This window comes from Silene latifolia, chromosome 7 (genome assembly GCF_048544455.1).
Source record: "Silene latifolia isolate original U9 population chromosome 7, ASM4854445v1, whole genome shotgun sequence".
NCBI lineage: Eukaryota > Viridiplantae > Streptophyta > Magnoliopsida > Caryophyllales > Caryophyllaceae > Silene > Silene latifolia.
The window spans coordinates 20,194,335-20,338,513 of record NC_133532.1 but is presented as its reverse complement, the minus strand read 5'-3'; the positions used below and the strand labels follow the sequence as shown (position 1 = coordinate 20,338,513).

Sequence of the window (144,179 nt, the reverse complement as noted above, 5' to 3'; positions counted from 1 at the left end):
CGGTCTAGCAAGCTTGGAAAAATCTTTCACAAAGCGACGGTAGTAACCCGCCAAACCCAAGAAACTACGGATCTCACCAACATCGGTTGGACTCTTCCACTCAATCACGGCTTCAATCTTCGAAGGATCTACCATGACACCATCCTTAGATATCACATGGCCTAGAAAAGACACCTTAGACAACCAAAATTCACATTTGGAGAATTTGGCAAACCACTTTTGACGACGGAGGATCTCCAAAATGATACGAAGGTGATCGGCATGCTCTTCTTCGGACTTGGAAAAGATGAGGATATCGTCAATGAAAACCACAACACACTTGTCTAAGAACTCACTAAAGGTCCGGTTCATTTGGTCCATGAAGATAGAAGGGGCATTGGTTAAACCAAAGGGCATCACCTTAAACTCGAAATGTCCATATCTCGTGCTAAAGGCGGTCTTAGGGATATCGGACTCACGAACGGGAATTTGATGGTAATCGGATCTCAAATCAATCTTGGAGAAAGTAGAAGCACCTTTGAGTTGGTCAAACAAATCTTAAATCCTTGGTAGAGGATACTTGTTCTTGATGGTAACACGGTTAAGCTCACGGTAGTCAATGCAAAGTCTCATGGATCCATCTTTCTTCTTCACAAAGAGAACGGGAGCACCCCAAGGCGAGGCACTAGGTCTAATGAATCCTTTATCAATCATCTCATCAAGTTGCTTTCTCAACTCCTTCAACTCCGTTGGCGCCATACGGTACGGGGCTTTAGCAATCGGACCGGTTCCGGGTACAAGGTCGATAGAGAACTCAACATCACGCTCGGGAGGGATTCCGGGCAATTCTTCGGGAAAGACATCGGGGAACTCACAAACCACAGGCACTTCTTCGATCTTTGGTAAGGAAGGGGAGGTAGAAGTCACCACGCATAGAAAGATTTGGTAACCTTTCCTCCTCATACTCATCAACTTCAAAGCGGAAATCAACTTCACACCTTCTCGGGAACAGACTCCTCTATAGGACACACGAGTGCCTAGCGGACTCTTGAGGCGAATCTTTTGGTCTCTACACTCGAATCTTGCATCATACTTTGACAACCAATCCATACCCAAAATTACATCGAATTCCTCAAGGGGAAAACGAAGTAGGTTAGCGGGGAACAAGGTTCCCGAAATAGAGATAGGAATGTCGGCGAAAGAAAGGGAACAAGAGAACATTTCTCCGGAAGGTAAGGATATAGAAGTTTCCTCACTAGGAATTGGTTCAATGGCTAGCTTTTCGGAGAATTTGGAAGATATAAAAGATAAAGATGCGCCGGTATCAAATAAAATGAGGCAAGGTTGATCAAAAATTGAGAACATACCCGTAATGATATCGGGATGAGCGGCGGCTTCGGCTCGACTCATGACAAAGATAGTTCCTCTTGGCCTAGCATTTGGAGTAGGAGCATTCTTCTTCTCGGGGCAATCGGCAACACGATGTCCGGGCTTTTTACAATGAAAGCAAGTCAAGGGCTTGCCATAACATCCAATTCCGGGGTGTAGAGCTTGTCTACAATGGTAGCACTTACGGTCCTTCTCAAGTTCATTAGTTGGTGTGGGAACTTGTCCTCTAGATTCTTGAACTCTTGGTCCTTGTCCTCCATGGTCTTGCATCCTTGGCACAAACCTTCTCTTGTTGGCATAGTTGGAAGTAGAAGGCACAAATGGTCTCTTGCCATGAAAGGTAGAACGATAAGAATGAGAAGAGGAGTGGGTTTTGGAATCTTCTTCAATGGCCTTCAAAGAGCTTTCGGCCCAAATAGCATCATCATAGACTTCCACAAAGGTAGTTGAGCTTCTTCTCACCATGCTTTCCACCTTAGGATTCAACTTGTTCTTGTAGAAGTAGACACGATCCTCTTCATCTTTCACGAACTTGGAGGCATAATGAGCAAGTTCATTAAACTTGTCGGTGTAGGCTTGAATTGATAGCTTCCCTTGCTTGAATTCCATGAATTCCTTCAATCTTTGTTGCTTGAGCTCCTTAGGGTAGAAGCGAGTCTCCACAAGTGACTTGAAACGGTTCCAATCAAAGTTGGGGTCTTGAGTAGCGGTAGGACCGGTCAAAGTCCACCACCTATCGGCTTCCTTCACAAGAAAGTGAGAGGCTAACCTCACCTTGTCCTCCTCTCGGGAATCAAAGAGAGAGAAGTTCTTCTCCATATCACGAAACCACTCCGAGAGAGCAACGGGATCCACTTCACCACCATAGGTCCTAGCCTTGTTCCTTGCTAGTTGACTTGCAATCCAAGCATAGCTTCCTTGACGGTTGGCTTCTTGTGTAGGGGGAGCGGGTTGAGAATTTTGTTGATTAGCAAGTACTTGAGTGAGGGCTTGCATGATAGCATTTTCCACATTGGTTGGTCGTGCCATCTTCTTTGCACAAGAGTAAACAAGTTAGAACCTATCACAAAGCATACACAAAAAGGCTACCAACTTAGGTCCTTAATTCTACCCATCTCTCATTCATTATTCAAGGTCAAGTAAGAATTTTAAGTTGGGGTACACGTGTGTGCGTCGGGAGCAATATATGCTCTGATACCAATTGTGACACCCCTCGTTGAGGTAACTAAAAGTAACTAGTAAATCGTGGCGGAAACACGAGATTTTTAAAACTTTTAAGGCTTCTAATGAAGTCCAACGCGAGGCATCACCAACACGATAAATAAGTTTAGTTAGTTAAATTTAAGTTTACAACACAAGTCTATTTATTGGGGAAAAGATATCCCACGAATTAATATAAGTTCAAAAGTAGGTGAGTCTATCAAAGTGATAACTAAATAAGGTCCGAGGTAAGAACTCGCTAGCTCACACGGTCTTCCCCACTTAGCTGCATCACCAACCTGTCATTCATAATAGATATGAAAGCCACAGTCAGTGGGGAGTAACTCAGGGTTCTCCCAGCCACAATATGTGAAAATGCAAGTAATTAAGAATTTAATTAAGCAAACAAGCATAAGAGTAAATACTTACGGTATTAAGAAAATCATGATTAGTGGGCACAAGAAAATAGGAATGGTAAAGCACAATGAGAGAAGAATTATTAGGTCAAACTGTCACATATCAACTCGACTCAAATGTAAGACAATTACAAAGTATAGACTCAAACAAGACAACCCTCTAGACTCCAACCTCTTGGTAGGACGACGATCATAATACGGTCCTAGTCTAAACTCCGACTCTCGGGATGGACGACACCCGATTCGACAAACGATACCAAATCGTATCCAAGACTCGAAATATGGTACACCTAACCGTGCCCGAAAGTCGAGTAACCTCAAGCGGAACCTTGTCACCTAACCGTGACCCCCGGTCCGAAGAGGCGGAAGGAAAAATAGCCCAACTCGGAGGCAATGGCACCTAACCGTGACCCAATGTCCGAGGGCAAATAAATAGGGAATGTCGAGTAGTCTCACAATGTAAAATGTCACACTCGGGTCCGAACAAGAACCATAACCATTTTGCATGTTCATAACATTAATGAGTCTTAAAGTAACTAATTATCGATAGGAAAGAAGATACATGCATAACTCAATCGTTATTAGAAGTCACAAGTGAAATAGAGCAAACAGGGGACTCCCAAAGGGTGGTGTCTTTGCCGCCACCACCGGGCTGGGACAACATGCCAAAATCAGAAATTTAATAAGACTTACAGTGCACTCCCAGCCGGTCAGTAGACCGGCTGCCGGTCCACCGGCTGGGAATACGGCCAAATTTCAAAAACACATAAAACCTTCAGTGCACTCCCGGTGGTCAAGAGACCGGCCACGGCACCCGGCTTGGAATACACCCAAACTCAAAATCACCTAAAACCCACAGTGTACTCCCAGCCGGTCAGTAGACCGGCCGCCGGTCACCCGGCTGGGACTACAGGCTTACTAAAATATGTCCAAAACTTACAGGAATCTCCCAGCCGGTCAGTAGACCGGCCGCCGGTCACCCGGCTGGGACTACAAACACACGGGTTCAATGCAAAACACTTCCAAACCATTTGAAACCAACAAAAATTGTTTCTCATCAATTGTTTACGTATCCTAGCATGATTCTAACTCGGAAAAACAACATGTTTGAGCATGTGAATGGGTAATTTCGGATTCAAGAGATGTAGCATGAGATTTTCATCCATACATGTGAGAATTGCAAACAAGCATGATATTCAACAACCAAATTAGCACCAATCATGAAAGATACAACTTTTAACATTCATATGAAATTATAACTACATAAAACCACACAATTTTAACATAAAAGTCGAGTAACCCATCACCGTTACCTTTTTGCACTTCAATCTTCTAAAGACTCGTCAATGATGTAGCTATCCTCCTCCGGGTTGTCCAAGTTCTCCCCTAAACACAAAAATAAAGGTATTAAGTCAAGAATCCACATCCTTGAAAGATGAGAATTTCGAAAAAGAGGAAAAGATGACAACTTTCTTACTTAGAAAGAAGGGAAATGAGAAAAGGAAGAGAATGGCGCGAAAAGGAACGAGATTGGCGAAGAATTGAGTGAGTTATGGTGATTTTAGGGTTGAGAGCAAGGGTTTAACAATGGTGGAGTGGTTGTTGAGGGAATTTCAGAAATTAGAATGAGGGAGATGAAGTTGTGAGGGTTTAGTTGGGGGTTTTGTGTAGAGAAAAGAGGAGAGAAAAGGCCCATGAGTCAAGTTAAGCCCAATAACTCAAAATGAGTCGGTATCCACTAGAATTTTCGTCCCAAGTCTACTATAACTCGAGACGGAGAATAATATTATTAAAATCTACACTATTATTACCGTTACACGGCTATGACGATATTTTATGAAAATAAGCTTTAAATAATAATTATTTAATAAAAATTACTTAAAAATTTATTTAAAATATAAGGAAAGCGCGGGGTGTTACACACACCATACAATTTACCACCTTGGTTATGTATGAAAAGACCATTTATCTTCTTGTCACTTATTGTTCCCGGACCAAAAAGCCCGAAACGTAATTTGGATGTTTATTTACAACCATTGGTGGAAGAGTTGAAATATTTGTGGGAAGTTGGGGTGGAAACTTATGATGTGTCTAAAAAACAAAATTTTTAACTTAAAGCTTCCCTTTTGTGGACAATAAATGATTTTCCCGCCTATGGTATGCTATCTGGGTGGTCTACACAAGGACAAAAAGCATGTCCTTGTTGCATGGAGGAAAGTAAAGCATTTTGGCTTCCCAATAGCAAGAAAATAAGCTGGTTTGATTGTCATAGATGCTTCTTACGAGAGGGAAATCCACATAGGAAGAACAAGAAAGCTTTCACAAAAGGTAAAGAGGTGCTTGATGCCCCTCCGAAACGAGTGCCTGGGGATGAGATATGGAAGACGGTATGTGATTTACCATCCCCTATTGATGGTACCGAGGAAGAATTTAAAGAATTGAAAAAGCAGAAAAACGGTTGGTTTAAAAGAAGCATTCTTTGGGACCTTCCTTATTGGAAGACAATGTTGATAAGACATAATTTGGATGTAATGCACATAGAAAAGAATTTCTTTGAGCAACTAATAGACATGATCATGGATGTAGAAGGTGAAAAATGTGATAGCATTGCTTCTAGAAAAGATTTGCAGAAATTTTGTCATCGTCCCAAATTACACATTCGCGGCGACGGGTCTAAGCCAACATCCATTTTCACTCTCGACAAAGCTAAGAGAAAAGTATTGTGTGAGTGGTTACAAAATTTGAAGTTTCCTGATGGGTATGCATCATATTTTAGTCGATGTGTTAATCTTAAGAAGCTGAAGTTGCAAGGCTTGAAAAGTCATGATTGTCATGTATTCATGGAGCGATTATTACCCGTTGCTTTGAAACACCTCGTGCCGACAAACGTTTGGAATGCAGTTGTTGAGATTAGTCAATTCTTCCGAGATTTATGTGCCTCTTCAATATGTGTTGATGACATGATTCGTCTGGAAGAGCAATTACCACAGATATTGTGTAAGCTTGAAATGATCTTTCCTCCTGCATTTTTTAACTCCATGGAGCATCTACCGGTTCATTTGCCATATGAAGCCAAAGTTGGGGGACCCGTCCAATATAGGTGGATGTATCCATTTGAAAGGTAATTAAGATAATCTAGCTACTTTTAAATTAAAATTAATAATAATAACTAATCTATTTATTATATGTTAACTTTATTATTAATAAAACTCATCATTAACTTTTATAGGTTTCTTAATCATTTGAAGAAAAAAATTGGTAATAAAGCTAGGGTGGAAGGTTCTATATGCAATGCTTATTTAACGGAAGAGATTGCAAACTTTTGTTCTCTTTACTTTGAAAAACATATAGAAACCAAAGCAAAAAACTTGAATGTTGAGAAACCGGATGAAGTAGACGGAAGTTTACCCGAATTTTTTCAAACTCAAGATGATGAAGGGTGTTCATCAAAGGGGCAAACAAGATATTTGGATGATAAGGAGTATAATCGTGCCCACCTTTACGTGCTATCTAATTGTGACCTTTTGGAGTCATACGAAACACAGTTTGTTAATGATTTCATTCAGAGGAATCCTAATATAAGTAAGGATGATGTTTGGGACAAACATGAGGACCAATTTCCATCATGGTTTCAGAAACATGTAATTGAGTTGAATATTCAAGATGATTTGATAAGAAGTTTGGCTTTTGGTCCTTCAAAAATGGTAAGAACGTGGAATCGATACTCGGTTAATGGGTTTAATTTTCAAACATTCAACCACGGTAAAGGTAAGGCTAGGTGCAATTAGGGGGTTACTATTTCTTCTCTTGATGACAACAAATACTATGGTATAGTTGAAGATATCTTTGAAATTAGTTATAGTGGATGTGACCGAGCTTATAAAACTGTCTTATTCAAGGTTGACTGGAAGGATAATTCTGTGGCTGGAATGAGAGTACATGAACAATACAAGCTTGTAGAAGTGAATCGTACTAGAACATACTCTAAGTATGATCCATTTATACTTGCACATCAGGCTCATCAAGTATATTTTGCTACTTATCCAAGCACAACAAATGATAGAAATCAAAATGCGTGGTGTGCAATCTTTAAGACAAAGGCACGGTCACAAGTTGATACAACTTTTTTCCAAGAAGAAAACGTTTCAAATGAAATGCTTTTGTCTCCACCCGATGAAATCAACTATGAGCATGAGAATAAAGATGGTGAAGACATGGAAGAGGAAGAATATTATGATGTGGAAGAGAGACTGCCGGGGGTGGATGAGGCGGAGGAGGAGGAGGAGGAGGAGGAGAGAAGGGAAGAAGAGGAGGAGAGGAGGGGGAAGATGAGGTGAGGAGGAGAAGGGAGGAGGAGAAAAGGAGGAAGGACGAGGGGTTTGGAGATGAAGATGATTATGATGATGATGATGACGATGATGAGGATGAGGAAGAGGATGAGGATGAGGACGAGGGGTTTGGAGATGAAGATGATTAAATTGGTATAATTTTGTATTCCTCAAGAGTAAATTATTAAAATTTAGAAGTCTGTATAATTTTCATTTATCATTATTTGTGTTAATTTTTATTTGTATTCTGAGATGGTCGGAGCGGTCGAGGTAGGAAGCGTGGAGGCGGCTCAGGTTCTGGACAGAGTACGCGTCCGGAGGAGGAGGAGGAGTTTGTGCAGGAGGATCCGATGCAGACAGACGGTGATGGTGAGGAGACTGACGCTACCGACGAGCCAAAGACGGTGCCGATCGGTACACTTCGGATCATCGGATGATTCTTGAGCCGGCGGGATTATGGTAAGTTTTATTCTTTATTAGTCTACTATTTTTATTTCTTTTTTTTTTTTTTTTTTGTAAAATAATAATTGTTTGTAATTTTACATGTTCAAAATAAATGCAGGTTTATGGACGATTGCGTGATACGAGGTGTCACGAAAATCACGAAGACTAATTTCGTGGGTCCAATTCCTACATCGTGGACACAGGCTTCTCATGCACAAAGAGAGGCGTGGTTCAATAACTTTCGGGTATATATTTTCCGTAATTCTTTGTTTTAGAAACCAAATAATTAATTTTGATAAATTTTTTAAGAACAAAGGTTATACTTTTATTTTATACTAATATGAAATTTTGTCGCTTTTTTTTGTAGCTATCATTTGCTTGGTCACCGTCTCAAGAACAGAATGACCGTAACAGGTACAATGACGTCGGTACTCGACGATATCGGGACGTGATCTGGAAGGTAATTAGGCGCCCAAAGGAACCAGACCACATGAAAGGTATTTAATTAACTTGTTTTGTTATTTGTATTAATTAGCATATACCCTCTTATATTATAAATAATATCAGTAACTTATTAGTTATGATTTCATATGTGTAATTGCAGGTGACAAGTATGAAGGCTTAATAAAGCATACCAAAAGTGAAGCTTTTCAGAAGAAGTCTAAGCAAGCATCCCTCAACAAAAGAGGAGGAAAGGAAGACGCCGTGAACGAGCCTACTCATTACGCGGTTCACGGTCGTTACAGGATAAAGTATTGGGTGTAAGTTTGTCTATTATTTCACACTTTTTTTTGTTTTCAATGCAACATGTTTATTTTATGTTACATTTTTTGTTGATTTTCTAACATGTATGTTTTTTTTTTTTCATTCGAGAAAGGAAAGAAGAAGTCAAAGGCGATTGCGACGATGCACGAACCGTTTGGACACGCATTCCAGGGTTGACCACAAAGGGGTTAGAACTTGGACTAAGCCAAAAGACAAGCAATTATATGTAAGTTTTCCCTAACACTTAATTTTTGTTAATTTATTCTCTTTTAAAATGTCGTATATAAGGTGGTTACCATATTAACTTACAACCATTTGTTTAATATTGTAGGAAGCATTTGAACAAGAAAAAGCCGCCAATCCGGAAAAACCGGATAATGACATATGGTATGAGTTGGTGGATGGCTTCAAGAAAGGGCACGTGTATGGTACCGGAAGTTCAACACCGGCTTTCTATGAGAAAAACGCGTAGAAGATCGACTTCAACAATTCCCGAAGAACACATATCAACCGGGAATTATTAGTCAACTTCAAAGTCAAATAAGAGAGCGTGATGAACGTGATGCCAAACGTGATGAAGAACTTGCCAAACGTGATGAAGAATTCCGCCAAATGAAGGAAAGAATGGAAATGTTTGAGAATTGGTGGCAAGGTTGTAACCCCGGACCTAGACCCAACTACGATCCAAATGATCCGCATGGTCCACATGGGGGAGTGGAGCCGGTGTTGGCTTCCAAGTAAGATGATTTTAGCATGTAAGCTTGTAAAACTTGAACTTTAGACTTGAACATTAGAATAGCTTAGCTTGTAAAACTTTCATTTTCAATATATGAAATGAAGTTTGAGAAAATGGGAGGTGTTGGGTTGAAATGTATGGTGTTGTGTGTGTTGAAATTTGGGATGTATGGTGTTGTGGAACATCGGTTTGTATGCGGGTTGTAAATATTTTGCTAGCAATGCAATGAAAACAAAAACCACCAAAACATACTGATGGCTTTGCGATGAATTGAGATTTGGCGGCGAAATTGATCGCCAATTTGGCGACGATTTATGGTAGTCGCCATTTTGGCGATCAATTTGATCGCCAAATCCCAATCGATCGCCAAATTTCTCAAACCAAGCTCGCCACCCAAATTTGGCGATCGAATTGAGATTTGGCGATCGAAATTGATCGCCAATTTGGCGACTACCTCAAATCAGTCGCCAATTTGGCGACTACCGTATCAGTCGCCATTTTAGTCATTTGGCGATGATTTTTCGATCGCCAAATTTGGCGACCGACTTTAGTCGCCAAAGCTAGAAAAAGCGACTAAGGTCCGCGATCGCGTTTGCGGCGATTTGATCGCCAAATTGATTTTGGCGACTGATTTCAGTCGCCAAAATCAGTCGCCTGTTTTAATTCTTTTTGTAGTGATTGGGGGTGCCGTGAGGTCAGCGGGATTGGTGGTGTCCGCGGATGAGGTAGAGGTTGTTGTGTCGATGGAGGGTTGTTCGGTGGATTGGTGAAATAAAGACGGTGGATTTGGTGTGGTTGGGTCTTGAGTGACGTTGTGCGATGGTGGTACCAAGGGTGAAATAAGAAGGGTACTGTCAATATTGTTTGTAGGTTCAAGAAGAGAAGAGGAGTCGGGAGTGTCATGGATATGGAGATTTTGAAAAGGGAATTCTGTTTTGACAAAAATAACATCTCTTGACTCGAAATAAGACCTGGTATCTAAGTCATAAAGACGCCACCCTTTTTTATCAAACGGATAACCAATAAAAATACATTTGCGGCTCTTGGGAGCGAATTTATCATGAGACCGATTTAGGGACTTGGCGTAAGCTAAGCAACCAAAAGTTTTGATATTTTCGAAATGAGGAGGTTTGTTAAAAAGAGCTTCATATGGGGTTTTACCGTGTAGGAGACGAGTCGGAGTACGGTTTATTAAATAAACGGCACTCAAGACACATTCGCCCCAAAAATATATGGGTAGATGAGCTTGAAAGAGAAGAGCGCGGGCAACATTTAAAATGTGACGATGTTTACGTTCGACCCGCCCATTTTGTTGAGACGTGTCAACGTTAGAATGTTGAAAAAGAATGCCGTTATTTTTTAAAAAAAAAAGTATTAGAGGACGAAATTCCGTACCATTGTCGGTACGTAAAATTTTAGTTTTCTTGTCAAATTGGCGTTCGATCATGGCAAAAAAATTTAATAAAGTTTGTTTCGTATCGCTTTTGTTTTGTAAAAGATAGACCCAAGTTGACCGTGAAAAACCGTCTACTATAGTTAAAAAATGCCGTGAACCACAAGAGGCGTTTTTTGAATACGGGCCCCAAATGTCACAGTGTATAATGTCAAAAGATGATGTAGCATGACTATTACTTAAAGAAAAATGTTCGCGAGTTTGTTTCGCGCATAAACAAATGTCGCAAGTTCTGCTATGAAAAACAGTATTATTTTTAGATGCATGAAAACAAGGTAAAAAACGTGAAATTTCGGAGGAAAGATGCCCCAACCGTTTGTGCCAGAGTTCCATTGGATTTCCTGTCTCAACCAAGTATGCTTGTGCCTTATCATTCCGGACACCTTTAAGGTAGTAATGTCCCTCGTGTTGCTCACCCGCACCAATCACAGTCTTCGAGGTACGGTCCTGAATGAGGCACAAGTTATAAGAAAATTGTATAGTAAGACTTGTATCAATTAAAAGACTAGAAACAGAGATCAAATTACAATGTAAATTTGCAGCATATAAAACATTTCGTAAGATAAGACGAGATGATAGACGGATGTCACCACTTTGTGTGGCAACCGTAAGATCCCCATTTAGGAGTCCAACTGATAAAGGAGAAATTATTTTAAGATTAGAAAAATGCGAGACACACCCCGACATATGGTGAGATGCTCCCGTATCGATAATCCAAGAAATTAAAAGGAAGAAAAATTACCATTGAGACGGGTTGTATCCGTGTCGCCTTTGCGTGCCTGTAATAACTTACCCAATTCATCCAATTCACTGGTTGTGAGATTGTTCAAGTCAATTTTATCAAAAGTGGAGATAGGTGGCTGGGAAGTTGAGGCAGCCGTATGGGAAGGTGTGGAAGCCGCAGCCATGTGGGCTTTAGGAGACGGCACGGTGGTCCCCTGTTTTGGCCGAGTAGCAGGGGTCGTGCTTCGTGGGTCAGGCACGAAGACAGCGTTGCTCAGGTCAGTGGCGTTAGGATCAACATAGATACGAGGACGAGGACGAGGACGGTCACCCCACCATTCGGGGTAAAGTCCCGTCACTTGATAGCAAAATTTCAAGCTGTGGCCAGATTTTTTACAGGCGATGCAATAATATTTAGAAGGTTCACTACGACGTTCGCGCCCCCCACCTGACTGTCGTGCACCATGATGAGCACGGACAGCATATGCCATCACGTCAGGCGTGGTGTCGGTCTTAGTAATCGATAAATTTCTAACCCCTTCTTCTTGCAATAAACGATTGTAAATAATGTCTAAAGAGGGAAGAGGATTGATACCGATAATTTGTGATCGAGCATTGGAAAACCGGTCATCAAGACCCATCAGAAAGTCGCGTACCTGTTTGCGTTCCCTGCGAGCATCAATAATAGTAAGACAATTACACTTACAGGGATTGCAGGAACACGATTGAATCGTGTCATGTTCGAGGAATGCGTCCCATATGGTGGTCATCCTGCCATAGTACTCCATAAGAGACTCGTTTGCCCCCTGACGACATGCCAACAATTCGACTTGTAACTGATAAATCCTTGCTTCGTTAGTTTGACAAAACCGATTTTTGATATCGGTCCAAACCAATCGAGCCTCGGGCCGTAAAGAAACCTGCCTTCGTAATTCAGGAACAAGAGTATTATAGATCCACATAGTCACAAGGGCATTGGAGGAACACCAGGTCGCGTGATTGTTGTCTGTTTCAGACGGTTTAGAAATAGACCCGTCAATGTATCCCAACTTTCCTTTCGCCATGAGAGTGAGTTGGAAAGAGCGAGACCATTCATCATAGTTTTTGCCATTGAAAGTAATTGGGGTAATGCTAGCACCAGTATGTTCCACGTGAACCATGGAATAAGATTGAGATTTTGAAGAATCGATAGTCGAAGCCGAATTAACGACCTCAGAAGAAGACGATACAGTGTTTGTCATTGTTTTTTTTTTTCCGAAGATAGACAGAGGAGACGGCAGATATGAGCAGAGTATTGGTGACAAAGAAGAGAAAAGAAAACCTAGATTACACTGATACCATGTTGAAATATATGATCATTGGAATAATTTGAAGATATTGAATGCATTAGTATAATAATATGAGAATACAATTGTGTGATTACATTATGTAAGTTAGCTATTTATACAAATGAATATAGGCTAAACTAGGAAAGGATAATAAGGCAAATTATGTGCATAATTACAAAGATATGGGAGGCTTGATTTGAGGACAGCCAACGGCTCTTTGGAGCCGGTTATCACTATCTAAACTTAGGCACGACATGAAATTTAGCTCTTAAGCTGGGGCTTGGCTCGAAGCTCGCCGAACCTAAAAATTTGAAACTCCAACTCGTTTTGTCATTATATTTTTGTTACTTTCACACATTTCAATCTAACTAAATATAAATATCTTATAAAATACAATACGAATAGTCAAAAGATAATACATTTACAAATGTAAAAAAAAATAAAAAAAAAAAAAAAAAAAAAAAAAAAAAAACGAGCTTCTGAGCCAAGCTTTGCTGAGCTTGGGATCGGCTCAGATTTAGCAAAGCTCGATTTGACTGGTCGATTTTGAGGACTCAACAATCAGCTCAGATCATTTTCAGCGCTATAGTCACACATACTCTAAGGTATAACCACATTTTAGTATAAGACCTTAAAAATAATTATGCCATACCTAAAAAATAACTTAAATTTTAAATCCACAAAATCACAATAATATACCTATATAAAATTACAAAGAGACGGTCTTACCCTCGTATTACATACAAAGAGTCGATCTTACCATAAACTTACTAACATTATTGCTACTAAAAATCGACATAATAATCATAACAAAAACGTAAAAATTACATTACACATACAAAATAACTCTACAAAAACAACAACAAAAAATAATAATTATTTGTACCCTTTATTCCCCTTCTTTTTAACATGGTTATGCAACCATCCAATACCTTTGAAAGCCTTAGAAAATTTAAGCAAATTAGGTTTACCCATGCTTAAATTCATCTTCCCAGCTGATAATTTCAATGCTTGCAAACAACATATTTTCCCAATTTCATCATACTCTTCACTTTCTTCACTCTCTTCACCCTTTTCAATTTTCATCAAATCTTCTATTTTATTATTTTTATTATTATCTACTTTTGTTCTTCCTTCCTTGTTACAATTATTACCATAATTCTCTATTTCTTTCAATTTTCCTTGATTTATCTCAATTGTTTCATTAGTTTCCCATAACAAATCCATACCTTCTTCACCATTTTCTTCATTTACACTATTAATCCTACTATTATTACTCCAATTATGCCTTTCTTCAAATAACTTACATGCCAATGTTCTCCTCCATTCTTTCTCCTTCCTCATTGACCCGAAACCCGCTAAATTTTGCTGCACACCAACTGTTTGATGAAATGCCTCACTCAACTTTTCACCATTTTTCACCTTCAAAGAACTCAATTTTACTGTTTTCTTAACCTCGGATCCAACATTTTCTACTATCACCTCTTGAATCATCTCTTTTTCACCTCCCAATTTCTCGCAATTTGTGTCCCCTGTTTCATGCACCAAAGTCAAACATTCAACCCGGTCAACGATTTTTTCATCGAATTGACACATTTCCTCAACTGGGTTTTCTCCAAACTCGATATCCTCATCTGGGTTTGCTTCAGTTAGCTCAATTATGGGTACATCAAAGACAACCTTGTAAACCTCAAACTCTTCCAATTTCTCGTCATTATCGTCGTCGTTGTCGAAACTCGGCTTAAAGTTCTCTATGAGAGTAGTGTAGGCTGCAAGAAAGAAACTATCTTTGGAGTTCATGATAGAATGTAGAGGAATTAGAGTGGTAACAAGAGATAAAAACAAGAGAAATGTGGTTAAAAATAGAGGAGATAGGAAAGAAAGGAGCTTGAATAAGTAAGGAGAGAAGAAGATCAAGTAAGAAAAGTATAAGGGATGAGACATAATATAAGAACAAAGCATGCTAAACTCAGATGATTTGTTGTTGTTTTTTGGTAAGCAAAGTTGAGTCATTTTTGTTTGAAAAACACAAACAAATGTTGAAAATTTGTGAAAGTGAAGGGTTTGATTATGGTAGTAAGTAATGTTGTGTTTGATATGTTTTTGTTGGTATAGTAATGGTAATGGAGAAAAGAAGAGATTTTGATGAGTGAGTAAAGGAGGTGGAAATGAGGAATTGAGAGTGAAAGTGGGCGTGAATAAAGGGTGAGGAATGGAGAGAGGGATTAAAAGGGAGGGAACACGAGAGAGAGGTTAAGTCACTATTAACTAACTTTATGGTACGGTGTGACTTCTGATTCCTGTGAGACTTTAATAATTTAATGCAAATTATGTTATGTTTGGTCCATTCCTTCTATTTCCAATTTGTCGTTTTTGGGATGTTACGTGACATTAAAACGGAGATATCCGTCTAAAGTTATAAAGGACTAAATATTCATTCTCTTTAATTATAAGACAAGCAACAAGTTGTATGGAGAACCCAAAAATATCACCACTTTAAACATATTTGACTCGATTTTACTTTAGACGGATATATCCGTCGATAGTAAGACTAATTGCTTGAACATACAGCGCGATCTGATTGATCTTGTTTGAAAAGGCTGACCCGAAACCTAAAATTAACCTGAATTACATCACCCGAATGTGATATGAAATCCGAATTGACCCGATCTGGCTCAAACATGACCCGAGCTTTCTTGACCCGTAATTGACCGACCCAAAAATGACCTGGCCCGAAACCACCCAACCCGAAAATGACCCAACAAAACATAATTCGAAGTGAATCGAAAAGACTTGAAATTAGACGTCGCAAAATTGACCCTAGCGCCAAGACCTTACAAAATTACCCGACCAGAATAACCCGACCCGACACCCGAACTCAAGACTCGAATGCAACCTGAGCCCCAATTGACCTGACCCAGTATAACGACCCGAATTTTTATTGTTGCAAATTGATTATCCGCAAATAACTTGATAATAGTGGACCCGAACCTAAAATGACCCGACGCGAACCAAAATTTACTCGAATCGAACCAGACCCGTATGACCCGTTTGCCAAGTCTAATTGAGCCGACCCGACACCCGAACTCACGACTCGAACCCAAAGTCTACTGACCTGAAATGACCCGACCCGAAATTGACCGATTCGAACCCGACCTGGATAGCCTGTTTGCCAGGTCTACTTGAAATGACTTTTTTTCTATTTTATTCATTGACCCGAAATAACCCGAACCGCTTGACTCGAAACTGTAATACTACAGTTTTATGTGTCTATGGGTACTCTATCGAGTAGGGCTTACTCTGTCGAGTAAGTAGCTTTTTACGCAAAACAGTAGTCTGCATGTAGGGTACTCGATCGAGTAAGTTGGGGACTCTATCGAGTAAGGGGTACTCGATCGAGTAAGGGGTACTCGATCGAGTAAGTCACTTACTCGATCGAGTAAGTGAGTCTCGATCATGGGTTATTTTAGCCGGGTTTTGTTAATAACGCGTGATTAGTATAAAAGGATTTCGTCACCTTTTTTAATCAGTTTTCACTTTTCTAAAACATTTCAAGAGAGAAAAAGAGTTACGTTGTTCTCCTTCTTCGCGTTGTTAACAAATCCCAAGGGCTAGGATCGTCGGATTGTCTTGTTCTTTTCACCGTTGAGTTCGTCGCGTCAAGGGTAAGATTCTTGTATAATTTTTATAGTGATTCGTTGAGTTTGTTAAAAACCCTAATTGGTAATTTGGGGGTTTTGGGGAGTATAGTTGATGTTAGATTGTGATTGTATGATTGTGTGTTTATAGGAGATGATTTCGTTGAAGAACGATTGTGATTAGCTGATTGTGACGATATTGGTGATTGCTTTCCAGGTAGGGTTTCCCTACTCAGTATTAGTTACATTGGCATTGTTGGTGTTGATGTTGTTAATGTTGTTGTTGTTGAGTAATTATCGTATTGGATTCTGATTTGGTGATTGTTGGTAGAAGTATTGTGATCGTATAACTGTCTGTGATCTTCGGGGTGCGTCCCTGGCTGAGTGGAGTCACTTGCGGGAGTGGCTTCACGCCTTTAATTCACCTTCTGTGGAACCCGCCACAGAAGGAATGTGCACATTAATGGACTTGGATTATCGCTCGGATAAGATGAGCGGGGTTTAGGTGGAAACGGCTGCGGTCCCCCACTGGCTGTGAGGAGTACTTGTTGCGGTGTGTAGTCAGATATGTGGAGATAAGGTGGAGATGTGGTGAATGAGTTGTGTGGATTTGAGTTATTTGTATTATCGTTATTGCAGCTGTTAATTTTGTGTAATTAGTACTGATCCCGTTTAGATGTTTTGAAAACTGTGGTGATCCATTAGGGGGTGGTGAGCAGTTATTGAGCAGGTATGAGACGATGCGTATGGGATAGCTGGGATGAGTCACCACTTTGCAATTTAGAAGTATTCCGCTGTGTCAGACCTTTTATAGTTTTGATAGTAGACAGTTTTGAGAACCTTGTATTTCAGTTTAACGGTTTTGGAGTTGACATGTAATCACTTTAAACATTATATATTTTTAAGTATGTTTCGCTATTGTCTTATGATTATCATTGCATCGGGAAACCGAGATGGTAGCACTTTCATGCCTTAAGTGGTCCTGGTAAGGCACTTTGAGTATGAGGGTGTTACAGAAACAGACCCGAAAAAAAAAACCTGAAACCCGAAATGACCCGACCTGATTCAAATTAACCCGAAATCAATGAGAGACCCTAACTGACCCGAACCCAACCCGATGACCCGTTTGTCTGGTCTACTTGTACATAGACTTGGCAAAACGGGTCAAAGGGTCGAGTCGGGCCGGGCCAATTCGGGTCGAGTCTGTTCGGGTCTCTCGTTGAGTTCGGGTTAATTCGGGTCGGGACGGGTCTTTTCGGGTTTCGGGTCTGTTTCGAGTCAAGCAGGTCGGGTTGTTTCGGGCCGGGTTATTTTCGGGTCAATGAATAATAGAGAAATAGCCATTTCAAGTCTTTTTGGTTCAATTAGAGTTATATTTTGTCGGGTCATTTTCGGGTTTTGTGGTTTCGGATCGGGTGAGTTAGGGTCAAGAAAACTCGGGTCATGTTCGGGTCGGGTCGGGTCAATTCGGGTTTTCGGGTCACATTCGAGTGATGTAGTTTGTGTCACTTCGGGTTTCGGGTCGGGTCAATCGGGTTGAATTACTTTTGCCAAATCTACTTGTACATAGACCTATTAAAATTGACCCAATCTGAATGACTGACTTGATAAGGCTGACTTTAGAGTTAGACTTGGCAAACGGGTCAACCGGGTTGGGGTCGAGTAGACCTGGCAAAAGCAACCCGACCCGAAAAAAACGAGACTCGAAGTGACCGGAACTACATCACCCGAATGTGACCAGAAAACCCGAATTGACTCGACCCGAATTTTCTTGACCCTAACTTACCCGACCCGAAAATGACTCGGTCTGAAACCACCAAACCCGAAAATGACCCAACAAAATATAACTCTAATTGAACCGAAAAGACTTAAAATTGCTATTTTTCTATTATTCATTGACCCGAAAATGACCCGACCTGAAACAACCCGACCCACTTGACCCGAAACAGACCCGATAACAACCCCGAAATAGATCCGAAACACGAAAAGACCCGTCCCGACCCGAATTAACCCGAATTCAATGAGAGACCCAAACTGACCCGACCCGAATTGCCCCGGCCCGAACCCGACCCGTCGGCCCGTTTTGCCAGGTCTAGGGTCGGGCTCGGGTCGGGCCAGCTTAATCTGTTATTTTATCGGGTTAGTTCGGGTCGGGTTGTTTCGTCTTTCGGGTGTTTTTAGGGTATGTTGGTTGAGTCTTTTTTAGGTCTAACGGGTCGGGTTATTTCGAGTTCGGGTCATTTTTGGGTCAACAATTAAGACAGAAAAAAGTACCTTCAGTGTTATTACCTATTTTTAGCTTAATTTTGATAATTAGTTCTTTATGTTAACGTAAATAATACTCTGTATAAAGTAAGCTTTTAAATTATTCGTGTCAGGTCTTTTTTGTTCAATTAGAGTTAGGTTTTTGTCGGCTCATTTTCGAATCGAGTGGTTTCGAGTCTAATTTCAGGTCGGTCAGTTCCGGGTCAACAAATTCGAGTCGGGTTAGGTCGATTATGTGTTTGGGTCACATCTGGAAATCGTAATTCGGGTAATTTTCGGGTTTCAGGTCTCGGGTAAGACATTTCGGGTCGAGTCAATTGGATCAGGTTGGTTTTGCCAGGCCTACTCGAGACCCGTAAATAACCCGAAAGTGACCCGCGCAACCCAAATGTGACTCGACCCGAAAGTGAACCGACATAGGTGCCCTGAAATGACCCGATTGACCCAAAATGACCTGAAATGCCTTAATTAAGGCAAAGGCATGACCCAAAACAACACAAACGACCTAGATTGACCCGACGCAAAATGACCGATTCGAAGTGACCGACCCAAAAATAACCCGCCTTAAAATGACCCGATAAATTGTTGATCCAAATGACCTGATCCAAAGTGACCCAACCTGAATAATCTATTTACTAGGTCTACATGTACATAGTCGCGGAAGCAGAATTTTAAGTTAGGGGGACAAAAAATTTCAAAGAAGTTGAACAAGTAATGCCTTATATTTGAAAAAAAAAAAAAAAAAAACCTCGAAATTTTAACGAAAATTTTTGAAGTTTTAATTTTTTAGATGTATGTTAGAGTAGCATGAATTCTTCTTTAAAACAACGGAAAATGTACGTGGTGCCCTTGAAGTTTGATATTTTTTCCCGAAATATCCAATTTTTTTATCCGAAAAACTTTAAGATGTCATAACTCGTGTTTACGAGTTCAGAAAGTGATAATATTTTTTTTCGAATCGATTATCTTTCCGAGAACTACGATTTGAAAAAAAATTGTCATATTTGGATCCCATGACTAAGAGTTTTTCTATGTCAAAGATTTTTTTACCGAACAAACTTTGAGTGACCATATCTCTTGGTCAAGAATTCCAAACTCGACAATTTTTTTTTTCAGGTCGTAGTTCTCGGAAAGATGATCAATTTGAAAAAAAAATCGTTACTTTCTGAGTTCGTAAATACGAGTTATGGCTTCTTAAAGTTTTCCGGATAAAAAAATTGAATATTTCGGGCAAAATGTAAAACCTCAAGAACACCGCGTGCATTTTCTGTTAAAACAATCATATTTGTTTAAGGGATAAAAAGGCTCATTAGAGAAGACGAGACGAAAGAAAAACGTCTAGTTTCTAGGATTTAGCAAAAAGTTTGTCATAACATTTCAAGTACAGTATTATTTAATCGGTTTTAATCTTATAACGGACAATCCTTTTTAAGAAAGATGATCTTATTCAGTAGAGGTATTTCTAAGACTCGTGTGACTCTCCTAGCTTACCGCACGGAGGTGGATCGTGCCTCGTACCAGTTTACCGTGCCCGAAAGAGAAAATGTCGCGGCCAGGCATAAGAAGGTGGGTTTCGTAGATGCTTGAATACAATGTCCTTCCAAATCTTTCCTTTGAGGATAGGATTTTGATTTATCTTGATTTCCCAACGCACTTATTTGCTATCTAAACAAGGATTTTAAATCCTTTATTATCCTTTATTTTTCGCTTCTTTTCAAATCTTTCCATCCAAACAAGTTCTCAATTAAAGGGAATAAAGAGAATGTTATTTTAATAGAGAAAGAGGTAGTGAGAAAAGTAAGGATAATAAAGGTAGGGAAGGCATGATACATTGATACCACATATTACTTATGCCACTCATTGACAATGAATAATAACACATTTTTAGACTTACCTTGTAATATTGCGACTTTAACAAAATGGGCAGTGGTATTATCACTCCTCCGAAGGTAATGCACTCACAGTCACAATTCACAAAAGACAATACTATAAGTGAAATGGATCGAGTTTTTGTTTGAAAAAAAAAATGTAACGTAATAATGACGGTAATCAAATACTCCGTATCATCAAGGACTCAAAGACCCCTTTTACTTTTTGGACTATATCGTTAACCTTATGTTACCTCGTGACTGGAATCTTAAAACAACCACTCCACTACGTTGTTGACTGAATGAGTGAAAAGATGTTCTCTTTATTCTTTTTGGTGTATAAGTAACATTGTGTTAAACACAAATCATTTATTAACAAGGATAATTATGATAATTCACTTACAATGTTAGTCACAGTTTAATTGTGTAAAAACATAACTCATTTATTAACAATATAAATTAATAACTTCTTTACAAATATAGATAATGTTATGCTGTAAAATCGTCTTATTCTATAATTTAGATTGGCGTCATAATCAGACAAAGTTAGTAAAAAAAAGTGGTATGTATTAGCTTTGTAGAGAAGTGGACTTTGGGAGAAGAAGGAATAGGATCCAAGAGAAGAAGTAAGCAACTAAGCACATGGAATTGTTAATCTAATGAAGTAGGAAAGGTGAGAGTACCCTTTTTTGTTGTACCCTTTTTGTTGCCCTTAGACTTTGATGAGTTGATGGGGGGACTTATACGTTTGGACCCAGTTCAATCTTATCACCATTTTCAGTCACTACACCAGCAGGTTGATAAATATGTCCCGTAAGTATTACGCTTGCGGCATTTGTCCCCCTTAACTTCGCCACTGTATATTGTCGACATTTGACTTTTAACTTCCACGTGATTTGAAAGGACTTCAGTTATTAGTTATTACCCTCCTTGCATTCACCATTTCATTCTCCACATTTAACTTTTAACTTGTACATAATTTGATGGGACATCAGTTATTAGTATCCCCGCATTAGTCGTGAATAGGAATGACAATGGGTGGAATATGAATATAGTGAATCCATCGAATACTGCAAGTCATATACGCATTTAGTTTTCTACCATCCAGATCAAATACTCCGGTATTATTATTGTGAGGTAAAGTTGATTTTGCTCATTTTTGTTAGTTCATGTCTTGTTTCTTGGTGTAAATCGGGGTGCACTGTCGACAAAAAGTGTATAACTTCTTGCTGCGTGTGCTATCACAAAGAGGTGTTCAGCTGGCCAAAGAGTTGGCTCCATTGACACAAACATGAATTGAACCCCCGACCTCAGGTGAGCAACCACCACACCAAACCCATTTGGTTGTTAGTTCATGTCATTGTGAAAACATATGAACATCTCAACGGTCTAATCGATCAAAGGCAGGGAAATATTTACTCAAAAGCCAAGATACAAAGCCATAAAAAATCTCTACCTCTTCAAATCACCGGGTCATGTGTGCAAGGAAAAAGTTGTCTATATTAGATGTGTAAATGAACTTTAAATGAATCTACATAGGAAAACCCAGCCAAGATCTGTATCTTACTCAAATTATTTGAGTCGAAATTTCGAAATCTGTCAATCATAGGTTCAACCAAGAGGCCTGAATCCATATTGAATATCTTGGACGACGTGGATCACAAAATGAAATAGCTATTTCACTGGCAATAGAGGAAGGCTTGGATCTCAAAAAAGAATTGAGAAAGACTTCAGATCACAAATAAAAATCTGGTAAAAAGTCGAAACATAATCAATATACAAAAAGAACATACGAATCCTACGGTAAATTAGGATATGCATACGTAAACCACCAACCGCAAAGGTAGAATATGGTAAGTTGCTAACATAAACCACCAACTGACACCAGTGGTAATTTGATCAGTTCCTAAAGTAATTAGACTCATTTAACTGATGTCAGCAGAAAATTGCATTCAGCTTTTAAAGACGGAGATTAACAGAGAGCACAATACCGCATAATAATACTCTTAAACTTTCACAAAGCTCAAACCTGGAATACGAGATTGTCGCAACATGATGAAAGTCTACATGGTTCCTAATACCAACTTTTAGCTCTAAACAAACAAACGAACATGGAATCCGTTTCCAACATTACATACCAACATCTACATAATTCATGAAGCAAACTCAAGCATCACTCATTCATAACAGGCTTGTTCTCGCTTGCTTTAAACCTCTGCTCCTTTGGCTTCTGCTCCTCTGTTTTCCTGAAACACGGCATACTTTCCAATCTTAGAAAGTCCTCATACAACACGCATTCAAAACATCCACTACACTAGGAGCCAGCACTATATGTGATTTGACCTCACTAATTCACATTTAGTGAAGTACCGATGTGATCAGATGACCAAACTACATTACCCATTGATTATTACACAGTTAAATTCAGATTTGACCTCACTCATCCTAAGTAGTTGTGTCATTTGAAAATGTTGGAACTCCAACGAATTGGAAGAGGATCCAGGAGGATATTCGATTCAAGCATCTAAACTAGGTTAAAAAACAATTTTTACATGGGGACCTGAGAAAAAGGTGTAAAGCCAAGTTCCAAATTGAGTTAACTGTTATACCCAATGACACTAAGCTGCAACATCTAACGCATCTATATTCTATACAAGTTACCTAGTGGTGCAAATCTAAATTCCAACTAACGCAATTGCATAATGTAAGAAAATATTTTCAACATTGACTTGGTTTGACAATACCCTTAAATTTAGAGTTGACCTCACTTGTCCTAAGTAGTTGTGTCATTTGAAAAATGTTGAAAATACGACGAATTAGAAGAGTAAACAAGTATCAAGCACAGAAAACAGTGAAGAGAATGTTAAATTTAAGCATTTACACTAGTTAATGGACCATTTTCACATTGCGACCAAAAAAAAAAGTTATAAAGCAAAGATCCGAATTGAGTTAACTGTTATACCCGGTGACATTAAGCTCAGCATCTACTGCATCTATATTCTATACTCCCTCCGTCCCGGTCAATTGTTGTCCTTTGGTTTTGGCACAAAGACCAAGGAAAGAGGGAGACACCCTAAAATGGAAAAGAATAGCAAATGACCGGAACACAGGGAGTACATGTTAACTAGTAATGCAAATCTAGATTCCAACTAACGCAATTGCATATTGCAAGAAAATATTCTTCAACATCAACATCATTTGACAAGAAGTCAAATGGGTAGAGTATAAACAGATGGGAGGATCTGAATTTCCCTGAAGTGTGCCTCAAGTATCAGTGACCCTCGGTCAGTCAGACACGGGAGACATCTGTGGTCTAAGAAAAAAATTGAAAGAAGCCGACACATAGCAACATGTCAACAGTAACACGCACTCATGTCATATACAGGTAAAATAGAGAGCGACTTTGGATCATTACTTAAAACACCAGTTTTACATGCTAAGCACAACTATCTATGCTTATTTCTTTACTACTCCATGTTAATGTTAATCAAATATCAACCTCTACAAACCACAATACCTCATTCTCCAGTTTGAGCAACTGACAACCCGAAACATGATATACATCCTAAATGCCCTTTCACCTCTTCCTAAAATTTACAAAACCCATGTTTTATGACCGCAACACATTGCCAATTTGTCCAAGGCCATACGCAAAATTGTTTAAATCCTATCTGACACCCTCATCAACTCCCTTCAACATAAAGGTACCTAAATCTTGCTGAATGCAAATTCTTCTGTAAAGAAGTTTTACACTAATTCTACACCCCCATCAACTCTCACAACCATACAGGTTCCTTAATCTTGGTGGATGCAAATTCTTGGGTAGAGCGGTTTTACACTAATTCTTACAGTTTTACCTAAACGCCCTTCCAACAAACCGTTTTATACAAGACCAACAAACAAGTAAACTCAAACCATCAAAACCCAATTTTGTTCGTATAAATTTTCGACCAACACCACCAAACTTTAAAGAAAACAAATGATGTTGAATGAAATACACATAAATCAGTATAGAATATAAACAATAATAGAATAAATTTCAATAAAATCAGTATTTTCAATATAAATCTAAAATTAATAATGATATAAAGAGAATATAAGAAAGAAAATGAAAGAAATGTAAACCTCTTGTCAGAAGCACCACCCTTTTGGCTGAGAAATGATCGGAAAAGTGGGGAATTCACGTCGTAAATCATCTTTTTGTCTGTGCAAATGTCGGCTGATTTTTCTTCAGATGAATTTGTAAAATGATGATGAAACCCTAAAACTCGGACTTGCTGTATTTATTTGTTACTCGATTGTGTTTGAGTTGGACTATGTGTTTACTATTTCAAGTTTGGGCTTTTTAAAAGCATCTTGCCAAAGTAGGGGTCTTGGACTCATAAGTCATAACCCAATTGTTATAGGGATTAATTTGGTAGTGTTGCTCCTTATAAGACAGTCTTACAATATACAAATGTACAATAATTAGACTATCTTAAAAGGGCTGATTTTCATCGACGACGTTTTAGTAAATATCTACGACGTTTTTATTCCAAAAGACAATAATACCCCTTGCACAATAACATTACTTCTCTCTCTACACTATTTTCTCTCAAATTCTACTAAAACCAACTAAATTTTTTTAAAAAAAAAAACCAACTTAAGACCATCGATTAGCATGACGGAACCCGAATGGACCGAAAAGTTGAAATTTAACAATTGGCATTTAAAGGCATTAAACACGATTAAAAACGGAACCCGAATGGACCGAAAAGTTGAAATTTAACAATTGGCATTTAAAGGCATTAAACACGATTAAAAAAAATCGGCAATAGGCATTAAACACGGTTAAAAAAAAATGAACGAACCATGGCCGAAAAGTTGAAATTCCACAATCATCCATGGATGAAACATTGAGATTCAACGTTTAACCATGGGCAAATGTTGAATCTCAACATTTAACCATGGAAAAACGTTGAATTTCAACATTCGACCATGGACCAAACCTCGAGTATTAACGTTTGTCCATGAGAAAAAATTGAAATTCAACTTTGCCCCATACTTAAACGTTGGTTCCCAACGTTTGGCCCATGGGTGAAACATACGTCCAACAATGCTTACACATGAACATGTGTTCTTGGTTACTCAATTACAGCATACGTCCAAATTTACATGTGTTTTTTTATACTTTTTAGTCTTATAAAAATATGTACGTAATTCTCTTCATGAGTTATGTGTTCTTGATCCAACTTCTATAAAATATAATTAAAAAGCTACCCTAAAATGAGAAATAAACGCCACGTAGACAAAGCCACGTAGGATCCAAAAAGCCACCTAAATTAAAATTTAATGTGACGTGGCATATTTAAATGTGATGTTGCATATTTTTAAGGTGACATGGATTATCAATTTATTATTACATCTATAAAATATAATTAAAAAGTTACCCTAAAATGAGAAATAAACGCCACGTAGACAAAGCCACGTAGGATCCAAAAAGCCACCTAGATTAAAATTTAATGTGACGTGACATATTTAAATGTGATGTTGCATATTTTTAAGGCGACATGGATTATCAGTTTATTATTACATGACATTAATTTAAATCATTTATCTATAAATTAAAAATATTCACTTATTTCTATAATATTAAAGGATATTATCATTATTCTTAAATTAGTTTTGTATATTAAATATATTGTCTTCCAAAATTTATATAACCCTTAAAAATTTACATCAAATTTCATAATTTATAATTAATATTGACATTTTAATTGAATTTTTTGTAATAAAACATGTTAATAAATTTCATAATTGATAATTATAACTGAAATTTTAATTGAATTTTTTGTAATAAAACATGTTAAAGAATTAATTAAACCTCTTCATATTACTAAACACTCATCATTATTAACATTTTCTTATTTAATTCATTATTTTTAAAAATTTTGTAATAAAACCTGTCAATAAATTAATTAAACCTAACTCTTCATATTATTGAACACCCACCAATATTAATATTTTCCTAATTAATTTTTTTTAATTAAACATGGTAATAAATTGATTAAAACTCTTCATAATACTTAACACACACCTAATTAATTAAACATTTTTCCTATTTAATTAATTTTTGTAATATAATTTGTTAATAATTTTATTAAAACTCCTTATATTACAAATTTAATGTGACGTGGTATATTTAAATGTAATGTTGCATATTTTTAATGTGACATATCGAATTAATGTAACATGTATTATCAATTTATTATTACGTGACATTAATTTAAACCATTTATCTATAAATTAATTTAATTCACTTATATCTATAATATGAAAGGATATTATCATTATTCTTAAATTAGTTTTGTATATTAAATATATTGTCTTCCAAAATTTATATAACCCTTAAAAATTTACATCAAATTTCATAATTTATAATTAATATTGATATTTTAATTGAAATTTTTGTAATAAAACATGGTAATAAATTTCATAATTTATAATTAAAATTAAAATTTTTGTAATATGTTAAGGAATTAATTAAGCCTCTTCATATTACTAAACACTCACCATTATTAACATTTTCTTATTTAATTCATTGTTTTTAAAAATTTTGTAATAAAACCTGTTAATAAATTAATTAAAACTCTTCATATTATTGAACACCCACCATTATTAATATTTTCCTATTTAATTTATTTTATTTAAACATGGTAATAAATTGATTAAAACTCTTCATAATACTTAACACACACCAAATTAATTAAAAGTTTTTCCTATTTAATTAATTTTTGTAATATAATAATTAATAATTTTATTAAAACTCCTTATATTACTCAACACCCATAGTTTTCATTCACATTTTGTCCTATTTAATTCATCTCTTGAGGTCCTCGGCAATCAATTATCTAATTTAATAATACCACAAAATAAATTAAAAGTTCAATTAAAATATGGGAATTTATGGTTGTGTAATGACTATAAAACCTACAATACTTATAATATTTTCTATTCACTTTTATTTATTTAAAATATGACCATTTGTCATGAGTTTCTAAATTGTGGATTATATTTTATGGTTTAATTTATTTATTTGATTATATTAAGTATTATTGTCGAGTATTATTGTTGTTGTTGTTGTTGTTGTTGTTGTTGTTGTTGTTGTTGTTGTTGTTGTTGTTGTTGTTGTTGTTGTTGTTGTTGCTGTGTCCAATAAAGTATATTTTAATTTGTTATGTTGTTGGTTTTATGAATCGTTTGCTTTATATTTGAATTCATGTTTTCCAGTTGGTTTAATTTAAGTGACTTACATGTGACAATGTTTTGATTCGTTTGTCATGTTTTTGCCAGGTTGATGTTTTATCTTTTGTTCAATGTATTTTCTATATATATAACTTTAAAGAACCATGAAACGTATATGAATGCAGATAAGGCAAACCATCACATGGGTAATTTGAAGAGGGAAGAAATAAAAAAAGGCACGAAACTGAGGTAAAATTAAAGGTAAAAAAACGTAAGGTATAAACTGATAAGTAATAGATGATTGTTGATCTCAAAATAGAAGTCTTATAATATTTCTTTTAATTTGTTATGAAACGTATATTGCGGTGTAATTCTACTATAATACTTTCGTTATCAACCTATTTGCATTTGTAATTTTTGTATTCACGAGTATAATTATCTCTAACATATATTTTTCTTTTTCATTTTATATGAACTATTATCAATGCATATAATAAAAGGAAGCGAAAGTGAACCTTCGGGTAAATATTAAATAGTATGATTTCTAAATTCTACTACGTATGTTTTTTTGTCAAAACAGGAATAATACATAAAACTTACTCTCATAATTTTCTAAAAAAAAAAACTACTCTCATAATTAATGGTAAATAAATAAGTACAAATAATTGAATGAAAAATCTTTAAAATTTCACAATTTACTTTTTGAACCACCATGACAATAATTAATCATTTTAGTTATGTCATTTCCTCTTCCAATTAAGTTTTCTCCAACTCCCACCTTTTAATTGTTTTTCTATAAAATTTACTTTACTTTTTAAAGTGGTTTATGCTTTTTTTATCATTATTAGATGATCGTTGATCTCAAAATACAGATCTTATAATATTTCTTTAAATTTGTTATTAAGCGTATATTGTTGTGTAATTTTACTATTATGCTTTCCCGATCAACCTATTTGAATTTGTATTGTTGTATTCATCAGTATAATCATCTGTTACATATATTTTTCTTTTTCATTTCATATGAACTATTATCGAGGCATGTACTAAAGGAAGCGTACTAAAAGGAAGCGAAAGTGAACCTTCATATAAATATTAGATAGTATGGTTTCCAAATTCTAATCCGTATATTTTTAAGTTTATGTGTTTTTTTTTTCAAAACCAAAATAGATTATTTTACTGTCTTTAATACTATTTTTATTTTTATATAAGATCGTGGACATAAGTATAATAAGAGATGGAGCAAATTCTTGAAATAGTAATAAGGAAATTATAAAAAATTATTAACCTTTTAGCATTCGAATTTAGGGAATATAGTTTTTTAGATTATTGAGCAATTGAAATGAAAATTTAATTCGTAATACATGGAGTAGATAGTGACCATACCGTTGAATCGTATGTAATATTTTTCTATCGATATAATAAATATTTTTCGGATGTAATAAAATTTGAAGCATGCACGTGGTGATAAGACTTCAAAGATATTTATATGGGAGGGTTGATGGAGAGGTCTGAAAATAATTTGGAGATGACTATACTGAGGTATTGAGTTTACAACCATATAAGGCGTCATTGAAGATTTTTCCATACGGAATTTATAATATATGGATGGTTTCAACTTTTAATATTTAAAAAACTCACTTTATTATATTGCGGAGTAAAACACACGTATATATAATGAGTCGTCTTTGTCATTGCAACGTTGTCAAGTTTCTCAAAATTAGTAGCTACCACATTGTCACTTGCAGGATTCGATTTAAAAAAATAAACCAAAGTTGTCAAAGAAATAAGGTACTAACTAACTAATTTCTATTATTTCAAGACTGCATATTTTTAAATGGATCAACAACTAATTGCTCGAACAAATATTAACAGTACGATAAAAATATCTAAACTAAAATAGATAAACCCGTGAATTTCACGGGTCACAAACCTAGTTTTTTCTTCAAAATGCTACACTATTCAACTATACATTCTGACAAAAAATAAGTTTTTGTATTGGAAAAATTAGACATATATGTTTTTATATGTCTATTTCATACTATACAAGTAGAATAAATCCATGGACCATGGTGTCTGGACGGCGGTCGGAGGGCTGGTGGTGGTCGTCTTGGTGGGCCGGCTAGGGGGTTGTGGTGGTGGAAGCTGAAGGTGGGTTGTGTTTTAGTTGCATTAGAGAGAAAATGGTAAGTTTGTGAGATAGTGATAGTGAGAGAGTGAGGGGCAGTGTCGTCTTTTTTCTGTAAAACGTCGTCGATAGTTACTAAAATGTCGTCGATGTTTTACAATTGGTAGGAAAATTTATAAAATTAGTTCATTTTATGGTTACAAGTAGTTTTTTAAAATGGATATTTCACGTTGTATTTTTGAATTTTTTACTTTTTTTTGTGGAAGATTTGTATTTTTTGAAACTTTTTGCAGTGTACCCCCAAAGTAATAACTATTTTAGTGTTTACAATAATCCTACTCTATTAAGTATTGACGTTAACTTATTCGTTGTTTGATTCGTTAATTTACTGGTTAACCAAACAAGTTACTCATCAATCTATTTTTTTTACATACTATCCACCAGTAAACCTATAAACTTACCTAATAATCGATGGTTTGCAGCGTGTTCTTTTAAAGGGTAAAAGTAATTTGTCAACGATCTTTGGAACCAGTCAGAGGTAAATTTTATCTCATAAATCAAACGAAGTAAGATAGCGATAATAGGACGAGCCGAATGATGTCCTCGGACTCGAAATTCCTTCCTAGACTTTGAAGCTCATTAATAATACAAGAAAAACGAGAAGAAAAATTATTTAAAGACTCGTCCTTTGACATTCTAAACATTTCATATTGTTGCATGAGAAGATCAATACGGTGTTTTCTTACTTGGGACGTCCCTTCATATGCAAGTACAAGGGAATCCCAAATAGATTTTGCCGTAGGACACCCGGAGATTCGACTAACTTCCCCCTCACCAACACAACGTTGAAGAATCGACATTGCTTTGGAATTCTTTTCGGCAAGCTTGAAGTCGTTCTCATTGTAATTTCTTTCCTCTTTTGTCTTGGTGAAACCGTTAAGAATATCGGTTTCCTCAATGGCAAGAGGTCCATTTTGGATGATGTTCCAACATTGATAATCGATACTTTTGATGTAATGTTCCATTTTGAGTTTCCACCATCCAAAATTCGAACCGGTAAAGACCGGGATCTTGGAGTGTTTCTCGGAATCCATTACCCACGAATCAAACTCTAAGGCGGTTAGCCTCGATCAAGAGCACGAGGCTCTGATACCAATTGTTGAGTTTATGGATTCAAGTACCTAAGAGGGGAGGGGGTGAATTAGGTACTCTTTTAAAAATTTTAACTTCAACTTTATTGGATTAAAGTAAGTTAAGTGAACAAAAGAGATTAGAGGATACTTTGAATAATATTGAAAGATTGAACAAGTATCACGATGAATGTTTGCTGAAGTATGAAAGCAACAATCGTTCGATTTGTATCTATTTGTCTCGGTTTGTGGAATATTACTGCAGACCAAATGCGACAAGATGATGAATCACACTTCTATGTTTAAGCGAAACAAAACAAACAAACAAAGTAAAAAGGCAAATGGAAATAAGATAAGCACTTGAACACGAGATTTTTGAATTGGTTCGGCAAGAAACTCAAGTGCCTACGTCCAATCTACCATTTTATTACTTTCCTTTAGTGATCTACTCCGAAAACTAAAAGACCCTTGTAATAAAAGACGCCAACCTACTCCGGTTACAAAGCTAGTACAAGAACTACTCCGTTCTAGACAAGCTAACTCGCAATCTACTCCGATTGCCAAGAGTTAAAGAACTACTCCGTTCTAGAACTCAACAACTCACAACCTACTCCGGTTGTCAAGAGTTAAAGACTACTCCGTCCTAAACTCTACTAACACACTTAAAATGTAAAGGATCAAGTTTCCACTAACACATTCTTAACAAAGAATAGAGGTGGACAACTTTTACAAGATCAACACTTTTAAGCAAGAGAGTTTAGTATAGAAAAGCAACAGTGGCCACGACTGTAGAAACTGAAAGACACTTGAAGACTTTTAAAAGGATTTTGCAAGATACACGATTTTAATCTTTAAAACACTTTGCAAAACATGAAAGAATTAATTCAGAAAGTCTTGGGGATTTATGGAAGAGGCACACGGTTTATATAGAGGAGGTGAGTGAAGGGATTGCTAGGGTTTTGAAGGGCTTTGAAGGGTCAAAGGCTTTGCATGTGAGGAGCAATAGTAGCCACCCAAACACTTGCACCAAAGAGGAGTCTTTTGCAAAGGTGAGAATAGAGAAAGAAGGTTTGAAAGATAACCTTAAATGTTCATGCAAAATCAGAAAACAAAGGATGTGAGACAAGTCACAAGAGACAAGTTAACACAAATATGGCAAAAAGGAACTTTTGTTTTCTTAAAAACCAAGGGATTGAATTTGCACAAAGAGGAAATATTTTGAATAATTCAAACCACTCTTTAATGAATACCATCTCCTTAATAAAAATCTGATTTTTTATCTTTGAAAATAAAAGTCACGTGAAAGCTTTTGAAAGATAAAAGGGACTTCAAGTTTCTCGAGTTGTGACATAATCCAAACAGCTGTTTGCGTGTGAAAGCAACAGTCGTCTGGACTGTTTCTATTACTCTAATATACTCTACTTTCTCACTTGTACATTAGATGACACATGACTAAATACAATGGGATTAATAACAACTTCAACACTTCTTAATCCATGCTTGATATGATCAATAAACCTGAAAAGGTAAACTAAGATGACACAAATCAAATGGGCATGTTATCATCAACATAAGGAACCCAACAAATTCCCCCTTTGATGATGACAAGCCCCAAACGAATGTATAAGCAATGTAAACACCTTAATTCAAGATTTAAGCAAGCAAGATCAAATGATAGAGAAGGGACAATATTACCTTTCCTAATGCAAAAGCTAGAATCAAATTACTATGACCATTTTACATTGCCCCAAAACAAGATTCAAGACTAAGAAGGTTAGACAAGACATTAGTTAATCAATATGCAAAGAGATTAAGAGCATGAGTTTACCTTTTCCCCCTCTTGACATCATCAAACGGATAGGGATGTCAAAAAACATTAGAGTGCAGATATTTCACAAGAAAACACAAAAAGACACATGTAATCGTGACAAGGTAACAAGGTCAACATAAACAAGGATTAAACATAAGTTAATCAAAGTTCACCACGGCTAAATAAAGTTTAACATACACCACCAAGCATCAAAATAGCAAGTAAAGAAAAATAGTCTTAGTAGGGCACAACAAGGTGGGACAAAAGATGTAAGGCAAAAGACAAGTGTGATTATGGGCAAATTTAGGGTGCGGAAGTTTGGTCATCATTTTGGAGGATAATGAAGAGGATTGAAAAAGGTGGAGGTTTGACAATGAAGGGCCGAGTCACAGTCATCTCAACTGTTGCATTGGATTTTGTTATATTGAGACCACCAAGGTATGCATCGATATACCTTCTCAACATATGATGAAAGAGTATCAACTTCTCATATTTTCCTTAGTACACGACATGTGATGGGGGAACATCACTTCTTATATGTTGCTCTCATTTCATGAAAATTCTTGACAAATTTGATCTTGACCTTTGAGCATAGCAACAGTGGCATACACTGTGACTTCCTTTCAATTTCTTCCAAATTTTTGCTTTCCTTCTTTTCTCAAGACCGTCGCATTTTTCAATTTCATCTATCTCGTTTCCAATAATCACTTTGACATTTCACATATTGCCTTCCCGTTTTTTTTTTTTTTTTTTTTTTCAACCAACTTCAATTTTTAATTTCATCTATCTCCGTTTTCTAACCAACTTCCCGATCATCTCTTGATACATATGTAGAACATAGACCTTTGCGACGATGAAGTAGCTTTCTCCTTTCTTTAGTTTAGCTTTCCTTGCCGGAATCGGAACGGAATCGATAGACTTAGTCGGATTCTCATTCAAATCGATTGGAGTTTCTTCAATCTCATCGACATTCATAGTCACGGTCTCGGTGGAGGAGCTTGGGACAGTGGTGAGAGGTCATTTTCACGGGTTTGATGGGTATAGGGGTATTGAATGACGTCTTGACCATGGTGGGTTAAAGGGTAGGTTAAATGGAGGGATTTGGGAGATGAAGGGATAAGTGGGTTGTGAGATTTCGGTGGGTTGAGGGAGTTTGGACGGTGGGTTGTAGGTAGGAAGTGGCCCAATAAATATGGTAAGTGAGGTAGTTGGCCCAATCTTGAACATATTTAATTACTCGAAAATAAAAACGCAAGGTAGCATATAATAAACGTAAATTTAGATATGAGGTTGAGTGATTACCGACTCACAAATACGGTGTCAATTTTTGGTCTAAACATGATGTCAATGCACTTAGAACACTTAATAACATATATCCAATTTTAATTTAATCAATTAAGGAATTTTGTAAAACTCACACTAAAAATCACGAGCTATTAATTAACGCAATTTCTAGCCTAAATTTCTCAAAATGTTCTCTTGCAAGTGGCTTAGTAAAAATATCGGCAATTTGATTTTCGGTTTTGCAAAAGATGAGTTTAATATGTCCTTTTTCCACATGATCACGAATAAAATGGTGACGGATATCAATATGCTTAGTTTTAGAATGTTGAATGGGATTTTTGGAAATATTTATTGCACTCGTATTATCACACATTAAAGGAATGGAGTCAAAAATAATACCAAAATCCAAGAGTTGTTGTTTTACCCAAAGGAGTTGAGAACAACAATGTGCCGCACTAACGTACTCACTTTCGGCCGTAGAAAGAGCTACCGTGTTTTGTTTCTTTGAGGCCCAAGAAGTCAGGCAAGGACCCAAGAACGTTGCAATTCCGGAGGTACTCTTTCTATCAATCGTGCACCCCGCATAGTCCGCGTCCGAAAAGCCTATAAGATCAAAAGGACAATGTAAAGGGTACCATAGGTAAAGATTTTGTGTTCCAATCAAATACCGAAGAATTCTTTTAACGGCTTTGAAATGTGATTCTTTCGGATTTGCTTGGAACCTAGCACATAAACATACGCTAAAGAGAATGTCGGGACGACTTGCGGTCAAGTAAAGAAGCGAGCCTATCATACCTCTATACACCTTATCACTAACATTCTTACCGAGTTCATCCTTGTCCAATTTGGACCCGGCCACCATAGGTGTATCATGAGGCTTACCATTTGTCATCCCAAATTTCTTAAGCATTTCTTTGATATACTTTTGTTGATGGATCATGATTCCATCTTTTGATTGCTTAATTTGGAGCCCAAGGAAGAATCCTAGCTCACCCATCATGCTCATTTCAAACTCCGATTTCATTAGTTCCGAAAAATATAAGTAAAGGAGTTCATTTGTTGCACCAAATATAATGTCATCAACATATACTTGTACAACCAACAGTTCTCCGACATTGTTGCTTCAAGAACAATGTTTTGTCAACGGAGCCTCTTTTAAAACCATTTTCAATAAGAAATTTAGACAATCTATCATACCAACATCTTGGTGCTTGTTTTAAACCATAAAGAGCTTTGTCTAATTTGAAAACATGGTTAGGCAAGTCATTGTTCTCAAAACCCGGTGGTTGCTCTACAAAGACATCTTCTTCCAAATATCCATTTAAGAAAGCGGTTTTGACATCCATTTGGAAGAGTTTAATGCCTTTGTGAGCCGCAAAAGCTATAAGCAATTGTATGGCCTCAAGTCTAGCTACCGGTGCATAGGTTTCATCGTAATCAATACCCTCTTGTTGGTTATAACCTTGCACCACTAGTCTAGCCTTGTTCCTTACAATTTCTCCCGAGTCATCAAGCTTGTTGCGAAAGACCCACCTAGTACCAATGACGGTACGATTAGGCGGTCTAGGGACTAAGTGCCATACCTCATTTCTTTTGAATTGATTGAGCTCATCTTGCATGGCAAGCATCCAATCTGCATCGACCAAGGCGATCGTTACATTTGAAGGCTCAATTTGAGATAGGAAGGCATTGTGAGCACAATACTCATTGAGGTGAGCGAGTTTGTTGACGGATGATCTTGTTCGAATTCCCGAGTTGAGATCACTTGTGAGATTAGTGAGTGGATGAGAGCTTTGATGTTTCCACTTCTTTGGAACAAAGGTTTCTTGTTCCCCCTCACCGCATCGATCAAAGTGGATCGTTTCCATTGGCCTGGAAGGTTCTTCATCCTCACTTGTTTTGATTTTCTTGATTACGGAGGTAGAAGCAACGGTCGTTGGTCTGTTGCTTCCAGAGAGGAATCGAAGTACTACGTGTTCCCCCGAGTTGTTGCTCTCCTTTGATGGCGACAGTCTCGTATCTGTGCAATTCATCTTTGGGAGCTTCTTCATCCGTGAACACGAAGTCTTTTCGAACAAGACCAATCTCAAATTCATCATCCTCATCCTCATCATCATCATCCATGTTTTGTACCTGTCCAAGCACACTAGATTCATCAAAAATGACATGGATGCTTTCTTCAATTAACAAGGTTCGTTTATTGTAAACTTTATAGGCCTTGCTATGATCGGAGTACCCAATAAATACTCCTTCATCACTTCGTGGATCGAACTTACCCAAATTGTTTTCACCATTGTTGTGAACAAAACATTTGCTTCCAAAACATCTAAAATATGAAATATTGGGTTTTCTTCCACGTAATGATTCATAGGGAGTTTTATTTAAAATACTCCTTATCATGACACGATTATAAATGTAGCAAGCGGTATTTACCGCTTCCGCCCAAAAGTTCTTAGGCAACTTACTAGTTAATAACATTGTTCTAGCCATTCCTTCAAGGGTTCTATTCATCCTTTCAACCACACCATTTTGTTGTGGGGTTCTAGGAGCCGAGAAGTTATGGTCTACACCATTGTCATCACAATAAGCACCAAATGATGAGTTTTCGAATTCGGTTCCATGATCGGTTCTCATTGAAACAAGTTTTAAACCAAGTTTATTTTGAATTTTCTTTAACCAAATTAGAAACTCATCAAATGTCTCATCCTTAGAGCTTAGGAAGAGTGCCCAAACAAACCTAGAGTAATCATCAACAATGACACACACATAACGACTACCACCTCTACTTCTAGTTCTCATTGGTCCACACAAGTCGATATGTAAAAGTTGCAAAGGTTGAGATGTACTCATAATTCTTTTGGATTTGAAGGAACTTTTAACATGTTTACCTCTAGCGCATTCATCACATACTTTATCAATGTCAAATTTTATATTAGGAATGCCTTCAACCAAATCAAGTCTTTTAAGGGTATTAAGAGTTTTTGTACTAACATGACCAAACCTTTTATGCCATAACCAAGGATCATTGTTCATTACACTCATGCAAGACATGGTGTGACCGGATAGAGAGTTCAAATTAGTTAAGTAAACATCTTTGACACGTCTTCCTTCGAGTATTAGTTCATTAGTAGTGGCATCAAAAATTCGACACATATTGGCACGAAATTCAACAACATTACCCTTATCACAAAGTTGAGAAATACTAAGGAGATTATGTTTCAAACCTTTGACAAGCCGCACATTGTCGACACAAAGTAAGGATGACTTACCAACTTTTCCAATACCAATTACTTCACCTTTCTTGTTGTCACCAAACCTTACCGTGCCACCATCATACGCTTTAAGTGAGAGGAATTGGCTTCTATCACCCGTCATGTGACGAGAGCATCCACTATCCAAGTACCAATTGCGGCCGCCTCTCACCAAGCCCTACACAAGATTAGTTTTTGAGTTTAGGAACCCAAATGAATTTGGGTCCCTTTTTGTGATCAACATAACTTGTGGTGTCTTTCTTAATGTTCATTTCATTTAAAGCTTTGGTGTTCTTGTCAATGTCATCAAAACGTTTTGTACAACCATTAAAAACATGACCATTGTCACCACAATAATTGCAAATGATGTATTCGGGAAGACCTACATACTTCCTTCCTCTAAAATCGTTTTTAGGCTTCGGATGCAACAAATCGGACTGTTCCATTTGAACCCCAAACCAAATGGATTTCTCACATTTCTCGGTTTGATTCGTGAGGAAGTTTAACACGGTTTGACTTCCTTCCCATTTTTCAGTGATGTTCTTAGCATTAACAAGTTCATTGGTCAAGTCATGGACACGTGAGAGAAGATGCAAGTTCTTTTCTTTTTCTCTTTTAAGTTCATCATTGTTAGCACTTTCCATGGACAATCTTTTCTCAACAATGAAGTCGTGGGTGTGATTGTTGAGTTTAGACACGAGATAAATGATTCTTTCTTTGGACTCTTCATATTTAGATGTCATCTCGTCAAGTCTTTTGTTTAGATCAACGACTTCATCGGATCTATGGTGAGGTGAAGACCTAGAAGTGCTACATTCGGGCATACCTTTTTGAAAGAAAGTAAGCCTATCATGGAGATCTTCTATTTCATTCTTGAGACAAACAACCTCACTTTTAAGACACTCATTTTCATTTTCCAACCATTCACTTTTTCTTTTAAACTTGTCTAACTCGTGGTCAGAAGCAACAGTCTTAGAGACTGTTTCTCTTAAGTCAACAACTTCAACTACAAGGTCATAGATCTCATTTTCAAGACCATCTTTGTCCTTCAAAACGTCATCACGTTCCTTGGTTAGTTGGGAAACTTGCATCACCAAAGTTGTGTTGACATTTTCAAGGTCAGAGACATCCGTGGGGGTCAACCTAAGACGCTCTAGTTCTTTAGTCAAATGCTTGTTTAACTTATTGACTCTTTTGACTTCATTATATGCCTCAGAAGTGACAGTAACGCAGTCTGTTGCTTTTAGTTCATTTTTCAGATTAAAATTCTCTTGAGCAATTTCCTCAATCTTATTTTGCATTATATCAAGCTTATTGGTTTGAGACCGACACTTATCAAGAAGTTGATCAAGAAGCTTACATACTTTCTCTTTGGAGTAAGTTCTAGCCTTGGCCTTTAGATGATTTACCTCGTTGTCGGAATCGGAGTCGGAATCGTCGGGGTTAGCCATGAGGCATCTTAAGTGTTCAAGTTTTGAGGTTTTTGAGACTTTTTCTTTACCATGATTTGCAACACACATTTTAGCCTCAAGTTCCTCCTCGATGAGTTCCTCATCTTCCTCGGAGTCGGACATTCCCCATATAGCACTCATGACTCTATGTTTGTAGTCCTTTTTAACCTTTTCTCTTCTTTCCTTAGATTTGATTTCTTCCCACTTGGGACATTCTTTAATTTGATGAGTTTTATCACCACATTTAAAGCATCCCATGGTGGAAGTAGGTCGTCTCTTAGGAAAGCGTTTTCTAGAGTAATTATTAGTGAACTTTTTGTTACCTTGGCCATTGACCAACCCGGCTAAGTTCCTTGTGAACATAGCAAACTCGTCTTCCTCCTCATCTTCTTCATCACTTGGAGAAGATGTGAGGGCGAGACTCTTTCCCTTTGATGACTCACTAGAATGCTTATCGAGATTAAACTCATGAGCCATTAGTGATCCCATTAGTTCATGAAGAGATAGGGTTGACAAGTCTTTAGCTTCCTCTATGGCGGTGACTTTAGGTTGCCATTTAGGGGTTAGACTACGAAGGATTTTTCGAATGATGTCCTCGGACTCGAAATTCCTTCCTAGACTTTGAAGCTCATTAATAATACAAGAAAAACGAGAAGAAAAATTATTTAAAGACTCGTCCTTTGACATTCTAAACATTTCATATTGTTGCATGAGAAGATCAATACGGTGTTTTCTTACTTGGGACGTCCCTTCATATGCAAGTACAAGGGAATCCCAAATAGATTTTGCCGTAGGACACCCGGAGATTCGACTAACTTCCCCCTCACCAACACAACGTTGAAGAATCGACATTGCTTTGGAATTCTTTTCGGCAAGCTTGAAGTCGTTCTCATTGTAATTTCTTTCCTCTTTTGTCTTGGTGAAACCGTTAAGAATATCGGTTTCCTCAATGGCAAGAGGTCCATTTTGGATGATGTTCCAACATTGATAATCGATACTTTTGATGTAATGTTCCATTTTGAGTTTCCACCATCCAAAATTCGAACCGGTAAAGACCGGGATCTTGGAGTGTTTCTCGGAATCCATTACCCACGAATCAAACTCTAAGGCGGTTAGCCTCGATCAAGAGCACGAGGCTCTGATACCAATTGTTGAGTTTATGGATTCAAGTACCTAAGAGGGGGAGGGGGTGAATTAGGTACTCTTTTAAAAATTTTAACTTCAACTTTATTGGATTAAAGTAAGTTAAGTGAACAAAAGAGATTAGAGGATACTTTGAATAATATTGAAAGATTGAACAAGTATCACGATGAATGTTTGCTGAAGTATGAAAGCAACAATCGTTCTGACTGTATCTATTTGTCTCGGTTTGTGGAATATTATCGGACCAAATGCGATAAGATATGATGAATCACATACTTCTATGTTTAAGCGAAACAAAACAAACAAACAAAGTAAAAAGGCAGCGGAAATAAGATAAGCACTTGAACACGAGATTTTTGAATTGGTTCGGCAAGAAACTCAAGTGCCTACGTCCAATCTACCATTTTATTACTTTCCTTTAGTGATCTACTCCGAAAACTAAAAGACCCTTGTAATAAAAGACGCCAACCTACTCCGGTTGCAAAGCTAGTACAAGAACTACTCCGTTCTAGACAAGCTAACTCGCAATCTACTCCGATTGCCAAGAGTTAAAGAACTACTCCGTTCTAGAACTCAACAACTCACAACCTACTCCGGTTGTCAAGAGTTAAAGACTACTCCGTCCTAAACTCTACTAACACACTTAAAATGTAAAGGATCAAGTTTCCACTAACACATTCTTAACAAAGAATAGAGGTGGACAACTTTTACAAGATCAACACTTTTAAGCAAGAGAGTTTAGTATAGAAAAGCAACAAAGTACACGATCGTAGAAAACCGAAAGACACTTGAAGACTTTTAAAAGGATTTTGCAAGATACACGATTTTAATCTTTAAAACACTTTGCAAAACATGAAAGAATTAATTCAGAAAGTCTTGGGGATTTATGGAAGAGGCACACGGTTTATATAGAGGAGGTGAGTGAAGGGATTGCTAGGGTTTTGAAGGGCTTTGAAGGGTCAAAGGCTTTGCATGTGAGGAGCAATAGTAGCCACCCAAACACTTGCACCAAAGAGGAGTCTTTTGCAAAGGTGAGAATAGAGAAAGAAGGTTTGAAAGATAACCTTAAATGTTCATGCAAAATCAGAAAACAAAGGATGTGAGACAAGTCACAAGAGACAAGTTAACACAAATATGGCAAAAAGGAACTTTTGTTTTCTTAAAAACCAAGGGATTGAATTTGCACAAAGAGGAAATATTTTGAATAATTCAAACCACTCTTTAATGAATACCATCTCCTTAATAAAAATCTGATTTTTTATCTTTGAAAATAAAAGTCACGTGAAAGCTTTTGAAAGATAAAAGGGACTTCAAGTTTCTCGAGTTGTGACATAATCCAAACAGCTGTTTGCGTGTGAAAGCAACAGTCGTCTGGACTGTTTCTATTACTCTAATATACTCTACTTTCTCACTTGTACATTAGATGACACATGACTAAATACAATGGGATTAATAACAACTTCAACACTTCTTAATCCATGCTTGATATGATCAATAAACCTGAAAAGGTAAACTAAGATGACACAAATCAAATGGGCATGTTATCATCAACATAAGGAACCCAACACAACTCAATCCCACAAGATCCAAAATTAAATCAAAACAGCCCACCCAACATCACCAATCCAAAGATAGAAATGAACCCAGCAGACGCCAAAAGGTCAGTAAAGATCGCCCAAAACTCAACCCGAAACGGATACAAAACACCAAAGACACACATGCATGCAACCAAAAAACAGGAGAAGAAAGACCCAACAACAAATCCAGTAGGCGGATCAGAGACACTAAAAAGACGCCCGATTCACCAAACGACACTTCACAAGACCACCGCCTTACATGCAACCAGACCAACATAAAGGACGACACACAGACAGATACTAGTGATAATGAAAAGGGGCCGATTGATGGGGGGGAATGGGGGGATCACTAAATCTGACCCAAACACGACCACATAGAACAACATCGCCTCAAACAGATGAGCTACACTCATCGACACATGCAGACAAAACAAAGGACTAGGAATCCAAACCAGAGGTGGGGGAAATAGGGGGATCACCTCTGAGTTGGAATTCGGACCGATGGTGACAGGACAAGGGAACGGTGGGACAGGAACATCAAAGAGGGACCCAACCACAGACGGACAAAGGCCGAAAACGGCAACACCAAGAACAAAAACAACTCCATCATGATGCATGCACGGAAACCGATAACGAGAAAGACGGAGAGTTGGGAAAATCAATCACCATGACCATGGAGAAGGAATAAAAAATTCAAATCATTGGATAAGTTAAAAAAGGGGGGTAAAGATTAAAATTAAGGATTGAAAGAGGGAACATCGTCGGAGATAGGCCAGGGCGACCCCATCTCCAGCGACGGAGCTGGCAGAGAAGGAATGGTGGGTGGGTGGAGAAGGTGGAGGTTACAAGAAGAGTGAAGAGTTTTGTGTTAGAGAATTTTTTTTTTTTGGGGAAATTTTTTTATCTTTGGAATCGATCTTAAGGGTACAATTGTAGTTTGAGGTTGTTATAAGTGATTTCTGATAGTTCTCATGAATTGAGGAATTGAGGATGCAATAATGTTATTGAGTGAGAACGAGTTAAACCGACTTAAACGTACGTCTGATTCCGCTTTCCAATGGTGTCCAACCGGTATTCAAAATATCCGTGAGGCAAGAAAGATTAATTCTACAACTAAGAAGAGGCAAGAACTCCCATAGCTCAACTAGGATGATTTCATAAATATGAGCTCTGAAGAGATTCTACGTATTAAACTGCTATGAGTCGTAATGTTTGTACTTAAAAAAATTACTCCCTCTGTCCCGGTCATTTGTTGTCCTTTTCCATTTTGGGGTGTCTCAGTCATTTGTTGTCCTTTCTATTTTAAGAATGAATTTGATAAGTAATTTGACCATTCATACTCAATTTATTCCACTTGTCATTTAGTAATTGACCCCTTCCCCTTTTCTTGGTCTTTGTGCCAAAACCAAAGCACAACAAATGACCGGGACGGAGGGAGTATATATTATTTGAAATTTTGAAGAGTCGGTAAAATGTTTACACAAACGTTCTGGAACCAGAAAATAAACGGCCTTTATGCTACCAAGACTACGGAGTGTTTCTAATTAGTCTCCCGCAAAATGGTCTCAGACTGAATGATACAATGTGAGACTAACCTGGTTCAAGTAACACTCAAATCAAAATAATTAAACGACCAAAATAACTTTCGTCTTATGATAAATCTTATCATAAGACTGCTTCGTATGAGAACACCCCATAAATTGTTGAGCGGTCAACTATCATCCTTGCAAGATGTCAGAACCTCGGCTCATGTCCTTAAAAATTATACTCCGTATCCGCTGGTTTCAGATCCAAACCTCAAAAAGAGTAGTCAGTCAGATCAGCCACCATTTGTATCGGCTATTTGACAAACGGTATACCTGAAGGGACCCTTTGTGCATATTCGACATATTCATTTCCGAAAAAACGCCTCAAGTAAGCCTCTTCATATGGTATTCTTCCGGCAAAGAAGCGCCAGACTACTGCAGCAAATGCAATTGTCGATATCGGGTTCAACAGCATAATCTGTGTGCCGATTGACCAAACCCAAAAACCCAAGTAACTCGGATGCCGAACAAAAGCATAGATACCATGGGTTACAAGTTTATGATGCTCTTCACGTCGGACTTTGATGAGATGGGTGAAGGACCGTCCAGCTGTAACAATTGCCATTTTGCGTATAATTTCACCAATCACAATAAGAGCAAGGCCGAAGTTGCTTATCCACCAATATTCCTTTAGTTCAGGACAGAAAAAGTATTCACCCAAGTATTCTAGTATTGAGAAAAGCATGGCAGCAATGTAGTGCTTACTTATCAACAACGAACTGAGTGTCACATTCTTCTTCCCGTGAATAGCAACAGCTAGAAAGTATTCTGAAATATGAAAGAAGAAAGTTGCGAGGAACATTTGAGATAACTGTCGGCCAGCTGTGTAATTGAAGATCTCCATAATTCGAGTCACTCTCAATTGACTGATGGAATGCAAGTCGTTTATGTCTCAAATCTAGAATTTTACTTGGAACATCTTGAGCTCTGGAAAATGGGAGATTTAAACATCATCAGAACATTTTTTGACAATGGGGAAAAGTAGCAATCATGGCATTCCAGATTAACAGTGGCATGTTATTAGACCACATAAACTAACCCGAATCATATGACACTATCTGACCCAACCCAAAAAAAAAACCTAAACTTGAATAGACCTAATCTAAAACACGGCCCGACAGTGACATAATCAAATGACATGACCCCGTAATAACCCGACACGAAACAGACTTGAATTACCTGTTTGCCGGTTTGTATCTACATGATCACTAAGCAAAAGGTACAGTTCTCTGGTAGAGTATCCACATAATTAAGACAAAATCTTTTGAATCTTGACGCATTAAATTGCAAAAAGAACAAATAACAAGGATGATTGAGTAGCAATTTGACAGAAAAGTTTTCTTGTACTCAATAAAAAGCACACATTAAATTTGACAGGAAAGTCTTCTTGCATAGCAATACCACTGGAGAGCATTCTAAATTCTCAGCTGAGCTCCAATAACACACCAACAACAAAAACAACATTACCTCGGTTACTCAATGGCTCCCGCAAATTGCGGGGTAAGGAAGGGTTGCATATACGCAATCTTACCCTTGTGTTAGCAAGACAAAGAGGTTGTTTCCCTATGACCCAAGACGAAAATTGCACTGCTTCACAATACAAAGAAGCACAACCACACATTTAACAGTACTTACTACTTGCCATATAACAAAATTCCAATAACACATACAAAATAGAACACATTTAAGTTACATAAGGAGGTTAGCCTAACAAAGAGAAGCTCCAATAACACACATTTAACCAAATTACAATGGTCCAAGGAGGTTAGCCTAATTCTGGAGAAATTATTTACGTATAGCGTTGGAATACATGCTATTAATCCATAAACAGTTTGTACGTGTCTACAAAAGTATTAGGCTTCCCTTTTATGGTTTTATCTTAATAAGTTAATAGTGAATTGCAGAAAATAGGATTTGCCTACGATTTCAGCTTAATATTTTAAATATTGACGTGGATAAACTGAAAGCATCACCACACTACATTCAAAGAATCAACCACATGCATTAAGGTTATGGTATATAATATGTAAGCGAACTCGAAAATCATAAAAGCTGAGCAATGAAAACTCTAGGAACATGTAAGACTCACAGCTTGCTCAATACCCATTCATGACAAATACTGCAAAGAGTTGCACAAATAAAAATAAGGAAAAAACCGATAGGGGTATGTTTGTAGAACAGATGAACATCAATCATTTCCAGGGTAAAAGAGGAAATAAAAAGGAAGAGAAATACGATCTGACGTGATTGAGCTACAAGCTTCTGAAACAACACAAACTCAAAGGTGGAGAACGGAGAGAGCCTCATAAGTTATGAGGGTTAAACTCTGGATATTTGATGATAATTTTAAGCTCCTGCTCTCAACTAAAAAGCACTTTTCTCGTATAAATTCCTTGATAATGTACCGAAGTAGGAAGTGGACCATAAAGAAAGGCATGAAAAAGTGAAGTGGTATGTCTAGCTCATGACAAGAGAAGAAAAAAGAATGCTGACTTGCTGAGATATACAGTTGAAGTCCAGAGGTTCTCACAAGTCAGAAGGTTGAACGCTCTTAGGTTCTCACAAGACAGAAAAATAATAGTAGTACTTTTTGAATCCTTGACCCTAAGGCATCTGCTTCGACTGCTTGGTCATACAAAGATCACACACTCACAAACAAGAGGGTCTCACACAATACAGTTTTGTAAGACCGCTATGCTTACCCACTATTCAACACTTTAACTTATTTAAACTAAACCTTATTATTTGTATGTCTCGACAATTTCTATAACTGCAACATTCTGACTGTCTGAAGATATCTACTTATGTTAGACTACTTCTCAAATCAAATTGCACAAACCGTGATTAGCTTAAATTTTGCATAAAAAAAAACCACATTAAGGTATCAGAACTTTCCTCACTCAACTGCCTTTCAAATTGCCATTTAATTACTGAAGAGTTTCCAAAGTTGTTGATGTCTACTTGGCACACGTTCAAAATCGAGCAGAAAAACTATTTCTACACTGTAGCAAAACCTTCGGAACATTTTTCAGAAACAATAAGATTGATACCCAAGAGACCAAGAACAATACCAGCCATTGACCACCTCCAACTTAAACAGATCCATAGTTTTTTTGCAACTCCGAGTTCATTGTTGCTGAGCAATTCCTAACGTTACTTAATACTTGGTACAATGAACCCAGGAAAACTCCTTCAGCATCAAATCATCAACCAACACATTTTCTTGATTCATTTATCAAAAAAGCAACTTTTTAGTTAATTTTTTTTGTAATTTTCTCTAAATTACTCTACTGCATCACTAACTTAACACCCTAAAATTTGGGCACCTCTATTGCCACTGTCACATACACTCTGCCACCACATGATATACCACATAAAGAATAAAATATAGTTAAATGATGTATCTCAAAAACTTCGTGGCACGAGTTATTTTGCCAGTGGCATTGGTGCCACTCTTAAATTTTCAATGTTTGTTTTGCACACCTAAACTTGGAATGCTGGCTCCGCCACAATTAGTCAAAACCCAATTGGTAACAGAAAGGATGAAATGGCAGAAGGTGCAATCAGAATCAGAGCTACATTAATTATACAAAATGTGTTCAACCCATATGATTAGCAAGACTTCCTGGGTAACACAAAATCTCATTTGTGACGGCACGTATCCGTCACTCCAGAGTGACGGATACGTGCCGTCACAAATGAGATTTTGTGTTATCTAAATTAGTATCATAAATCATCGACTCAGCCTCGTAACAATGTGATCGCAAAACATACATCAATCTGACTAAAAAAAAACCAGAAAGGTGGAATCTTGAGGTAAATTTTGAGCAGAAAAAGAACCAAATGATCAAATAACAGAAAACCCAGATCAAATCATACAGGTAGCAGTATAATTACAAGTAAAAAGATAAAGTTTGAAATAAGTGGAATATAAACATAGTTTGTAAGCATGCATTAATCAAACAGTAGGAATAACAAATAAGCAGACGATTATGAAAGTAATTGGCATGAATTAATGAAGAAGACAGAAGTAAAAATGGGGACGAACCAAGAGAAGTAAACAGGGAGGAAACCAGATTGCTGATTGGGATTTTGAGATGCTTATTCTTAGTGAACTGGGTTTAAGACTTTAGGTACATGATTATTGTTGTTCCAAGTCGGTTTTTTTTTTTTTTTTTTTTTTTTTTTTAGAGGCTAAGACAACTAGATTGGCCGAGTCGGGTTTTGTTTAGGTTATAACCTTGTCCAGAGTATTGTTTACTATTAGCACATGGTGATTATGAGACGACACGGTTTGCTACTCGCTAGCAGTTTGTGAAGAAAATTACCCATATATTATCATATATGAGTGTCCCACATTAATAAAAGAGGGGATGAGTTACCACTTTATAAGGCAAGGCGCTACTTACTCTATTGCTAATTGGTTTTAGAGTGGAACCTCCTTGACCTTATGAAGCGGACTCTTTCTCCTCCATTGGGGTGCGGCACGTTACATGATTTAACACAGTTCGAGCTCGGTTCGGTCAAAACTCGGCTCTAGTTTGGCCTCGACTCGAGAACTTAACAAGCCAAGCTGAGCTCGTGTGATTAGATAATATATTACTCTTATTCTTTAAAATATTTTATCATGAATTTATTTTTATATCACCATATCAAATGTTTTCATTGATTTGCCAATATTTTTTATAGAGTATATGTAAACTTTGAATCCGGTTATAGGGAAATATCGAAAGAAAAAAGATGAAAATTCAATTATCGAACTGTCGAGCTCGTGTTTAAGCTCGAGAGCTTGATAACGAGTTCAGATTTAAAGCTCGGGTGAGCTCAAGATCAACTTGATCTCGAGTTTAGCTTCATGAGCACAAGCCTGGCTTTTGCCAAGCTTGGCTTGTGCTTGGCTCGTTTTCAACTTATCACCCCTAAGCACGACCAATATTAGTTTTGCATTTTTTTTTCTACCATGATAATCTTAGTATGTGTCTTCATCTCTTAACTAATACTTCACCAGTCTCAATTATTTGTTTTTTTTTTTTTTTTTTTTTTTTTTTTTTTTTTTTTTCCTGTAAGGATAAGAGCAACTAAAAGGTAAACAAATGATTGGAACAACAAACTAACAAAGTAGTATCCATTTGGACAAGCTTATTAATAACTCAACTTTTTATTCAGGGTCTAGAACAAGACAGGGCCAAAGGTGAGCCTTAATTCAAATACCTCGCTATGGTTAGCAGGGGCTATGAATCTATCGATGGTGTATCAATAAACCAGAATAGATTCTCCCAGTCGATGCCAAGCTATCGACAGGGACAGACTGTAAACTCCCTGGCAATATTGTAGTACTTGAAGAATTCTTTTGTGTATTTGTCAGTCACAAATCCCCAGCTGTTGGATCTAATCCTCCACAAAAAGTGGGGAATTCAGCGTTTACTCCATACCAGGCAAGTATTCAAGATCGTATAACCTCAACTAAGGGTTTTAATGAGACGAGACAACTCGCGAGCAACTCAAGCCCGGCTCGGTCAAAGCTCGGCTCCAGCTCGAGTTTTGATTCTTGAGCACAAGCCGAGCAAGGCCAAGCTCGGGCTCGGCTCGTTAACACCCCTAACCTCAACGAGGTAATCTACAAGTACACAACTTACAATTATTAACCCTTCACTTGGACTTTACTCATGAACCAGCCACTGTAGGCATGTAACCTCTTCAACAATGAAACTAACATTTCTTGCTCAATACTCAATAGCATAGAAGTCACAGGTCAGACCAACAAAAGACAATTCGACCCTGCTCACAGAGAAATGAGGGATGCAAGTCGGCAAGTCGCAAGGACATGAACACGCCATGAATAGCTCTAAACATAAAATTAAGACTGATAATAGTCCAGCATAATAGCACACTACATTCACAAAGCGTTTTACATCTCCCCAGTGTTTTTTTTTTAAGGAAAACACTAAGAAATCCTACTTGAGCTAAGAGACTTGAATTTTGGCATTGGACGTGACCATTCTTCTACCACCATCTCCACAAAGCTTGATCAACTCGTATCAGATTTGTCAAGAGCTGCCAAAATACAATAGAAGTTAGTAAGTGGCGACCTTGAAACGATAATACACACAAGAATACTTGGAGGTCAATGTAAAGGTCAAGTGGATCCATGTGTGACTGTGTGTTGTGTATATTGGGAGAAAAAAAAGTTAGGGGACGGAAATTACTGTTGTAGTTCAACAGCTTCTCAATCAGGTCCACATGGGTCATGAGCATTCTCCTGCAACAGTAACGGACCAGTCCCAACGCATCAAGAGCATCTCTGTTTCAAACGAGTCATAAGTTAGATGAGAGCACCTTCTAATTCTGTTACCTTGAACTAACAAAATCAAATCAAGTGTGAAACAAAGTCTTTCCAACAAAAAGTAGAAAGCGACAATAGTCAAAGAAACAATAGAAAAGAGCTAGTAGAGGATAACTATAACACGATGAAGGAAGAACGCTAGACAAACGTTGTAGCATTTAACCCAACTCTGGGACTCACTTCTCTGCTATAGAATAAAACATGAAAGTCAAAGGAAAGAAATAACTGAAGGCAGACTCAGGAAGACCCACAGAAGCACTTAGCTCATTTCACCCACAGAGAGATACTCCCTCTATTTCGATCAAAAAGTCCCATATATCCAACTTTGGGAGGGAGAATTTTAAAGATGGTTGTTATTGCCAGAAATAGAGGGAGTACAACTTAGACGGTCCACACGGTTCAGTTGGTGTAATGTTGTGAGTTGCAAGAAAGTTCTGGATTTGAGAGAAAACTGAACACCGAATGACCTTTTGTTCTTTCATTGTCATTTATCAATGGCAACTTAATTGCAATATTAATAGGTACCCTAAACAATACCTGGTTGAGCTTTCTGCTCAATTTGAACATGATAATATTTACGCAGTACATACTAATGAGAGTTGGAAAAACAGAGGAGTTGTTGAACAGGAAGAATCTGGACCTACCCCAGAAAGACGACTCAAACGGCCTAAAACCAGACCCATTACAAACCTACATTATGGTGAAGCAAAGCATTGTAGCCGAACCCGACCTTGAACCAACGCCCAATAAAACTGAACTTCCTCACCGGAGTACCGAACCACCCAATTGCTTGTTCTAAAAATAAGAACTTAGATAATAACCTCCACAAATTGCTAAGTAGCCAGGACAAAACTTTATACAACATGAAAGACGTAACAAATTAGATCAACAACCTACACATATCTTGATAGCAAGGTGACAACTATATACAAAATGAATCCCTAAAACTCAACGCAAAATTACTCCTGCAGCTATGAACCAAAACAAATTGCATGTCCTAAAGGTAGTAAGTATTAAGTTTATCATTGCTTGTTACAAACAATGTTGTAGAAGCCTTTTCATACATACAACACATCCAATCTTTCATCACTATCGCTTATGCTAGTTTAGCACTTCATTAAACAAGAGCAGTCTAAGGTAGGATAAAATCATTTACTCTCTCTGTCCCGGTCATTTGTTGTCCTTTTTCCATTTTTAGGGTGTCTCAGTTAATTGTTGTCCTTTCTATTTTAAGAATGAACTTGATGAGCAATTTGATCATGCCCACTCAATTTGTTCCACTTGTCATTTAGTAATTGGCCCCTTCCTCTTTCCTTGGTCTTTGTGCCAAAACAAACGGACAACAATTGACAGGGACGGAGGGAGTACTTTACAACACGCACCGGAGTTGATTTCTACATAACTTGAGAAAATTGTTTATGCTGAACACTGAAACATATTATCAGAATACCGTAACCAATTTAGAGATTCATTTGGCTTTATTACATCACAAACAAATAATCCGTCATGTGCTTTACTAGACATGAAAATGAAAACTATTGGAAAATTCAAGACTAGACACACTGAGCTAATCAGACAAAGAAAGCCCTAAATAAATACCAAAATAGAGAAACTCAAAACCACGCCTATCGCCAATCGGCATTAAAGCCCTAATTCAAACACAAGAAGGTATAATTTGAAAAACGTATACAATCAAATGGAATAGACGAGTAATAAAATAGGTTACGGACCCTTCAGAATAATCAGCTTGGAGAAGGTCGAGGTAGGTATCCCACTTATTGCCAATAACCTGTTGAACAATTGGTTGACAAATTAAAAGCTGGTTACATACAAATAAGAAATGATAAGAAAAAAAGAGGGAAGAAATTAGGGTTTAGGAAAAAGATTAAAGTATGAGAGAAGAATACCTTGCCGCAGGTGAAACACCGTACTGGGATTATCATCTTTCCTCTTCTTTTTCTCACTCGCAGCTCTTCCTAAATACGGCTCGGCTGGTTAAGGACTAGTTTCTTATAGACCACTGCTTTTATAGTCTCTCCCCTTTATTTTTCTAAATAGAGGGCGGCTTTGTTCCTAAAATTTTTTTTTTTAATCGCTACCGGTGGTGTATTGGTGTGCACTAACAAGCTCAAAATTTAATGTTAAGAAACCATTTTAACCAAAAGTTTAAAGTGATGGTTGGAGTTTTAAGATCGGTTTTATACTCTAACACGCCTCCCCACACGAATGTCGTTTGGGCTTGAGTTGTGGATGCAACTGTAGGTCTCCTCATACCTTGTGCTCCGTAATCATTACTCTTATATGTCAAACCTATCATCAAGGAACGCATTACCCAAGTAATTAACTTCCCTAGTAATTATCACCCGATTAAAATTTACCCCCTAATTATTCCATGAATTCCGTAAAAGCCCTCAATAGTCAATACTCTTCCTAATCCTCTATACTCAAGACTCAAAAGTCATGACCCCTTCAAGTATCTCATTCTTTACAACCCTACCAAACCAACCAGCACTCACAAGCTACCATCCATTACCCCCATCACCAATGCTACCATAACCACCATCACTTGGCGACACCTCTGGTGCCTCCCCTCCGCCCCTTTGACAACCACCCAACTCCATCCCCCTCCCAAGCTCCAAACCAGCAACAATGTTACAGGGGTCGCCGATGATTGCATAACCAGGATTGAGTTTCGTGGTGCCTATGCGGCTGTGGGTTTTAGTGAAGGAAGGAGATGATTGTTTCATATTTTTTTTATGAGTGTTTCAAACCGAGCATACAGGTACATTGCCTCACTTGAACTAGCATCACTTGAGATTTGTTCAACTTGGCTCAGGAAGAGTCTCAACTCTCAAGACTTCACCGAGCATTGTCTACACCTGCATCCTTGCCAAAACTTAATAATTATTAATATAAAATATGTCGTCACTCAAAATAAATTAGTGGACAAAGCACTCTCATAACAAAGCTAAGTAAGACGGTCATACACTCATATGTAAGACGGTCTCGTTTAAGAATTTGTGTAAATATAAGTCATCATTCAAAAGTAACAAAAAAGAGATCTCGAATCCTCAAAACGGATTATTGATTAAAGCTTCATACACTTGGTGGAACTATTCTCAAAAAGTCAAGTCAAAACCACCCGTTTATCAACGAGAAGCCACGTAATAATAAGTCAGGACTTGAGCAAACACAAGAGGCATACCACCGCCCTGCGGCTATACCTAACACAAAGGCTAGGAACTTCAAAACTGGCCAATCTGAACTGTGGAGCTTTCCTACTTCTGTGTGTGTCAGGACAATTTGGACTTGAGTATGAGTAAGAGAAGAAATTGAAATCAAGATTCTTTGTTGCTAATCGTTATGGCTCTTTGTGCACGTAGTTGTTCCTCACGAGCTCGTTTGGCAGCAAGTGCTTCCTCGTCAAGTATCTGGATGGGAGACCACTCAGGTAATTTCAAGTCGCTGGCAAAAAGTGAATCATAGTAGCTCTTTGCAAGAGGCTGTAATTTAAGGGTAGCATAATCAACTCCGGTTCCCACGACAGCAAATACGATAGAGTAGCGTACTGCCCCATGCTGACCACCTATTAACAAAAGTAAAAATATAGCCAATTAGGCACATAATGCTAAAGACCGAGAAATTGGTTAGAGGTGGGTCACCAAATTCGTTCAACCCCCAAGCAAATAGTGAATAAAATCAGTGTATCGGACAAGCATACTGTCTATCAAACATGGCTATCAGTCCTACCCCAAATTGCAAAAGTGTTTGACGGGGCATTTGGTTCACACAAGGGTAAGGAAATGAATCAAGAAAGGAATACAAAGGGAAAGGACAAAGAAACCCATAATTCCCCAGGAGTCGTTTGCATTGTAATTTGTAATTCATGGGATTTGTAAAATTAATGAGTTGTTTGTTTGCCCAAATCCCATGAATTAGACTTCCATAAGAACTCCAATTCCTCCATTATGGAGGAAGTTGCTTACCTAGTCCCCCTAGGTAAGTGGGAGTTATTGTGGAATTCACTTCCTGCATTCCAACCAAACGACTTTCTACCAATTCATGTGAATTACTACTTCCTAGGAATTGCAGTTCCTCTTACGAACCAAACGATCCTACAGTGTTTGAATTGAACTTCAAAAGGAATAAGAAAGTCTACCAACCATCACCACCAGCCACCCCAGAACACACCCTATCGCCGGTGTTTTGGGAATCAATTCAAGAGAATAAGGTGTAATGCTAGCATAGAAAAAGGGAGTCAACAAACATCATGTAAGCGAATGAGAAAGTTTCATTCCCTTTCCCATTCCTATGACGACTCGGCCAAACGACGCCTGATTGTGGGTAAGATAACATCCTGACACCATACAATTTAAACAGATTTCGAACATTTGTGTTAAGAGTTATTTTACGTGGTACTTTTGAGTTCTGACCAAGTGACCATTTATGACACAACATAATCAAATATGAAACATCATTCTAATCATGTCATCCCGTGTTCACTCGATCTAATTTAAACCAAAGTACTGACCTTGAAGGCGGCCAAGAACAGCACCACTACAAAACCCTCCAAGAGCAGAGTTGATAAGATCGCCATGTTCAGATTTCCGAGTTACTCTTACAAATTCACGTGCTCCTACAAGGCAGGAAGAAAATTACACACCACATTCAGTTTAAGCAGCATCTTACAAAACTCATTAGCTTTCTTACAGAATATAGAAACACATAGTGAGTAGCTAAGAATGATCACAGTACATGAACCAGTAAGGCAGTAAGTCTTAAAGAGATTTACTTAAGAACATGGAGCATTGATGGACTATGCCTAAAAGTACTAATAATAAGGGACAAAGGACCGGGTGCAAGTTCAAGTGCACGTGTAAGTGATTTTCTTATTTGATAGTTAGATTAAAATCATAAATCATAAACGATAGATTATGCATTGATCATTGCACCGATGGAAGCTGATTCCTGAATTTTGCATAAACCTCCGTTCAATGAGAAATAGCCCAGGAACAGTCCGTCATTTTCCAAAGTTGTCAAGATGCTTCTCTAAAAACTAATTGACTAATTCCACATTCGCATCTTATCACACTGCTCCCTACAGATCAATAAAACATCACTTATCACCGTCAGCGACTCTACATCTGCAGTCTGCAATCCTCCATCACAGGCCAACCTAATTCCATTGGACTCCATAAGCTATTTCCACCAGAATAACTGCTAGAACACATGCCCATAATCCTCCAATCTTAACATCAGTAGCGTATTAAACTCTCCTAACTCTAATCCATTTTCCATTTCAATAGACCCACGAGATTACACTTCTCTGGAATATAGTTGAATACATTCAAGAAAAACTTTCTTTAAGTAAAATTCTTTTATTCGTAAAGTACTCCAGCAAACAGTCTATGAAAGCTACCTTGCTTGAGGGAACAAGGATGAAGCTGCCGCTGCTGAAGTGAACGCCTCCATGGCGAAATTAGGGTAGTATGATTTTAATAATGGAAGCCCAATAGAACTTATTTTGCCCTAATTGACGCAGCAAGGGGCTAGCACCTAGCAAGGGAGGTCTCCTTCTAGGCCCCTGCCAATGACAATTTCGATATTTGCCATCAAAAATTTTGATATAGTTTTCTATTTCACTGAATTGAAATACTAGTCCGCCCCTGAAATTACGCGCTGCCAAGTCAAATCTTTATTACGCCTCTATATTCAGTCTATAGCATTACTAGTTTGATAACTAGAATTTCCGCCCCTAAGTTCAAATCCTTGTTACGCCACTTCACACATTAATAACACAGTAAAATCGATAAATAGATCAAAGATGAAAAGGAAGCATAAAATTACCACAGTAAACCCCAGAAACAATGGCGAAATTAGTAGCATAAGTAGCTGACATATTCGCGACGCCATGAACTTTGCGATGCTTTGACATTGCGCCAATTGCTCCACCAACAATTCCTGAGAATTCATCAACAATTTCAATAATCAGCTGTGTAAAGAATTCAATAATATCAAGAATAAAACGAGTGAAATTGGGAAATTAGGGTTTATGAAATAACCTCCTAGAAGAGTAGGGTAGAAGATTCGTTCCCTCCATTGATCGAGAAATGAAGGTGGTGGTAATGGAGTTGTAGTTGGTTGATCTGCGGCTGTTGATGATGATGATGATGATGATGGAGTCGCCATGGATTCAGGTTTTAATGAGCACAATTTTGGATCATTTGGTGCTTCAAGTGCTGGAAACTAATGAGATATAGTCAATATTATACTACTATTGGTTATTTAGTGCCTTATATTTAGGATATTGTCTTATGGCTTTCCCTTAAATGGTGGAGTTAAGCATGGCATATATTAGGGAATTGTCCCTAATATATGGAGTTAGAATTGTATAAATTAGGGTGTTGTATAAGTCTCATTCATTCAATTATATTCAATTACTACAACTTACGCTACTGTTCTTGCATTTCTATATGGCACCAGAGCAGGTTGCAAATTAATTTTTCCAAAAAAAAAAAAAAAAACAAAAAAATCTCATTTTTTTTTCTCATCATGACAAAACCAGAGGGATCAAAACAAGAGCAAATTTCATCATGCTCACCTCTGTATCTACATCCTAGTGAGAGCACAAATCTCTCATTAGTTTCAAGCAAATTTAATGGAAAGAATTATGAACTTTGGGCTGATGCGGTCAAAACTGCTCTCGATGCTAAGAACAAATTGTCTTTCGTCGAGGGCCACGTAAAGAAACCGGTTCTGTCCAAAAATCAAGACGAAACACTCGAAGCCGTGGCATGGCGACAGTGCAATGCCATGTTGAAATCATGGATACGATGTTCGATTGAAGAAACTCTTCATGCGAGTATCAATTTTTCGGGAACTGTGGTAGAAATCTGGAAGGAGTTGCAGGATAGCTATTCCACTGGCAATTCTCCACGAGTTCACCAATTAAAAACGGAGTTGGCCGACTGCAAGCAAAGGAAAGGCCAATCCGTCATTGATTATTATACCAAGATGAAGACAATTTGGGATGAGTTAGCCAATTATAGCAAGGTACATCAATGTACCTGTGGAGCGGCGGAATCGATCCTCAAAGAACGAGAGGATGAAAAAGTTCATCAATTTCTCATGGGACTTGACAATAGCCTTTACGGGCATATTCGTTCTAATCTGTTAATGGAGGATGAGATAACGTCCTTGACTAGAGCCTATTCACTCGTTCTCCGAGAAGAAAGCCACAAGGCTGCTACTAAAGAGAAGGAAGAAGCCATTGAGGCAACGAGTGCCATGGCGGACGGGTTTCGGATGGTGCGCCAAGGGGTAAAAACAAAGGAGAAAAGAAAGATGACAAGGATATTTTTACCGCACCTTTTGTCGAAACCTTGGCACACCGAGGAGTATTGCTGGAACAAGCCCGAGAATGGAGGCCGAGGAAGAGGCCGTGGACGCGAGGACGCGGGCGTGGAGGCAGAGGTCACCATGAACGTGCGAATCCGCTGGTGTGAGTGAAGGCGATGCGACGGGACTCGGATTAACAGCGGAAGAATTGAAACAGTTTCGAGCCATGATTGCCAATAAAGGTGAAATTAACTCAAAAGAGAAAGGTATGAAAATCGATAATGATAAAGGCATAAAAAACACTTGTGATAATTGGCTTCTTGACACAGGATGTTCGCATCATATGACCGGAAAGAGAGATTTACTTGAGAATATAGAAAAGAAAAATATCTCAACAAAGTAGGTCTTCCAAACGGATCTCACATCACCGCTTGTGAACACGGAATGTGACATTAAGTTCCAATTTTGTGTTGAAAGACGTACTTTATGTTCCCACGTTACAATGTGATTTAATTTCGGTTCAACAGTTAATTCACGAAAATAATTGTTTAGTAACCTTTTACTCCGATCATTGTGTTATACAGGACCTCTCTACGAGGATGAAGATTGGACGGGGGGAGCATAAAGACGGGGTCTATTACTTCAAGCAACAAGGGAAGGAATCCGTTGCAAGGGTTGAAAAAAATGGCGATGCGAAGCTTTGGCACAAAAGACTTGGGCATCCCTCTAGTAGTATTTTACCTCTCTTTTCTAATTTAATTGGTTTAAATTTATGTTGGAGTTCGAAAGACATTTGTGATTCGTGTTGTCGTGCTAAGCAAACACGGTCGGTTTTTAAATTGAATCAGAAACGGAATGACTCCTTGTTTGGGCTTATACATTGCGATATTTGGGGGAAATATAGTGTGAAAAGTTTGAATGGAGCACAATTTTTTCTTACTATTGTCGATGACAAGAGCAGGGGTGTTTGGGTGTACCTTATGCGTGAGAAAAGTGAAGCTATACAATTACTTATTACTTTTTGCAACATGGTAAAAACCCAATTTGGAAGGCAAGTGAAAATAGTTCAAAGTGATAATGGATCGGAATTTCTGGCCGGGCCATTAAAACAATATTACCATGAAAACGGGATACTTTTTCAAACTAGCAACGTCGACACCCCACAACAAAATGGTAGGGTAGAGCGAAAACATCGACATATTTTAGAAAAGGCTAGGGCCCTACGTTTTCAAGGAAATTTGCCTTTCGAGTTACGGGGAGAGTGTGTGCTTACAGCGTTTCTAATAAATCGAACCCCCACACATGTTTTAAATGGTCAAACCCCATATGAATTGTTATACGGAGAACGACCTATACTCGATTCGATTAGAATTTTTGGTAGCTTGTGTTATGTTCACAACAAGGAGAAACCAAAAGATAAATTTGGAGAGCGAGGCCGACGTTGCATTTTTATCGGATATCCATCTACCAAAAAGGGGTGGAGAGTATATGATCTCAAAACAGGGGACGTTTTCGACTCAAGAGATGTTATTTTCTATGAGCATATTTTCCCATTTAGTGACATCCGAGAGGATGAAACAAATTGTGAGTCGAATTGTCACGAAAAACAGAGACATACAGGTGTTTATATTGATCATGATAAAGTCTTAGCACACGAAGATGAATCAGATATGGCGAGAATACCAAGTGACAGACGAATTGAAGAAAATGAGAGTGAAGCACGGACTGAACAGAGGCATTCTGACAGCGAAGATGTCAGTGTCAGCGTGAATGAGGAGGACAATTCGTGCCCTATGGGAAGAGGAGCTCGAAAAAAAATCGAACCCGCATGGAAGAAAGACTACTTGTGCAAATCGACGAGAGTAATAGACCCCTCAATTCGAACCCCTACTCAATCTCCATCCAAGCAAAGAGGTACTCGTTATCCTTTGAGTAATTATGTTACTTATAATTGTTTTTCGAAAAATCACAAATGTTTCTTGAGCAAAATAGATGCAGTGATTGAACCTCAGAAATACAGTGAAGCTGCTGGTATACAGGAATGGAGAGAAGCGATGTTGAAAGAGTACAAAGCACTTGAGAATAATGGTACATGGAGTGTTGTTGATTTGCCGAAAGGAAAACGAGCCATTGGAAGTCGATGGGTTTATAAAGTTAAGCACAATGCGGACGGAACCATTGAGCGTTACAAAGCACGGTTGGTTGCTCAAGGATATACTCAAATTGAAGGAGTGGACTACCATGAGACGTTTGCACCAGTGGCAAAGATGGCAAGTGTACGGTGTCTACTTGCGGTGGCGTAGCAAAAAATTGGAATATTGCTCGATTGGATGTAAACAATGCTTTCCTCCATGGGGATTTAAATGAAGAAGTTTACATGAGAATGCCGCCGGGATTTGCTAACAATGGGTCGAACAAAGTCTGCAAGTTACTGAAAAGTTTGTATGGCTTGAAACAAGCTTCACGGAATTGGTTCGAAAAATTGACCAAATCATTGACAAGGTACGGTTTTCAGCAATCATTAGCCGATTATTCACTTTTTACTTACAACAAAGATGGAATTTTTCTTGGCATATTGGTTTATGTAGACGATATGATAATTGTAAGTAATAATACTATGGCTTGTACTCGACTCAAGAATTTTTTGGACCGAAGTTTTGGAATAAAGGACCTTGGGAAACTCAAATACTTCTTAGGAATTGAAGTAGCCGAAGGTTCCAAGGGGCTGTTTTTATGTCAACGGAAATACGCACTCGATATTATAAAAGAAGCGGGATTGGAAGGTGCAAAACCGATTGACACTCCCATACAACCGAAGCACAATTTGGCTCTAGCTCAAGGGGAGTTCTTACATGATCCTTTGAAATATAGAAGATTGGTTGGGAAGTTAATTTATTTGACAATTACTAGGCCCGACTTGGTTTATGCTGTTCATATATTATCACAATTTGTTCATGCCCCGAGACAAGAACATTTGGCTGCAGTTTACAAAGTGATTCGATACATCAAAGGCGGACCAGGCAAAGGGATCGTTATTAATCGCAATTGTGACTTACAGGTGCGAGGTTATTCGGATTCGGATTATGCAAATTGTCCTCTCACTGGGAAGTCGATTTCTGGATATTATGTATGCCTAGGAAATTCGCCAGTTACATGGAGAGCAAAGAAGCAATCGACAGTTGCAAAATCAACGGCGGAAGCGGAATATCGGGCATTAGGAGCTGTGACGAGTGAAGTGTTATGGGTGAAATCCTTCTTACAATCACTAGGGGTGGATCACGTCAAGCCTATGGCACTGTTATGCGACAACCAGGCGGCCCTAAGGATAGCTAAGAATCCGGTTGCTCACGACCGAACCAAACACATTGAAGTGGAGTGCCATTTTATTCGACATCACCTAATGGAGGGCACGGTGAGAACGTTTTTTGTAAGAAGTAAAGAAAGATCATCGATCTATTTACCAAGGCTTTAGCCGGAAACACATTCGATATCTTGAGCAAGTTGGGCATTGGTTCACCGGATGCTCCAACTTGAAGGGGAGTAATGAGATATAGTCAATATTATACTACTATTGGTTATTTAGTGCCTTATATTTAGGATATTGTCTTATGGCTTTCCCTTAAATGGTGGAGTTAAGCATGGCATATATTAGGGAATTGTCCCTAATATATGGAGTTAGAATTGTATAAATTAGGGTGTTGTATAAGTCTCATTCATTCAATTATATTCAATTACTACAACTTACGCTACTGTTCTTGCATTTCTATAGAAACGTGAGTGTCTGATTTTCTGATTGCCCAAATTTGGATCAAAATGTAAATCAATGTTCGGGTCGAATTTATGTGGTGGGTCGTGTTGCGAGCCAAATTCAAATACTCGGTGCATTATAAAAGTAATGCTTACAAGTTACAAGTTTAATCGTTAAAAAACATAGGCATGTTTTACTAAGTTTTGGCATTAATTAGTACTCCCTCCGTTTTTTTTTTAACGATGTTCCTATTTATTAAATATATAATAGATGAAGTACAAATTATGTTCAAATAGTTTTTGGGTTACGTTTTTTTTAGAAAAAGTTCTAATTGGTTTGATGGTTAACTATGTTCTTGAGTCTTGAAAATCACAGATAGGATTCTATAACCTCTTATACAGTGACATTGTACAACATATCCATATACTTCCTCCTATTCATTTTAACTCTCTCCTTTTAAAAGGGCACGCAAATTAAGGGGAGAATTATTTTATTATAAGGTATTGTGGTGGTGTAAGGTAATTGGAGAGAGGGAAGATATTATTGTGGGGTAAGATGATTAAAATAAGTATTGTTGTGAGGTAAGGTGATTAAAATAAGATAAAGTATGAGTATTGTGGGGTATTGTTGTGGGGTAAGATGATTAAAATGAGTATAAAACTTTACTAAATAAGGAAAGGGGGAGAGTCTAGACCTGTCAAACGGGTCGGGCGGGTCGGGTCATACGGGTCGGGTCAGAATACGGGTCGGGTCAAATACGGGTCGGGTCAGATATGGGTCGGGTCATACGGGTCACGGGTCGGGTTAGGGTCAGAATACGGGTCAAGAAATAATTTTTAACGCCTTTTTTAAACGATTTTTTTAATTTAAAAAATATATTTTTAAAAATTAAAATATGTTTAAAATTATTATTTTAGTCATATTCATCATATACAATAATTATATTGATATAATTATTAAAATAAAGTTTTTTTAATAATTATTTTATTATTAAATATTATAAAAGTTATATAAAATTGACTTTTTAGTTGAATTTTTAATTTTAAGTAATAAAAAAATAATTTTTTAACTATATTTTCAAATATAATATATAAATAATAATATTTTTAATAAAATTCATGATTTTCCCTTGACCCAACGGGTCGACCCGTTCGGGTCGGGTCTCGACCCTAAAATAACGGGTCATTTCGGGTTCGGGTCAAACGGGTCGCGGGTCGAAAAAACCGGGTTTGTAACCCTAAGAAAACGGGTCGGGTCGGGTCGGGTTTTCGGGTCGGGTCGAGTTTTGACAGGTCCGGAGAGTTATATAAATAGATGAAAAAGAAAAGGGGGGAGAGTTAAATAAACGGGGATGTAGCAAATTACCCCCATAACTTATGGACTATGTGCAAATCAGCCCCCTAAGTTTCACGTGTAGCAAATCAGCCCCATAACTTTCAAAAAATGTGCAATTAAGCACAAATCAAGTTTTTTACCATTTCTTTTTATCTAAAACATATTGTTTTCTATTATAAAACTATTTTAAATATATTTGTTAAAAAATAAATATAATATTTACATATTCAACAAAAAAAAGCGAACCAAATTTAGTATAAACAAAAAATTGGTCATGTAACTTTTCATTGTAACTTCATTAACAATTCTCATATTATGAACATTTTTCACCAAAATAAATTAAAAAAAAATATATTTGAACATGATTTTCAATAATCGAAAATTTTAGGATTAAAATCTAATCAATAATTTTTATTTTCAATAATAGTAAATATTTAATTAGCAAATTTTATTCTTAAAAATAAGGTATGTGGTTAATTGCACATTAAGATAAACTTATGGGGTCAATTTGCTACATTTATAAGTTAAGGGGCTTAATTGCACATAGTATCAAACTTATGGGGGTGATTTGCTATATTTCCCGTTAAATAAATAGAAGGGAGTATTAGAGCACCCACATTGAAGAGGAAGTACAATCCTCTTAGTACTCTCTCTCATATAAGAGGATGTCCTCTTCAATGTGGAATCAATATTGGATGTCCTCTTTGAAGGAGGAAGAGGAAGACTTCCTCTACTTTTAGAGGATGTACAACATTGCCTTTGTGCCCATTAGTCCACCATCATCTACCATGTGGAATGTAATTTGTTTCTTTTTTTTTTATTTTTTGTTAACAAAAGGTTGAAAGAGGAGGAATATGAGGATCCTCTTTGATGTGGAAAAAATATGAGAAGAATTTTAAGAAGAGGATAGAGAAAAGAGAAAATGAGTGAGATGAAAAATATTGTGATGTGTTAAAATTTGAGATGGAGAGTGAAAAAATAAGAGGATGATGTTCTCCTCTTAGATGTGCATGCTCTAAACATATCTATAAATATATAAATAATATAAAAAGGGTAACTTGAGCTGCCACATGTCACCCAATTCCCTCTCAATGAAGTGCTACATGGCTTTACTAAAATTAACTCAAATCAATTTGCTCTAGCTATTAACTATTGACATCTTTCGTCTGAAGACTATGAAAATTTGTTGCTCGGGAGGAATCTCCAGTTTTTTCACCCAGGATCCTTGTCTTATTTGAGGGTTCGCCCCCTCGTCTCTAAAAACTCTATCCAGACGGGAACTCCCCATGAAGAAAATTCAAGGGAAGCAGTAGTTCCTTCTTCTGTTCCTTTGTATGAGGAGCATTTTAAGAACGAGTTGGTCCAAGAAGAGGCTATTCTTCAAGTGGATAAGAAAATTCGACTTTCACCAGATCTTTCTTTAGTTAGTAAGGTCTCCTTGGTTCAGTTTCACTTTGCTGCGCTCAAAGAAAATTTTAGCAAGAGTCGTAATCGTAAGATGGTTCACTCCTTTTGCCATGGTCGTGTGGCTCGAGATGGTGTCAATTTGAGGAAAAGATCTCAGGTTACTACTGTCAATCGTTCTGTTTTTCTTTGCAGGTACTTCAACAATGTTGCAGCGGCTAAATCAACTAAAAGAAAGGAGACTGAAATGATTCAGTTTGAAGACTATTTCCATCCTCCATTTAAAAAGTGTCGTCTTTCTGTTAATAACTCTTGTGATATTAGTAGCTCGGTTTGTTGTAATTCAAGTTGCTATGGGGTTTCTAGTTACCCCCAGTTTGTTTGGTAGCTTGACTATATAATGTCCGTTTTATAGTTTCTATAAAATAGTACACGTTTGTCTAAAAAAAAACTATTGACAAATGCTCTATTCTTCTAATGTTTCCCGACTTTCCATTTGACACTATAGTTAGTTCATCTTCCCTCATTTAAGAACTTCAATAACACTTTATTTTCACCCACTACATCTTCTTGCTATTGAATTGAAATACGTTTTATATAGATTATGAAGTGTATATAATAATTTCTAGCAAATTATTGGCACTATGCATATTCATGAACTAAAACCTAGCAGTGCCACTACCGTTTCATCTCTTTTCTTTGTATTTCTATTAGATCTGTCGCTACCATTCATGATTGTCTAGCCACAATTATTAAATCATCGTGGTTTCAACAATATTGTTCCATTTCTACTAAACAATCACATCGCTTATATTCATAAATGTGAAGACAACTTTGTTGAGATTATTCATTCGTGAATTAAATGTATGACAAATTATAATACAAATCTTACATTATTCGCCTCCATGTTTAGTGTATACGGTAGCTCTGAAGAAATACAAAAGTAGGTGTCAGAAGGGTTCGAAGAAAGGATGGAAGGTAAGGAATTAATTAGAAGCTAAGTGTTTGTATTATTTTAGACCATCAAGCCATTGGTAGGTTAGTGACTCATTGTGGATGAAACTTGACTCTGGAAAAGATTTCATGTGGGGTTCCTAGGTTACTTGGCTAGCTTTTGTGTAACAGTTTACATCGAAAAGTTACTGATAGGGGTTTTGAAGATGTGCATTGCAGTTGGAGCAAAAGAATGGATTGGTCAAGGCATAGTATAATGGGACGGTTTAGGCAAAGTAAAATGGGAAGACGTAAAGGAAATGAATTAGCTTTTGTATTTTTTTTAGCCATTTCAGTTTGAGGTTATGAAATATGGTGACTGTTAAAATGAGTTATTTGCTTTTAATGTTCTTTAAATAATCTTTTTATTGAAAAGTGTGTTTAATTCAAATTATTTCTCGCCAATGGATCTACATCATTGACATTTTCTACCGACCAGACAAGCTTTATTTCTTTCAATACTACATCGGACCAAAATTGGGATGTAGTGAATACGATTTCGCATGCATATTAGTTTGTGGCATAGCCATGGGACCATCACTTAAATAGAGTCACCTTATTTGTTTGCTTATTTATCGATATTACTAAAGAGCGAAGATAAACTAAATACCATAAACGATTTCGCGAATTTCGCGGGCAACAGAACTAGTTAAACTATCTAAAGTCAATATAAAAAAAATTCTACACATCTTCTTTTTCCTTAATTCAGATTTCTCTCTAGTCGACAAACTCTCATCTTTCTCTTCTCGATCTAAATTTCTCTTAAACGACAATCGACAAAATCCCTTCTCCATAATTCTGATTCTAATATGGTGAAAGGGAAGTAATTGACATCATAATCAAGGAGGAAAAACGCATCTAATAATATTTTGGTGAACGAGAAGCAATTTACATCATCATCAAGAAGAAAAAATGAATCTAACAATACTTTGAGGTAAATTTCTACACCAATCATACGAACTATTATTAGAAGAATACATGTTAAAAACTACGAGCATATAAGAATACAAGCTTAAGATAATCACGAACTTAAAAATACGAGCACATAAGAATACGAGCTATTAAGATAAGAATACGAGCTAATGTAAAAAAAAATACGAGTTTAAAATGATCACGAGCTTAAAAATACGAGCACATAAGAATACGAGCTATTAAGATAAGAATACAAGCTAATGTAAAAAGAATAAGAGTTTAAAAGGATCAAGAGCTTTAAAATACGAGCACCTAGAAAATACGAGCTATAAAGATAAGAATACGAGCTAATGTAAAAAGAATACAAGCTAATGTAAAAAGAATACGAGCTTAAAAATACGAGCACATAAGAATACGAGCTATTAAGATAAGAATACAAGCTAATGTAAAAAGAATAAGAGTTTAAAAGGATCAAGAGCTTTAAAATACGAGCACCTAGAAAATACGAGCTATAAAGATAAGAATACGAGCTAATGTAAAAAGAATACAAGCTAATGTAAAAAGAATACGAGCTTCAACTATTTTCATGCATTAAAAATTTTGGATAAAAAAATTCTTTCCTCACGGGTCACGTCATATGATTTGTTCCGCATAGTCAATTAATTATAATAATTTAAGAGAGAATATGATTTATTAACTGTATGATAGAGGAAGATGAAGTCATATGATTTATTCCGCATAATCAATTAATTAATTATAATAATGTAAAGGAGAATATGATTCATTAACTGGATGATGGAGGAAGATGGGGAAGAGTTAGAAAAATATGGAAGCAGTCCGAGAGATAAGGGGGATTGGATTGAAAATTAGATTACGTTATTTTATTTTTTTTTGCAAAAGTATTTAAAAAAAGACTAAAATAGCCTTAAATGTACAATACTATTGTACATCCAGTTGTATAGTCTTAAAAATGTCAATCACAATACAAAGTTACCTGAATTTGAATTTGAGACCTAAGTGTGGTTAAACTCTAATATGAGAAATCACTAAAAAACTAAGACAAACGTTATTTGTTTTTTTGTTTTTGTTTTTTTTTTTTAAAAAAAATTAATACATCAACCACCTACAAATTAACTGCATAGACAAGCATGATTTTAATCACATTTTCTTCATTTGTCTTAAAACAGTCCCAATATTCCGACTTTTTTTATCTATCATGTCATCTCCAAGTCTCCAACTACTTCGTTCTCATCGAACCCACTATTTATAAAATCACTGAAAATAATTCCAATAAATGTGGAAGATACATAATTTCATATTTCTCAACATTACCCCAAAAAATCAGAAGAAATAAAACAAAATTAAATACCCGAAAATAGAAACACGATGTTAAAGGGATATGTAATGATTCAATCTTTATCACAATGCGGTTTCTGGGCATATCCGAAACGTGACATAAAATTTAAATACCCTCAAAATATTTCGATTTTATGCTCAAAACGACAGGATTTATCCGTGCCAGTTACAACAAAAGAGACAAATAAAAACGGGTCGACCCAAATAACAAGCGGGTTAGCAGATGGGTTGAGGTTCGGGAGCATGAGTGAAGATGGATTGTCATATAAAGAGTGTTTTATAGTAAGGAGTTATGAAGTTGGTATTAATAAAACTGCTACTGTTGAAACCATTGCTAATCTCTTACAGGTTAATATATCATTTATTATTTAGTTATAGATATTTTATTTTGCGTGTTTTTCCTTTGGGAAATAATAATATGAAAAAGAAAATGTAGTATGTCGTTATAATTGCGAGTCTTCTGTAATTTTTTTTTTAGTGACATGAGATATTTTCGAGTGATATTAATGATCATGCCCAAATTTGAGAATTTTGTTGAAAGGTTAGATTTTTGGTTGTTGGAGAATTGGTTAGTATAATTGTTGGCAGTGGCGTAGCTAGGTTAGGCCAACCTTGGCCTTGGCCCGGAGTCTTTTTTGAATTCCTATATGTATTAGAAAACAGCAAAGATAGTATCTTACTCTAGTGGCATAGTTGGCCAAAGCTTTTCTAGTAATGAAGCTTCATCTGGAGGTCTCGTGTTTGACTCCACAAAGATGCATCCATTACTTTTTAATTTTTTTTCCATCCTGAAACTCTCCTACCCTTATAAGTTATACCATTAGTTGGCTCTACAACTTTTACCCTTATTTATGTAATTACCCTTGCGCCATTTTTTAATTTTTTTTACACATTCTTTATTAATTTGTAAATATTTTCATATATTACTTATTTAATAATTTGTAGACATATTGAGGAGATATGTATTGAAAACTGGTAACATGTAAAATAAGAGACATACAAGGTGTTTTAATTTCGTCAATATATTTAAGTTAAAGACGAAAAAATTAATTTCGGCTCCACCTTAAATTCTGTTCTGGCTACGTCCCTATTGTTGGCAATTTTATTTTTTATTTTTATTTTTATTTTTTTTTATTTTTAAAACATGATATTCGCCCCCTCTTATTCATTTGTGTACCTCTTTTATTCTTTATTATGAAGAGTATTCTAATCAAAGTTAAATAAATGATTGAGACGGAAGGAGTACTTGTTAACTTGAAAAGTTTTTAGAAAAGGTATTTGGGTAAATGAAGGCGATTAACGTGTAAAACCTTGGGAGACAAGATTTTTTGTTGGAACGCAAATTGTGATTTTGTGTTAAGGTTATGATCCTTGTGTGATTAATAGTATGTTTTAATCATAATTTTGAAATCATGCAGTATCATACTATATCATTCACGCTTTTTTTATGGTTATGTCACTTACGCGTTTGTTATTTGCTTAGTATGTTCTTGAGTTCTTGTTGAGTTGATGGTAGTGTGATAAAATCATGCGGTATCAAACTGTCATTCACACTTTTTTTCCCTCTTTGTTCACGCTTAGGAGTTCTTTCCTTTCTTTGAGTAATCATGCAGTAATATTCCTTCATATATTTAGGTTCTAGTTATCAGTGGTAGTGATAGTCGTTTACGGGTTTGTTGGAAGGAGCTAAATTTGATGAAAAACTTTTAAACTAGTGTCAAACTCAAAGTTTCAGAGATAAATTCATTTGTTAAGTAGAGATTTTGAGTATTTAATAAATTTGATGAAAAACTTGTCACTCTAAACTTTCGAATAAGGTAAGTTTGTCAAAAGGCAGTTTATCCGGAACTTGAGAACTCTTGTACATTACGGTCCTTTTACATTAGAGTAAGCTAAGTTTGCTTGCATTCAACATACAACTAAAGACAATTTCCTATTCACGGATTCCAAATCTTCCAATGTCTCGCCGTCTCCATCGGCATTACCATTGAAACGATTTGAGGAGGGGGTAGAGCCATACAGGTGAGGGGAGTGGGCGATGGTCATTTTATTTCAAATTTTTTCTATTTTGGAAGGATCTAAATTAACTTTTAGAAAAGAAAATAGTCCCTCTATTTTCCCCCAAGGGATGTAGCCATAGTTTACCAAACAATGGCATTTGCCTTTTTCTTTCCACTCCATATCTTTTTTTTTCGGTGAAATGTGAAAATTCCACTCCGTATCCATCTAACAAAACAATACTTATAGATCATTAATGTCCTAACTTTATAGTCTTACCATCACAATCAGATGGTGATGATCTTTTGATGAAAGAGGGAGTATGTAGTCAATTGGTGGTTGGGAAATACTCGTAAATATCACACCTTTATTACGAGACACACACACACACACACACACACAAGAAAAGATGAAAGAGGCAACTAATAGCACATGTAACCTTTCTGCTGCAGGAAGTTGGTTGCAACCATGCTCAAGCCATTGGATTCTCTACAGATGGCTTTTCAACAACTCCGACTATGAGAAAACTTCGCCTTATATGGGTGATTGCACGAATGCATATTGAGATGTATAGATATCCTGCTTGGTTTGTTCTGTTACTCTTCCAAAGTTTTTTTTGTTTTGTTTTGTTTTTTGTGTCTATAAATCTAATATTTGGAGCAGGTGCGATGTGATTGATATAGAGACATGGTGCCAACCAGAAGGTAGAATTGGAATAAGGCGCGATTTAATTCTCAAGGATTATGCTAATGGTGAAGTGATTGGAAGAGCTACATGGTACTATTCAGTCTCAGCTCCCACAGTTAAATTGTTTGTTATTCAGTAGCATGCCACTCCATTAAGAATTACTAAAAACCTCTTAGGGGACGTTCGGTTGGGGTTTATAGAAAAGGGAAAGGGAATCATATCCTCTCATTTCCTTTGTTGTTGTTTGTTTTAACTTTTTTTTCCCTTTCCCTTTCTCCCTTCCATTCATTTCTATTACCCCGAATCCCTCTATATATCTACATTTCCCCACCCCCTAAGGGTATGTGATTCCCTTTGCCCATCCCACTTGAATACCACCATGAACAACACTCCCATGGACCACTACCGGCGCTGCCAACTATCAACCCTACCGGCCCAACTACGGTCAGCGAGTTTGTCGGTATTGCCAAGGTCCTCGGAGCCAATATCACCCCACCTCACTGCTCTACCATCATCGACCTTCCCCCACCGCCCTTCGAAATCCTTAACTCACTTTCATAACCACCATTCAAACTACTACATGATCGACACATTAAAAAAATCTTTAAATGAACATCAAGTATAAATAATTAAAGGAATATTTACATCATACTGTCATTGATATAAAAACGTTGATGGTTGGTGAATGCTAAACTATTAAACTAGAAATTTTATCTTGTAGATTAATCTAGGGTTTTTTGATAACTACTACCTTTGTATTACACGGTTTTGAGAACTACTACCAAAATAATTTTTGTTTAAAAACTACTACCTGTAAGTTTGATTTTTTTTAAAAACACTACCAAATCTCATCCAAACCCAATAAAACACAATTTTAACCATTTATTTTTGAATTTCCATCTTAAGTTGTAAACTTTACCCCTTTAGCACTACTAATACTACTGTTTGCCAATCATTTTGGGGCAAATTTACTTTAAATTAGCTTCATCTAATTCACCTATCTAACGTAATTAAGGTAAAAAAGTTGCTTAAACGTCATCAAATTAACTAGTTTAAGGTATAAAAATAACAACTTAGGATGGAAATTCAAAAATAAATGGCTAAGATTGTGTTTTATTGAGTTTGGATGAAATTTGGTAGTGTTTTTTAAAAAATTCAAACTTATTGGTAGTAGTTTTTAAGCGAAAATTATTTTGGTAGTAGTTCTTAAAACAGGGTAATACAAAGGTAGTAGTTATCAAAAAACCCATTAATCTAAGTAAGTTAATGATTTGTTATAAATGATAAATCTATCATCTATCATTGATATAAAAACGTCAGGAATAAAGAAGGCTTGCCGGCGGCGGCATAGGATCGGTCGTCGTCGGATGACCTTAGGCGCGTCGGTGAGGGTGACGTCGATGATAATTGGTGTTGGTTACTGGTGGTGATTAATGAGTGGTGGGTGTTGATGATGGTTGTATATAATTTTTTTTTGGGAGCTGTAAAAAACGAGATTTTATATAGATGGCATTAGACTCATTTGGTCAAATGTACTTATTTTAGTAATACTATAAACTGAAACAACAAGGAAAGTACATCGGGTAACATAAATGTGTTGATAGCGAACGGATGGCTGAATTCAGGAAGCAACTTCAACATCCAGAGCAATCTTGAAACGACGATCAAAGGTGGCCAAAAGATCGAACCAAGCCTTACTCATCTTAACCAACCAACGAGACCCTTGACCCATCGAGAAAGAACAAAGTGCACTTACGCCACAAGGACGTAGAAAGGAAAGACGGAAAGTAGACCATAAAAGCCTACCTCCAGAGGAGATAAATCTCCTACACTTTGAATAACAGTCGTCTCTACGGACAAGAAACTCGTAGCCAAGAAAATTGAGAAAAAAAGATAGGGATCAAAATAAAGAGCCATATGATCAGCCCCCAAACCAAAACCAACTTAGCAGGACGGAGAAAGATGAACACAACACACACCGGATGTAATACAACGAACTTCCTTGACACAACTAAACTTATTGACACCATTAAAACTAGGAAAATAAAAGTAGGGAAAACTTTATTTGGGAAAACGGTAGACACGATAAAAGAAGAAAAAACATTGGCAAGAAGCGGAAACCACCGCATCCGACCCAACCAACAACACTACCAGGAACCCGATTCCTCCTCTACCAGGGACATCTCAAAAAGGAAGACCCATCCACCATGACCTCACACCATCTTAAGAGAACGACGACGCAACAAACACAACTTGAAAGTCACAAAAGTCCAGCAAGCACCAAGAAAACTAGCAAAGAACACCCGTTTCACCAAGCGAATCCTCCCAGGACCACCGCCTTACATGCAAAAACAAACCTACACAGAAACACAGGACTAAAGACCGATTGGTGAGGGAAATGAGGGGATCACCAATCGGTCCCAAAACAGACCCGATGAGCTATGCTCATAAAACGAACACAACAAGGACTAAGGACCGATTGGTGGGGGAAATGGGGAGGGGGGGGGGGATCACCAATCGGCCCCTAACCGACCCGATGAGCAAAGCTCATTAACAAACACAAACAGAAATAGCCCGACACAAATGGACCAGGCTGACCGAAAGCAAACACATAAACCCGTCAGAAAAAAAACGCAACAAAACCTCAACACCTAACCTAAGAAGCCGATTTACGGCCTGAAAACTAGTGACATACCAGGGGTGGAGGGAAAAGGGGATCACCCCTAGGTCGCATGCAAAGTCTTCAGCAACAGGACGAGAAATCGGAGGGACAAATGCCCCACGGTTGAAGCGGCAGCTACGAACATCCCGATAAACAGAGAAACCCAACCCGAAAACAAATGGGTGAGGTCAAAAACGGGTCATACAAGAGGGGAGATGTGGGGGATTGCCGGAGAAGAGCCATGGGATGGACTCATCGCCGACGATCGGGTAGGGGAAGAATAGGGGAGTGTGTAGTTAGTGGAGGCGGCGCATCAACTTTAGATTAGGGTCTTTTGTTTTGTAGAGAGAGGGGAGAGGAAGGCTGTTTAGAGAAAGATCGAAATTACGTTATGATGGTTGTATATAATTGATTTGTCTTTCATCATTCTTTTACCTTTGCAAACCAAACAAGTAGTAAAGTCAGGGAATTATATTCTTTCTTTTTTTTCTATTCCTTTACCCTTGTTTCCTTTCTTATTTCCTTTCCATCTTACGAACCAGACGCCCCCTTAATAGTCAATAATTTTGTTAACATTTAAAAAAAAATTAATGGTTGGACATTCTAATGCTTTTTAACTCTTAACGATTTCATCAAATGCCATTTGAAGCTGCTTGTAGAAAAATCATTAAAAAGATCGGTGATATGGGATTATAATGGCACCCATATGACATGATCAACCATTTAGGGTATCGTAACATTGGAAAATGAAACTTTGTTATTATGCGTATTTTCAAACGTTGCGATAAATAAATCGAACCCAAGATCATATTTAATCATTGCAAAATTTCACCAAAACTCCATAAACAAAAATTTTGGAGATACCCCATATTGCTTGTTTACTTGTATTATATCTGTCTTTCATCCTTCATGTCATCCATCCGACATAAACAAGGAAGCATCATTATTGCTTAAGTAAGTCAAGTTCATAGACCTTTTTCCTCGTTGGTTGTGATTTAAATGCTCAACTTTACTTTAAACCCTGCTCCCCGTCTACTGATATATATCTAGAGAAACATGGGACTGATCATGTAGTCACTAGAGTTGGCATAAAGGGCCGCGGGCTGGTGGGCGGCACGACCAGACACGGCCCACGGCACGGCCCGGTGAGAAAATCGAGGAAGCACGGGCACAGCACGACTGGGCTTGAGACGGACTCCGGCGCGATTTTATTCAGAAATCCGTGCCCAGGCACAACACGACCCAAGCCCGGTGGAGCCCGGCACGCACCAGGCACGACGGGCATGGCCGGGCCTGGCCCGAAGAATAGCCCGTTGATCATCATTTATTAAACAAAAAGTACACTAATATTTTTATAAAATATATATTTAAACGATTAATCATCATTTATTAAACAAAAAGTACATTAATATTTAATAAAATATATATTTAAACCATTAATCATCATTTATTAAACAAAAAGTACTAAAAATATATCAATTATATAACATTTTTTTAAATTAAAAAAAATATTAAAGCACATGGGCCGGCCCACGGACAAGGCACGAAAAGCCCATGGGCCAGGCACGACCCGAGCACGAAAATGACCGTGCCTTGAGCGGGCCACGGCGTAGGTTTGGATCAGTGGGCCTGGCACGACACGGCCCGAAGAGCCCAATATCCGTGCCTGGGCCTGGCCAATTTTGGAGGAAGGCACGATGGGCCGGCACACGGGCCGGCCCAACACGACCCATTGCCTACTCTAGTAGTCACGCGACTAAAGTGAATGGCTTTACCTGATCTCACGCGCTCAATAGTCTGTTGAAGACTCGTGAGCCCTTGTGACTCATGTTTGTTGCTTCACTTGCTTGCACAGTTGCACCTTCACTTTAAGAAGTTGATTTTCTGTGCAGCGTATAACCGTATATTATTTAATGAAATATTTGTTTTGACTGACATTATTTTTCGACAAGAGTAAACTGAAATAGATAAAGAAAAAGCTACATAAAGTACATTATGGTACAAACCGAGGGGGAAAAGAACCCTTAAAACTACTAGAAACTTGAAAAACAGAAGAAACAATAAACGTAGTTGAAGATAAAATACGATACTTCTTAAAAGGGCGGTGGTAATGGGCCTCAAACACAAAAGACTGAATCTCCTTTCTCTTTGTCCCCGTAACTGTAGTGATAGAACGAGTATACCTGCAACGAGAAAGTGAAACACGAACAGGAATGGATGAACGTTTCTTCGAACAAGCAGTGGGTCGACCCATTCTAGCTTTTCCCCCTCTCGAACCACGCAGATGCTCCCTATGATCCCTAAATGAGGTGAAGTTAAACTGGACTAAAGAGACCTTTCTAACACATAAAGAAGCTGAAGTGAGACGAGTCTTCTTATCAACCTGAAAGACAACCTCCTCTTGCACCAACTTAATCTCCTCTTGAACAAAGTTCTCCGCTGTAGGAGATGATGTGGGAACTTCTGCGGTCCCTAAAATTTCTTCATGGGGAGTTCCCATCTGGATAGTTTTTGAAGTGAGGGTGCAGACCCTCAAGAAAGACATGGACCTTCGGTGATAAAAGCCCAAATTTTTGCCATGTAATAATTTCTCATAATCTTGAGATGAAAGTTTGAGTGTTTTATGAGGTCGTTTCTTATTGGTGAAATTGAAATGAGAAGACGTTGAGTTAGTTGAGGAGCACGAAAGATAGCTAGCTACATTCTTCAAGGTCTCGACATCATTCAAGGTCGCGGTGTGTACACTGCTACTCTCGGAATCCATGGAATCCATAGGCACAACAGGGGAACAAATCGGAGCATAATAAATATTCATTACCAATCCAATATCAGGAGCTTGGGGAGAAAAAACACACTTTTTCTCTACATGAACCTCATTGTCATCCAACGTATCCACTATAACTCGCTTGCCATTGTGATTAATTTCGAGAGCCTGCACAACTTCTTCCAGTTTGCGAATAATGTCTTTATTATGAGATTCAACCACTTGTGCTTCCTTCAAAGTAACACTGGCCTCCGAAAGCCTATTCAAATTCTAAGAGCCACGGCTTTACGAAAAAGGGCCTTAGCATTTTTTGGAAAGAAGGTTAAAACCATAGTACAGAAGAGTAGAGCTCCATTATAAGCTTAAATTTTGTTGGAACAAGCAGCTAAATTCAAACACAAAGAAACATCTAAGGATGGGATTGAATTTAAATCGAGATCAAAATTATCCTTAAGGGCCACACCCAACTGTCGGCAGGCCTGGTCATAGCAATCACCCGCCAAAGCATACTGATGTCCTCGAAAGAGGCTATTTCCAAATTCTTTTTTTTTTTGGTAGAATGTAAGGATATATTATAGCATCACCGAGCAATCATTACATCGACTCTTATAATTTGTATATGACACACATACATACAAGCTATATCATAAAGAACCTCCCATCTCTCACAAATGTAGCCAATGAAAGGATATAATGTCCTGCCATCTATTCTTACACCTATTTTTGATCACATTTTTAATGTTTCCTACAACGTACTCAGGACTAAACAAAGCATCGTTTATCCTGCAATGGTTTCTCATCCACCAGACATTGTATAGAGCAGCTACCGGAATGGCAGCTACTATGTCGGCTTCAATCTGGGATTGGAAAGACTTCATGCTCCACTTGTCCTCTATGTTTGATGTAGGCAGCTGAATTTTACACCAATCAGAAAGTAACTGGATACACCTGCTACTATAGGGACACTGAAAAAAGAGATGATCATGAGTCTCCTTATCAGTCCCACATAGATCACATCCATTCTCTACACTACCAACCAACCAGCACAGTCTATCTTTAGTGAGCAATCTCTGCCTCATAACCAACCACTCTATGAAACAGTGCTTAGGGAGGTTTACAGTATTCCAAATCCACAAATGCCTAGATACAACTGGATTATCCCCTCTGAGCCACTGATATCCACTAGCCATAGTGTATATTCCATCCTCATCAAGCCACCATGTATCAGCATACCCAGGGAGCATTTGATTCTTACATCTGCAAAGACTTCTCCAGGACCAACTAGCCCCAGTATTTGGTTCATAGGTTTTCCACTCAGTTTGTTTAATATAAATACTATGAACCCACTTAACCCATAAATGATCCTTCTTCTGCATAATCCACCAGACATATTTTCCTATTGCAGCTTGGTTCCATAGAGTGATATCAGTAATCCCCAAACCACCTTGCTTCTTAGGATAACAGGCACTCTCCCATGAAACCAGAGCTTGTGCTTTTGCATGAATGTCCCCTTGCCACAGAAATTTTTTACAAATGCACTCAATTTTCTTCAGCACAGTAGAGGGGAGAATAAATATTCTGGCCCAATATGAATGGAGAGTGCTTAGGACAGACTTAATAAGTACTAGTCTACCAGCATAAGAGAGTTTCCTAGCACCTAAAGCCCTAACTCTATCCACAACCTTTTCAACCAGAATATTACATTCAAGAACTGAGAGTTTTCTTGGAGCAATTGAGATCCCCAGGTATTTGAAGGGCAGAGACCCAACTTTCAGACCAGAAAGATCAGCAATTTCCTGCAATAACCCCTGAATCATCCCATTGCCATATATATTTGATTTACTAGCATTCATTTTCAATCCTGAGGCAGCTGAAAATATAGCAAAAGCACGCAACATCAGCACTATAGATCTCCTATCTTCTTTAAAAAAAAGTAACAAATCATCTACAAAGCACAGATGAGAAAGCTTCAGGTTCCTGCAAAGGGGGTGATATTTAAACTCCTCATACTCCTGAACCACATTCAACATCCTGGTTAAGTATTCCATGCACATTGTAAAGAGCAAGGGGGATAATGGATCCCCTTGTCTTAACTCCCTCTCTCCCTCGAAAAATCCAAAAGTTTCTCCATTAAGAGACAGAGAGTAATGTGAAGTGGAAACACATTCTATAATCATGTTGGTGAACTTAGTAGGGAAATTCAGAGCCTGCATCATCTCCTCAAAGAAGCTCCATTCTAGAGAGTCATAAGCCTTTTGAAGGTCCAGCTTCATGATAAATCTAGGGGAGCAAGATGATCTATTATACAATTTGGTTAAATCTTGACAAATTAGAATGTTTTCCACAATATCCCTACCTCTGATAAAGGCACTCTGATTCTGACTTATCACCTCAGGTAAGACCTCCCCCAGCATGTTGCATAACACTTTAGATATTGCTTTGTAAAGAACATTGCAACAAGAAATAGGGCGGAACTGAGTCACCGAAGTAGGTAGCTCAACTTTTGGGATCAAGGTAACCATAGTGTTGTTCACTTGTTTTAACATCTTCCCACTATTGAGAAAATCAATAATGGCAGTAGTTACCTCCTCCCCAATTTGAGGCCAAGCATCCTTATAGAATTGGCTATTATAGCCATCAGATCCAGGTGCTTTAGTGCCAGGGATGGAAAATATAGCTTGCCTCACCTCCTCCCTAGTAACTGGTTTATTGAGAAGTGAATGATGCTCCTCAGTTAGAACTTTTCCCTTTCTGAAAGTACTCTGATGAACAAGAGTAACATTAGTATGTTCACCCAGGATACTCTTAAAGTAGTTTTCAAAAGCATCATTTATATCCTCCCTAGTGTTGTGGACATGTCCAGCAATTTGAATAACTCTATTCACACTTCTTCTCTTTTTGATGGAGGAGTGAAAAAAACCAGTATTGTCATCACCCTCATCGATCCAATTAATCTTAGCTTTTTGTGCTAAAAATTTCTGCCTCGCAGACTCCAGAATGATGTACTCCTTCTAAAGTTCAATTTCAGCAGCAATAAGTGCAGTGTCAAGGGGTTTATCCCTTAACTGTCTCTGGATCTCATGGAGGGCAATCAACAGAAGACTGGAATTATTCTCCACATCATTAAAGTATTCCTTATTCAACATTTTCAACTCTCTTTTCAGACGTTTTAATTTAGAGGCCACTCTGAACATAAGGGTACCCAAAACTGGGGAGCTCCAACTCCTCTCAATAATCTCTTAGAATGCAGGAGCTAATGCCCACATATTCTGATATTTAAAAGCAGCATGTCTACCTCTAGGTGGCCCATCTAGATAAATCACACAAGGGCAGTGGTCAAAAGTCCCCTCAGTCATAAAATGAGCATATGCTTCAGGGTAAGCATCTAACCAATCATCATTAATCAAAGCCCTATCAATTCTACTATAAACTCTAGTGGCCACTTCTTGCTTGTTGTTCCAGGTATAGAAAGATCAAATTGACTTCATGTCAGTGATCTTGCAATTATTAACATAATCAAGGAAGGGTTGAACTTCAGCAAGAGTGATCTCAGACCCAATTCTCTCATTGGCATAAAGAACATTGTTAAAATCTCCTCCACTGAGCCAGACATCATCTATATCCAAACTATACTCTCTCAAGGACTTCCACAAATTCCTTCTGTCTGCTACTTTATTGAAACCATAAACAAAGGTGACCCAGAACTGTCTTAGGTTGCCTCTATTAATGACCTTCAAATGCATAGTTTTAGCAGTCATATCCTTAATATCAATTTGGTACACAGCAGGATTCCAAACAATCCAAATCCTACCCCCCTCATGTTGAGAATTATTAGTACTGATTGCCCAGTTATTCCAGATGTTACTCCTTATACTCCCCCATTTTTATTCTTAATTCTAGTTTCCAAAATGCCAAAGAGGCTGATATTATTCATTTGCATAAACCTCCTAACTTCTAACTGTTTATTCAACTTATTCATACCCCTTACGTTCCAATACCCAATACTATCCATTATCACATTAAGTACCAGAAACACTGCCTTCAACCACTATTTCCTGCACAACACTTTGAACTGGTTGATTCAGAGCAATTGCTGTCATCTCAGCTGGAGTATGCAGCTCAAAGACCTTCTCCTTGCCCTTATTTGTTGGGTCCACAGGTTATTTATCAGTAACCACAGCAGGAGTCTCCACTGAACCTTCTGTTTCTCCCATTACTTGCATCCTTGGTATCTCTTGCTTACTGAGTTTACTCACCACCTTTGCAGGTGATGGTGGAATTGTGACCGCTCTTGGCCCCAATGTCACAGGAGTACTAAGAACCACAGGCACAACTTTTTTCCTCCATACAGGTGGTGCTGACTTGGTTTTTTTCCTGCAATCCACTGCTCTGTGCCCAATTCCTTTACAACTAGAGCACGACACAGGCAACCAATCATATGCCACCTTAACTTTCTTCTCCTTGCCAGTCTCATCTAGGAAGCGAATGGATTCAGGAAATTTTTGATTCATCTGTACTCCAATCAACAAATGAGCATACCCTAGGAAATTCCTTTTCTCAGTAGCCTCGTCAGTCTTAAGTACTTTGCCAATTAAACCTCCAATTTTTCTTAGACATTCAAGCCCCTAGAATTTCAGGTCAAGGTCATACAACTTAACCCAAATTGGTAAGGTCGTAATCTCTTACTTAACAAGCTCTGTAATTGGCGTCCACTCACGAAAAATAACTGGTTTGTTATCAAACAATAAGTGACCCTCCTTCAGAACCTGTTGTTGATCTTTAATAGACTTAAACCTAGCAATAAAAACTCCATTGGGCAAAAAAGACAGCTTGTCTAGGTTAACACCCGTCCAAACCCTTCTTAGATACCCAGAGATAACATTCCATGGTGGATTTGCTCCAATGACAAACCCAAAAACCGAGGGAGTCCAGTAAGAAATTTCATCCTTAACATCCTCAGAGGTTAGTTTAAGGAGATTTACCTCAGAATTCCCAACGGTTTGCCATTCAGATGTGTCAGGAGCCTCATCGATCAGTTCTTCTTCTTCATCAATGGTTTCTAAATCATCATCAAAATCAAGTGGACGTAAGGCATCCTTGCCAAAATTCAACGCCCTAGCTCGATTCCCAGAAGATGATGGTTTATTATTGTTATTTTTGTGATTTTTTGAAGGAATATTGTTGAAGGATTTTTTTGATCTCGCCATTTTCTTGCAGGTTACGTAATTAGAGATTTATTTCTCTAGACTTTCTCTCTCATCCTTATTATTTCTTTGTGTTATTCTATTTCCAAATTCTTTGAGAGCTTGAATTTTTTGAAAAAGGGGAACCATCTAACTGTGTAAGAATACTCTGCAAATCAGAATCAACATATACCAACCTTTCACTACCAAAGACGAAAGCGAAGTACTCAAGAAAATCAACAGCAGAAACTGAAGACATGATTTGAAGAGGAAATCAATTACTACAACCGACCCATACCCACGACCAACGCAAACCGACACCTCAGCCAAACAATCAACCATGAAAACAAAGTCAGAAGAAACAAGACACCACCAAAGGAAAGGCACCGACAAACCAAACGTAATCGTTTCATCCGCAACCAAAACAAAGCAAACAAACCCAAATCCAAGTTGTCTCCCAGAAAGAAAATCAATCTGAAAGAAAAGAGAAGCCGAAACTGCCAATTGGAAATCAAAACTCTTAATAAACTTGAAGCTTGACCTTAAAAGTGGGTAAATTATCCCAAAACACCGACGATAAAGTTATCATACCTATGAAATTAAAGTTGGAGAAACCAATTGGCGCAAAGAACTGAGCCAATCACAGCTGATAACCGAAGCTTAGGCCGCCGATAGGAGAAAAGGCTAAGAACCTGGTTGCGAAAAAAAAGGATGACATCTCGGAGCAAATTCCACCCAATCCAGGGCACTTTGATTTAATTGAGAAAGGAGGAAAACTGGTGGGTCAAGAAGAAACCAGAGCAAATGAAACCATGGTTGAAGTTTTGGAACCGCCAGAGATCAGTCGCAGGGTGGCCTCATCTCCGGCGGCGCCAGAGGTGCGTAGGAAGGGTCGGGGGCTGGGCGGCGGTAGTAGAGAAAAGAAAATTTATGTATGCTTTATTACATTTCTATTGTTTCTTTTTGCAAAAAAATAAAATATGTTGAAGATGCAGCTTTAGTATTTTCTAGAACGATTCTTTAGCTTTAAAGCTATTATAATGTTGCTGAGTTTGGATTGAGTTTGCATCAAATATGAAATCATTTAACGTAGATGTAAGTACTTATATTGATACTTGTTGTAACGGAGGGATCCCGTTACTCAATAATTACTCGATTGTGATAAGAACAATAAATAACGAATGTAAATAAATTTGATACAAATATTTACGTGGTTCACCATTAAAATAACTGACTATGTCCACCCTACAAAGATATCAAATTTCACTATTGTGGAGAAAATAGTGCAACGATAGACCGATACACATGCGCTCCATATGAGCAAAAGTATATTTTATTCTACCAACAAAATATAGTGGTCTCAAAGGACAAAAGAAACTATCCAAACTAAGTTCAACCCGCAAAGAACTCGCCAATAAGACGAAGGACAAACGATCTTGAGGCCAACCAATATCTGAACAAACTCATCCGATCTTCAAATAGTAGAACATCTACCTAGGGGGACCAAGGAAGTTACAATTCACATGATTTTGCAATTCACATGAAATGGAAAAAAAGTGTTTGGTTGGAATGTGGGAATTCTCACTTATCTAAGGGTACCTAGGTAAGCAACTTCCCCCATCATGGAGGAATTAGAGTTCCTATGGAACTTCAATTTATGTGATTTGGGTCAAACAAACAATCCACTAATTTTATAAATCACATGAATTGCAATTCATGCGTTTTATGTTGGGTAACCAAACAACCCCTTAAGAGTCCGGAACATACTGAGTTTTTTTTTTCTTCGGAAGGAACCTCACAAATCGACCCTGTTTATTGTGATCCCAAATATTCTCTCACTTAATTAACCTAGAATAATACTCCGTACTTCGATTTTTATTTTTATAAAATTTATTCCACCTAAGATACAATATCTAAATTAATAAAAAATAGGACAAAAAACCAAAGTCACATACAAACACAAACTACCAAAAAACTGATAGATGAACCATCTTAACCAAAACTTTAAGGTGATGGTTGAGGCACAACTATTATAATTATTCCTGTTACGCTTCCTCACTCAAATGCCCATGGGGCTTGAAGAGTGGTTAGTTGTGCACCGGCTCCCCCATACCGTGTGCTGGAGTTCCACTTCGAGAGTTTTTGAGGAGTTTTGAGTTTGCCAGGATTCGAACCCGTGACTAAAGGTCACGATGACTCTGATACCATGATAGATGGACCATCTCAACCAAAACCTTAAGGTGATGATTGAAGCCCAACTATTCTAATTATTCCTATTAAAAACAACGCTTTAGTTAGAGTAATAGCAATAGAAGAACTTTATATTAAGTTCTTCTTATGCCATATCATTTTTTATTAGTTCTAATATTTAAGAACTTTTATACATAATAAATGGCATTTACATAAAGTTTTTAAATAGAAAATAAGTAATTGGGTCTTTCACATTTTTCAAGTGTGTTTATTGGTCCCCAAATTTCCATATATGAACAAACCAAGTGTAACACCCCCATATCCAGAGGAGCCTTAACTAGGCCTTCCTTAGCATATAAGGGCATTACCATCTCGGTTGCCCGAGGACAGTAATAATCAAATGTCGATAAAAGACATATTATGTTATATTACAAGTGATTTAAAACCAACTAATGATTCAAACGATACAACTCAAGGACTACTCGCTACAACTATCAAATCTCGTGAGGACTCATCCCTGCCCGGACTCCAGCTATCCACGATATCAACACCTGCTAAGACAGACTGCTCACCATAAGGGATCACGGCAGACACATAAAACAACAAGACAACCACACAAGGTCAGTACTGAGATAAGACGCAATAAAGCCAATAACACCTAACAAATTCAACGCAACACAATCAATCACACCCAAGCACACCCACACCAATCAATCTCCGTCACCGACTGTCCACTGGACCAGCCCTGCCAGTGGGGGACCGCAGCCGTACCCACCAAATCCCCGCTCATCATACCGAGCGATAACCCTGTCCCATTAATGTGCACATCCCCTTCCGTGGCGGGTTCCACGAAGGGCAAAACTAGGGCGTCTGAATCAATCAACAACGACACAACAATCGACACACTAGACCATCTACAGAAACTGAGTAGGCGAACCTACCTTTAAGCAACTGCAAGCAATCCACGCCAACACACGACATATCCAGCAATCAAGCACAGCCTATAACCACAACACAACATCTATTACTATCAAGCAAACCCTAATTGTAAAGACAAGGATACGGATGATGATGACAACATATCTACAAGGAGAAACCCGGCAAACGACCGCTACCCGACTCAAGCTACGCTCTCCTACGGCACAAGGACCTTCAAAGGGCTTCCATGGAGGTTTTTATGGTGAAGGGAAGGGAAAGGGGCGACTAGAGGATACAAGGAACGAGGCGGAAATGATTTGCGGATTTAACAAAACGCGATTAAAAACCCTCGCTGAAAACTCGATACTCGATCGAGTACCACACACACTCGATCGAGTGACCCCCTACTCGATCGAGTAACCACGCTACTCGATCGAGTAGCCTCTACTCTATCGAGTACCACTCATAACTCGTAACCCAAGATAGCTTTGGCACGTACTTCTAAGAACTATTCCCGATCCCAAGGTCAGTCAACGCTGGTCAAGGGTCCCTAAAAGGGCGGGTATTACACCAAGTTCTTATTTTATAACTAACAAACTTGTAGTTACAATAGATAAACTTTTTAATTTGGATTCTTATTGACAACACCAAGAATAAGAACTTGATAAATGAGAATTTGGGGAAAATATTTGTATTGAATTGAATGAATTAATCGTAATACATCGCCTTGCTTATATACATAGTTTAGCCTAGTTGTTACCTAATACAATTCCATATACTTTAGGTAACTAAAAGATACATAACTTACTTACCAAGATAGTATACAACTAGAATATCTAAGATATTATTACGAGTGCTAAAATATCGTCCAATACTCCCCCTCAAGTTGGAGCTCGTGGTAAATAGAGACCCAACTTGAATTGAAAATAATCAAATGCTTCTCCTCCCAACGCTTTAGTAAATAGGTCGGCAATTTGCTCCTTGCTCCTGACATGGGAAGTGCAGATTGTTTTACTTAGCAAGTGATGTCGAACAAAATGGCAGTCAATTTCGATATGCATGGTTCGATCATGAAACACCGGGTTTTTAGCAATGTGTAAAGCTGCTTGATTATCGCAATAAATTTGCATCGGTCTCGTTTGATCAATACCCAATGAATGAAGGAAGGCTTTTACCCAAATCAACTTTTTCGTTGCTGCAGCTAGGACTCGATACTCGGCCTCTGCTGTTGATAGCGCCACCGTGGCTTGCTTCTTGACCTTCCATGAGATAGGTGTATCACCCAATGCTAAGAAATACCCAGTCAATGATCGCCTAGATAGAGGACAACGTGCCCAATCCGAGTCTGAGTACCCATGTAATTTGAGCTCAGAATTATTGTTCAATATAAGATCTTTACTTGGACTGCCTTTTATATAACGCACCACACGCAACGCGGCCTCTATGTGCTCCTTCCGTGACTCGTGTACAAACTAAGACAATATATGAACCGCATCTACCAAATCTGGCCGCGTTATCGTCAAATATATCAATCGTCCTACCAACCGTCTATAACGCATTGGATCCTTTAGAACATACCCGTCTGATAACGCTAGCTTGTGATTTTGTTGAATGGGTGTATTTACGGGCTTTGCTCCTTCTAATCTCGCGTCTTTAACTATCTCTAGTGCATATTTACGCTAACAAAGAAACAAACCCTTTGGCCCTGTAGCAACTTCGATGCCTAAGAAATATTTAAGCCGACCAAGATCCTTTATTCCAAAGCTTTTATCAAGAAATTATTTCAGCTGTGTGCTAGAGGCCTCGTCATTGCTAACTATAACCATATCGTCTACATATACTAATACCCCAAGAAAAATACCTCCTTTATTGTCGGTGAATAAAGAATAATCCGTCAATGACTGCTCGAAACCATACCCTTTCAACGAGTCAGCAAGTTTTGCGAACCAATTCTGTGAAGCTTGCTTTAAACCATATAACGATTTGAGCAATTTACATACCTTATTCGTTCCTCCGACCTCAAAACCTTGAGGCAATTTCATGTAGACTTTTTCACTAAGCTCTCCGTTTAGAAAAGCATTATTGACATCTAACTGAGCTATAGACCATCCTTTGATTACGGCCACGGCTAATAAACATCGGACACTCGTCATTTTGGCAACCGGCGCAAATGTTTCATGGTAATCAACCCCTTCTATTTGGGTGAATTCTTGCGCAATAAATCTTGCCTTATAATGTTCAATAGTTCCGTCGGCTTTATACTTCACTTTGTAGACCCGTTTGCACTCAATGGGTCGCTTTCCTTTCGGCAAATCCAAAATTTTCCAGGTCCTATTTGTTTCGAGAGCTTCAATTTCTTTACCCATTGCTTGTCTCCATTCATGCTTTCTGGCTGCTTCTAGGTAATTTCGAGGCTCTTGTATTGCATCGATTTTTGCTAGAAAACACTGTAAGAAGAAGAAAAACAATCGTCTGTGACATAATCAACTATTGGATAATGGATACCTTTCTTTGGGGATGACGATCGGCCTGAGTGAGCATGTTCTTCGGGGTTTACAACTCGTGTCGACTTGCAAAAATAATCTTTCTTCCAATAGGGCTCAAATTTTTCTCGCCCACCACGACCTGTAGGTCTGTCATCAACGGTAGGTCCTTCAACAATCGGTTCCTGTATAGTGACACCCTCTTCTACAATATCTCCTTTATTTTCAATAGCAATATTTTCATCACTCCCCCTTTCCTCGACACCCATACCATTCGGACTATCCACCACACTTGGTGCTACCTCGGCATTAATAGCCTGTGTCTCAGGTGGTGTGCCCGTTTCATTGTGGTCTTCACTGAATATAGGTGCATCATTTTGTTTATTGGAAACAACTTCAAGAAATGGAAAAGTATGCTCATAAAATATCACATCACGAGATTCTAATATTGTCTTTCACTTTAAATCATACAATTTCCATCCTTTTTTACTATATGGATAACCAATAAAAATACCCTCGCTCATTAAATTTATCCTTCGGTCTATCTTTGTTATGGGCATAAGCTAGACAACCAGAAACACGTATGTTGTCCAGGGAAGGTTTTTCGCTGATACCGTCGTCAGGTACCAAAAATAAATACCTATTACTACTAACAGAAGTCAGTGGCAAGTAGGGTCGATCTTCACAGGGAGATGGGAAAATGTTGGCTTAACTAAGTCTGTCGAGGTAACCAGTTCTTTGAGGGTTTGATTGTTTGTTCTAAACTAATAAGGTCAAAAGAAAGAAAGAGAGCAAATGAGTAGAGAGTAAACAAGCAGAGAGAAAGCAGCTAAGACAGTCGGTTCACCATGATTCTCTAGTAATGTAATCTAAGGTCTTAGGTCAATGCAAGTGTAATCTACGGAGCAATGAATATCTCCTTCCAGTCTCAATTCGCCCTAAAACACTAGTAGCTTAATTTCCGCCCTCACTAAAGTGCCCTAATGTTCGCTACAGGTCTTACCCTTTCCAATCTTCCGATCTAGGTCAAGGTGTACCGTGATTTATTAACTAATTGTGTCGACTCAATTAGACAAGAACAATTATATGTAGCGATTAACAACATAGACTAATTTGCATTAAACATAATTACTCAATTCACACCTTTCTTAAAATCATGGCTCCCCTATGTCTTAGCAAGGGGGAATTAGCTACGCATGATCATTGAACAAGCAACAACAACACATAAGCAGTAAAGATTAAGCATGGTAAAAGGATGAAGAGAAATTAATAACAATATATAAAGAGGAAAGAGGAAAGAATAATAGAAAGAAACAATGAATTGAGATTAGGATTAAGAAAAGAGTAAAGTACCGATTACAAGTAGTCAAATCCGAGTTAGGGTTCTAAGAGAAGAGTATAGAGAGTAGAGGAGAGAGTATCGAAGTGAAGAGAAGAGAGGATAAAAAGTGTTCATCTCATACTGACGACTTACTTAAATCTAAATTACAAAGCCCAACTCGAAAATAGGCTAAAACCCGCATAAAACACAAAGCTTCTCGATCGAGTGAAATGAAACCACTCGATCGAGGATAAATCTTGAAAATTCTCTCGATCGAATAGAAATGGAGTTCGATCGAGTACTCCTTATATCAGCCATTTCGATCGAGTAACAAAACAGCTCGATCGAGTGAATCTTGATGGATAAAGCATTCGATCGACCAAATAGTGTAGCAAAACTGGTCGATCGAGCTATATTAGCAGGTATGGACTCCTTGGCACCTTCCGAGGCTACTTCTCGCATCTCTAAGTGATGGATTCCGGGCTCCGATTCCTTATTCTCCAAAATGCATGTGAATGGGACAAGTTTAGCTCGATTTTGCTCCTTTCTGGTCCGTACCTGCAATTTACACAAGACAAACCAAAGTAGACTATTCGGGGGCATTTTTAGCTATACGCCACATAAATAACACAGAAATGCGTGTAAAAATGAGGTAAAAACCTTATATAAAATACACACATCAAATCTCCCCAAACCAAACCTTTGCTTGTCCCCAAGCAAACTATGAATGCAACTAAAAACAACTAACGGAACGGGACCAACTCATCAGCTACAAATCACACCCACCCAAACCAGTTTAATGCAACAACTAACAAAGTAGCAATAGGTAAGTGCAAACGAGTTAAATCAATGTTTCAAACTACTGAACCGTCGACCTTGCAAGACTCATAAATATCAGACTCTCACGGGTCGCTCATCACACAAATTAGGCACAGGGTGAGTATATAAGTAAGAGATAGAAAGAAGTAAAGACACTCACCTAACTCGACCTATAAGAACATGCATGCAGTCTAACATGAATAAAATCTCTACAACCGTACATACGCATTCCAACCAACTAATGACCAAGACACATGCCGAGGACTTACATTTGGGTAAGTGAGGTAATGGGTAAGAAGGGGCTATAATGAATTTGAAAGTGTGGAGTTAGCAGCCAAGCTAGCAACAACGAATCCAAATTAGAAACACATCCCAACTTCATGCTCAAAAGATCAATACAAAACGGTGCTAAATTGCAGCACATAACTCACTAATCTCCATAAAATTGTTAACTCCCCATAAAATACAAATAGAACATGGGAGCATAAATCACAACATAAAATACTTTTAGCTCATGATTTTTTCATAATCTTTATTTTTCTTTTCTTTTCACATTCTTCTTTTTTTTTTTCATTATTTTTTTTCTTCATTCCGTTCAACATTTCCACCAACTTCTCAAATCAGATATGTAACCAAATTGCAATGAAACATTTCAAACAGTTACTATTACTAGCTCGGTTAGGGTAGGCAAAATTATAGATTGTAGCTTTATAGGACAAAATGGGCAATTTGGCTATGTGGAGCTCATGAGTAGAATGAAATAAAGGGAACTGCCTCTCCTAACATGTGTCACCAACCATAGACCGAATGCATACAGGTATTAAGCAGACTGAATTCATGTTTATGCAAATTGATGTTACATGCCTTATAGAGAGTACTACTCACATCCTATATGAAACTGGTCATGAATGTCACCAGTTTATTAAGCTCTAACCTTAGAATGTAAATGTAGCTTGCCAATATATGAGTCAAGTCTATTCGTTCAGATAAGAGAGAAACAAAAACTCGTAGATTATGCACATTACCATGCCAACAGAATGTCAAGAATATGCAAGGTAAGGGTAAAGGGACTCAAAGTAGCGTCAAAGTTCAATCGTTCCGACTTAACCTAAATGCAATAATAAACGTGAATTTTTTTGAGTTTTATGGTTCTTCGTTTTTTTTTTGAAATAGAACAACAATGCATGCGAAAATAAAGAAACGTGCAAACTGAAATGCAACAAAACATGCAGACATAGATATGGATGCATACCTCCCCAAACCAAACCGTACAATGTCCTCATTGTACCAAAAATAGGGAAAGAAATGCAAACTAAAGAGAAAAGGAGAATGGGAGTCGGAAAACCTAAGAGATGACGAAGAGGGGGACCTCCCCAAACCGACCATGAACATGGGAGGTCATATAAAGCCTCGTAGCATCGCAGCAGACGAGATATGGCACCAGGACCACGCAAGTACTCGATCGAGTAGTTCAGAGTGGTTCGATCGAGTAGATATGGTGCCAGAAGTGCTCGATCGAGGATATGGGGTACTCGATCGAGAATAGTGGATTTGCAGGGATTCAATCGAGAGCAGCAGATGCTCGATCGAGTAGAAATTCCAGCCAAAGTGTTCGATCGAGTGAGAAAACCACTCGATCGAACCAATTCACCTGCAAAAACGCACTAAAGGAGTACAAGACTAATACAAGCGGCAAAATTTTAGCGTAAAGAGTTTAAACACACAACATAAAATGAAAGAACTAGTTCAAACGAGAGTACAATAAAATAGTCCGGGTTGCCTCCTGGATAGCGCAGTTTTAAGAGGTCCCGCACGACCTTTCTGGCTTCAATTAGCTGGCTCATCAGGATTGTCGAAGTACAGGACTTCAACGCGGTTGTCTGCAGCATTTACCTCCTGGTAATGCTTCACATATTGTCCATTTACCTTGAACCTATTTCCCTCGGAATTTTCTAACTCAACGGACCCAAACTTAGTGACAGCTGTCACTGTATAAGGGCCACTCCACCTGGACTTCAGCTTGCCAGGAAATAAGCGCAGTCGGGCATTAAACAGTAACACCTTCTGCCCGACATGAAATTCTCGAGGTATGATCCGTTTGTCGTGCCACCTCTTCGTCTTCTCTTTGTAGATGCGTGAGCTATCATACGCATTTAGCCTAAACTCCTCCAGTTCATCTAGCTGCAATAAACGGTTCTGACCACACAACTTAGGATCAAAGTTAAGTTCACGAATTGCCCACTAAGCTTTACACTCTAACTCAACAGGTAAATGACAGGAATTCCCATAAACCAGCCGATATGGTGATGCACCAGCCGATATGGTGATGCACCAATCGGCGTTTTAAAGGCAGTCCGGTAAGCCCATAATGTGTCTTCCAGTTTAAGACTCCAGTCCTTCCGTGATTTAAAAACTACATTAGCTAAAATCTCTTTAATCTCTCGATTAGAGACCTCAACTTGCCCACTAGTTTGGGGATGATACCCCTAACCCTGCCGGTGTTGAACACCAACCTTAGACAAAATAGAAGTTAGTTTCTTTTCTTTAAAATGCATTCCCCCATCACTAATGACGACCCTAGGGACACCAAATCGGGGAAAGATAATCTTTTTAAACATTTTAATCATGGTCTTGGCATCACAATTAGGTGAAGCAATCGCCTCCACCCACTTAGACATATAATCTACAGCTACCAAGATATACCTGTTACCTTTGCTAGACGGGAAGGGTCCTTGGAAATCGATGCCCCAGACATAAAAAACCTAGACCTCTAGGATACCATTTTGTGGCATCTCATGTCTCTTAGATATATTCCCGGAGCGTTGGCAAGCGTCAGAAGCTGAAACAAAAACCTTAGCATCAGCAAACAAAGTAGGCCAGTAAAAGCCAGAGTGAAGTACCTTAGCCATGGTGCGCGATGGACCATGGTGACCACCATAAGAGGATGAATGACAGCCTTCCAAGATTGCCTTGGTCTCCCACTGCGGAATACACCGTCTGTAGAGACCGTCTGCACATTCCTTAAATAAATAAGGATCATCCTAGAAATACTGCTTAGCGTTATAGAGAAAACGCTTCCTCTGCTGATACGAAGGTTAGGTGGCAGCGCGCCACTAACAACGTAATTAGCTAAATCTGCATACCACGGGTCATGGTTAATAATAGAAGACAAAACAGCAAATAAAGAGTCATCGGGAAAAGAATCATCAATAGGTAAAGAATCTTCTCCCTCTTGTTGTGACAGGCGCGACAGATGATCAGCTACTACGTTCTCAGCACCTTTCTTATCTTTGATCTGCAAATCAAACTCCTGAAGAAGGAGTATCCATCTCAACAGCTGTGGTTTAGCTTCCTTCTTAGCAAGAAGGTGTCTCAGCGCTGCATGGTCATTAAAGACAGTAACTTCTGACCCTATCAAATAAGAACGAAATTTTTCTAGCGCATAAACCACAACTAGCAGCTCTTTCTCAGTAGTGGTGTACTTCACTTGAGCCTCATCCAGAGTTTGGCTAGCATAGTATATTGCATTCAAAGCTTTGTCTTTCCTTTGACCTAGCACCGCTCCTAGTGCATAGTCACTAGCGTCGCACATAATCTCAAACGGCAAATCCCAGTCGGGAGGCTGTATAATCGGCGCCGAAATCAAGGCCTGCTTCAACCTGTTAAAAGCAGAAAGACATTCATCAGTAAATACAAAGGGGGCATCTTTAAGCAACAGCTGTGTAAGTGGTTTAACAATTTTTGAAAAGTCCTTGATAAACCGGCGATAAAAGCCAGCATGACCAAGGAAACTCCTCACTCCTTTGACATTAACAGGAGGAGGTAATTGCTGAATCACTTCCGCCTTTGCTTTATCAACCTCAATACCCCTGTCTGAAACCAAGTGCCCTAAGACAACTCCCTCGTTGACCATAAAGTGGCACTTCTCCCAATTAAGCACAATATTAACCTCAATGCAGCGCTGCAACACTTTATCAAGGTTAGACATACAGTTAGCAAAGTCACTTCCATAGATACTAAAATCGTCCATAAAGACTTCCATAATAGACTCAATATACTCAGAAAATATCCCCATCATGCACCTTTGGAAGGTGGCAGGGGCATCATACAAACCAAAAGGCATCCTGCGATAAGCAAAAACGCCCTGAGGACAAGTAAAAGTAGTCTTTTCCTGATCATCTGGATGAATATGGATCTGAAAGAACCCTGAGTATCCATCTAGATAACAGAAAAACTTATGGGAAGCTAACCTTTCTACCATTTGATCAATGAAAGGAAGGGGAAAGTGATCTTTCTTTGTGGCGGCATTCAGCTGTTTGTAGTCTATACATATCCGCCAGCCGGTTACTACTCTAGTAGGTATCAACTCGTTTTTGTCATTCTTGACCACAGTAGTCCCTCCTTTCTTAGGAACTACCTGAACTGGACTCACCCACTTAGAATGACCAACATAATAGATAATACCTGCGTCAAGCAGCTTCATTACCTCAGCTATCACAACATCCTGCATCTTCCGGTTCGATCAAGATCGACCACCGTCTCGCAAGGCTTGTGATCTTCCTTAAGCTCAATTCTGTGCATACAAATGTCGGAACTAATGCCCTTAATGTCATCCAATGAATAACCCATAGCTTTCCTGTTTTTCTTAAGCACAGCTAACAAAGCGGTCAGCTAATTATCATCAGGTTTAGCACTAACAATGACTGGATATTGCTCTGTATCATCTAAGAAAACATATTTAAGATGAAAAGGAAGAGGCTTACACTCAGTTACCTTTACCTCTATGGCGCAAAGAGTATTAATCATTTTTTCCACTCTCTCCTTCAGCGTCGATGAGTTCACGCTCATCCAAAGCAGCTTCAAGCAAATCCAACATAGCGTCATTGTTATCTAGGTTATTTGCACACTCATCTAAAAGCATCAAAGCTTCTAGTGGATCCTTTATAAAAGAACCCGACCAGAAGTCATAAACAGACTCGTCAATAATATCAATAGAATAACAGGTAACCTCTATCATTGGCCGAGCAAGAGTACTGGGCAGACAAAAAGTGATCGCGTCATCCCCCACTGCAAGAGTCAAACGCCCTTGTTTGACATCAATAATGGCCCAGCTGTACATAAGAATGGTCTTTCTAGTATAATTGGGGTACGGGTATCCTCAGCTATGTCTAAAACAATAAAGTCCACTGGTATAAAGAACTTGCCTACTTTGACAGGCACGTCCTCTAAGATACCCAAGAGTCGTCTTACAGATTTATCAGCCATCTGTAATATAATGTTAGTCATTTTAAGGTGACCCATATTAAGCTTCTTGCAGACAGAAAAGGACATGACACTGACACTGGCTCCTAAATCACAAAGAGCCTTGTCTATCACTTCATTGCCTATGGTACAGGTAATAGAGAAACTACCCAGGTCCTTTATTTTTTGTGGAGCTTTATTAAGAAGTAAATTACTAGACTCTTCCATAAATGCAACAATCTCGAATTCACTAAGCTCTCTCTTACGCGTCACAATGTCTTTCTTAAATTTAGCGTAAGTAGGTACTTGGGTAATAAGTTCAGTAAAAGGGACGGTTACCTGGAGATTCTTGACCACGTCCACAAACTTACCGTACTGTCGCTCGACCTTAGCATCCTTCAGACGTCCCGGATAAGGAACCCTGGTAGCAATGAGTGGGCCCGCGACCTTCTCTTTACCTTTATCAGCATGTCACACCTCCACAGCAGGGGAAGATGACACGGTAGTGGAATTAGATCTTGAATTTGAAGCTCCGCTGGCACTGATGGTCGATCGAGCATTGTTATCACTCGATCGAACAGTTTCATCAGGCAAATTAATCGATCGAGTAATGTTCACCTCTCGACCGAGTTCTTCTATTTCAGCATGTTTCGATTGAGCTCCAGAATCACTCGATCGAGTAGTATTTTCTGCCAAATTACTCGATCGAGAGGAATTAACTCCTCGATCGAATCCTTCAAATGGGGCACTTCTCGATCGAGCAGGTATTATGTTCGATCGAGTACTGGGAGAGGCTAAATCACTCGATCGAGCTAAAAATTCACTCGATCGAGCTGCAAGATGATATTCAGCAAGGATATCGTCAATTAACTCCTCCAAATCATTGTCCGGGGTATCATCAGCTGTCACAACCCTGTCTTCCGGCACTTTCGGTCTATCATAAGTAAGACCACTTCGGAGATTAATGGCATTGATCGGGTCATATGGAGGTGATTGATTCACTTAACTTTGCACGAGTGAAAGACGCGCAACTTGCTTTCTTAGCTCTACTATGGTGGTATCATCCTTATCGGACTTCTTTTTGAACTGATGTATTAAGTTCAACACCAAGGACTTCAATTCTGCGAACTCCCCATTTGTAGAAGGCAAATTAACTGGTTGTAGCATTGGTGTAGAAGGGCTAGAAGTACTTGTTGATGTCAAATCTTCATATAGCTTAGAGAATGGCACCCCTTGCTTGAATTTTTGATAAGCACGGACGCGCACTACATCCGCCATACAAGTAATATGGTCATGCCCCTCGGTACCGCATCTACGACAAACCACCTCATGCTCAGTTATGGTACAACCTTGTTCATGCACACCCGTAGTTTGTATAATCTCCGGACTGCCTAACCTTCCACTAAGACTTTCCACTTCAGCTACCACTAACTCATTTACATACCTACTTCCTCAGCTCGAGGATTTCCATATTCGGCAACGTGGATGGCCATTTCTTCAATAAGGTTCCACCCTTGATCATCCTCAACATTTTTCTGGAATCTCCCCTTGGCCGCATTATCAAGAATAGCTCTCTGGTCTGGATATAACCCATTATAGAATTGGGTACATAAGAACCAACGTTTAAAGCCATGATGAGGTACAGATCGGACGAGCCTCTTGAACCTAGTCCAAGCCCCGTTCAAATCTTCAGTAGGTAATCGCTCAAATGCAGTAATTTGAGCTCTCAACGCATTAGTGCGCTGTGGTGGGAAATATCATCTGCAAAAGGCTAGAGCAAGGGAATTCCAGTCAGTTACACCGGCAGCTTCCCTATCCAAATCTCTCAACCACTCCCGGGCATCATCAGTCACGGAGAAAGGGAAAAGGACTCCCTTAACTCTATCTTGCGTCACCCCAGCAGCTAAAGGAATGGTGGAGCAATATTCTGTAAAGAGCTCTATATGCTTGCAAGGATCCTCTCCAGGTACCCCCCAAAGAGATTTCTCTCAACCAGCTGTATATAAGATGGGTGGATTCCAAAGGTCCCCGAATCAGTAGTGAGTAATAAGAAACCTTTAGGAAGAGAATCCAACGTAGGCTCTGAATGACTGGCTATATTCGGCATCCTAGCAGATAGAGTCTACAGCAAAGCATGTACGACAATGTTCTCTTCTAGAACAGATTTCCTGCAAAACTAATTAAGAACTTGCAAAAATATGATATCAATCTCAAGGAATAAATTCCTTGAGAGACAAACTTAAAATAAGCAATAAAATTACGCCACCTCCCCGGCAACGGCGCCAAAATTTGATACCGTCATCAGGTACCAAAAATAAATACCTATTACTACTAACAGAAGTCAGTGGCAAGTAGGGTCGATCTCCACAGGGAGATGGGAAAATGTTGGCTTAACTAAGTCTGTCGAGGTAACCAGTTCTTTGGGGGTTTGATTGTTTGTTCTAAACTAATAAGGTCAAAAGAGAGAAAGAGAGCAAATGAGTAGAGAGTAAACAAGTAGAGAGAAAGTAGCTAAGACAGTCGGTTCACCATGGTTCTATAGTAATGTAATCTAAGGTCTTAGGTCAATGCAAGTGTAATCTACGGAGCAATGAATATCTCCTTCCGGTCTCAATTCGCCCTAAAACACTAGTAGCTTAGCTTCCGCCCTCACTAAAGTGCCCTAATGTTCGCTACAGATCTTACCCTTTCCAATCTTCCGATCTAGGTCAAGGTGTAACGTGATTTATTAACTAATTGCGTCGACTCAATTAGACAAGAACAGTTACGCGTGATCATTGAACTTAAAGATTAAGCATGGTAACAAGGATGAAGAGAAATTAATAACAACAATTAAAGATTAAAGAGGAAAGAACAATAGAAAGCAATAATGAATTAAGATTAGGATTAAGAAAAGAGTAAAGTACCGATTACAAGTAATCAAATCCGAGTTAGGGTTCTAAGAGAAGAGTATAGAGAGTAGAGAGGAGAGTATCGAAGTAAAGAGAAGATAGGAGAAGAAGTGTTCATCTCATACTGCCGACTTACTTAAATCTAAATTACAAAGCCCAACTCGAAAATAGGCTAAAACCCGCATCAAACACAAAGCTTCTCGATCGAGCGAAATGAAACCACTCGATCGAGGATAAATCTTGAAAATTCTCTCGATCGAATAGAAATGGAGTTCGATCGAGTACTTCTTATATCAGCCATTTCGATCGAGTAACAGAACATATCGATCGAGTGAATCTTGATGGATAAAGTATTCGATCGACCAAATAGTGTAGCAAAACTGGTGGATCGAGCTATATTAGCACGTAGGGACTCCTTGGCACCTTCCGAGGCTACTTCTCGCATCTCTAAGTGATGGATTCCGGACTCCGATTCCTTATTCTCCAAAATGCATGTGAATGGGACAAGTTTAGCTCGATTTTGCTCCTTTCTGGTATGTACCTGCAATTTACACAAGATAAACCAAAGTAGACTATTCGGGGGCATTTGTAGCTATACACCACATAAATAACACAGAAATGCATGTAAAAATGACGTAAAAACCTTATATAAAATACACGCATCATTCGCCATATAAAACTTTATAAGGAGTCAAACCATTTAAAATACGAGTGGGAGTCCTATTAATTAAATACGCAGTTGTTAAAATACATTCTCCCCAAAACTCGATAGGTAACTCTGCTTGGAAGCGTAGTGCTCGAGCCTTTTCAAGGGTTTATCTATGCTTTCATTCAACTCTACCGTTCTGCTGTGGTGTATCAACATTACTTGTTTGGATAATCATTCCATGTTCATCATAATACTCTTTCATTGTCCCCGAAAGAAATTCGGTCCCATTGTCACTTTGTACAACTTTAACCTGCTTCCCAAATTGTGTAATGGTCACTTGGAAAAACTTTTTTATTAATTGACTAACTTCTCCTCTATCCTTCATAAGATGTACCCATACTCCCCTACTACGATCATCTACTATAGTCAGAAAGTAATGAGCACCAGATAAACTACTCGTATGGTAAGGACCCCAAATACCACAATGAATTAATGCAAACAATTCATTACTTCTTTTATTATTAATCTTAAAAATGGACTGTTTTTGCTTAGCACGGCAACAAGTGTCACAAACAGTACGAGTATTCCAAATTAAATCACAACCAACCAAATTAGAGAAGAAAGGTAAAGTACTACTAGAAGGATGACCAAGTCGTCTATGCCAAAGTCGGACGTTCTCAGTTGTTTTGATCCTTGACACGGTTTCTCGAACACTCCTCATTATGTAAACCCCATCCTTGTGCTCACCTCGTCCAATATGCATCCTCGTAGACTGGTCCTGTATAACACAATAGTCAGGATAAAAAGTCACAAAACAATTATTTTTTTCTACTAATTGCTTAATTGAAATTAAATCACAAGTGAGCGATGGATCATATAGCACGTCTTTTAAAATAAAACTCTCGTTCAAAGCAACCGTCCCATGATCTTGGGCAATAATATGAGAACCATTTGGCAACCCAACCGTGGATGCCCTGCTAGTCCAAATTTCGTTGAGTACTTCTCGTCGCCCTGTCATATGATGAGACACTCCACTGTCAAGTAACCATTCACCGCTATCATATTTAATTTGCGTACCAGCGAATTTATGGCTAGCTTCGGTTTTATTACCCAAAAGACCACGCAGAGCAACAACTTCATCCGAGGTGAAGGCTGATTGTCCCTGTTTTTGCGCATCAGTGTCATTCATTGATGCTGCATTCGCTACTTGAAAGGTATTGCCTCTTCCTCGTCCTCCACGACCTCTGCCAACGCGACGGCCGCATCCTCTGCTACGAATTGGGTACCCATGTTTCTCCGAACAATTTTCCTCAGTGTGGTAGTCTTTATTATAGAACGTGCAATGCAAGGGGGCTTGTTCTCCTTGCTCTTGACTCATGTTGGCTCTATTACCTCGAACACCACCTCCAGTCGTCTTAACAGCCATTGCCGCCTCATTGATTTCTTCTTTCACCTTTGTCACGGCTCTGTGTCTTTCTTCACGTAACATAAGTGAATATGCTCTACTTAATGAAGTAATGTCATCCTCCATAAGCAAATTTGACCGGATGTTGCCGGAAAGAGTGGTGTCGAGACCCATAAGAAACTGATGCACCTTCTCTTCCTCGCGTTCCTTGAGTAATGTTGCTGTCGATCCACAAGTACATTGCGGAACCCGACTATAAGTGGACAACTCGTCCTATATAGACTTCAATTTGGTGTAATATTTCACAATGGATTGATCTTTGCCTTGCTTACAGCCGTTGAGCTCGCTCTTCAATTGATGTACTCGTGGCGCATTACCAGTAGAAAACCGCTCTTTAAGTTCCTTCCAAATTTCAGGCACCGTCCTTGAAAACGTAATACTAGGATGAAGTCGAATCTCAATGACGTTCCTCAGCCATGCTTTAACCATGGTGTTGCATTGACGCCATGCTACGCTCTCAATGATTTCATCTTCTCCTGGAGCAGTGACCGGTTTATCAATGGTACCCTCGACAAAGGCCAATTTGTTTTTAGCATTGAGACTATTCCGGACTGCGTCAGCCCAGAGTTCATAATTTTCAGAAGGGTGAAGATACAACGGCGAGGTTGGGGCAATTTGTTCATATTTCGTACCACTGCCTCCGCCTCTCTGTCCTTCTTTCCCGGGAATAATTATGCCGCCAGTCATCGCTACAAGGTTTTGTTAAAAAATTGGTTTGTGGTGAAGAATTACGAAAATTGTGATGTATAATTGCTCAGGATCGAGATGTCTCTGATGCCATGATAAACGAGAATTTGGGAAAAATATTTATATTGAATTGAATGAATTAATCGTAATACATCGCCTTGCTTATATACATAGTTTAGCCTAGTTGTTACCTAATACAATTCCATATACTTTAGGTAACTAAAAGATACATAACTTACTTACCAAGATAGTATACAACTAGAATATCTAAGATATTATTACGAGTGCTAAAATATCGTCCAATAGAACTAATATTACTAGTAATCTAAGGGAAAATTAAAGGGCGCTACCGGGTGACACTTAATTTGGGCGCCACCCTCTCACATGAGGTGAGTGGAGACCCTTTTAATTAAGAATGGATGTGAGAGGGTGTCACCCAATTTGGGCGCCACCCGATGACGCCCTATCACTGTCCTACTCTAAGAAAGTCAAAAACTAAGAAACGTCCAAAATACCACGAGCTAGGTACGTATGTAGCAATAAGTTAATAATGCACGAGACTAACGCCACTCAGCAGCAACACGTGCGACTGACAAAAAATAGGTGTGACTCGCGCATTCAGTTTCTTACTTTGGCTTTGTTCCTTCTATGCTTTGCTATACGACTCTTGCTTTTCCGTCTTCGACACAAATCCTTCCAAGACACCAAAATTCACAACAATATTTGTCATATCTCACTGTAGCAAATGGGTGATGATGAGCATGGACACAAGGAAACTGGTGCGCGTCAGTCCTCAGATCGCCGATGAATATGCAATACATTGTCCAAAAGCCCTTCGGTTAGTCCTTTGAATCTAATTTGATCATCTTCTTATAGTCTCCTTTTTTTTTTTTTTTTTACTGTTGTCCATAAGCCTAATCCCTTATATTATACGGAGTAAGAGATTGAATAAATAATGCAATAATACTGCCTGGGTAGGTTAGATGTAGAAAAAAAAGGTAGAGGTTGTTTTTAATGACTCCGTAGTAAAAATCGCATAAAAATTTAGAGTTTTTTGATAACTGCTACCACAAGTAACCCACTTTTTGAGAACTGCTACCAAGGTAAAAAAAAAGTTTAAAAAATGCTACCATAATTCTTGGTTCGTTAAAAAGTCAGTACCAATTGACACCGAAGCACAGTTGTTGACTTGAAAAGACAAAAATACCCCTTCTTTTGCCTTCCCCTTCATACCATAAGTTACAAACTTAAACCTACCTTTTCAACTTCATCATTCTAGTCTTCATAATTCAATTCATTATCATCGCTTAAATTATCCTTCATCATTCTATTCTTTCATCTTCCTCAAATTATCATACTCATTTGCCAGAAATTAACCTAACAATATTAACCTTCATCACTTTACATTATTAACCTGGAAAAGCCCTTTGTCAGCATTCTCTACTATTCATTCTCAGGTTTATTGTATTCCTTCTTTACTCTTTACCTTTAATTTAGTAGTTCAAATTTACGGTTGTTCAATGATTTCCTTAAGTTATTTGCTTATTAGATTGCCTAATTGAATTGTACTTTAGATTGTCTAATTGAATTGTTTATTAGATTTCACAAAACCCTAAAACCCTAATTTTTGAATTTTAAATTGATTGAAATTTGCTCCATTGATTTGTTTAATTAAACTTTTGTTTTTGTTATCACTTTAAACCTGGTCGATTAAATAGGTTTAACTATTTTAATTGGTTTTTTTCCAGAAAGTTGTTAGCTTTTCTTTATCTAATATATTACTGTTTACTTTTAGGATGGATACACCCTTTTATGTTGATGTCAGACTTCATATTGGTGGGCGTTTTGAGTTTGTTTCTGGTAAAACCATGTATGTTGGTGGTGGCCAATTGATGAAATAAGAATTAGGGAAGAACAAATGAGAAATTGAAGAGAAATTAATGGAATTGAAGAGATTAAAGTGTAAGGAAGTGAAGGAAGTAACTATGTTATAAAGAGAGGTGAAGTGTATAATAGGAATGAGAAATATAACTTAAACTAAACATTTGAAATGAATGGCTGAGATTGATTCATTTAGCTTCGTTTAATGAATTGGTACTGACTTTTTAACGAACCAAGAATTATGGTAGCATTTTTTTAAACTTTTTTTACCTTAATAGCAGTTCTCAAAAAGTGGTTTACTTGTGGTAGCAGATATAAAAAAACCCAAAAATTTAATTATCTGACTACTACCTCATAACATCAGAAGTGGATACAGTTACGTGTAACATCCAGATTTACTCCATTATACTCTCAAGATTAAATTGCTTTGTTTTAGCTCATTGTTTTGTTTCTATGCATCTTCTCCAACAAACTTGTGCATCAATATATCTTTCTTACTCCCTTCAAGGGAAAAAAAACTTTCAAGGGTGCCAAAGAGTCCTAACATATTAATGGGAATTCCATTGAACCGACCCAACTTGATGTGTCTTGTGTCTTTGAGTATCTAAAGCATAACGACTTGATATCTTCTGACTCGTGAAAATTTGTGTAGATTGGCATTTCCTGAAAGCATAACGACTTGATATCTTCTGACTCGTGGAAATTTGTCTAGATTGGCATTTCCTGAAGAAAATAACAAAAGCTTGAGAAAGATCCCGAAGCTGGCAAATCCTGGCCACTATTCAAAATTCGGGCTAGGAGTAAGATTGTTCAACATTCGTATGCTAATTGTGAATATGTTTTTAATTTTGCTTTTCATTCCCCCTCCTCTTCAAAAGTTTCGTTATTATTGACGCGACACTCAATTTGCTTCCAAATGTATATATAACAGCCGAGAAGAGCTGATCTGGATATGAACCAACATGTAAATAATGTCACCTACATTGGATGGGTTCGAGAGGTCAGTACTTATTTATTTTCGGCCGATCCAGATCATTCAATTGCGCATTTGCGCTCCAAAGTGAAAGAATTTGTTACTTCATATGCGTGTTTTATCTAAAAAGGTTTACTAAAATTTAAAGGGTCAAGGTATCAAATTTATTAGTAGCAATGTTTCGAGATAATGCATCTATATAAGTATATATGACACTAGTCGATTATTCATTGCATGATTTTTGTTTCACTAGAGTATGCCTCAAGAAATAATAGACACCCATGAGTTGCGGAGCATAACATTGGATTATAGGAAAGAGTGTCAACAAGATGATGTTGTGGATTCCTTCACAAGCGCTGAAACAACCGATGAAATTCCATCAATTTCACTTTTCAAAGGAAAAAATAGAGTACCTTCAGCAACAAGAAACGACTATGATGATGGTGTTCAGTTTTTGCATTTACTGAAATTGTCTTCCGATGGGTCTGAAATTAACCGAGGGCGCTCCGAATGGAGGAGTAAACCTCAGAGATAATGAGAGATCAAATATTGTCTTACTTATTCATGGTGTATATGTAACTGATAATAATTTCATAATTAAATAATTTGGATGGTTGTGCATTGATTAATAGTACTATATATATGTTAGATCATGTGCAATAATAAATAATAAAAGATGTTGGCTCTTCATTTACGCTCTCTCTTATCACAAATTCTCATTTAAGACGAAAGTATCCGTTTTAAGCTTAAGATGTTGGAAATAATAGTTACTGCAAGGGTAAAATAGACGAACTAAAATGGATTAGATGAACCTCTCTACCAATGTGGGACAAAGTACTCTAGCATTTCCAACATAAGAGATGTCAAATAATGACCCATTTGCATAGATAGGATAAACATCAGGTTCCATAGAAGTGAGATACTACTTGACCCGTTTTAACTTAAGACGAATAAATCCATCTTAAGAGAGACTTATTGCTCTCTTATTGAGAGCACAAAGTAATTTCACGTTTACAATGGAGTAAAGCTTTTCTACATTCTCTCTATTTTAAGGTTTGGTACGTTTTCTTTACATTTACATTAGAAAATAAAAATTTGACAGCCGGGTAGCTCGAATTCTAATACCAAGTGGAATGAAGGCATATCCAGCCAAGAACAGCACCACTACAAAACCCTTCAAGAAAGAACAACTTGAGTGTGAAGGATCAAATTGTTCATCAAATTCATTATTAAAATAGAAAGAACAACAATTGATTGAAACACCCCAAAAATGGAATAGGACAACAAATGACCGTGACAGAGGAGTAATCCATACAAAATTAGCAGGATGTATTGCACATGATAAAATATGGTAACAAATATCATGATATTTAGCCATATTATCTCATTGTATATTTTAGTTACTAGCTTAAACCCGTGCAAAATTGCACGGGCATAGATAAAATCATTTTAAATTTAACCATTAATATTTTAAATGTTAAAACACATACTCCCTCCTATTCATTCATTTTGCCCCCCTTCTATTTTGCACAAGAATTAAGAAAATGATTTTGGACCACACAAAACACTCTATTCCACTCTACCCCGCATGTAATTAAATTTGGACTACACAAAAGTTACCAAAAAAGGAAAGAGGGACAAAAATCCGACTAGCTTCGATAAAGAAAGAGGGACAAAATGAATTAATAGGAGGGAGTATTAAGTATAACTTTATATACACACTCATTCAACAATTTACTTTACATTTATTTTTTTGCCAAGTTCTTGTACCTCTAATACTACTTGTGGGCTTTTTTTACAGATTACAAACCCATTGTTTAAAACTCGAATGTTTTAAAAAGAAATGGGAAAAGGTTCTAATGGAAATCAACAACCAACTAACCATTGTTATTTTAATACTACTAGTTTCTAATGGAAAAAATGGAGACCCGAGAGTCCGAGATAGTTCGATTGTCTATAGCATTTTGAGAAAAGGCTCTCTTCATCAATTTATATACCAACATTTAGGAATTAGGATCCCAAACTTAAAAAATACTCTATTAATTTATATACTTATTTTGAGAAAAAGCTCTCTTCATTCCTTTCTCGAGTCCATTTGACCATCTCCTATCAATGTTATTGTTAGATTATCCAGAATAAAATTTTGGTATTTTATAAGAATTGGAGCTCTATTTTAGGAAAAAGGAGAAGACTGTAGCCTACAATTATCATTGCTTTTTGTACAGGTATTAAGAAGCGGATTAAAAAAGCTATTAAAGTACAAAGGGAAAAAGATTGAAGATGTTAAAAATATTAAAAAATATATATAAATGTGGGGTTTTGGTGGATTAATGTGGGGTATAAATGTCATTTTTTGTAAATATAGATTTTCAATAAGGATAAATTGGTCATTTTTTTAGTCAAATAAAGAAATATGTAAAGTAAAGTTGAATGGACGAAAAATGAATACTTGTAAAGTGGAGTTAAATGGATGAAATATATAATCTATATATGTAGAAGAAGAATACCTGTCACTTTCCACTTTCTATTGATCATGGACTTTATCTAAAAACAGCTTGTTTTATTGAAAATGGACATTATTCATCACAAGTTGAAAACAGATAGTGCCCCTCTCACAATATCACAAGTGGGAGGGCAAGTGGGGTGCTCCATTTAACTCTCACTTGATTTGCCACTTGCATATTCTGAGAGGGCACTATCCATTTTCACCTTATGACGAATAATGTTCGTATTCAATGAAAATTATTTGTGCTCTGAGAAATGGGTAACCCGGGAGACCTTGTTTGCATCTCTATCACAATTCACGATGCTATCTATGCGAAGAATAATATGTTCATCAATAAATTCCTATGCCTATCAATTCATACTTGAAACAATTTCACCATTTATGAAAGTTTGTAATTCCATTACTAGTATAGTTCCCGTGCTACAGCACGGTATTTTTTAGATTTGTTTTATAAAGAAATTTTCTTATTAAATTAATTGTATAAATTAACTATACTTGGAGTTTAATGTTATAATGTACGGAGTACTAAATATAATCTCAGTAAGAGATAGAAAACGAAAGTTTACTACCATCAAAAGACACTTTATAAGTTATTTTTGTCTGAAACTGTTTTTACTTTACCGTTAAAAATAACACTATAATGTTATATCGTTATATGATATGACATAAAATAAAATTAAGTGATGTAAGATTTAATTAAAATGCGTATTACCTTATAACGAAAACAGGTAAAAACAGTATACTACGCATTTAAAAAGACAATTTATAAATAATTAACTAATATTTTTTTTTATTATTTACATAAAAATTTGTTACCTCATAGAAAACCATATTTTGAGTCTAACTGATGAAGGATAATACTATAAAAAGGAGATTTGCGTAACTTTAGAGTATAACTGATGAAGGATAACATTTATGGAAATGATTGTATACTAATAAATTAGGGATAATAATTGTTTTTTGTAAAAGAGGTAAATATAAATGTAATATTGTTTCCATATATAGTTCTGAGAGTTATTTTCTTAGGCGGGAAAACTACTAAGAGTTTTTATTCTCTTAGTAGTAGGGGGGATGACGAATATTAATTATTAATCAATTTATATGAGAAAAAACAGTAAGGTAAAAACAAAATACCATAAATAAGTTAAAATTTCAATCACAAAAGAATAAAAAAATAAATTAGTTTTATTTGTTCGTTTAAAGATGTACTCGATCACATTTAGGGGCGTTTGGTTCAATAGCCAAGTCTCTTTGTTATTTGATTGTTTGCTCTTAGTTGAAATAATTAGTGATTGAAGCAATCAAATGGACTTTCAACAATGATTATAATCAAGGAAGTCAAGACAATGATATTTTCCAAGTCTTAGTCGACAAATGTAAGAGTAAGTGTAACATTCTCATTTAAGTCAAGTAATGGCAAAACCATGCAATAGTACGTTGTACTGTGGTTTCTGGTACTATCATACGGAGGAGGAATTTCGACCAAATGTTTTTAAGTGTCAAAACTTTGCAAACTTTAAACCTTAAACATTTGAATTTTCAAAATCTTGAAAATAATCTGAAATTTTGGAGTCACAAACCCACTTGACTAAACCTCTATAATTGTGCAAACACCTTTTACTAAAATGGCAAAGAAGACTTGTCAAACTTCTAAAGTAAGAAAAGCTTTTTGCCATTTTGTTAAATTGTCACATGTTGAGTGTAATAGCTTAAGTTTTCTGATTTCTTAAGCCCCAAGCCTATAGTCTAACACTTACCATCACTCAAAGCTATCATTTTAATATTGGATTTAATCCTTCTAAGTTGTACTTACTTAAGACTAAATCCACTATAAATAGAGTGTCTTAGTCACATTTATTTCTCAAGACTTCCAAAACATTTATTGTAAAAACCTTGCAAATCATTTGTGCATTTAAAGCTTTGTTCTTCAAGTGTTTTCAAAACGTTTTTCTGATTTTAAGTCTTCAAAATTGTTTTCGAAAAAAAACTGTAAAACCTCCAAGTATCAGTTCGCTGTACTGTGACATAATGAGTTTGTTCCATGATTCTCGTGTTAGATCTTCATTGTGATCTCCATGTTCATTTAGTGAACTTTTGAGATTCAAGATTCTGTAACACCTTGAGATAGAACCCATAAACTCTTGAAGCGGAGTAGCTTTAAGTTTGACTGCAACCGGAGTAAGTTGACGAGTTATTTTCATTGTAAGGGGTTTAGTAAGTTTGAGTAAATTTCCAAACAAGCAATAAAATAACGGTTGAACGTAGGCCTCGGAGTAGAGGCTGAACCAATTTTTAAAATGTCGTTTGTTTGTTCATTTACTTTTACGTTCTTCCACTTTGCTATTTCTCGCATGTACCTAATCAAGTTCTGTGTCACAGTCACCTATACTGTGACATAGAACTGCTGTACCTTCTTGTGAACTTACATTCAATTAAGTTTCTCAAGTCTTGTACTTCGATATTCTTAGCTTAAAGTAATTAATTAACTAAGCTAAGGATAAATTTTTTAAAGGTACACCTAATTCACCCCCTCTCCCTCTTAGGTGTTAATTGTTCTTAATTCTTCAATTGGTATCAGAGCCTCGTGCTCTTGATATTGGTTAAATCCAAAGAGTTGATCCTATAGTTATGGACGATTCAAAACACACTAAGTATCCCATTTTCAAGGGAGAAAACTATGCTTGGTGGAAACATAGCATGGAGCACTATGTCAAAAGTGCGGACTATGAATGTTGGTTAATCATTTAAAAGGGTCCCCTCAAAATCGAAGTGACTAATGCTGATGGCACTAGTACCTTGAAAAGTGAGGATAAGTATGTTGAGGCCGACTATAAGAAAATCGAGAAAAACTCTAAGGCCATGTCCATTCTTCAATATGGGATCCGTGACCAAGAGATTAATCGTATATCTGGATGTGCTTCGGCCAAAGAGATTTGGGACACCCTAAGTCTTGCTTATGAGGGAACGTCACAAGTCAAGAAATACCGTATTGATCTTCTCATGCAACAATATGAGATGTTCAATATGGAACGAGATGAGTCAATTAATAGTTTGTCTTCACGTTTTTCTAGTATTGTCAACGACCTTAAGAGTTTAGGTAGGAATTTTCAATCCGAGGATTTAGTCCGTAAAATCCTTCGTAGCCTAACTGAAAAGTGGCAACCGAAGGTTACGGCTATTGAGGAAGCTAAGGACCTTTCTTAGCTCACCCTTGATGAACTTATGGGCTCACTTATGGCTCATGAGTTAACTCTCATGAAGCGTTCTAGTGAAAGCTCTAAAGGGAAAGGACTCGCTCTTAATGCTCTCTCAAGTGATGAGGAGGATGAAGATGACGAGTTTGCAATGTTCACTAGAAACATTGTTGGCATGATAAATGGTCGAAACTCTCAAAGGTATAGCAATAACTCTAGCAAACGTCGTTTTCCTGGGAGAAAGTCTAACTCCACTGTTGGTTGCTTTAAATGTGGTGACAAAGGTCACCAAATCAAAGAATGCCCAAAGTGGAACGATATCAAATCTAAGGAAAAACGTGACTTTGCAAAACGTGATTACAAAAACAAAGTAATGACTGCTATTTGGGTCATGTCTGATTCTGAAGAGGACGATGTCCTTGAGGATGAATTAGACGCCAAACTTAGCATCTCGTCTAGCTCCTCAAAAAATGCTTCCAAATCATCAAAGAAAGAAGACATCAAGTGTCTTATGGCTCACTCCGCAGACTCAGACTCTGATTCAGACCGTGAGGTAATTAAGCTCAAGAAAAAGGTTCGATCTTTCTCTAAAGACAAAGTTTGTCTCCTCCTAGATCAATTTATTGATAAATGTCGTGTCCAAACTAATAAGTTAGAAGCTATGCAAATCGAAATTGAGGACATAGCTCAGGAAAATGTCATCCTAAAAGAAAGTTTAAATGAGAATGATCAACCTAGTTCCATATTGAGTCTTGAGAAAGAAATCAAAAAGCTTCGAAAACAAAATTTGTTTTTAGCCAACAAAGTCGATGAAACCGATGCAACAGATCCCTGCACTGTTGCATCCAGTTCTAACAAAAGAAATGTGTCATCACTAACTCAAGAACGTGACCAACTTTTGATTGACTTAGCAACTCGTAACAACGAAATGGATGATCTTGTTAAGATTGCTGAAATGTTAAATGATGAGTCTAGTCATGTCAAAAGTGCCTTAGAACGTGCTCAAAAATCAAATGATGACCTTCTTGCTCAAATTGAGATGTTAAAAAGGACTGAACAGACTCATGCCACAGAGGTCTCTACTGTGGCATCTGAGTCGAGAAAAGAAATAGATACTCTCACGAAATTAGTGTCTTCTTTGACTAAGGAACGTGACACTCTTCTAGCTGACCTCAAATTGTGTCAAAGGGATAATAAACAATTGGAACAAATTGGGATGTTACTTAGTGATGAAGCAAGACTTGCAAAACAAGCTTTCGACAATTTAGGTAAATTAAATCTTAATCATCTTGCTAAAATCGAAACATTGACTAAAGAGCTAGATGAGGCTAAGATGTTCTACTTAAAATGGGAAGGAAGTCAGAATGTTTTGGAGTTTCTCTTGAAACAATCACAAGAATATGAAAAATTTGCAAAGAAAGCTGGACTTGGTTTCAAATGCAACAGTAGCACACACTGTTGCACTCGAAACCAGGATCCAAGTCAAACTGACTTCCGAAGAAGAAAGTATGCTGGTCTTCCTGAGTACATCATTTGTAACTATTGTGGCAAAACAGGTCATGAGTTTAATGGTTGCGAAAAAAGAGTCCGTGACTTAGAAAGAAACACTAAAAATGCTAAACAAGTATGGATTAAGAAAGAGGAAGTCAAAAAGGTCGTTGTCAAGAAGGAGCCCAAACTCGTTTGGGTTCCTAAACTAAATGTTTGATTTCTTATAGGCATTAGTGAGGGGCAGCAGCAATTGGTACTTAGACAGTGGATGCTCTCGTCACATGACGGGAGATGAAAACCAATTCCTCTCGCTAGAAGCCTACGATGGTGGCATGGTGACTTTTGGCGACAACAAGAAAGGTGAAATCATTGGTATTGGAAAAGTTGGTAAGTCAAAGTCATTATGCGTGGACAAAGTGTTGCTTGTCAAAGGTTTGAAACACAATCTCTTGAGCATTTCACAACTATGTGATCGAGGTAATATTGTTGAATTTCTTGCTAGTGAGTGTAGAATCATCAATGGAAAAACTAGAGAACTCATACTTGAAGGTAAACATGTCAAAGATGTCTACATGACTAACTTATATTCATTGTCGGGTCAATCACTATCATGCATGAGTGTTCAAAAGAACGACCCTTGACTTTGACACAAACGACTTGGTCATGTAAATGCTAAGACACTTAACTCCCTCAAGAGACTTGATCTAGTTGACGGCATTCCTAACATTAAGTTTGAATTTAAATCACTTTGCGATGATTGTGTTAAAGGAAAACAAGTTAAATGCTCTTTTAAATCCAAAAAGGTTGTTAGCACTTCCTTACCTCTTGAACTCATTCATATTGATTATGTGGTCCCATGCGAGTTGTGAGTAGAGGTGAAAGTCGTTTTATTTGTGTCATTGTAGATGACTTCACAAGATTTGTTTGGCTTCTCTTCTTAAGTTCTAAGGATCAAACATTTGATGAGTTCTTAATTTGGGTCAAAAAGGTTCAAACAAATTTGGTTATAAACTTGTCTCATTGAGATCCGACCATGAAACCGAGTTTGAGAACTCGTCATTTGACTCTTATTGTAATGAGAATGGTGTTAGTCATAACTTCTCGGCCGCAAGAACCCCACAACAAAATGGGGTTGTGGAATGAATGAATCGAACTCTTGAAAATATGGCTAGAACCATGCTCATTAGCTCTAAAGTTACTAAGAATTTTTGGGCAGAAGCCGTAAACACATCTTGTTATATTTACAACCGTGTCATGATTAGAAAAATCATTGAGAAAACTCCCTATGAACTACTACGAGGAAGAAAACCTAATCTTTCACATTTAAAATGCTTTGGTAGTAAATGCTTTGTGCACAATAATGGAAAAGACAACCTTGGCAAATTTGATGCTCGTAGTGATGAAGGAGTTTTTGTTGGTTATTCCGATCATAGTAAAGCCTATAAAGTTTATAACAAAAGGACTATGAAAATGGAAGAAAGCGTTCATGTAATATTTGACGAATCTAGTCTTTTTGTGTCGAACACACAGGTTGATGATGAGGATGATGAATATGATGACGATTTTGAGATTGGTATGACACGACATGATATGGATCAAGTGGTAGAAGAGGCTGAGCAACAGTTGGAGTCACTGTTGCATGAGGAGGATGTCCAAAATTCAGGGGAAACTAATCGTCCTCCTACACAAGATGATGCTACCTCATCCAGGGGGAACAAGGATGGTGAAAAACAGCCCAATCTAAACATAAATGAACCACAATCACCTCTTTCAAACAATCCTCATGTAACAGTCCCCTCTACTGTTGCAGACGAACAAACCGAATCCTCTAACCCACTTATTCCCAAAAAATGGAAACACCAAAGCTCACATCCTTTATCAAATCTAACCAGTGACTTATCTTCTGGAATAAAAACCAGATCATCACTTCAAAATTTCTGTACACACAATGCTTTCATCTCAAAAATTGAACCAGACCATGTCACAGTAGCCTTGACTGATGAATGCTGGGTGATTGCAATGCAAGAGGAATTAGAGCAATTCGAAAGGAACAAGGTATGACATCTTGTCCCTAGGCCCTCCCAACGTACTGTAATTGGTACACGGTGGGTCTTTCGCAATAAGCTAGATGATGTTGGAGAAATCATAAGAAATAAAGCTAGACTAGTGGTGCAAGGTTTTAACCAACAAGAAGGAATTGATTACGATGAAACCTTTGCACCGGTAGCTAGGCTTGAAGCCATACGAATGCTTGTAGCTTTTGCATCTTTTCAAGGTATAAAGGTTTTTCAAATGGATGTCAAAACCGCATTTTTAAATGGATACCTTGATGAAGAAGTGTTTGTTGAACAACCTCCGGGCTTTATAAACAACGAGTTTCCCAACCACGTTTTTAAACTTGATAAAGCACTCTATGGTTTAAAACAGGCTCCTAGGGCTTGGTATGATAGACTTTCAAACTTTCTATTGGAAAATGGTTTCATACGTGGATCCGTGGATAAAACGTTGTTTATCAAGTCACAAGGAGATGAACTGTTGCTTGTGCAAGTGTATGTCGATGATATTATTTTTGGAGCAACTAACAATGTTCTTTATAAGTACTTTTCTGATTTGATGATTTCGGAATTTGAAATGAGTATGATGGGAGAACTTGGATTCTTTCTTGGTCTTCAAATCAAACAATGTGAAAATGGAACGATGATTCACCAACAAAAGTACTTAAAAGAAATGCTAAGTAAGTTTGGGTTGACTAATTCTAATCCTATGCCTACACTAATGGTGTCTAAAGTCAAGCTTGACAAGGACAAAAATGGTAAGAGCATTAGTGAAAAGGTATATCGAGGTATGATCGGTTCCTTACTTTACTTAACCGCTAGTCGACCCCACATACAATTTAGTGTGTGTGCTTGTGCCCGTTTCCAAGCAAATCCTAAAGAATCTCATTTTAAAGCCGTCAAACGGATTTTTAGGTATTTGATTGGAACACAAGGGCTATATCTTTGGTACCCAACTCACTACGAACTTGATCTTGCAGGTTTTTCGGATGCGGACTATGCCGGTGATACATTGGATAGGAAAAGCACTTCGGGCATTGCTACTTTCCTAGGACCGTGTCTCATTTCATGGGCTTCTAAGAAGCAAAACACCGTTGCATTGTCCACGGCCGAAAGTGAATATGTGAGTGCCGCTCTATGTTGTGCACAAATTCTTTGGGTATGTCAACAATTGCATGATTATGGCCTTATTTTCGAGACTACCCCTATATTTTGTGACAATACTAGTGCGATTAATTAATATATCAAAGAACCCTATACAACACTCACGAACTAAACACATCGACATACGACATCATTTTTTACGTGATCAAGTTGAAAAGGGAAAATCCAATTGCGAACATTTTTACAAAACCGTTAGAAAGAGAACAATTCGAAAGACTTCGGTCGGAAATTGGTTTATTGGGTGACATATCGCTAAATTAAGTTACTTTTTCCAATGATTTATTAGAGGAAGGATTTACATGTAATTAAATTTTAGCTAATATGGTTGAATGCATGCAAATGTCGAACAAAATAAAATCAACAAATGTCTGTGTGCACTTGAGTTAATCTTTGCATTGAGCCTCCAAAAAACCACTTTATGTCCCATCACCTAAAGTCTACAGCCTAGCCTCTCACTCTCAACACTCAACCGTCCACTCACCTTGATTAACTACACCAACCCCTCATTTATTTCCATGTTTCCACACTAAAACTCCCTATTACCCACTAAACAAAAACCAACCCTCACCTTTTTCGGATTCCCAAACCGTCAATACCCTTTCCCTTTCCGCTCTCTTAAAATGCCTCCAAGGTTCTCAAAAGAGGTTCTTCAACTCAGAGATACATTTAACCCAAAATATATTGCCAAAAAGAAAATGGCTCCCAAAACCGCTGCCAAAACAAATGAGATCATCCCTGCCACTGCCAAGCCAACCGTTGCACGAAAGAAGACAACCGCCAAAAGGGGCGGTGGTCGTGGCAGAGTAGGAAGAAGTAGGAATCCTCCTATCTCTCTCCAATTAGATGCTGAAGTGGACTTTGACACCGATGAAGAGGACTCCGGTTCTAAGGGAACCAAAAAGGATGAAGACATTCGAAAACCAAGTGATGTTGCCAAAACAAATGAAAAAGGAGATCAACCAAGTGAGATGAAAGAGGGGGAACTTGAAGGTGAGAAATCAAAAGAAGGTAAAGAAAGCAAAGAAAAATCAGAGGGAGACAACGAAAAATCAAAAGAAAGTGAGGAAAAATCAGAGCGAGACAAAGAAAAATCAAAAGAAAGTGAGGAAAAATCAAAAGAGAATGAAGGGGATTCAAAAGAAAAGGAAAAGAAGGAGAATAGTGATGATGAAAATGATGGAGTTGAAAAGAATGGTGATGATGTGCTTTTAAAAGATTTGGTGAGTGAAAGTTTGGAGAAGGATGAGATGAGTAAAATTGATGCAACCGTGGCTTCCACTGTTGAAGGGGAAATCGGTCCCGATGCTGAAAAAATTAATGAAGATCCAAAAACTGATTCAACGAAGACGGCACATGTTGAAGAGGTAGTTGATGTTGAGGATCATGGTGATGCCAAAGAGATGTTTGATGATGGGCTTGACCCATTATTTTCGAAACCGGTATCAAGAACCCGGTCCAGGCGAAAGATGGTTGAGATCTTCGGTGATGATGATGATGTAACACCGGAGGCATCCCCTCCAAAACCTAAAGTCACACAAAGGAAAAGGGGATCCAGTTCAAAGACCAAATCACCCAAACGGGCTCGTTATCATCGGGATTTGCCAAGCATAGATGAGAATGAGATTATTGAGGAGAAGGTTCCACTCAACACATGCATGGACCTTGTCATTGCTCCTTATGGTGAATCATTCAAGAATGACGTCCTCAACCATCTTAGTTCTCTCGATCTTCCGGATGAGATTTTCAAGATATGCCACGGTATGCTGATCTGTTGCTTCCACAGTGGAAGGCGTTATTAGAAATCTTGGTATGATACCTCTCTTGCTTTCAAATACTTCAAAGAAGCTATGTATGCACAAGGTTGGGTGAATTTGTTGGACAAATATAGTCCCATGTACTTGTCCGAAATCATCCAATTATATGCAACAGCCAAGGTAGATGTTGCATCTGGAACTCTCTCTGCCTATATAAATCAGAAACCCTTTGTCCTTACAATCGACCAACTTGCTGCCCATCTGGACATATGTGATGTCGGGCTTACTTCCTTTCCCAAACGTGATTGGGGTGAAGTTGACGAGGTTACCTCTACCCAGGTCATGAAGGTTCTTCGACCTCATGATGACGATGGCCCAACCAACATCTATGCCTTTGAATTAACCGCACCCATCAGGTTCATCTTTAACCTTGTTTTTCGTAACCTAGTCCCTAGCAACAATAGCCGTGGGAGATGTTCTCTCCTTGATATGCTCCTTATTCATCACATTGTCAAACACAAACCCATAAACCTTCCTCGCCTTATGTTTCACCGAATTCTTGAGATATCCACTGAGTTTCAAAGCGGCAACTTTGACAAAAATGCCGTGGTCCCCTATGGTATGTGGCTCTCTATTATCTTTATGAGGAAGGGTTTAGTGTTGAAGGGAAGCCCCACAATTGAAAAATTGAGTGATGAAATGACACCGGGTCTTCTTTCTCGGATGAATTTGGAGATTAAGGATGGAAAATTGGAAAGGAAAAATCAGTCGGGTTCTACAGCGGGTTCTACTGTTGAATTGGGTGTGGTGCTAGCAAAGTTGGATGACCTTCTTGGCATTGTCAATCGGTTGGTCAAAGAACAGGGCAAGTTACGGGATGAGGTGGGTGATCTTCGCACTATGAATGAAGATCTACTTGAACGCCTCTTCAAAGCAAGCCGAATGCCTCCTAAGCTCATGCCTTTCTAACCCGTTTATCTCTTATTGAACCTCGGCTCTTTGTTGTTCTTAAACACTTGTGCACTTTCGGATGTTTGCTTTTCTTATCTTGCTTGAACTATTTGCGTGTGTTTTGAACTATTTTCGCTATCCTTGAACATGTTTTATCCTCCTTTGACGATGTCAAGAGGGGGAAGTAGTTTAATTATGCTATGTGTGATCTTCTAACTCTTAGGCTAACGTCCACCTTAATTATGTCTTAGCTACCATGATTAGATGTTTTACTTTGGCCAAGCATGTTGCACCTTTCGACTACCTTGATCATGTTTATAAATTATGTTTATGTTGAATTGACCAAAGACCGACTAACCATGGGCTAAGGGGGAATATCACACATGTTTGGACTTGTCATCATCAAAGGGGGAATTTGTTAGAACACATTGGATTGATGATGCCAAGTCCCTTTGTTATTTGATTGTTTGCTCTTAGTTGAAATAATTAGTGATTGAAGCAATCAAATGGACTTTCAACAATGATTATAATCAAGGAAGTCAAGACAATGATATTCTCCAAGCCTTAGTCGACAAATGTAAGAGTAAGTGTAACATTCTCATTTAAGTCAAGTAATGGCAAAACCATGCAACAGTACGCTGTACTGTGGTTTCTGGTACTATCATAAGGAGGAGGAATTTCGACCAAATGTTTTTAAGTATCAAAACTTTGCAAACTTTAAACCTTAAACATTTGAATTTTCAAAATCTTGAAAATAATCTGAAATTTTGGAGTCACAAACCCACTTGACTAAACCTCTATAATTGTGCAAACACCTTTTACTAAAATGGCAAAGAAGACTTGTCAAACTTCTAAAGTAAGAAAAACTTTTTGCCATTTTGTTAAATTGTCACATGTTGAGTGTAGTAGCTTAAGTTTTCTGATTTCTTAAGCAACAAGCCTATAGTCTAACACTTACCATCACTCAAAGCTATCATTTTAATATTGGATTTAATCCTTCTAAGTTGTACTTACCTAAGACTAAATCCACTATAAATAGAGTGTATTAGTCACATTTATTTCTCAAGACTTCCAAAGCATTTATTGTAAAAACCTTGCAAATCATTTGTGCATTTAAAGCTTTGTTCTTCAAGTGTTTGCAAAACGTTTTTCTGATTTTAAGTCTTCAAAATTGTTTTCGAAAAAAAGCTGTAAAACCTCCAAGTATCAGTTCGCTGTACTGTGACATAATGAGTTTGTTCCATGATTCTCGTGTTAGATCTTCATTGTGATCTCCATGTTCATTTAGTGAACTTTTGAGATTCAAGATTCTGTAACACCTTGAGATAGAACCCATAAACTCTTGAAGCGGAGTAGCTTTAAGTTTGAGTGCAACCGGAGTAGGTTGGCGAGTTATTTTCATTGTAAGGGGTTTAGTAAGTTTGAGTAAATTTCTAAACAAGCAATAAAATAATCATGGACGTAGGCCTCGGAGTAGAGGTCAAACAGCTTTTAAAATGTCGTTTGTTTGTTCATTTACTTTTACGTTCTTCCACTTTGCTATTTCTCGCATGTACCTAATCAAGTTACGTGTCACAATCACCTATACTTTGTGACATAGAACTGCTGTACCTTCTTGTGAACTTACATTCAATTAAGTTTCTCAAGTCTTGTACTTCGATATTCTTAGCTTAAAGTAATTAATTAACTAAGTTAAGGATAAAATTTTTAAAGGTACACCTAATTCACCCCCTCCTTCTCTTAGGTGTTAATCGTTCTTAACTCTTCATCAGCCAATTCCAACGGCTAGTTTGTAAATATGGCACAATGTATATTTGCCTTAGATTATTTTATAGCTGTTAATGTTAGTGTGTAATCTCCTATATATAAACATGTATTTGCAACAGTAGAAACACAAGTTAATGAATCATATTATTATTCCCAAATCTCTTCTCAATTATAATATGGTATCAGGTTAATAGGTTTCTTCAAAATCTCCCTTCATCCTCTCTTCTCCATACCGCCACCATGACAAATCCCGCACAAAACACATCTCAAAATACACCATCAGTCTCGATTGTTCAGTTCGAAAATCCGGGATCCAAAATTACGCATATTACTTTTAATGGCAACAACTACGATGAATGGTCTCGTGCTTTTCGTCTTGCCCTTCTCGCCAAAGACAAGATGGGTTACATTGACGGAACCATAACTAAACCCGCTGAAACTGCCGACGATTTCAAATCGTGGCGATCAACCAATGCCCTTGTCAAGACTTGGATATATACCTCCATTGATACTGAGTTAGCCAAATCAATTTCCTATCGTCCCGAAGCCAAACTGCTTTGGGACAATATCCGACAACGGTTTAGTCAAGAGAATGAAGCACGCATCTACCGCTTAAAGGCCAAAATCAGCGCGTGTAGACAGGCTCCAAACGAGTCCCTGATGACATACTATGGCCGTCTCACCAACCCGTGGGACGAACTAATGGAGCACGATGCTCTTCCCTCCTGCTCTTGTAAGGTTTGTCCTTGCGATTGGGTAAGCATCTTTGATTCTCCTCGTGAAAAAGATCGTGTCCGTGATTTCTTAATGGGATTAGACGATCGTTTTGACACTGCTCGCTCACAAATCATTGGTATAACTCCCCTTCCCAACCTTAATTTAGTTTATAATCGTTTACTACAGGAGGAAGGGGTCCGTTCTTTAACAAAAATTACGTCTGACAACCGTCCCGAGCCTATGGCATTTGCAGCCAAGGCCACCCATGTCTCGAAATATGGTAAAGGGGGGAATCAGGATTACTCGTCGGATCGTTCGAATAATTCCAATAACAATCATCAGTCTAATGCTAATCGTCCTTACTGTATAGTGTGTCAAAAACATGGCCATTATTTGCGCACTTGCTATAGTGTCACGGGAAATATAGATCCCAATGCTACGGACCTCAGTCATGTCGTTTTTGTTCCTGACCCCCGTCTCAACAAACAAGACCGCAGCAGGCCTCCTCCTTCGGCCAGTACAGGACCTCGGGCTAACATGGCTTCGACTTCGGGTATGTCCACTGGTAATGCCTCGTCCTCATCTCTTAATACTTTTGACAGGATCGATTTTAATAAACTTGATGCTCGGGAACTCGAGGAAATAAGCCAAATGTGGAAGAATCGCAAAACAGATACTAGTGATCGTCTTAGTGGTAAACTTTCTAATCTTTCTTGGATTATCGACACGGGTGCCTAGCACCATATGTCGGGTTGTCTTACTCATTTTTCTAATTTACGTGCTATCGAACCCTTGTCCGTGGGACTGCCCAATGAAGATATAGCCATTGCTAATCGCAGTGGCGACATTTGCCTTTCTCTACGTTTGATCCTACGTGATGTTTTATATGCATCCAATTTACAATGTAATTTAATTTCTGTCTCGAGCTTATTATTAGATACATCGCTCACTATACAATTTTCTCAACAATTGTGCTTAATTCAGGACCGTACCTCGAAGATGGTGATTGGTGCGGGTGAACAAAGCGAGAGGCTCTATTACCTGAAGGGTGTGCGAAATGACAAGGTACATGCTTATACCGTTGGGAATTTAGACACACTCGAGCTGTGGCATCGTCGGTTGGGCCATCAATCCTCCTCTATTTCTCGTTTTCTTCCTTTTATTAATAAAACAAAGTCATCTCATTCTTCTTTTCATAACAAACATTGTGACATTTGTATTCGCGCTAAACAAACTCGCGCTCCTTTTCCTTTAAGCTCTAACATCGCAACTGGTATTTTTGATCTTTTACATTGTGATTTATGGGGTCCGTACTCTGAAAATGCGTCATGTGGGTTAAAATATTTTCTCACCATAGTTGACGATTTTTCACGTTCTACATGGGTCTATTTATTACATCGTAAAAAAGACACCCGACAAACCATATTAAATTTTTTTTGCTATGGCCGATCGCCAATTTCAAAAGAAAATCAAAGTTTTTAGAAGCGACAATGGAAATGAATTCAATTGTTTTGCTCAATTTTTTTGTGAAAATGGCATTATTTTTCAAACCTCAAATGTTGACACCCCTCAACAAAATGGCCGAGTCGAACGAAAACACCGTCATATTCTAAATGTTGCTCGTGCCCTTCTCTTTCAAGCAAGTCTACCTATTATTTTTTGGGGGGAGTGTATTTTAGGGGCGGTTTATCTCCTTAATTGAACTCCATCCACAGTCCGCAATGGTAAAACTCCTTACGAGATGTTATTAAATGAACCACCACCGATGGACCATATTCGCACTTTTGTATGTCTTTGCTACGCTAAAAATATAAATCGGTCTCATGACAAATTCGCTCCGCGTGGCAGAAAATGCATCTTCCTAGGCTACCCCTTTGGCAAAAAGGGATGGCTCGTTTACGACCTAGACACGGGTACCTATTTTTTCTCTCGAGACGTTGTCTTTATCGAGCATGAATTTCCCTATCAGTCTCTTAATATTCACGACACCAATCCCAACAACTCATCTTTTCTTGATGATACTTTACAGCCCATTGAAACGGTTCTCATATCCACACCCGTATCCTCCTCTGAAAAGCCAATTCCCACCACTCCTACTCCCTCGCCAGAGACCGCCACTACCTCCACTTCTTCGACAGATGCCACCACTTCTACCTCCACCGTCACACACAACCCCATCACGGACGCGGCCACATCTACCACACCAGCAGCTCCCGCCAGTGAGGCTATGGGAAAGGGACATCGTCCTAAAATTTCCAATTCTCGCCTCAAGGGTTATATTCGTCCTCCAATACGCCTCTCGACTCATCTCACCACCGCATTACCTTCATCATCTTCAGGTACTCGCTTCCCTATCTCTAAGTTTATTTCATATGATAAATTTTCTACTAATCATAAAACTTTTCTAGCGGCCGTGACCAAAAATCACGAGCCAAGTTCTTTTACAGAAGCTATGCAGGTACCACAATGGCGCGAGACAATGAAGAGTGAAATTGATGCCCTCGAACGCAACAACACATGGACTCTTGAACCTCTTCCGCCACACAAAAAGGTAATTGGCTCTAAATGGGTGTACAAAATCAAATATCATGCTGATGGGACAATAGAGCGATACAAAGCTCGCCTCGTTATCATGGGAAATCGCCAAATTGAAGGTGTCGATTTTCAAGAGACTTTTGCTCCAACTATTAAAATGGTCATCGTTCGTACTCTACTTACCATTGCCGCTGCAAAGAATTGGCACATCGACCAAATGGATGTCCACAATGCCTTTCTTCATGGCGACCTTCAAGAAGAAGTATACATGAAACCGCCACCCGGGTTCCATCCCTCATCCGATAACCGAGTATGTCGTCTTCGTAAATCCCTTTACGGACTTCGACAAGCTCCCCGATGCTGGTATGCAAAGCTCGCCTCCGCTCTTAAACAATACGGGTTTACACAGTGTCCCTATGATCACTCCCTTTTCTCTATTGTCAAACCCGCTACCGAGATACATGTCCTAGTCTATGTCGATGATTTAGTCATATGTGGCAACGACACAACATGGATTCAACAATTCAAAAACTACTTAAGTACGTGTTTTCACATGAAAGACCTAGGTCCCCTCAAATATTTCCTTGGTCTAGGAATCGCTCGTAATTCGAGTGGCCTATCTATCTCACAACAAAAATACACGTTGGACATCCTCACTGAAACGGGGCTCATCGGGACCAAACCCGCATCAGTCCCCATGGAACCGAACCATAGTCTCGCCGAGACTGACACCCTTACCCTTCACGACCCTCAACCATACCCATCGGTTAGTGGGTCGCCTTGTCTATCTCACAATTACATGACCCGAATTAACTTACTCGATTCATACTCTCGCACAATTCATGCACACACCACGCACAACACACTGGAAGGCTGCCCTTCAAGTTGTTCGTTATCTTAAAAACAAACCGGGTCAAGGCTTACTCCTTCCCGCCAATGCCAACCTTCTCCTCCATGCTTATTGCGACTCGGACTACGCCTCATGCCCATCTAGTCGTCGCTCTCTCTCGTCCTACATTATTTTCCTAGGGCACTCCCCCATCTCATGGAAGACAAAGAAACAATCTACTGTGTCCAAATCATCGGCCGAGGTAGAATATAGGGCTATGGCTCATACCGTCTGCGAACTCAAGTGGCTAAAAGGCCTTATTAATTTCCTCGGTATACCACACCAACCGCCCATTGCTCTCTCATGTGATAATCAATCGGCTCTTCACATTGCTCGCAATCCGGTTTTTCACGAACGCACTAAACTTATCGAGGTGGATTGCCATTTTATTAGGGACGAAATTTTGAACGGCCTCATCAAACCAAGCTACGTTCCAACCAAGGTACAACTAGCAGACATTTTAACGAAGGCCCTGGCACGCACTGCATTCGAAGACCTCTTATCCAAGTTGGGCGTCGTCGACTTACACGCACCAACTTGAGGGGGGTAATACGATCCCCATATCTCAGCCAATTCCAACAGCTAGTTTGTAAATATGGCGCAATGTATATTTGCCTTACTTAGATTATTTTATAGCTGTTAATGTTAGCGTGTAATCTCCTATATATAAACATGTATTAAAGTTAATGAATCATATTATTATTCCCAAATCTCTTCTCAATTATAATAAAGGGTTGTGCTCATTCATGTACGGGTTTTACTCAATCATGGACGTACATTACCATAATACCCCTTATAATTTAATGAATTCATTTTAATACTCTTATTTCACACACTCTCTCTTCCTCATTTATTCTTTTCTTACTCTAACTACCACCATCCAACCACCACCCCTCCACCGCCTCCCTTATGCTACCGGCCATCTTGACGGTACATGCACTTATCTTGATGGTACATGCACTGAAAATGTGTCGTGGTACAAATTTGAATATCTCAGTTCCATAAGTACTTAGATAGACATGTATAAGCTTAGATCTTGATGGTAATCCTCAGAGTATACTATCATCATATGTCATGATCAATTACGAACTTTTAATGCCCCAATTTGATGACATGTGAAAGTATATTAGCAATTCACTCTCGATGTGTGCCGTCAGTTTGTCCAACTTCGACGACGGTTTAAACAAACCCTAATTTAATTAAGGTAAATCAATTTTTTAATTTGATGATATAATTAATAAAATTAAGAATTAGAATTATTACCTAATCGATATGAAAATTAGCATCCATAATTGTGTAATTTGACGGATTTGATTAATTTTGTAGAATCTAATTAATTTTGTGAGGGAGAGAATTAGAGAGACTTAGAGAGAATTAAGCAAAGGGTATAGTATGGAAAAATAATGAAAAAAAGATACGAATGAAAAAACCTCGCATACGAAATGAAAATAACTACGATAATAAATAAGATCAGCATGTTCAGATTTCCGAGTTACTCTTACAAATTCACGTGCTCCTGCAAGTCAAGAAGAAATATACGCAATTTCATCGTTATAGAAAAATAGTCCGTCTTTATAGTGTTTCTGCATTCCGAGTAGCTCGAATTCTATTCAGGTTGTTTTTTGTAAAATTTTAGACGGAGTTCTAATTAACTGGGCGAATGAGCTAACTACATACACTGTGAAAATACCAAGTCCTGAATTTCAACCTGAAACCCGAGTGTCATTTTAACTCTAATATGAGAAAATCACAAAAGCTATATATTGGTGATCTTTTTCTCTCGCCAACCCAATTAAAATGCTAATTTCTTTCTTATTCTACGCAAGACATTTTTTTTGTTGTTGTGGGATTACTTATTCTACCGTATTTGTTAGAGTTGATTAAGCGACACGATTGCTTGATTTACCTAGATTTTTCATTGGTTGTTAACTAAACATACTTAATCTGACATCGACCGTCTTAAGTAGGTGAAAATAAAAGAAAATTATGGTCATAAGTCAAGGCTGTCAGTTGTTAAAGGGAAAAAGAAAAAAATATGTCTTAAGTCACCAATTCCTCATTTCAAGCCCTCCAAAAAAATTCCAACATCACATCAGAGTTGTAATTAATTCAACTATTAATTCAGTGAAGAGAAAAATGGACTTTTGGAATTTGGAAACTTAAATCATATACCAACAATCTGGAAACTGTATAAACCATCATGGTCTTAATCACATTTCCTTGGCCTTCAATTATCTGAATCTTTCCCAAATTTCTGACTTTGTTCTCCATCGTTATTTCACCTTCGGTCTCATCGAACCTAACTTATATAAAAACATGAAAACTATTTTAGTTTTTTCTCAAATTCTCCCAAAACCGCGATAAAATAAAAGAAAATATGATATTTATAGGAACATGCAACGTATAAACTCAATTTTCAAGGCAACGTGATTTTTTTTTTGATGAAATGGGAAAATATGTTAATAATAATGAATGTTTTAGTAATTTTCTACCGAATTAGGTTTAGTAAGGTCAATGTGGTCTTGCTCGTTATAAGTTGGATGAATTTTAATGTTAACGCTATGTAAAGGAATTAAATACGTAAATAGAGGTTGACACGTGAGATTTGGTGACGCGGAAAACCCAATGTGGGAAACGACCGCGGGAAGGGACGGTACCCTTCCACGGATTGCACTAGCTGTTAATATGAGGACAAGTACAATTGGAGACAGAATGTAAATCTAGTCTAGCACAATGTGTTATATTTGTATGATAGTTCTTGAATGAATCTTTTCCCTTGTCTCCTTGGCTATTTATAGGATAAGAACTCTAGATGTGTCCTACTTCGTTTATGGTAAGCAATATTAGTCCTACCACACTTCTTTCCATAAACGAAGCCTCTTCCGCTAGTCTCCATAATCTCCCTGAAATCTCCCTGAATTCTCCCTGATAATTCTTCAATGCGCAGGCTCCTTCTGTTAACGGGCCTTTTGTATTTGCACAGTTTCCACGGCCCAGCTCTTTAGACGAAAGCAAACGGGCTCGCTCCCTATTAGACCAAGGTACGGATTTTGGCCCAAACAGTTTGCCCCTAATTCCTTGTGAGATACGTCTCGAGGCGTCGAATAAGGAATTACAGATCATTGTCAAACCTCGCGCCATCTTTTGCACATTTTCCTCTGTACTCATCATTGCCCCTACCCCTTCTCCTCATTTCTCGCGCTTCTCCCCTCTCTCCTCCTTTATAATCTCAACTCCTTACCTTACTTCATTAATTCCAAAATTTAAAAACCCCCCACCTTCTCTCTAAAACCCTTCCTCTCTTCCCCGCCGGATTCCATCGTCCTCACTACCACTTTCCACTAGGTACTTTTCTTGTAATCTTTATATGACCCTTTTCTATTTTCTTTCTCCTTACCATGGGTAAAGCTCGCCACACTGCGTCGACCTCCGCTCCGGCCGACCAGAACCCGGATCCCACCTTTCCTTCCCGTAACCTTTTTGTCCACCCCCGCGACTGTAACTCCTCTCTGACCACCGTCGACATTCCTTTGATTAAGGAACTGCTTGGTCTTGGCGCCGGGGTTGATATTGCTATCCCTGAGCCGGGCCAAAAGGCGGACGCTGTTCGGTTAGGATGGGTCTGCTTTTACCTTTATCCATTTAGGTACGGTCTTCACTTCCCCTTTCCCAAACTTATGCAAGATTTTCTCCGGACCAATAACTTCGCCATGGCACAAATCTCTGCCAACATCTGGAGGGTACTCCTCTACTCCTTGTCTGCCAGTCAAAACACCAGCAGCTCCATCTCCCTGGGCGAGCTGGCCCATATGTATGAGATCCGGTCTCTGGGAAGAGGCCAATTTTCTTTTCGGGGTTCCGGCAAGACTCCTTTCAAGCACGTGTCGAAATCCAGGGACAAGAAATGGTTCGAGGACTTCTTCTACGTGAGGAAGGCCTCTATTCAGCCGCCCGCCGACTATATCTTTGAAAACTGGGTTATAACCTCGAGTAAGTAGCTCTTCTGATGCCTGATTTACTTCTCCAATGCTTACTGGCTTACTTTTTGCTTTCGTGCAGGCCCCTGCAACTTCACTCGTCTAGGTGACCCGACTTCTGCCCGCAACAAACTATTCTGCATCTCCCAGTCTGAGAGAAAGTTTCCTGATCTGCTACCTGGTTTTTCGCCTGCCTCCTCTTCCAATCCTCAACAATCTGCCCACAGCATGTCTTTTGGTATGCCCTTTTATACTATCATGCTGTTTGCTCGCTAACCTGATGTCTTTGATGCCTGATATCTTGCTGCCCTGGTATGACATCTGACGTCTGGCTGATTGCAGGTTCCAAAGTTGATCCTCTGGAGGCTATCTTCCAGAGTGCTAAAAGAAAAAGGGCTGCTGCGAGCCCTAATGTAGCCTCCGCCTCTAAGAGAAGTGCCCCTGCCGCTGCTTTCCAGTCTCCTCCTACCCATTCCAGTACCACTCGTCCTGAGCCTTTGGAGGTTAGCCCGCTATCCCGCCATCCTCCTACTCCACCTGCTAGTCATGCTGCTGCTGCTAGTGGTGGCATCATTGCTCACTTCCCTGATGGTTTTGGGAACATGGACAAGGTGCTATACTGGCCTGAGATCGACCAAATCCTCTTCCCGTCGTTGGTGGAAGATTTCTCAGAATTCTCCCCAGAAGAGATGGCTGAGAATGATGTGCATAATGCCTTCATGGTGAGTGTTCTTCCTCTGCTACCTGTTCTGAGTTATTTATGTCAAACCTGCTAATTCTTCCTTTTCTGCTTTCAGGCCTTCCAGTCAGCTCTTTACAATAGGAAGATGATCAACGTGGTACAGACCACCAGTGGTGCTACCAATGCCAAGAATCAGGAACTGACTGGGACTGTTGCTGATCTGGAGCAGCAGCGCTCTGACTTGAGGGGACGTGTGGTGGAGCTGAAAGCTGAACTTGCTGGTGCCAAAAAGAAATTGAAGGAGGGAGCTGACCAGCTGGCGCGCACTCAAGAGGTGTACAGTACTTTCTCTGATTCCCTCAAGCGCCCTGACGAGAAGATCAATGAGCTGATCTCCTTTGCCACCAACATTATTGCTTATGCTACCTGGCAGGAAAAGATTAGTGGAATGCGTACTGCCCTTGCTGAGCCTCCAACCCTGCAGACTATAGAGGAGGAAGAGAGGCAGCTGGAGATCCTCTATCCTGTTCAGCCTGACTTGAGCGTGCTGATGCCTGAGGTTAACGAGGTGAATTCTCCTGCATTGATGGAGCAGACAGCTGCTGAGGAGGCTGGTTCCCTTCAGGAGGCTGTCGTGGCTGAGGTAGCTCAGGAGGTTGCTGGTATCGAGGGCGTGCAACCTGGTTCTGTACCTGAAATGGGAGGTCAGCAAGAGAAGGCAGAGGAGGTGCCAGAAACGGAGGTCATTAATCTGGCCAAAAGTTTAAAGTTTTTATTTTCAAACTTCTTTGGATGGTGGTCTGACCCTGTATGGGCAGATTTGTAAGAAATTTTTAAGCATTTTGTTCTTGCATTTTCCCGCCGTGGTGGCGGTTGACTGAACTTTGGGGCCGTGTTTTGGCCATATTTTGAAATGCCCCTTGCCTTAGTTTTGGCAAGTTTTATTTATATCACAATTTGTGTTGCTTTGTTTCTTACTTATATACTTAGCTTAGGAAGCTGTCGTGTCAGCCTGCTGGGGCTGAGTTAGACTCAGCTAGCTGCCGTGTCAGTCCAATGACTGATTTAGGCATATGCCGCATTTTGGGTGAAGTGGTCGTGTCAACCTGTGAGGCTGATTTAGACCAGTCGTGTCAGCCTGAAAAAGCTGATTTAGACTCAGCTAGCTGCCGTGCCAGTCCAATGACTGATCTAGGTGTATGTCGCATTTTGACTACTTAACCTTGTTCATGACGCAAGGTGTGTTCATCATGTTTAAAGCCAACAGGGGCGTACCTTAGGCAAGTTTTATCGTCATTCTAGGACCAATAGGACGTTGTAGGATTCTAGTAGCTCAGAGATCCCTACGCTCCATATGTGTGTGCTTGCATGCTGGGGCCCTGATTGATTGCGTCGAGTACTCTGTATTGCGAGCTACGCTCAGGGGGTGGTATCCAGGGTAGCTGGATGAGCTTTAAGCCATCAGCCAGGCTCCCTTTCGTATGTTCCACAGGCCGTCTGGTGAGGGTGCTCCTAATGGAGAAATTTAGGTTAAGCACGTTGGAGTGCCATGTGCCTTGTCACCCCGCTATTGCAGTTGACAGTCCTGCTAGAACCACTTTCAATATACCATAGATATTAGAGTCCAGGATGATGCATTTAGAGAAGCCTGAAAATAGGAAATTCTACGAGAGCGATGTGAAGTACCTGATGCCGTCTCATGGGGTGCCAGAGCAATTGTGGTCCTAGGAAGCTTACAGACCACACAACTCCAATAGTAGTTTTCAAAGTTAAAAGAAACAAAAGAAAAGAAAACGTGGCAAAATTGGTAGTATGCCTACTACCGCTTTTTTTTTTGGCTTTTCTTAATACACTACTCTGTACACCAAACTCTACTTATTATCAAAAGTGATACCTCTTCAGGTGAAGTATGTTCCATGGTTTGTGTATGATTTGACCATCCATGGTCATTAATCTGTACGCCCCATGGCCAACAACGCCTTCTACCTGGTATGGTCCTTCCCATTTGTAGGCGAATTTGCTTGCCTTACTATTCTTTGTGTTTTGGAACACTTCACGGAGAACCAGGTCTCCTACCTCCAGGAGCCCGACTTTTACGTTCTTGTTGTAACTTCTGGCGACTGACTGCTTGTAGGCAGCCAGACGTACCTTTGCGCTTGCTCGCAGTTCGTCTATCGTGTCTAGGCTCCTGATCATCTCGCAGTTCCCCTGTCATATATCCATACCTGTGAGTTGGAACTAGAACTTCTGATGGAATTATTGCTTCTGCGCCAAACACCAGGCTGAAGGGCGTCTGGCCTATCGTCGTCTTTGGTGTCGTTCTGTCTGACCATAGCACTAGTGGCAATTCATCTGCCCACTTTCCTCCTAACTCATGTAACCTCCTTCTTAAGTTATCCATGATGATCTTATTGCTAGATTCAGCTTGCCCGTTGGACTTTGGAGTCCTGAGTGCTGACTTTTTCAGAGAGATGTTCCATCTAGCACAGTATACTTTCGCGTCGTTTGAGATGAATTGTGATCCATTGTCACATATAATTTCTGACGATACCAAATCTGCAGATGATGTTACGTTTGATAAAAGAGATGACCTGTTTGTCTTTTACCTCTGCGAACGCTTCTGCTTCTATCCATTTGGAGAAATAGTCTATCATTGCTAGCATCCATATTCTGTTTATTGTGGCTCTAGGCAGAGGACACACTATATCCATTCCCCACGTCATGAATGGCCAGGGAGAAATGATGGGATGTAGGGGCTCTCTTGGCTGATGGATCATTTGTGCTGAGCGCTGGCAGGCGTCGCACTTCCGCGCATATTCTGCTGAGTCTGTCCTCATTGTGGGCCAGAAGTAGCCTTGTCTGAGGGCTTTGTTTGACAGACTCCTGCCCCCTGCATGGTTTCCACATTCGCCACTGTGGAGGGCATCTAACACGGTCTGTGCTTCTTGTCTATCCAGGCACCGTAAGTAGGGTCCTGCTAGTGACTTTCTAAAAAACACATCGTCAATTAGTATAAATCTGTAGGCTTTCATTTTAAAACCTCTTATCTCCTTTTTGTCATCTGGAAGCTTGCTGTGTCGCAACCAATCTAGGTATGGTGTCCGCCAGTCCCAGTCCATCTCGCACTGGTCACTGTTTGATCGCTTGGTTGGGCATTGTATCACCATCCTGGCGATCGTCCGATCGGGCGACTATCGGCCATCGGTAGTTGGTAAAACTGCTGCCTCATCTTGCTGATCTTCCAGTTCTCCTCTGTCCGCCTCTTCTAATTTTTTGGGTAGAAGGTTCCAGCATGTGTGCGATGGGAATTTTGGACAGTTCAGTTGGTTTGAAGGTTGCCCCCAGAGTTGCTAGAGCATCTGCCTCCACATTCTGGTCTCTGGGGACCTGCTTGAGCTTGCAATCTTTGAATTTTTGCTTCAGCTCCTTTGCCACCTTTAAGTAGGCGATCATATTCGAGTCCCTGGCTATGAATTCATCATTCACATGGTTAACTATTAGTAAAGAGTCATTGAATATCTATAGGTTTCTTACTCCTAACTCCAGGGCTAGCTGCATTCCTAGTATCAGAGCTTTGTACTCTGTTTCATTGTTAGTTGCCTTAAATTCGCATCTTACTGCTTGTGCTATTAGATCTCCCTGCGGTGATTGCAGGATTAGTCCTACACCCGCCCCTCTTTGATTGGAGGATCCATCAATGTGCATCTGCCAGATTTCTGCCTCCTTGTTCCCTTTGAGGGTTAGTATCTCCTCATCTGCCAGATTTTGGATAGCTGGGCTGAAATCTGACACAAAATCTGCCAGCGCATGTGATTTTATCGTTGTTCTTGGGTCATACCTGATGTCGTATCCACTAAGATGTATGGACCATTTTGACATTCTGCCTGACAGCTCAGGCTTCCTCATTATAGATTTCAATGGATAATTGGTCACGACATGTATGGTGTGGGACTAAAAGTAGGGACGCAATTTATAAGATGCAACTACAAGTGCTAGTACCAATTTTTCAAGAGATGTGTACCTGGTCTCTGCTGGTAGCAGAGACATGCTTACATAGTAGACTGGTTTTTGCTCCTTGTCCTGCTCTCTAACTAGAACCGCACTTACTGCTACCTCTGTGACGGCCAGGTAGAGAAACAGTGGTTCTCTCTGTTCTGGTTTCGATAGTAGTGGTGGGGTGCTGAGGTAGTGCTTCAGCTCCCCGAATGCCTGCTCATGGTCTGCCGTCCATTAAAACTTCTGGCTCTCTCTCAATATATCGTAAAATAGCCTGCATTTGTCTGAGGATCTTGAGATGAACTTGCTCAAAGCTGCCACTTTTCCTGCTAGCCTTTGCACGTCCTTCGATTTTCTGGTGACTCTAGCTGTAATACGGCCTTAATCTGCTCGGTGCTGGCTTCTATTCCCCTTTGAGTCACGATGTAGCCCAGGAATTTGCCGGATGAAACTCCAAAGGTGCATTTGGATGGATTTAGCTTCATTTTGTATTCTCTGAGGGTGATGTATGTTTCTGCCAGATGCTGCATGTAGTCCTTAACGTTCTCTGACTTTACCACCATATCGTCAATATATACCTCCATGGTTCTTCCTATCTGCTCTTTAAACATCCGATTGACTAGCCTTTGATATATGGACCCTGCGTTTTTCAGGCCGAAGAGCATGACGTTGTAGCAGTATATTCCTCTTTCAGACATGAATGTTGTCTTCTCTTGATCTGCCGGATCCATCTTGATTTGATTGTAACCACTCCAGGCATCTAGGAATGTTAACATTTCATGTCCAGTTGTCGCATCCACCATTGCGTCAATGTGTGGTAGTGGGAAGGGGTCCTTGGGACTTGCTTTGTTGAGGTCGCTGAAGTCCATGCATACTCTCCATTTTCCATTCTTCTTGGGTACCACCGCTATGTTTGACAGCCACTCTGGGTATTTCACCTCTCTGATCTTGTTTCCTGCCAGCAGGCTGTCTACCTCTTGGTTGATCACCTTATTCCTTTCAACTGCGAGCTTTCTCCGTCTCTGCTGAATGGTCTTGCATCCTGGGTCCACGCTGAGTTTGTGTGTTATGATAGATGGATCTATTCCTATCATGTCGTCATGGGACCATGCGAAATAATTCATGTTGGCTTGTAAGAATTTGATTAGGTGCTGCCTAAGGTCTCCTGTACACCTGACCCCAATTAGCACGGTCCTTTCTGGGTGCAGCTTGTCCAGGTTGATCTGATCTAGCTCCTCGGCTGGAGGTTCAATGTATTCGCCCTGGACGTGCTGCTTCTATAATTGCTATGCTGGGGGGCTGGCAGTGCATTTTAACACTTTCTTGTAGCAGCCTCTAGCTTCCTCCTGGTCTCCTCGTATTGTTTGTACTCCCCATGTTGTAGGGAACTTTACACATTGATGATATGTCGAGGGGTCTGCCTTCATTAGATGCAACCATGGTCTTCCAAGAATGACATTGTAGGTAGATGGTCCATCTATGACCAGGTACCTTACCTGTTTGTTGACTCCTCCTACATAAGTTGAGATTACTATTTCCCCCAACGAATTAGTTATCTCTCCACTGAATCCTACCAGCGGGATGGTCTTCTTCTGTAAATCCTTCTCGCTGAACCGCATGTTTTCTATGGTTTTCAGCATGATTAGGTTGACCGAGCTACCAGAGTCTACCAGGACCTTTCTAACTGTGCGGTTGGCCATTGACAGAGTTATGATAAGTGCATCATGATGTTCCTGTCCGTCATGTACATCCCTTTCGTCGAACGCAACAGCGGGTAGGTCACTGTGAGAACTTCTGCAGGAAGTTTCTGGTCTATCGCCCTTAGTTTCAGTAGCACGCCTTTTGGCTGCCGAATATGTCAATCCGCTTAAGTCTGAGCCGCCTGTTATCACGTTTATTATCTTGGTCCATATAGGTGGCGCTGCAGGTTTTGCGGAGCCTACCTTATCCTGCTGCTTGCCCCCACGTTGTAATAGGTGGCTCAGTTCTCCTTGCTCATACAAGCGTCTAATCTCCCTACGTAGTGTGTAGCAATCTTCCGTGTTATGCCCGATGTCACGATGGAACTCGCATTTTTTCTTACTGTCGTTTCGCCATGCCTGTCCTTCTACTGGTGGCCTGGGCCACCTCACCGCATCCTCCTTCTCTCTGAGTGCTTTTAGGATTCCTCCGATGCTAGTTGTGAATCCATATTCTGCCACTGTAGGGAGTTGCTGGTTCTCTTCTCTGTTGTCAACTCTGTTGACTCCCCTACCATATGGCCTGTATCTTTCATCCTTCTTGCTAGTGGGTTGCTTTCTACCTGACTTCTATATGGTGATGTCTTTGGATACGCTTGCGTACTTGGCATCTTTGGCTCGCTAGGATATCTTCTTCCATCGATCGCAATGTGCGCTTTTTTCTTGCACCGCTTCAAAGCTATGACAAGGGTGCATAGTTAACTGCTTATATAGGTCAGACCAGTGGTGCAGACCCCTTCTGAAGGCTTCCACTGTTGTTGACGCGTCACATTCTCGTACTGCCACCTTCTCATTGTTAAATCTGGTGTTGTATTCTCCAATGGTCTCGCTTGCTCCTTGAACAATTATGTACAGGTCGCCTGCATGCTTTTGTGTCTTCGGGCTGCTTGCGAATTGCTGAGTGAATGCGTTTACCAGGTCGGCAAACGTAGATATTGATCTGTTAGGCAAACTTACAAACCATCGGAGTGTTGGTCCCGATAGTGTGGATCCAAACCCCTTGCACATACAGGCTTCTTTTACTTGTCCTACAGCCGTCACTGTCATCATTTTATGCTTGTACTGGCTCATGTGGTCAAAGTGACCTGCCGTGCCATAAAAGAGAGGCATGCTTGGATTTGTGAATCCCTTTGGCATGGCAACAACAGATATGGCATCCACAAATGGTGAGTTAGCGTAACTATCGGGTGCTGCCTTCTCAAGTGAAGGTGGCAGTCCTGGGACCCTGCTCAGCATCTCCCTCAGCTCCAGATACTGCTGGTTGGTCAGGCTTCCTGAATCCTGGATACGTCTGTCTGCTGCCTAGTGGTTTGGAATGCTGCTTCCAGGCCCGAATTCTTGCAGATTCTGATGCAGCGTGGCATCTAATGGGGTTGAGGTTACGAGCGTTCCCTGATGCCAGCTTATACTTGCGGACTACCTGTGGATCCTGCACCGGGTGTTTGGTTAGTTATCATGAGGTTACCAACTGGGATGTTACCTGGTTGTACTTCCACGTGACTGGCAGGCTGCCAGCTGTCTGGTGTGAGGTATCCAAGTCCCTGTGGGGTTATACTTTCTCCTGTTGGTACTGCTGTCAGATCTTATCTTGTTACCACTTCAGCTGGTATCTGCCGAAGTTGACTCTTGCTTCCTGATGCCCCCTGGGTGAGATCTACTACTGGGTCCCGGCCTTCATCCCCCGCGCTTGCTGGCGTGCTGGACTGTTGCTTCAAGATGTCTATCTGGGCCCAGAGTTCCCTGTTCCTCTTCTTTGCCTCAGCTTCTGCCTTATTCTGGTCTTCTCGCATACGTTCCATGACCTTCTGAAGATTCTCCATGCCACTAAGCAAGGTTTATGTTGGACTTGGCGGCGTAGTGAGGCATGGACTTGTTGTTCCCTTATATGATCTGGGTTGTGACGTTACAGCAGGAGTTTTAGGAGGCAGAGTGACTTTTGTCATGGCGGTGGTTCTTGATGCGTGTCCGAGGAATTGAGTTTGTGTCGCTAATGCTGGATTTTGAACTGGATTTGATGGTATCGACGGCTGACCACTCCCTAACACAGCTGTTGATGTTTGTTTGTCCATTATATGTCTGAGTAATTAACGATTGACGACCACAATGCCTCACGGTGGACGCCAAACTGTTTTGGTAATTTTCTACCGAATTACGTTTAGTAAGGTCAATGTGGTCTTGCTCGTTATAAGTTGGATGAATTTTAATGTTAACGCTATGTAAAGGAATTAAATACGTAAATAGAGGTTGACACGTGAGACTGGGTGACGCGAAAAACCCAATGTGGGAAACGACCGCGGGAAGGGACGGTACCCTTCCAAGGATTGCACTAGCTGTTAATATGAGAACGAGTACAATTGGAGACGGAATGTAAATCCAGTCGAGCACAATGTGTTATGTTTGTATGATAGTTCTTGAATGAATCTTTTCCCTTGTCTCCTTGGCTATTTATAGGATAAGAACCCTAGATGTGTCCTACTCCGTTTATGGTCAGCAATATTAGTCCCACCACACTTCTTTCCATAAACGAAGCCTCTTCCGCTAGTCTCCTGAAGTCTCCCTGATAATTCTTCAATGCGCGGGCTCCTTCTGTTAACGGGCCTTTTGTATTTGCACAGTTTCCACGGCCCAATTCTTTAGACGAAATCAAATGGGCTCGCTCCCTATTAGGCCAAGGTACGGATTTTGGCCCAAACAATGAACATGTTATCAGTACAAGGCAACATCACCAGACTAAAAAATACACCTGCATTTCAAACTTAACAAACATAACTAAAACACATTTTTTGGGTAACTCCGAAATGTGACACCAAATTCAAGTACCCTCGAAATGCTTCGATTTTATGCTCGAAACGACAGCATTTATCAGTGTCAATTACACCAAAGAAGACGAACAAAAACGAGTTAGCGGATAGGTTTAGTTTAGGGAGCATGAGTAAAGATAGGTTGTCATATTAGGAGAGTTTTATGATTAGGTGTTACGAGTTGGGATTAATAAAACTGCTATCATTGAAACCATTTCTAATCTCTTCCAGGTTATTCGCTTGCTTTATTTTTGTTTTTATTGTTGTTAGGGGTGAACAAAAAGTGGTATGGATCGGCAAATCGGACCAAAATATATGGTGACCGGTCCGTTCTAGTCCGGTTCACATTAAAAAATAAAACTCAATTTACCTTGTAAAGTAGTATCGGTCTGGTCCAAACCCAAAAGAAGCCGGACCTAAAGGGTTCAGGTCTGGTCCCGTCCGGGAAGACCTGGCACTTCGGGTCAACGGGTCGGGTTTAGGTCGGGTCATTTTGGGTTTCTAAAATTTTCAGATTAGCTCAGATCGGGTCGGGTTATTTCGGGTTACGAGTCTGGTTCGGGTCAAGCGGGTCGTGTTATTTCGGGTCGGGTAATTTTCGGGTCAAGGATTAAGAGAGAAAAAAGCATTTCAAGTCTTTTGTTGTCAATTAAAGTTATGTTTGTCGGGTCATTTTCGGGTCAAGTGGTTTCGGGTCGGGTCATTTCGGGTATGGTCTATTACGGGTTCATGAAAGGTCGGGTCGGGTCGGGTCAATTCGAGCTTCGGGTGTCATTCGGGTGCGGCAATTCGGGTCGATTTCGGGTCTCGGGTTAGTCCTTTTAAGGCCGGGTCAATCGGGTTGGGTTGCTTTTGCCAGGTCTACGTCCGGGTCCCCTCCTAACCGGTCCGGTCGCCGGTCTTATGGTAGATGGTTATCCGGTCCACGCGTTCATCAACTCCGATCCGGTTTTGGATTGATGAACACCCTTAATTGTTTTTTGGGTGGGTACCCCTTGAAGAGGTCCATTGATAGGCTCAAATGACTACGGCTTAAAGGGATGAATTACTACTCATATGAACAAAGTGCATTTTCTTTTCTGGTTATCCATGAAAACGAACTCCACAGTTAAGCGTGCTTGGCTGGGAGTAGTCATATGATGGGTGACCTCCTAAGAAGGTTCTCGGGATGTGCGTGAGTGAAAATAGAATGCGCTGGAAAGAACCTGTGTTAATCGGTGGGCCATGTACACAGGCTGGCAAGCTACCGTGAGTGACCGCTCCCGACCCAGGGTTGGGGCCGAGGTGTTACACTAATACTAACGGATAAAATAAAGTGTGATGTTTGCAAAGTACGTAGATTCATTACGTTTTTGAAAGAGAGAACATCAATGCTCCAGAGGTTATAGAGTTGTTTTAATTACAACAATTAGTGACTTGTTAGGAGTTATGAAAGTCACTTAATTAGTATGAATAGGTATTGGTCGTAGTGTTTTAAAATACATACAAAAATAGAGAGACAAATTAATATAATTTGGTGAGAATATTTCTTGTTCTAAAAGATGAGAAAATAGAATATTCAACCTCCATTAGAGATAATAAAGGCGAGATGAAGTTTAAGAGAGAGTGACAATACTAGTGTGTGATTGTATTCGAAGAACTTTGTAATTATTATTAGTGAATTAATTTGTCGAGAGAGCCGTAGGTTTTCCCTTAGTTGAGAAGGGTTTCCACGTGAGAAATTGTGGTGTCTCTTTATTTGTTTTTACTTACGTTTGTTGTGTGTGTCTCTATCGTTGTTGGGTAAGACTCTTCCCGTACCGGGTTTATAGGACGCTTCCCCAACAGTTATATATCGAGCATAACTTAACATCGGAAAAAGAGCATCCCATATACATAGGTTGGCAAAATCCAGTGAGGATCCTCTGTCCTATTGTGTCCCATTTCGTGTCCCACTCCATACACATCTTGACACATTGTAGATACCTCATTTCTGCACCTCCCGCAAACCACCCGGGGATGATTGGGCCGCATGTTTGGCGCGCGGAACGATTTGTGACAGTTCGTAAGTTTATCGTTAAGTGATCGCTCAAATACTTGTGTCTACCTATGAATTGTCATCTATGTGCCGATACGGTCGTTTTGGCAGTAATTAGAGTACATTTGGAGTCCGGGTCAAAAAACCGTTTTCATTTTCTAAAACCGAGTCAGAATGTTCTGGAATGTTCCGGATATTTCTATTCCATATTTTACAATCTTTTAATCTTTGGCAAATAATTTCCCGTAATATTCACACAAAATATTAAGGAAAACAAGATTAATCCGTTATTCCATAACCAAAACACGGAAATCTTTCATCCGCAGGAGGAAACCACTTGGGAAAGGACGCAGCAAGTGTTGCGCCTCTTCCAAGAGACGCAGTGCCTGCTGCGCCTCTTCCCAAGTCCTTTTCTGCGTATTTTTCGTATCTTTTCATATCTTTTCGAGATTCACTTCCAAAGTTTCTCCGAAAACCCTACTTCCTCCACGTGATTAGTATAAATAGAGACCTTCGGTCCTCATATTTCTCACGCGAGTGTCCGCCCTTCTTTTCTCCCTTTGCATTCTAGACCACGTTCTTACTTTTTGGCGTCTACGTGCTTGAACATTCGACCACGTAAGCTCGGATCTTTCTGAGTACCAGCCTCGTTTTGCATGACCGACCAATTTGACCAACTCCACAATAATCAACTTTAATCAATCTGTTTAATTTCCTCTTACGAGGGCACTTTCGTCTACATTCGAGTCGAGCATCACTAAACGTATACTTAGTTCATCTCGTTTCGTCAAACATGTAAGTCTGAGGGTGTAAATCCCTATTTTATTTATTGTTCTTTATTTTTGTATCGATATTGTAAGGTTTATGTCGAAAGTATTTCTAAAACCATGTTTAAATTATTTTTTACGAATTACCAGAAGCCATACGTCGAGAAAGGACGCAGCACCTGCTGCGCCTCTTCGTGAGGCTGCCGCAGTTCCTGCTTCCTTTCTTCTTCCTTCGTCTTTTGTTAATTTGTTCTTTTTTTCTTTGTTTTCGTTTGTTATTTGTTTCTTTGATATAATAACTTAAGCATAACAATCTGACATATCATTAATCGTCTTTAGTAATTAATTCGTCATTAATATCCCGACTTAAATTCCAAGTAGTTCATATTTGCGGGTTTTCATTATTAAAATCAATCCGGGTTTTAGAGGTTCGATTCATCAATATTGAGTCTCTGGAATTCGTCATTGATATATTTTTCACCTTTTGTTTATCGTCACCATCATTAATTCATCATTAATTCATCATTAATAATCTGTTTAGTCTAATTAGTTTGTTTAATTTATTGATTAATCTTATTAATCTTGTAATTAATTCGTTCTAATCAAGTTTCATCCGTGTTTATCGCTTTTATGACAATTAATCATATGTAAATAACCTGCTAATCACTTTCTTTTTTTTTTTTTGGGAAAAGGTAAGATATATATTAATGCCAATTTTCCAACATACACATACACAGGTGATATCCCTATCATATTACACGACTTAAACAATTATCAATCCAAACTCTAGCTAAATTACTCTTTATCATCACGTTTTTGCTTCTAACTCTAGCTAACAAGTCCGTTCTAACACAGAGAAAAACTCTCTCAGGCCGGGGAACAAATTGATCAATACGACTCTGATTTCTGGCATGCCAAATGTGATACATCAGGCTTGCAATAGCAGCTCCAATAATTTGCTTTATGAGGAGAGACTTCATCTTTTTTTTTACCCACCAAAGTAGCACCGAATTCGCAGGTATATCCAACTGTAACCAGGAACTCGGCAAAGCCAAACATTTCCTACCAAACAAGCATTCAAAATATAGGTGTTCAATGCTTTCCTCATCAACTCCACATAGGAAACACCTATTCTCCTGGATGATCTTCATTTTGCACAGACGGTCCTGAGTCAGTAATCTATTCTGAGCAGTGAGCCATATGAAGAAAGAATGCTTTAGCACAAGCACCCTATTACTCACCTAAGGATGCCACTCAACAGGAACCCCCTCATCAACTATCCAAGAGTAGCCTAACTTGATACTGTACTGAGAGTTCTGTGATCTCCATTGCTCATTAAACAAAAAAGGTTGCAACAAATTTTTCACCCAACAAATCTTACGCCATGCCCAGCTAGAGGATAAAGAAGGAGTATAATCTTGCCATACCTGCTGCTTTATATAAATGGCATGAACCCAACGGACCCAAAGGTGGTTAGCCTTAGCTTCAATCCACCAGACATACTTCCCAATAGCTGCAATGTTCCAGCTATGGAGTTGTCTAAGCCCCAGTCCACCATTCTTCCTAGGTTTGCACAGCTTGTTCCAAGCCACCAGTGCAGGGCTTTCCTTAGCCTCATTGCCATGCCATAGGAAAGCTTTACACAGAGCATCAATTATGTTAAGCACAGCTTTTGGAATGATAAAGATACGCGACCAATAGTTGTGCAAGGTGCTGAGGACTGCTTTGATAAGAATGCGTCTCCCTGCATAAGAAAGTTTCTTGCTCCCCACATTCCTAATTCTATCAGTCACCTTATCTACAAGCTGCTGGAAATCCATAACCCCCAAACACTTGGGGATAATATTCACCCCCAAATATCTAAAAGGGATGGCACCTCTTTTCATACCTGTAGCCTGTTCAATTTGTTCCATAAAACTTTCAGAAATACCATTCCCATACAGATTTGATTTCTCTTCATTCATCTTCAAACCTGAAGCTCTGGAGAAAGTCTCAAATGCTCTTAACACCAGTGAGAGAGAAGTCATGTCTCCTCTACAGAAAACCACCAGGTCATCAGCAAAACACAGGTGAGTGAGGCCAACTCTAGCACAAAGAGGATGATATTTACACCCCTTAACTCTCTGAATCCCCTCCAGCAAACGACTCAAGTATTCCAGGCAGATTGTAAAGAGGAGAGGGGACAAAGGGTCACCTTGTCTTAGCCCTCTTTTGCCTTGAAAATATCCAAAAGTCTCACCATTTACAGCAAGCGAATAAGAGGTAGAACTAACACATTCTATAATCAGGTTAGTCAAGCTCACAGGAAACCCCAAACTCTCTAGCATCCCTTTGAGAAACTCCCACTCAACAGAGTCATATGCTTTTTGAAGATCAATCTTTAGCATGATTCTAGGAGAGCAAGTTTTCCTTTTGTAAAGCTTGATGAGGTCTTGACATATCAGGATATTACCAACGATGTCCCTTCTTTGAATAAAGGCACTCTGTGCTGGATTAATGATCTCAGGAAGTATTCCTGCCAATCTGTTGCAGAGCACCTTAGCCAAACACTTGTACATAGTGGAACAGCAAGCTATGGAACGAAACTGTAGCACACTTTCAGGATTATCAATTTTTGGGATCAGGGTCAAAATAGTATTATTGCACTCCTTCAGTACTTTCCCAGAAACATAAGCACTCTTCACTGCCTTAATGACATCTTTACCCACAATGCTCCAGCTGTCCTTGCTAATCACTTTCATCCGAGTCGATTGTTTATAATTAACCATTAAATTCACCAACGAGTATTAACAACTTGCAATTCCGGCTTCACAGCCAGAACTGAGCCAAGGAACAGACGCACCAACTGCTGCGCCTATTCCAAGGGACGCAGCTCTGCTGCGCCTGTTCCTGGTTGATTTCTGACTCTGAACTCCCATTTTTGCCTTGACTTAGTTTTTTTAACTACGTATTAGTTTACTATTAATCGTATTATCACCCTAATTCCTGTTCGTTATTTCATTTGTTTATTCTTTTCTCAAATTATCCGTTTTAAACATATTTTCGACATAAATCATTTAAATCCAATGTAATTATTATAATTTTCATTATTGTTTTTATTTATTGTATTTCTTTATTATTGCTCGTATGCCTTCACATGTAATTGAGCTTAAATATCTACTTTGACCCAATTGTATGTTAAATTACGTGTTCACCGACTTAGTTAATTCTCACATGCTACGATTAATCTATTGTTTGTTGTATTGCATGCATATAATCGACAATATATCAAGTATAGATAACTTCCCTAATCATTAGTAGAGGCCGCTATCGAGGAGGGCGGGATTAGGTGTTCGATCAAAAGAGCTTCCTAATACGTACCCTCACCTTTTACTCCAGATCTCTGTGAACATCCGTGTTCATTGGCATCCACGAGAGTCATTCTAGACATAGAATGCTAAGGGTAACGAGTTTTTGGTGTTCATGTCACTACTTTGTGTCTTGACATGGCACGAGGTATTCGAACGGTTTCCAATTTTCCACAATAAATTGGTGGCGACTCCACAAATGCAAACGCTTGTTCTTTTCCCAAGCGCCCCCGTGGGCCCGCGTCCACACACATCAACACATTTCCACATTTATTCTGTACTTTTTATTTGCAACAAGTGATGTGTCAAGATTTGTATGGAGTGAGACACAAAATGTGACACAAAAGTGGGACAAATGATCCTCACTGGGCAAAATCCCCTTTGTTTAACTACTTTACTTGTAATGAGAGATAAGACATGTAATGAGAGAGAAGATGACCATTTGTAGTTATTATTATTAGACAATAAGTAGACTAAAATGCAATTTATTGAAAATCACAATTTTTTTTAAGATGCACATCTATACAATTTAATTAAAAGGTTAGATAAAAGCATTAAATTAAATTACACATGGCATTAGTATTAAATTAAAATCCACATGGCTTTAGCATTAAATTAAAATACACATCACAACTCACACATTAATTCCTACACATTTTAGTCTACTACTAAATTTATTTATCTATACTATATAGTTAAAAAGCAACTTAACACATTAAATTTTTTGTCATATAGGATTATCATAGTTAAATTCTATTAATTTATATTGGTTCATATTAAGGTTATTTTAGAGTTATTTTGTTAAAACTCTCTATAAGGTTTATTAATATTTTTTTTGAAATCATACAATCATGATTTAAACCTATACAATATAGTTAAAAGACTAAAAAACATTGAATTTTATTGCATGTGACATTTTCATATACAATAATATTAAAAAATTCCTTCAAAATAAAAAATTGGACGACATGTTGAGTGTTTAATTAATGAGATTTTCTATTTTCATAACCATCTATAAAATATAATTAAAAGGCTACCCTAAAATGACAAATAAACGCCACCTAGACAAAGCCACGTAGGATCCAAAAAGCCACCTAGATTAAAATTTAATGTGACGTGGCATATTTAAATGTGATGTTGCATATTTTTAATGTGACATGGCAAATTAATATGACATATATAATATATTATCAATTTATTATTACATGACATTAATTTAAATAATTTATCTATAAATTAGTTTAATTCACTTATATCTATAATATGAAAGGATATTATCATTATTCTTAAATTACTTTTGTATATTAAATATATTGTCTTCCAAAATTTATATAACTCTTACAAATTTACATCAAATTTCATAATTTATAATTAATATTGACATTTTAATTGAAATTTTTGTAATAAAACATGTTAATAAATTTCACAATTTATAATTAAAATTAAAATTGTAATTGAAATTTTTGTAATAAAACATGTTAAGGAATTAATTAAACCTCTTCATATTACTAAACACTCACCATTATTAACATTTTCCTATTTAATTCATTGTTTTTAAAAAACCTGTTAATAAATTAGGTAAACCTCTTCATATTACTAAAAACCCACCATTATTAACATTTTCCTATTTAATTTTTTTTTTAATTAAACATGGTAATAAATTGATTAAAACTCTTCATAATACTTAACACACACCAAATTAATTAAATTTGTTTCCTATTTAATTAATTTTTGTAATATAATATGTTAATAATTTTATTAAAACTCCTTATATTACTCAACACCCATAATTTTCATTAACATTTTGTCCCATTAAATTCATCTCTTGAGGTCCTCGACAATCAATTATCTAATTTAATAATACCACAAAATAAATTAAAAAATAAATTAAAATATGGGAATTTATGGTTGTGTAATGACTATAAAACCTACAATACAATAGTTTCTATTCACTTTATTTATTTAAAATATGCCCATTTGTCATGAGTTTCTAAGTTGTAGATTGTATTTTATGGTTTAATTTATTTAATTGATTATATTGATTATATTGAGTATATTGAGTATTATTGTCGAGTAGTATTGTTGTTGTTGTTGTTGTTGTTGTTGTTGTTGTTGTTGTTGTTGTTGTTGTTGTTGTTGTTGTTGTTGTTGTTGTTGTTGTTGTTGTTGTTGTTGCTGCTGTGTCCAATAAAGTATATTTTAATTTGTTATGTTGTTGGTTTTATGAATCGTTTGCTTTATATTTGAATTCATGTTTTCCAGTTGGTTTAATTTAAGTGACTTACATATTACATTGTTTTGATTCATTTATCAAGTTTTTGCCAGGTTGATGTTTTATCTTTTGGTCAATGTATTTTTTATATAACTTTAAAGCACCATGAAACGTATGTGAATGCAAATAAGGCAAACCATCACGTGGGTAATCTGAAGAGGGAAGAAATACAAAAGGCACGAAACTGAGGTGAAATTAAAGGTAAAAAAACGTAAGGTAGAAACTGATAAGTAATGGATGATTGTTGATCTCAAAATAGAAGTCTTATAATATTTCTTTTAATTTGTTATTAAACGTATATTGTGGTGTAATTTTACTATTATACTTTCCTGATCAGCCTATTTGAATTTGTATTTTTGTATTCACGAGTATAATCATCTCTAACATATATTTTTCTTTTTCATTTTATATGAACTATTATCAAGGCATGTAATAAAAGAAAGCGAAAGTGGACATTCGGGTAAATATTAAATAGTATGATTTCTAAATTCTACTTCGTATCGTATGTTTTTATGTTTATGTATTTTTTTTTGTCAAAACAGGAATAATACATACTCCCTCCGTACCACACCAAAGGTAACGTAGGGAAAAGTGGAGTATTTAAGAAAAAGTGGAAAAAGTAAGGGTAAAGAGGGAAAAAATAGATGGGGTATGTAATTGTGGGTTTAATTGTGGGTTGATAGGTGGGGTATGTAATGTCATTTTGTGTAAATATCAAATAGGTATAAGGATAACTTGGTAATGTTGTGGACCAAATAAGAAATGTTACCTTTGGTGTGGTACGTCCGTTTATAGTAAGTGTTACGTTTGGTTTGGTACGGAGGGAGTAAAATTTACTCTCATAATTTCCTTAAAAAAAATACTACTCTCATAATTAATGGTAAATAAATAAGTACAAATAATTGAATGAAAAATCTTTAAAATTTCATAATTTACTTTTTGAACCATCATGACAATAATTAATCATTTTAATTATGTCATTTTCTCTTCCAATTTAAGTTTTCTCCAACTCCAACTTTTTGATTGTTTTCTATAAAATTTACTTTACTTTTTTAAGTGGTTTATACTTTTTTAGCCATTATAAGATGATCGTTGATTTCAAAATGGAGATCTTATAATATTTCTTTTTTAACCATCCGTATATAATAAATTCCGTATGGAATTTATTATATACGGATGGTTTCAACTTTTAATATTTAAAAAACTCACTTTATTATATTGCGGAGTAAAACACACATATATACAATGAGTCGTCTTTGTCATTGCTCCGTTGTCAAGTTTCTCAAAATTAGTAGTTACCACATTGTCACTTGCAGGATTTGATTTAAAAAACTAAAGCAAAGTTGTAAAAAAAAAAGGTATTAACTAACTAATTTCTATGTATTTCAAGACTGTATATTTTTAAATGGATCAACTAATTGCTCGAATAAATATTAACAATACGATAAAAATATCAAAATTAAAACAGATAAACCCGTGAATTTCACGGGTCACAAACCTAGTTAAATGTTATTTCATGTGGCCTTTTCATAATATCTTAATTTGTAGTATTGATTATCTCACCATTACACGTACACTTTGATCCCTTGATTCTTTTATCATTTATACAATAATATTAAAAGACTTCTTTCAAAAAAAAAATTAGAAAGCATATTGGGTACTTAATTTATGAGATTTTTCATTTTTTTTAGCTATGTATGATATCACCTCACAACCATGTAGAACTAATACACTAACCTTTTCACATAAATATTAAATTTACTAAATTTTTTTACAAAGTATCATTATATATTTTGTAACATATAAGTTAAAGAAAATTAAAGTATATCATCATTATTCTTAAATTAATTGTGTATATTAAGATCTCTCCTACTACTACCTACGTATGAATAAATTTTAATCAATTCCAACATTAAGACTAATGGAATATCAACATAGTGAAAAGCTTAGAGTCATGAACCATATAAATAATGTCATTAATAATTTGATATAATTAACCCCATTAAGACACTTTAATTTACTCATTTTATTTTTCACTATTAAGGGAATAGGAAGAGACATTCACATGTCTTTATTAAAAAGTATGAATTTTTCCTAATTTTTTCCACTAACTCCCATAGATGTTGCTAATATTTTTCTTGATTATTGATCTATCTATTTTATAGCAATTTAGATGTATTTATATTTTTTGTTTTGAATAAGCTA

General features: G+C 38.3%; 7 protein-coding genes across 7 annotated transcripts; 2 read left to right on the top strand and 5 right to left on the bottom strand.

Annotated features, from left to right (window-relative positions):
* Positions 1-13,443: 13,443 nt before the first annotated feature.
* LOC141590941 (uncharacterized) lies at positions 13,444-14,802 on the bottom strand. The gene has a single exon (XM_074411447.1). The coding sequence runs from the start codon at positions 14,772-14,774 to the stop codon at positions 13,638-13,640; it is 1,137 nt and encodes a 378-aa protein (XP_074267548.1). The 5' UTR covers positions 14,775-14,802; the 3' UTR covers positions 13,444-13,637.
* A 7,702-nt stretch (positions 14,803-22,504) lies between these two features.
* On the bottom strand, positions 22,505-24,828 carry LOC141591904 (wound-induced basic protein). The gene is made up of 2 exons (XM_074412397.1): positions 24,658-24,828; positions 22,505-22,778 (listed from the first exon to the last, which is right to left on the bottom strand). The coding sequence occupies exons 1-2, from the start codon at positions 24,726-24,728 to the stop codon at positions 22,706-22,708; spliced, it is 144 nt and encodes a 47-aa protein (XP_074268498.1). The 5' UTR covers positions 24,729-24,828; the 3' UTR covers positions 22,505-22,705.
* A 17,953-nt stretch (positions 24,829-42,781) lies between these two features.
* Positions 42,782-47,285, bottom strand: LOC141590940 (protein-S-isoprenylcysteine O-methyltransferase B-like). Its single transcript, XM_074411446.1, has 2 exons — positions 47,162-47,285; positions 42,782-44,040 (listed from the first exon to the last, which is right to left on the bottom strand). The coding sequence occupies exon 2, from the start codon at positions 43,955-43,957 to the stop codon at positions 43,367-43,369; it is 591 nt and encodes a 196-aa protein (XP_074267547.1). The 5' UTR covers positions 43,958-44,040; positions 47,162-47,285; the 3' UTR covers positions 42,782-43,366.
* Positions 47,286-48,927: 1,642 nt separating this feature from the next.
* LOC141591903 (DNA-directed RNA polymerase subunit 10-like protein) lies at positions 48,928-51,482 on the bottom strand. The gene is made up of 4 exons (XM_074412396.1): positions 51,364-51,482; positions 51,187-51,245; positions 49,320-49,414; positions 48,928-49,167 (listed from the first exon to the last, which is right to left on the bottom strand). The coding sequence occupies exons 1-4, from the start codon at positions 51,397-51,399 to the stop codon at positions 49,142-49,144; spliced, it is 216 nt and encodes a 71-aa protein (XP_074268497.1). The 5' UTR covers positions 51,400-51,482; the 3' UTR covers positions 48,928-49,141.
* A 966-nt stretch (positions 51,483-52,448) lies between these two features.
* Positions 52,449-55,697, bottom strand: LOC141591902 (uncharacterized). Its single transcript, XM_074412395.1, has 4 exons — positions 55,519-55,697; positions 55,304-55,417; positions 53,988-54,092; positions 52,449-53,042 (listed from the first exon to the last, which is right to left on the bottom strand). Exons 1-4 carry the CDS (start codon positions 55,643-55,645, stop codon positions 52,795-52,797), a joined length of 594 nt encoding a protein of 197 aa, XP_074268496.1. The 5' UTR covers positions 55,646-55,697; the 3' UTR covers positions 52,449-52,794.
* A 50-nt stretch (positions 55,698-55,747) lies between these two features.
* Positions 55,748-57,690, top strand: LOC141591901 (uncharacterized). The gene is made up of 2 exons (XM_074412393.1): positions 55,748-57,060; positions 57,379-57,690. The coding sequence occupies exon 1, from the start codon at positions 55,832-55,834 to the stop codon at positions 56,963-56,965; it is 1,134 nt and encodes a 377-aa protein (XP_074268494.1). The 5' UTR covers positions 55,748-55,831; the 3' UTR covers positions 56,966-57,060; positions 57,379-57,690.
* Positions 57,691-66,380: 8,690 nt separating this feature from the next.
* On the top strand, positions 66,381-101,983 carry LOC141591900 (oleoyl-acyl carrier protein thioesterase 1, chloroplastic-like). Its single transcript, XM_074412392.1, has 7 exons — positions 66,381-66,890; positions 68,993-69,126; positions 69,204-69,317; positions 99,243-99,338; positions 101,094-101,181; positions 101,313-101,381; positions 101,608-101,983. Exons 1-7 carry the CDS (start codon positions 66,573-66,575, stop codon positions 101,887-101,889), a joined length of 1,101 nt encoding a protein of 366 aa, XP_074268493.1. The 5' UTR covers positions 66,381-66,572; the 3' UTR covers positions 101,890-101,983.
* The last annotated feature ends 42,196 nt before the right edge of the window (positions 101,984-144,179 follow it).

Excerpts from the sequence above, each read along its gene's own strand:
- LOC141591901 (XM_074412393.1), top strand. The coding sequence starts at position 55,832 with ATGGAGTTAGAATTGTATAAATTAGGGTGTTGTATAAGTCTCATTCAT.
- LOC141591900 (XM_074412392.1), top strand. The coding sequence starts at position 66,573 with ATGTTAAAGGGATATGTAATGATTCAATCTTTATCACAATGCGGTTTC. Across the intron at positions 69,127-69,203 it reads ATGTATAGATATCCTGCTTG|GTGCGATGTGATTGATATAG; the intron begins GTTTGTTCTGTT and ends TATTTGGAGCAG. Across the intron at positions 99,339-101,093 it reads CATTGTCCAAAAGCCCTTCG|ATTGGCATTTCCTGAAGAAA; the intron begins GTTAGTCCTTTG and ends AAATTTGTCTAG.
- LOC141591902 (XM_074412395.1), bottom strand. The coding sequence starts at position 55,645 with ATGGCGACTCCATCATCATCATCATCATCATCAACAGCCGCAGATCAA. Across the intron at positions 54,093-55,303 it reads TGTTTCTGGGGTTTACTGTG|GAGCACGTGAATTTGTAAGA; the intron begins GTAATTTTATGC and ends CCTGCCTTGTAG. Across the intron at positions 53,043-53,987 it reads TGTTCTTGGCCGCCTTCAAG|GTGGTCAGCATGGGGCAGTA; the intron begins GTCAGTACTTTG and ends TTTTGTTAATAG.
- LOC141590941 (XM_074411447.1), bottom strand. The coding sequence starts at position 14,774 with ATGACTCAACTTTGCTTACCAAAAAACAACAACAAATCATCTGAGTTT.
- LOC141590940 (XM_074411446.1), bottom strand. The coding sequence starts at position 43,957 with ATGGAGATCTTCAATTACACAGCTGGCCGACAGTTATCTCAAATGTTC.
- LOC141591904 (XM_074412397.1), bottom strand. The coding sequence starts at position 24,728 with ATGATTTACGACGTGAATTCCCCACTTTTCCGATCATTTCTCAGCCAA. Across the intron at positions 22,779-24,657 it reads GGTGGTGCTTCTGACAAGAG|GAAAACAGAGGAGCAGAAGC; the intron begins GTTTACATTTCT and ends GCCGTGTTTCAG.
- LOC141591903 (XM_074412396.1), bottom strand. The coding sequence starts at position 51,399 with ATGATAATCCCAGTACGGTGTTTCACCTGCGGCAAG. Across the intron at positions 51,246-51,363 it reads GGTGTTTCACCTGCGGCAAG|GTTATTGGCAATAAGTGGGA; the intron begins GTATTCTTCTCT and ends ATTGTTCAACAG. Across the intron at positions 49,168-49,319 it reads GAAGCTGTTGAACTACAACA|CTCTTGACAAATCTGATACG; the intron begins GTAATTTCCGTC and ends GTATTTTGGCAG.